Here is a 143,637-nt window from a genome sequence, read left to right on the forward strand (position 1 = left end):
AGGATATGAACCGGTGCCCATTTGGGATGCTGGTGCATGCAAGGTGAGGACTTTAGCCTCTAGGCTACTATGCTGGGACCTGTGCCAGATGCATGTATTTTAAATGAACTTTGTATCACATTGGCACCAGTAAATTCCTGATGACAGTATTTCTTCTCCATGAGAAATTCAGTTCAAATTTACTTGCCATGGAACCATGGAAGAGGAACAAAGTCGGCTGGGTAAAGACAGCATTGCTGGCGGTGCTAACGGCCTCTGGGGAGCAATTTCTGTCTTGCTTGGAAGGAACATTTGGTAAACCAACAAATGGTGGGAACTATCGTTCCGTCCTCTCGGAGGGCTGGGATCCTTGCAGCTGTGGGTGTCCTCACAGCACCCTGCAAGCCAGGCTGTGGGTTTGCAACCAGAGCTCCTGGATTCTATGTGGCACGAGGGTCTGGGCTGGAGTGGACCTCATGCCCACAGGGCTCAGTCTGTGGGGGAGGGGGAGGGAGAGCAAGCACCTGGACATCGCCCTGCATTGCTTCGAGCAGCTCTGCTGGAGAGACCACCGGGTGCTGCCTGACCCCCACCCCACCTGGGACCCTTCACTTCCTGTCTGACGTCACTCAGGAGTCTGGGCAACCACGGGGGTCCTGTGTTTAATTAAACCTGAGAAGACCCCACATGTCTTCACAGATTCAGTTTTCATTTTGCTTCTTGTGCATATACACGTGTATAAATTACTTGGTACGTATAAACATATATTTTTACGGCTTTAACACCATTTAACACCTGCTGTTATTATTTTTTTTGCTATGAGTTTGACTCACATTAAATAAACACAATTTTCTAAGGTTAGATGCATACTACTTTAACTTTTTTTTTTATATAAACAGCTTTTTTTTATTGTAATTAGCAACACGAGCAAAATATGATGTTAACAAAGGAAGTGATGCCTCATCCAGATACCGGCTGGATTCTGGAGCTGATGTTCGTTAGCCACATAACTCAGTATGGCGAGCAGTGGGGGCCGGGCCAGGGAGGCTGCGAGCCAGGGGAGGCCGCGAGCCAGGGGAGGCTGTGAGCCAGGGGAGGCCGCGAGCCAGGGGAGGCTGTGAGCCAGGGGAGGCCGCGAGCCAGGGGAGGCTGTGAGCCAGGGGAGGCAGTGAGCCAGGGGAGGCCGCGAGCCAGGGGAGGCTGTGAGCCAGGGGAGGCTGTGAGCTAGGGGAGGCCGTGAGCCAGGGAGGCCACGAGCCAGGGGAGGCAGTGAGCCAGGGGAGGCTGCTTGGCTTTCCTTCCCACCCAGCCAGCCTGAGGCCAGGGAGAACCCTGCCCAGGGTGGAACAGATCTGCCTTCCAGAGCAAAGCGAAGGAGCTCTTGGAGGATGTGGTGAAGGAGTTGATCAGTTACTGTAGTTAAAACACTGGCATCGATATTAACAAAGAAGCCAGTTACAAACTGACTGGCAGGAAAAACTCCCGTCACGGTGACTGACAGGTAAGATCTGCTTTATGCATGGGATAGAGCAATTCAGCCAAGTGTGCGCTGTGCCCCAGGGGTGGGAACCCTGCCCAGCTCACCCTGAGGGCTCACTGCTCCAGCCGCTTAGATCTCTCACAAGTTCTCCCCAAGGCAGCCCCTCAGCATTTTCTGGTGTTGTGAGGTTGCAGACCCATTGGCTGGTGCTCGAACCCTGGACTCGTCTGTCCCTCAGTGTCAGCCGTGCATCCTCTGGCCTCTGCTGGAGTTGGGTTTTAGACATGTGGTTGACTGAGGAGTTCCTGGATTCCCCGGAAGCTTGTTGGTGACGCTGGCTGTCCAGTCTCTGCCTTCTCGGATTGATAGGCACCCTGTACCTGAGGGCATTCATTGGCACGCTCAGTGGGTGTAGCTCAGATTTGCATTTTGTTGGGGGGGAGGAAAGCAGGGCAGCTGGGCACTCCTCCTTGCCTGTACTGAGCACCTCCCCTCCTGGGCCCCCAGGCTCTCCCAGTTCACAGGTGGCATCCTGCCAGCTGGTGCTTTTCTGAGGAAAGCCACACAAACAGGTGGGCGGCCTCTCCTCAGGGCTCCTCTCTCCTGGGCAGAGGCTGCAACTGATTTTGGCTAGTCCCTTAAGCAGCCAGAGTCCCGGCAGCATCTGGGGACACTGGGGACGGGGGAGGACCCAGCAGTCCCCTGCAGCAATGGCTTTGCCCTTGGGTCCCACATATTTTAAAAAATACTAAAAAAAGTTATGGTGAGAGACGTTGTCCCAGGATAAGCTGGAGTGTACACAGTTCTGCCTGTTCCTCCTTCGAGGAATTAAACATAAAGAGACCGAGAAAGAGGACAGATAGCACCTAGGCTTGGAGTAGAGGAAGCTCACAGTGGTGAGTCCCCAGGGTTTTCCTTTTGTCAGTGTATCCAGGGATGGGAGCTGAAGAAGCCGGAAAACAGGAATTACCACGAGGCACGCTGTTGAGCACGCCTTCAGGACGGTGGGCTGTCCCTGTCTGAGGGGGCAGGAGAGGCAAGGAAGCCCCGTAAGGTGGCAGGCTCTGTGCCCCCATCTTCAGCAAGGCCTGAGTGACCCGCTTAGAGGGACCTCCTCCTGCACGGTGCAGGGCGGTCAAGGGGAGCTCGCTGGGCACCAGGGCCCTCACTGCTGCCGGTCAGGAATAAGCCGCCTCCACACGGTGGAGTTTGTGAAGCTAAGAGCCAGGACTTCCATCCCATCCCAGTGTAGGCAGATACCCTCTCCCTGCTCCGGGTATCCTCAGGGGGCGGCAGACTTTTCCTCAGGCCAATGTGAGGAGGCGTTTCTGTCTGCCTGGTGTCAGGGGAAGCCTGGGATGGAGGCTGGGGAGCTGGCGGGGAGGGGAAGAGTTGGGGCGACTGTTAGGTAGGTGGAGCCCTCAACTCTGTGGTTGAGCCTTGTGGTGACCCTGAACTGAAGCCCCAAGTGGCCTATGGGGGGGTCCGAGCTCCAGGCTCACCCGGGTCAGATTTCTGGTCCTTTGCTGCCAGCCTTCCAGCCTCAGTCACCGAGAGGAGTAAACCTTGCTTAACCGGCCATGAGGGTGTCAACAGATTCCTGCAGAAAACCCAGGATTTCACGTCCTCCTGCAGGTTGGGGTGGGAGGTACATGTACTTAAGCCTGTGAGGAAAGCAGGGTGCCCTTCCAGCTGTGTGTGGGCCCCAGTGGGGCAGGCGCAGACCTGGGGCGCACACAGGTAAAATCTCCAGCGGCCCAGATGCAGACTTGGCCTACTGACGGAGTGAGTGCCTCCGTGGACAAGGGAGCTATTCATGAGCCAGGAACACCCGGGCTCGTGTCTGACCTTGAAACACCTGGTGGCAGACCAAAAGCCACCATGCCGTCTCTCCTTTGTGGCTCCTTCTGGTTAAAAATACCAGACAGAGCACCCCTAGCCTCAACACTCTCTTCTTAGGGTTTCCTTGAGTTGTAAATAACAGACCCAAGCATACCAAGATGCTGTGTCAATGTCTTCTCTTTTACTTTTTTTTTACTTTTCCTAACATAAGAATAATTATTCTAAGAATCGCTAGCTTCACATAAGATAAGAATTAATGAAGCCTTTGTGTGATATCTGCTTTCTTTTGGGGTATAAAAGTCTCTGTATTCTCAAATAAAGTGCACTGTTCTTCTTGTAGTCTGTTTGGTAAATCCTGACAGCCTACACCCTGGGTCAGCTCTTCCCGCCCGGCAGTGGGCTGCCCTGGCACTCCAGCTGTGGCACAGGTGGCAGTCTCCCAGCTGTCGGCCTCCTTCTCGGGATCTCAACCAGCTGCCAGCTGGGGAGTGGACCAGTGGACCAAACAACTCTCTTGGTTTATCCCTCTCTCTGTAACTGCCTTTCCAATCAATACATCCTTTAAAATTTATAATAGTGTGAGACTCTTTGCTTTTTCAGCATTTTTATTTGAACATACGAATTGTCAGAATTTCCAAGTCCCTTTCTGTTAATCCCAAGCAGGGTTACCTGTGGATGTGTTTCTGCCATTACCTTTTATTATCAGCCAAAATACAAGGGCATCTTTACAGGCATTGTGGTCTTCCTCGTGTGCTGGATGATGCGAACTGTAGCTTCATTTTAGAAAATATTTTGAAATTCATAATTGTATCAAAGCACATGGCCAGATTCAAGTTCGCCCTTCTGAAAGGGGAACTTGACGTCTCCTTCAGAATGGAGTGTTGGTAGCTCAGGCTCCGAGGGACTCAGCTCCGGCTGAGGTGTCTCCGCTGGGACCCTCCAGGGCAGCCTGGACAAGGCGGTGACCGTGGACTGCAGCTGAGTCACACTGGACGTCCCACAGGCTCCTCCCCCACCACCCTCTGAAGACTCTGTATTAGGGACTTGGTTAGTTTTTCTCCTTCATTGCAAGGATCTTACCTATTTTGGCTCAATTCATCTTCAAGTGGTTTTGTTTTTATTTGTATGATAATAATGGACATTTTTCTTTATACAGAGTAGGGTGGTGGTGGTATACAAAATTATCTTTTAAAAATATTTTACTGTTAAAAATTCACACATCTTGGGCATTTCTGATATCCTTCTCAGGATTTTACACTTTCTAAGTTCATTCTTTGCTGAAAACAGTCTGAAATTTTGTAAAATCTGCCTGGTTCCAATGACCCCTGAAGAGAATATTTTAAAAAGATGCAGCAAACTCTGTTTTAAATTTTAGAGTAATCTTCAATGTTTTTCACACGTGATGTTACAGTACGTCACAAGCAGACATCACTATTTCATGTGCCCGAGGAACTGTCAGTAACTGTCCATCTTCAGTTGATGTCCGTGTAGTGGGAGGGTGTGCCTGGGGGGTAGTTTTCTTTTCTCCTTCTGTGAGTCTGTTCATTTCTCTTTGCTCTCTGTGTGCCCACAAGTACAACCCACGGACCACGAACGGGCAGAGGCGAGAACGCTCAGGTTTCTTGTAGCACATGGCATTGGATTCACATGAAATCAGCACATATCCTCCCACCAACTTTAAATCATGCCTGGATTATTTCTGACATCTAATGCCATGGCAAGTTCATCCAAGTGGTAGTTCTGCTGTGTTGTTTGGGGTATGGCAAGCAAAAGTCAGCGCATGTCCAGTGCAGTGCCTTTCTATTTTTGGTTCAAGGTGGGTGTGTGTGGGTGTGTGGAAAGCATAAATGCAGGCATGTCTTTTCTCTGATGCTGAAAACATTGTATTTCCCAAAGAGGATGCTCAGGACACAGCCTGTAGGAAAGCTGGGACAGCAGAGGCCTGGGGGACCCGGTTGAGAAGAGGCTCCAGGAAAGAGAAGGCGGAAGGCCTCTCACCCACTGTGCTCCTGCCCCCAGTGGGTCCTTGGATGTGCCTTCATGCTCTGCTTGAAGACAGGCGGACATCTGTGCTCTGTCTGGTCTACCAAGGAGACAGTACTCTTTATCTAGTCCCTGTTTCAATAATGCTTTGACCAAGTTGCCTTGTACTTGTGCTCTCTGTTCCTAATTCTGAGTTATGTTCGAACTACTGTTTTACTACGTGTATAAGAACTGAAACCCTGGAAATAAACCTTGTCCGCTGCCTATGAGAGCACTGTCCCCCCATTTCTCCAGGTCGCATCCCCTTCCCAGGAGCCTGCAAGGAACACTAGCGCACCTCCTCCCAGTGCAGCCTCAAACCACACAGGAAGGGTCACTTACGATTCATCTCATGACGGTTTCTGTGCTTCCATTGGTCACTGAGTTACTGCAAATTTTAGTCTACTCCCAAAGCTGCAAATGATGTAGAGACTCAGATCTACAACTTTCAGGTTTTCTTCTTTAAAAGTACCTGGTGAGGAAGTAGGGTAAGCAAAAGTGAATTCCTGCGCCCTCCCTCCTCTCTGCCGCTGCCCCTAATCCCCACACTGGGAGAGACTGAAGCATATTCAGCAGAAACAGTTTCCTTTGGCCCTCAACTACCAAGAACGCTGCTTAAGTAAGGAAAAGATTGGAAGAAGTGGGACGTTTTACAACACAGTTGCAGTCTGAGGTCATGGACCCTCCTTGGTTACTTGAAGAAACGTGCCATCTACCGGTGACATTCGGAACTGCAGCAGGCTGCTTGGCTGATGCCCTGTGGAGTTGGCTTCTTAGCAGCCCCAGCAGCCCAAGGCAAAGAACCTCAAGGCAGGACCACCGTGGGGAGCAAATGTAGGGTGTGTGGTGGCTGAGTGCTTCTTTAAGCCTTCTGTGTCAAAATCAGGAAGGTTGGCTCAGTGGCAAAATCCTTGCCTTGCATGTGCTAGCATGCTATATGGGTGCTGGTTCAAGTCCTGGCTCCTCTGCTTCCAATCCAGCTTCCTGCTTGTGGCTTGGGATAGCAGAGGAAAATGAGTCAGATCCTGGGGCCACTGCAAGTGGGAGACCTGGAGGAAGTTTCTGGCTCCTGGCTTCAAATCAACTCCGTTGGTTGTTGCAGCCATTTGGGGTGTGATGAAAGCACTCTCTCGTTTAAGTAGAAGTTTTGGTGGCCTGACAGGATGGCTCAGTGGCTAAATCCTTGCCTTTCAAGCACTGGGATCTCATATGGGTGCTGGTTTGTGGCCTGGCTTTTCAACTTCCTTTTCAGCTGCTTCCTGGTGGCCTGGGAAAGCAGTCAAGGATGGCCCAAAGCCTTGGGACTCTGCACCCGCATGGGAGATCTGGAAGAAGCTCCTGGCTTCAGACCAGCTTGGCTCGGTCAGTGCAGCCATTTGAGGGGGAACTAGTGGATGGAAGATCTTTGTCTCTGTCTATCCTTCTCTCTGTAAACTGATCTGCCTTTCCAAATAAAATAAATAAATCTTCAAATCAAAAAAGAGTCTTGAGCACCTGTCTCATGACCAGAAGAGGGGTTACTTGTTACTGGAACCATCTTATTTTTGGAAATGTGCCCTTGAGTGGGAAACTAGAACTGTGAGGAGGGACAGGATGTAGCATAAAAATGTCTCTGTGAGTGGGGATTTTCTTTGCTCATAAAAGGAGTGCTGCTCAGGGATTCTCCCACACTGAGTGCCCAGTTGGCTGTGTTGAGTCTCACCAGTGTGTCTCTGTTTAACAAGCCACTCAGTGGCTTTTGCCGCTTGTTGAAGACAGCCCCACATTGCCAGAGTCTTTTCCAGGTTCTGAGGTGGGAGGAAGAGCAGATTGTTCTAACCACCAGCTCTCACTGAGCGTGCCACGTCGAGGTGCTCCCTGCCTGTCAGTGTCCAGGTCACAGTGATGTCCTCCCAGGACTGGCTCTCACTGAGCGTGCCACCTCGAGGTGCTCCCTGTTCCTCACTGTCCTGGTCACAGTGATAACATTGACTGCTGTAGACACAGTGCCCTTTTCTGGTTGTTGCATCCCCGGGCAGCACTCTGGACTGCAACTTTCATCCCAATAACATCTCAGTTTCTTCCATGCTCCACGTCTTCACGCCATGGAGGAGGTTCCCTTTGTGGCGATTCTTCCAGATCGTTGTAAGGGGCTCGGGGGCAGAAGGGGAGGGAGAACAGACCCTCTCCCTGCCCTGATTGTAGCTAAGAGAGAGAGTCCTGCAAGACTCCTCCTCATCAGAGTTCATTCAGTTTTCTCTCCTTTTCAAGTCCCCCACTCTCCCCAGAGGAGACAGCAAGGATTCCTTACATGAGGACAGCGACCTGAAATGCTCCACATGAGGGCTGATCATAGTGGGAGAGCGAAAGACATTGCAAACCTTGTAGTTACATAATGTGGCATATGCTTATAGTATTACATTAAAATGGAAATCTAAAGTTAAATCTTACTCAAGAGAACTCTCAGATTTATGAAAATCTATCATCTGCCACCCTGCATTTCAATCAAAATAGACTTGTAAGGCATGTGCCAGCAGGCTGATGCAGTGGTGTGTCAGACTAATCCTCTGCCTGTGGCGCCAGCATCCCATATGAGCCACGGCTTGTGCCCTGACCACTCTACTTCAATCCATCTTCCTGCTTATGGCTTGAGAAAGCAGCAGAGGTTGGCCCAAATCCTTGGTTCTCAGCACCTATGTGGGAGACCGAGAAGAAGCTCCTGGCTCTGGCTTTAGATCAGCTCTGCTCCAGCTGTTGAAGCGATTAGGGGAGTGAACCAGCACAGGGAAGCTCTCTCTCACTCTCTCTTTCTCTCTCTCTCTCATGTCTTATCTCACTGTTTTTCCTTCTTGGTCTGTAACTCTTCCTTCCCAATAAAAATGAATATTTTTTAAAGACATGTAACAAAATACTTGGTTTAAATAATATGCAAAAAAGAAGGCCCGGCACGGTGGCCTAGTAGCTAAAGTCCTCGCCTTGAATACGCTGGGATCCCATATGGGCGCCGGTTCTAATCCCGGCAGATCCACTTCCCATCCAGCTCCCTGCTTGTGGCCTGGGAAAGCAGTAGAGGATGCCCCAAAGCCTTGGAACCCTGCACCCGTGTGGGAGACCTGCAGGAGGTTCCTGGCTCCTGGCTTCGGATCGGCACAGCACCAGCCGTTGAGGTCACTTGGGGAGTGAATCATTGAATGGAAGATCTTCCTGTCTCTTCTCTCTGCATATCTGACTTTGTAATAAAAATAAATAAATCTTTAAAAAAGTGCTTGTCATTATACTTTTTGTACCTCAATTTATACTGAAAAGCTATTGGATATCTGACACTGGTTAAATCCTTTATTACTCAGCAAAGGAAAGTTAATAAAGCAAAGGAAAAGGGCACTAAAGCAGTTCATAAACTACTATGGGTGTGTGGGTGTGGGCAGTGAGGTCAGACCCTGGAGGAGGTAACACCTGGACTTGTACTTCTACTTAATATTCACTGTTGCTTCCAGCTGTACAGGACGATAGGTGTCACACTGCTGAGGGAACTCGGCACTAGGCGGGAATCTGATGTGTGGAAAGGAAGGGAAGGGTGCGTGAAGACACACATCTGTGTTAGGTGCCAGGTGTGTGAGAGAATCTTAGGGTAGATGAAGACACACATCTGTGTCAGGTGCCAGGTGAGTGAGAGGCTGTAGGGTGAATGAAGACACACACCTGTGTGAAGTGAGGTGCGTGAGAGGCTCAGAGTGCCATGGCACAGATGGGTGCCAGTCAGAGGTCAGTGGGAGCCCCTGCTGCTGTGGGGAGTGAGAGGAAGTCACAATTCCAGATATCCCTCTGCTGGTCTGAAGAACTCAGGGCTGAACTCGAAGTCACTATCAGTCCTCATACGAGTTTCACTTCTGACCCACTGTGCTACCAGGAGGCCCTGCAATGATCTGATTGGAATTTGCCCCAGGATTTGGCTCACAGTCAGCATGGGAGGGACGGCATGGGTCCTCCCTTCATCCAAAGCCCGGGAAGCTTGTCACCGCCCTCACCCTCAGCCCCAGTCCGCCTTGAACACCTGTGGTGAGGAGCGATTAGAAGAGTCCGCAAGCAGCTCCAGGTTCCATGCCAGAAGGAAGTGGCACGTGAGTGGTCTGCAAACCCCTGGGTTTTCAGTTGAGGTGGGGCCTGGGGCAGAGAACCAAGAAGCAGAGTTGGGGCTTCCAGGCAGGAACAAGGCAATGTCCTGGCAGAACACGTGCCATCTGCTAGAACCCCTCACTGCACCTTCCATAGTCATGCTCATTGTATCTGCCCAGCATTCCTGTGAAGCAGGCTGTGTGAGGAAGGGACACCAGATGAGAAGTCAGGTCAGCGTGATCCTGTTGTTCCTTGGTCATGAATGACTCTGGGCTCCTGTCTTGCAGCCTGGACGTGCTTGTCTGTCATGTGGTGCATGCCCAGTGAAGTTAGCAATGACTGACACTTCCACAGAGGAGAACTTCAGAAGCAAAGAGGGAGGAGCAAGATCATGAGAGCAGAAACCAAACCACCTCGTCTCTTGCACGTGTATTTTGCTTTCTCTTGATAGAAGTGCGTTGTTCTAAAGTCATTTTAAAAGTTTGTATAGGTGTGTAAGCTTCAAACTTCATAAAACTCAGTGGATTCATTCTGACTAATCAGGTATTGTGGGTATTTGGCATTTTGGGGACTGAATGCTCTAGGTTTTTTTTCTGAAGTTCTAACAGCTCAGTATAAGTGGTAATTTGTAATTTTCTTTGAAGTGGATTTTAACAACAGAGGCACAGGCCTTGGGACTCAGCATTGGCATTCACCTTGTACCTCAGCAACAACTCCTCACTTATTTGCCACCTGTACACTACACTTCACCCAGAAAATTAAGAGAAATGGGGAACTGTGGAGATCTGATGGTGAATGCTTGTCTCAGCTCACAGAGCATGGCAATATTAAAGTTTACCCTATTCAGCATTAATAGCATTGGTACAAGTTTCTGCATCTACATGGAAATGGGAAACAGGAGTTTGTAACTAGAAAGCTTGAATTTAATGTTTGACATCTAAGTCCAGTTACATACAGATAGAAACAGAACCAGTGATTTTCAGCTGGTGGCTGACAGTCTGTGGTCAGCTTGTCCTTGGTCTTCAGTGTGCAAGGTTCAACTGAATGTGGGGGCTGTCCTGGCTTTATAGGATCATTGATAGCATCCTGGCTTTTACCTAATAAAGGTCTCTACCTGCGCCCAAGGTATGATTATCCAATATTACCCCAGACAATGCCATGTCCCCCAGGGCTGTGGATGCCCCCCTTCCCACTGAGGACCCTGGACTCAGGCAGCTGTTCTCACCTTTCCACCTTTTACAAATCTTCTCTGATTACCAGAGAAAAGCAGACGAAAGAGAGATAGAGATCGAGAGAGATAGGGAGAGAGAGAGCACGTGCACTTCCATTTGCTGGTTCACTCTGCAGATATCCTCTATAGCTTGGACTGGGACAGGTTACAGCTAGGGTTGCTGGGTCTCATTATCTTGTGTTGGTTGCAGGCAAGATGGTTGATATCTTAGGATATAGCGTGCCTGGTACCATTGCCTCCTTCTTCTTCATCCTGCTGACGTTCAGACGGTCAGGTATGATTCCCCTCTTCCCTTTTTTGTATACTGCAATGCCCTGGTGATCCAGTCCCAGGCAGAGTTCTAAACTCTAAAACCAGAGTGTATTCCAGTGGCCAAAGCATCTGGGGTCTAAAAATGGACTCCTTCTCTTCCAGCTGTGTTACCCTGGGGAAGTCAGGTGAGCATCATATGCCTTATGATAGGAAGAATGGCTGTGCATCTTAAAGTCTAGCACAGGACAGTAATCATCCTCTAGGTGAAACTCTAATCAATGTAGTTCTTACCTAATTTTTAAAAAATAACTCAAATGTTAATCACTAGGTTTCAACTAAAAATAAACTTGCATGTTCATTTGCTTGAGAATAAAAATAACCCAGATAAAATGACATTAGACCCCAAATATCTCATGTTTACTGAGAGTAATAGGTGTGTCCCAAAGCACGTAGGTGGTTGACAGACTTGGCACTTGTGTTCTCATTTTTGAACTTAGTCTACTCTCACTACACAAAACTATCCTTGTAACAAACAAGTACACAAATACCCATGATAGAATTCTCTGAACCACTGAGCTTAAAACCCTGTTTTCATGGAGGAACACCCTGGAGCAAGTACACCGGTTCTCTGGTTGACATTCCTTGATTCTTCTTTTGTACTGTTTTGTAGATGACTTCCGAGTGATGGGCCCTTCCCATGCTCTCCTGGCCTTGGTGGGGGAAGATGCCCTATTAACCTGTCAGCGCCTTCCCAACGGGACTGCAGCACACATGGAGGTGCGGTGGTATCGCTCAGAACCCAGCACACCCATCATTGCATATGGGTACGGAGCTGAGATGACCGAGGTGCAGATGGAAGAGTACAGAGGCCGAGTGGAGTGGATAGATGATGGCATTGCAGAGGGGAGAGTGGCTCTGAAGATACACAACATCCAGCCTTCTGACAATGGGCAATACTGGTGCCATCTCCAAGAGGGCAACCATGCTGGTGAAGCAAGCATGCTGCTCAAAGTAGCAGGTGAGTATCTGCAACAGGCATATGATTTTGGAAAGTCATTAACCTGTAGGAAGATTATTGCCAATTGAAGAAGTCCCCTGGAGTCATCAAACCATTCCTAATGCTCCATATCTTGTATCACTTGAAAAAAGTGGACTTGACATCTTCAAAGCCAGTTCACTAACTATTCTTCCAAATGGGAAATGTAGTATAGTTTTGACAATTCTTGGGCGGGGGCATTATTTGAAATATGAGACATGTAGTTATTTGCAACTTTTCAGAGACTTATTTATTTGGAAAGAGACTGATGGGTGGGGAATCTTGTATCTGTTGTTTCACTCTCCCAGTGGATGAAACAGCTCTGGATGGCTCAGGCTGAAAGCAGAAGTTCTATCTTGATCTCCCACCTGGATGGGCAGGAACCCAAGTACTTGAACCATCATCTACTGCTTCCCAGTATATAACCTGATAATGGATGAGAGATAGAGTAGCTGTGACTCTAACCAGCACTGCCTCATGGGTTTGGGGCATCCCAGGCAGTATCATTACGTGCTGTGACACAAACACCTGCCCCATCCATTAGCATTTTTTTTCTGAGAGAAGGATCTGCACCATCTAAAGCTGGTGTGCAAGAGCTTGTTGACTGCTTTCTGCTTCCATGACCCCTGAGCTCCCACCCCTTCCCTTCCACCATTTGGTGCTTATAGCTGTGACTTTTCTCCATAGGCCTGGGGTCTGTCCCCCAAATCCACACGAAGGGGTCTGTAGAAGGTGGAATCCAGCTTGTGTGCACTGCAAAGGGCTGGTTCCCAGAGCCCCGTGTACGCTGGGAGGACAGCCAGGGAGAGTGGTTGCTATCTCTCTCTGAGCACTACTTCCAAGATGCCAATGGCCTGTTCTATGTGGAAGCCACCCTGTTGGTGCTGGATGCCTCTCCAGAGTCTGTGTCCTGCATCATCCACAACCCTGTGGTCAGTGAGGAGAGGATGGCCACCATCGCCCTTCCAGGTCAGTGCTCTTCCTTGAGGGTTCACAGGGGGTTCCTATTGTATAGAGGAAAAACACCTCACATCAGTAATATGTGTTCAGATCAGTAAAATATCTACACCTGAAATAGATAACTACGTTTTGGCTGCATTACATTAAACTTTTTCTCCACTGATTAAAATTGTCTTACTAATGTAGAAAAAAACAGATATTATACATTTCATGAGTGCAGTTCCAAGAAGGCAACGAAAATAATCAAATGGAGAAAACAAGGTTTTATATTTCTTAATAATAGGAAAAAACACAAAGGGAATACAATAAAATAATATTATGTTCAACTTAGCATATCACTATAATAATGAAAAGTGTTTCTAAATAGTTTTAGTGGCCATTTAATTATCAAGATTGCATCTATCCATAAATACTCATTTCAAATTACACAGATTGTTTACTTTGGATAACATAACTGGACTAAGATTTTTGAAGCAGTCTATATATATGTATTTTACTATTATGATTACTACTTTTATTATGATTCATAGAAAGAAGTAAATAAAGTGAAAATTCTATGTTAATGTTAAGAAGCCAAAATATATATATAGATATATATGCACACACATATACATACACATGCATACATACAACATATCTACATATTTGAGTTTGTAATCTCTGATTGGAGTTACAGGTGTTAAATATATGTCCATATATTTTTATATAACCTGAACATTTCCAAAAACTATACATATTTGACACATGACAGTTAAAACTCTGCAGAAATAATCAGCATTATTGGGTGACAGTGCTGCAAGAATTTTTGCTATTTAGAGAAAATCAGTTGGCATACCAGATGATTCACTGGAAAGAATTAGTATCTTCTATCATATTTGTTACATATTGAACCTCTCCCTTAAATGTAGAACTTGCTTTAGTTTATGTTTTTGGATAGCTTCTCTCCTTTCATTTGGACCAATTTCCTCAATGTGTACTTCTCATTCTTTTTCCAGAGAAACTGCAGACTGAGATGGGTAAGTGGGACTTCCTGATGTTCCTTCCAGGGAGGCTCTGGGGACACAGCATGTTAGACAGGGGGACACCCTGAGATCCAAATGGGAAGCCAAGGTGTGGGTCACCATCTGATGTTTAGTTTATCAGTGGGGCTGGCAGAGTGAAGGTCTCCTTCAGGGCTTACTTCATTGTGTAGTCTGCATGCAGACTCCAATGAGCCTCAGATGGACACCTGTGGGAGCAAGCCCCCTTTCCACTGTGCATGGAAGAAGAGCTGTTTTGGGTTGTTGGGGGATGGCACCTGACAGGTGGTCAGCCTTGGAGGTCATTTTAAAGCATTCCCAGTGTGTGTAGGGGCAGGGCTATCAGTACAACTGCAGGTCACTGCCCCCTTGAGCTCATCTGGCTGCCATGATCCTGTGCCTGTTCCTCGCCCAGCAGACCCTGGACCTCATCTTTAGTGAGAGCAGGCTGTTAACTTTTTAGGTGCAGCCTGGGATCCTATGACTGGAACAAAGACTTGTTGCATCTTTTGAAGCTTTGTAAACGGTGTATAGGTATTGTTTTATTGTACTCAAGATACGTGGTTTAAACATTAACTACCTGTTGCAACCTCTTTCAGTTTCCACTTTATAACCCTATACTTCCCCTCCTGTTCAAGGCCTCTTGTCCAAGCCTGGGACAGCAAGTTGCTTTTGAAACTGTCCTATATGTCCTCTTCCCGTAAATGCCTGAACTCCATCCAGTCACCTGCCACAGGAATGTGTGTGCATGCAGTTCCTGTTGGGTTGCTCACAAGCTGTACTCACTTCTGGGCCTATAATCCCAGCGAGGTGGAAAGATGGAGCTTCATTTTGTCTACTGTCAGTTTGGAGAAGCAGGGCTGAGGCCCAGGAACATGGAGAGTGGGAATGCTCTTGTGCTTGAGGGACTCCCATGCTCATGGCTACCTCTGTGTTACATCCATGGTTTGAGGCTCAGGGAAAGGATCTGTGCAGGAGGCTGCTGGTCACACCAGCTGTTCCAGAAGTTCCAGCACTACGTTCTAGGTCCTTTTGTGGTGGAATGTTATTAGTTTGTGAAACTAGTGACTTGTGGTTTGAAATGCCATGTTCCAAGAAAAGATTCTAAATGCTTTATAGGAAATCTTTTCTTTGCTCCCCCATTCATTTCTTTTCCTTCCCTTTCCTTCGCTTCCTCCCTCCCTTCCTCCATCCCTCCCTCCCTCTCTCCCTCTCTTCTTTCTTTCTTTCTTTCTTTCTTTCTTTCTTTCTTTCTTTCTTTCTTTCTTTCTTTCTTTCTTTCTTTCTTTCTTTCCTTCTTTCTTTCTTTCTTTCTTTCTTTCTTTCTTTCTTTCTTTCTTTCTTTCTTTCTTTCTTTCTTTCTCTCTCTCTCTTTCTTTCTTTCTTTCTTTCCTTCCTTCCTCCCTTCCTTCCTTCTTTCTCTTTCTTTATTTCTTCCCCTTTGTTTCAGCTCCATAGTTGTACCACTTAACAGATTTACTCTCATTTAGCAGTGACTACTCTGTTTTACAGGCATATGTGATTTGCTGAAAGCTCTAAGCAATTGTGACTACTCCATCATTTTTGTCAATCTAACTTACGAGGGCAACTCAGTAATAGCCACAATTTCAACATCTCATTAGTCTGTATTTTTCTCACCTTTACAATGAACAGGTTGGCCTGAACTCTGCTGTAGTGCCCAGCACTGGTACCATAGCTGTAAGTTGACTTAACATGGCAAACTGGAGAGAGGAGCACACATTTCTGAAGGTAGAGATGCTGTGATGACAAGATGCTCAAATTCTAGGGGATTTGCTCACAATTCAGTGCACTTCATGCTCCAGGCAGGATTTAATCTTTCCGGTGACTGTTCAGAAGGCCTTTGAAGAACGTGAATCCAATACTAAACACCAAGCAGTGTATGTGAGCACTAATGGTGCGAATGCTATGCAGTGAACTGTGTAGAAAATGGAACCTCTGCACAGCTCTAAAGGAAATCCTATCTCTGTCACATATCAGAAATCAAGACTTAAAGATTTGTTTACTACTTGTAACTTTGGATTCAGGAGAAATGGGAGTTTTGTGTATCTACAATGCTTCTAATTGACTGAACTGCATGTTTGCATTCATTTTCTCTACTTCCCATTAAAGTCAATGTTAGCTCTTAATTACCCATGTCTATTTCTGGATAAACTGGTTTGAGATTAGATTTGTGCCACAGGTCATGGGTAAGGTGAAAAATCCCCACAGGGATGGCAGAAGTGTTGAAATGTTCTTTTCTATTAAGTAATTTAAAACTTGGGGATAGGAAAACAGTAAGAAACTATTCCTCAATTTACATTTTCTAATTCCTACCCTCGTCTTCAGATTTAAACAAATATGAAATGGAGCTAATATTTTTTTCAAAGGGAAATTTGGAAGCTAAAATACACAAAGTATCAGAAATAACTAGAGTTACATTATAGATAAACTAGAAGGGAATAATGGGAATATCAAATTGTGTTTGTAGTGAAGTTTCTTTTCTAGAAAGATACCTTAGAGATTTTGGCTATGATGCAATGAGGACATTATGTTCTTGGCCATGGACTTCTGTGCAAAGAATCTACAACTTTCTGTTGCAAGTATCTCCACACATAGTAAATCATCCTTACATTCACTGGAAAATGATGATTGTTAAATTGGAGTACAGCTAACTTGGTATAGCCGCAGGAAGAACTGGGAGTGTTACAGAACTGGCGTCCAGGGAAGCCCTCAGCGACAATCCCCACATCAGGGGAGTTTGTTCGTTTATTACTGCTTTGTACTCCATGTCCTCTGAACTGCTCCAATTATTTCTTTTTAGCTCTTTCTCAAATTAAGTGTGGATTTTGAATTTGATGTGCCTGTGAACACACTCACACACACATTTATGTATGAGTTTTGGGAAATAGAATTTGATTGCTGGATTTGACTTATGAGTCATCAGAAATGCTAACTTGAGGTAGATTTTACAATTCTCAGGACTGAAAATGCATAGAAGAACCGTTTCCAACAGCCTTCAATAGCCCGCTTAAAACATTCAAGTTGTATAGACCTATGCGCCCTTCTCATCCTCTGCAAAGATATTTAATACCATTTTTCTATCCCTCAGTCTTAACTTATTTAATAAGAAGATTATTTCTGTACTTCTACCAGCCTTATGTGGATTTTTCCCCCTTGTCCGTAATCTGTAGCATGTGTCAAATCTCAGATTTCACCTGGATCTTTCTCTTTAATCCCACAGCAATCTTAGGATTTTCATAATAATAGGACAAATTTATAGTTTAAGGATAAATTGAGAGACAGACAGATTAAAAAATAGTGACGTTTGATTATAGCATTATTTTGTTATTGATCTGCAAACCAAACAGATACAGGCAGGCTGAGTAATTTTTTGTGTGATTTTTCCCTGGGCAAGAATGACCTCTAACCTGAGCCCATCAGATCCCATCTTTTCACAAGGCAGCTCTGAGCTCCACTCTAGATTACAGATGTTCTTGAGATAGCATCATTTGCTCCATTTTAATAGTTTTAAAAATGTTGTCTCCATATTCACCAGCTTCTTTAATGGTGATTGGACCTTCCCAGCCTATCCATGTGAGGATCGGAGAAGATGTGGAGGTATCCTGCTACCTGTCCCCAAAGGTGAATGCACAGAAGATGGAGGTGAGGTGGGTCCGATCCTGGCGCTACCCTGCCGTCCATGTTTATATGGATGGGAGCGATGTGGCTGGAGAGCAGATGGCAGAATACACAGGGAGGACTTCTTTGATGAGTGATGCCATCCAAGAGGGCAGACTGACCCTGAAGATACACAACACCAGCATTTCAGATGATGGGCAGTACCGATGTCTTTTTGAAAAAGATGATGTCTACCAGGAGGCCAGTATGGATCTGAAAGTGGTAGGTAAGGATTTCAGAGATGTGTTCTGGGTTCAGCATCTGTTCCTGATGTATTAACATGCTGATCTGGCAATGGGAGCTATGGTACATGACATTTTCTAATGTACATTGATCACTAAATGTATATTGATCCCTTTAGTGCTTCTGAATTCTCAGAGAGACCTGAAGATCTGGAAACTCAAGTGGACCAAAAGTTAATTCTATGGGCATATTACCTGGCCACTTCTTAATCTGTCTCTATAGTGACCATATGTTTTGGGTCATCTAATGATGTTATTCCTTGATTTTACACAAGACTCATGAATTCTCAGTATGGTGTTAATCCCAGTGATTTTTGAGAATATTCTTATTATAATTTATCATGTCTGTGTGGCCGATGCCCTGGCCCATGTCACCCATGCACTGGTTATTTTGTGCTCAGGGACAAAAGAAGATGATTTTGCATGAAATTATGTCTTAATTATTAATGTTTCCCAGTACCATTCAGGAATTAAAAAAAAAAAAAAAAAAAAAAAGAAACTCCCAACACTGGGAGAAATGTTCAGGCTGATTTATTCTTGAGTGGAGTAGAATGCCCCTTAAGCTTTGTAGTCTCTTTGCACCCTGCAACTCCCCTTTTTCCTCTAGTGAAGTCATAGGCCTGACCATTGAACTGGCCAGAGATGCTAGGCTTTGGTTCTCGGATCTCATTCCCCAGGTGTGGGCTCCTCCCCACTGGTCACCATGAAGGAGGGAGAAATGCAGCTGAAGTGCACTTCGGATGGGTGGTTCCCACAGCCCCAGGTGCAGTGGATGGACCGAGATGGAATTGTGATGCCCTCATTCTCTGAGGCTCTGACACAAGGCAGCCATGGGCTCTTCCACGTGGAGACAGTTTTACTGGTGGAAAACAACATGATTGTGAATGTGACTTGTTGTATTAGCAACCCCCTTCTGGGTGAGGAAAAGAGGACTACTTTTTCTTCCCCAGGTTGGTGATTCCATTTGTTTCCTATTATGTCTGAGAAATAAGTATTAAGAACAATTCATTCACGATTACATTTTTAAAAAACCTATCCTTTCTAACGAAACAGCTGCTCTACCTCTGTTAAAGTTGGTCTTCAGCACATCTAGGGATCCAATCCTCTGGTTTTTCTCCTCACAGACCTTCCTAAATCCCTGAAGTTTCATTTATTGCTGGGTATAACTAAGTTCCATTGTATTCTATCTGCAAAACTCTCTGAATTTGAAAATAATAAATATAAACTCTTTGCTTTTGCTTTTCCCTCCTTGTGATTTTTCTTCTGGATTTAAAAGTAATTAATGTTCAGAGTGGCACACTTGGCATAGTAGTTAAGATGTTGGTTTGGATGCCCACATCACCATTAGAGTGCCTGGGTTCAAATCCCACCTCTACTGTCACTTCTAGCTTCCTGATATAAGGCATCCTGGAGGCAGCAAGGACAGCTCAGTGAGTTGTGTCTCTGACACTCACATGGGAGGGAATTCAGTTCTTGCTCCCAGTTTTGACCTGGAGAATGAACCAGGGATGGGAGAGCTCTGTCTCTTTATCTCTGCCTTTCAATGTAATAGATGAATTCTAAAAATTAAAAAAAGTGAGTTTTCCTTACTATTCTTTTTGCTGTTTTTATCCTTTTGGCTCTTCAGTCATACCTGTGACAATGATATAGTTGTAAAAGAGAAGGAAAAATTGTGTGTGTGTGTGTGTGTACCAATGTGCACATGTGTGTCTGGAAGGAGTAAACACTAAAGCAGGGCACAGACGTTCAATCTTTTCTTGGCATCCCTGAGAGACCCAATTCTCAGCCCCTCTCTAGTCTGTGAGCTGCTCAGGTTAAAAGGAGAATTTTGATCTTTCACTAATGGGAGGCTGGGTTTCCATTTCAGACTCCAGGCTGCCTTTGCCGTGGCCCATTTTGATGATTATTGCGGTATTGCTTCTCGCTGTGGCTGTAGTCCTGAGGAGGAGGAAGGACCATGAGAATGGTAAGTAGGAAAACAAGCAGTGCATAGCACAATTGGCTTCTCTTTTCAGCAGGCACCTGTAAGAGGCCCTGGTTTAGGAGACATAGAAGTCTATGTAATCAAGGGTCTGTGCTGAATGAGATTGGAATTTGCAGTGATAATGGAAGCTCAAAGCCTAACTGGCTGTAACTTGTTTTCCTACTGTCCTTTCCCCAGTGATCTGGAAAGGGAGAGGAAAATATTGGGAGCAAACCATCCTTGTCTTCAAAACCACCACCTCATACCTCACTGGGATTCTGTTGGCATATTTTCATTTCATTAATACCTTTACATATGTGGCAACCCACGTATTAGAGATTCCTGCTCGAATACAGCTAGAGAAATTGACTCCTGTGCTCTAGAAAATTATTTTGCTTTAATTTTGTTTTGTTGCTAAGACTTGTTTGCCTATTAATAGTGTAAAATCAATGCTTGTTTTTACTGAGTCATGATTGCAGTAGATTTTCTTTTTTATAGTGAATTTGATACAAGAGCCAAATAGAACAAGCTTGCAATGGATTGATTCTGAGAAAACCAAGGATGCAGCCCATGGATGTTCAAATAGTCAATACTCAACAGAGGGCCACCTATATGCTTCCTGCACAGGACCACAAGGAGGCGGAGTGTTGAAAGAAGAGACAAAGTGTCCTGAGTGTGGGAGAAGTACTAGGAGGTCAATACTGGGGGACAGTGAGGTTAAACGATAGCTTGAAATGCTGATATCTCATAGGGGATTGCTGGTTCGAGTCCTGGCTGTTCCACTGCCACTTCAGTCCAGCTCCCTGCTGATGCACCTGGAAAGGCAGAAGATGATGACCTATGTGTTTGATCCCTGCCCACTATCCATTCCACACTGGTGCCAGCGGTTACCACTCTCTTTCTAGCCATGCCTGCCCCTGGTTCTTATGCTCGCCAGTGGGAATGGAAATATAAGGAGATGCCCACTGTTTTCCTAAATGGGCTTACTCCCATATTGGGATCTTTCACTCTCCAGGTGGTTCTGCAGTAGTTTGACAGAATTTTTCCCCAGTGCCAGCTTCTGTCAGCTGATGCTGTGGCAAAGCCCCACCCACCCACACCCATTCTGGCTTATGCATGTACCAGTAGGTATAGTTGACCCAGCCTGGCTTTCCTGCAATCCAGCTCACATGTAGGCCAACAGGTACTGTAGCTCTGTCTGGACTGGACTGCCCCTGATCCCAGCTCTCATACTCATCAGTAAGAGCAGTGGTCCACAGGGAAGCCCCACAATCCTTCTGTTGGATTTGCACCCTTCCCCCTCCCCCCAGGTCTTACCTGTGTTGGTTGGGTGCTGTGGTGCAGTCTGGCCTGGTTCACCTCACCTCGGCATTTGCTAGTGGGTGTTGTAGCCTGGTCGTGCCTGGCCCATTCCCAGTTCCAGCTCATGCTGATTGGACCTACAGCCTAGCCCAGTCTGGCCCAATCTAACTCAGCCTAGCCCAGTCTGGCCTGCCCCCAGTCCCAGCCCTAATGTGAACTGGCTGGTATTATGGCCTGACTTGGTATGACTCACCCACTAGTCCAGTTCTCAAATTTGCTAATGGGTGATATGTAATGGCCAACCTGGCTTGTCCTAGATCTGAGCCAAATGTATGCTGGTGGGTATTGTTACCTTGTCTAGTCTTGGCTGCTCCCTGTCTTTTTTTATGCTCACTTGGAGGGACTGTGTCCTGACAGAGGTTTGCCAAGCTCCTCCATCAGAACCTCTCCCAATGCAAATCTTGCGCATACTGGTGGGTCCATGGACCAGACCTACTTAGTTCACCTCTTGTCCTAGCAGGAACAGTGGCCTTTCTTGACCACAAGTAACCCTTCCAGTTCTTACTTTTGGGTGCCACAGCCAAGCCAAGCCTGGCCTACATCCAGATACAGTTCACACATGGCTCAGAAGGGGCAGACACTTAGCCTAGACCATCTTACACTCATCCTGGTTCTCATTAACACCAGTGGGTGGCTGGGGTCTAGCCCAGTATGGCACACCCCAGACCCAGTCCACATCCATGCCGAGGGTCACTGCAGCCAAGTCCAGACCAGATTACAGCTCCCACTCTGCCCCTTGTACTCACCAGTGGGACTTACAACCCAGAAGGGCATCCCCTTAGCTTTCCAACCAGGCCTATTCCCAGCCACAGATTTTGCATGTGCCAGTTTTCACTCTGATTCAGCTTGGCATAGCTCCTTATGTGTATTGGCCTTTGCCTTTGGATGTTGCAACTGGCCCCAGTCCCAACTCTCACTGGCATGAGCTGTAACCTGGCCCTAATCAGTCTACTCTCATCCCTGGCTCATGCAAACTAACAGGTGTGGTAGCCTAGCCTGGCATGACCTCCATTCCAGTCTGGTTTCTGCACTTGCCAGTGGGGTCATGTTTGTTCAACCCTGCTTGGTTCACCCCCTTCCAAAGCCAACCCACACACTAGCCAATGTATGGAGCTACCTTTCCCTGCCTGCCCAATACTTAGACCTGAACCATGTGCTCACCAGTGGGAGCTATGACTCAGTAGGGGAATTTCTCAAGTTCCCTTACTTGGCCTATCACTATGGAAGTCAGTACGAAGAGTGCTAAGAGAACTGAAAATAAGCCTACTGTATGACCCTGCTATCCTACTGCTTGGAATATATACAAAGGAAAAGAGATATGAAAATTAAAAAAATGGATCTGTAATCCTATATTCACAGCAGCACAGCCTACAATAGCAAAGATGTGGAGACAATCCAGATGCCCATCCAAAGAGAAATGGATTAAGAAACTGTGGTATATCTACTCCATAGAATACTACTCAGCCATTAAAAAGAATAAAATCTACCATTTGCAACCAAATAGTCCTGAATAGAGACCATCATACTCAGTGAAATATGCCAATCCTAAAAGGACAAAAGCCACATGTTCTGCTTGATACAAGGCAATTTTCATACACTATTCAGGATCAATACTTTCGATACTGTTTATGCTGCAACTCACTGTTTTTGATTTTTTTTTTATTTTCCTTTCTTCAAAATAGTTTCTTTTCTATTATTAAATTCTTCAATGGTTCATAAGTTATATAGGAGCATTGTTTTCTCCAGGAAGGTGTTTTGTTTTCTTTTCCATATCTTCATTGATGCATTGGTCATTCAGTAGCATGTTATTTAACTTTATTCCTGTTGTTGATTTTGTTGTATGGCTATTCATTTAAGGAAATGTGTAGTAACTGTGTAATAGGGCATATTATATCCAGATGTGAAGATACAATAAAGCATGCATCTCTACATCCAAACCAAAGATGGACACCCAGTAAAAATGTTAAATATATCTTGACAATCAGATGCTGAAATGACTGCCATTACCCACACCTACAATGCCAGGATACACTTGGCAGAACGATGGACTTACGACTTCTTATTATGGGAAGGAAATATGAGGGAAATCAGTGGGGAGGGGGGAGAAGTTTGTGGAGGGGGCAAGGAAAATCTTAGAGTCTAAGGAATTGTATCATAAAATAAAAAAAAATTAAAGAAAAGGAAATGAGTACTAAACCATTTATATTCCAAATCTCTGCTTCCTGAAGGTGGTTCATGGATGGTCAGAATTTCCTTGCACAGACCTCAAACATCTCCCCCTGTACAACATGATCAACAGGCACAACACTGGGACCTTCCCTACTGGGGCTCTGTCTCTGGCACCCTGATGAAGGTTCTCCAGACTACTTTCTGCCCCCATGAAAGCCTCCTGGGAATCTGGAAATCAGAACTGTGCTCTGATCCCATTTTTCCTCTCGTCACCGACTGTTTCAAAGGGACTGGCATGCTCATCCAGGTACTAAGAGAGCTTTAACCTCAATTCATTCTCTAAATGTGACTTAAGGCTGATCCTGTGTCCTAGTCTAAACTCCCTGACATCCTACCTATAGATCTCAGTCCAACACCTGATGAGCTTGAAGTTATATAGCCTCTCTGGGTCTCTATTTCCACATCTGATCACAAGTTTGATAATACTGCATACTTGAAGTTCTATTGAAAACTGGCTCACAAAGGACTCATAGTTTCTTTTGTCCTTCTTGCCTGTCTATGAATAATAGACCTGCTTTGCATATTCTTTTGTGTGTGGATATGTTTCATCTCATTGGGCACAGACAAGTAAAAAACCAGTGTTGGTGAACCTAAGCAGTAGTCCAGATTGCAGTAGGTTTAAGTATATTGAGCATATAGTTATTATTACACGGGGATTAATGTATTTATTTTATTAAAAAATTTAATTTAGTGAATAAATACACAGAATTCATTGTCTTGACCATTCAAAAACCTATAATCGAGGTGTATCCCATGCATTCACAATGTTGTACAACCATCATCACTATTTTCCTACAGAATATTTTCATATTCTCAAAGGAAACTTGAAGCCCACCAAGCAATGTATATAGTTTTTTTCCCACTAGCACCTGGCATCTACCAACTTGTCATCTGTTTCTTAGACCATTTCATATAAGCAGAATTGTAAACCTGCCATTGGTTTGCTAATTATCAGTCCCAAGGGAGGCCTTCCACTGCATGGATAATGGAAGCAATCATCATTATAGCTAGCTCCAGAAGTACAAGTCCATACCTTTACGCTCACTGCATCCTGATGTTACATGTGATCCTTACAAGACACAATTCCTGTCCTTAGGCACTTATCTAACCCAGTTGAGTCACAATATTATTAAATATCTCATTATACCTTGATAACTTTACTAAAAGTAAAATTCCCAGTATGGTCCATCGTGAATATTAAATGATGAAGCTGGATGATGAAATTCATGGTCATATGCTGCTGACTGTAGCTTCCTGCTGATGCTGACTCCGGACAGCAGGGGTAACAGTTTAAGTCATTAATTACCAACACCAACTCCAGATATCTGGATTGTGTTCCTGGTCCCACTTCAGGCCTGAACTAAGCTTGTTGGTATTTGGGGAAGAGATCTACCACAGTGCTCTTGCTCTCATGTATGCTCTCTCTTACTTGACTCCTTAATAATAATAGATTGATAGGAGATGAGTAGATAAGTTTATTTTTAAAAAGCAAAACATTCCACCTGGACTCATTAATTTCTTTTTACTGTATTATAGTTTTATTCTCATTTGCTCCTGTTCTGTTGCTACATCTGTATACAGGATTCTGATGTCCAAAAATCCCCCTCATTCACCATGTTCTATTGATACCCATTCATATTTCCCCAACATTCATTAACAGTTATTATACCTTTATCACTTCTTGCTTGTATTTTGTAGATTCTCCTTTAACTATCAATAGGATTAAGATTTGGGACTCTGTTAATTATTCATGGTTACAAATTCTGGGTTCAGTATCTCTTAGTGACTACCTGGGAAATTTTCACTAAGGAGGCACATCTTCAAAAGTTGTTAAAGGAATTTTGTTTAAAGAACTGTCAATTGTGTAGAAAAATGTAAGCTTATCTCTCCTGTCATCAGCGAGTCAGACAGGATTCATTTAGCAGCTGAAGCCTATAATGTTGAAGGTTTAAAATTGGTGTTAACTAGTTGGTGAAGGCTTAGATGTTGTAATGATAAACAAAATTTCTCTACAATGGGAAGAATATGGGTAGGAGGAAAAAAGTTGCTAATATTTTCAGTCAGTAACTCTCCGTTAAAAGAGTAGCATTTTAAAATTTATTTCAAATTACGAATTTTCTTTTAAAAAAATATTTTGAAGGGCATACATGTCCCGACCTGCAGGACATGATGCTCAAACCCTGAGGGTGGACTGGGAATGCCGGACTGCTGGCCCAAGAAACACACGGGCACACGTACTTGGTGGAAAAGAGTGCCTTCGCCTTTATCTTTACTCCTCATATATATACCTTCTTCTCTAGGGGAGGAGAAGGGGGGTTTCCTGAGAGTAATTATCTTCATTGAAGCAGGGAAAGAACCAATCATCTATATTGAAACAGGGGAGGAACTAATCATCTGAACAGGAACAAGGGTGGAGGTTCTATTCCACTTGCTTTACTCAGGATGTTCTGGCCTAATATCCTGCTTGCTGTGGCCCTGCTTGCCCAAGCAGGCTTTACAATGCAACAGGCTGTCAGATAGGCCAAGTCTAAGGCCCATAAGTCTGTGGCTCCTAACACATACGAGTAATTTTTAAAGATTTATTTATTTTTTATTGCAAAGTAAGAAATACAGAGAGGAGGAGGAGAGACAAAAAGGAAGCTATTCCATCCACTGATTCACTCCCAAGCAGCCACAATGGATCCAAAGCTAGGTGCCCAGAGCCTCTTCCAGGTTTCCCACATGGGTGCAGGGTCCCAAAACTTTGGGTCATCCTCAACTGCTTTCTCAGGCCACAAACGGGGAGCTTGGTGGGAAGTGGAGCTGCTGGGATTAGAACCTGTGCTCATATGGGATCCCAGCACATGCAAGGACAGGACTCTACCTGATAGGCTACTGTACCATGCCCCCCTACTTAGGTATTTTTCTCTCTGAAAGCATAGATGCAATATCAATTCTTTGTCATTTCCAGTCCCCAAAAGATGCAATTCTAGGCTTACTAGCCAGTGAGAACTTTCTAAGGAAAAGGACTTTCTCTGCTTAGAAGACTCGGTTTATGGTTATTTATTGGATTCTTCCACCTCTTGGCAACCTCTGGTGTTAGAAGTCCATAGGAAAGTGGAGACTAAAGAACACAGAAGCTGAGCTATTGCATTTCGGTGAGGTTTATCAAATTCCTGTTTATTTTCAGCAGTGATAACACGTATTGCAAATCCACTCCTGTTGTGGGTTAAGGAGTTGATTCGTGCTCGATGGTCTGGCAGGAACAGGAACTGGGCCTGTGGCTAAAAACACCTAGACTAATTGGACTCATCTGTATCCAATTTCCTGGCTAAATTAGGACTTGTGGGGGTTTGGGGGAAGAGTAGTGAAGGAGCAATAAAGAGAGACTTCAGAGAGACGTCTACCATCACGTCTCCTGTCAGTGTTTCATTCCCAGACTCTCTCCCTGTCCATGTCACGGGCTCTGTTGGGTGGAGCAAATGGCACCTAACATGGAACCCGGCATGAGGGACAATCTGAGGGACCCCTGGAACTCTGGAGGCAGTTTAGAATGAAATATTTTGCAGGGGCATAAGTAAAAGCTATCATGGGGCAAGAGCTTGCTAAAGTGCAGGTGATTAAGGGAATCAGAGATCTGCTCCAGTTACAAGGCACCGACACAAAACCTAAGACTGCACAGAAGTTCGTTGAAACATTTTCATGGTTTGCTCTCCTTGTAGCCACCGTTTTTCTCTGGTGCTTGCTAAAAAGTGCTTTGTTATCCCCTCAAACAGTGGTGCAACCCTTCCTTGGAAAATTATTTGGTACAAGGGTAACAAACCAGGGTAAAAAGGAAGGAACTCCAAAGCAGAAAAAGTCTGGAGAAACTGCACGAAGATTTGCGGTTCCTCTTCTGAGGAGGAGGAAGTGGAAAATGATGGAAGTAAGTTTGTCAAGGATACTCCACCTGTACGGCCTGTGCCTATAGAGCATGTGCTGAGCAAAAATCCTTTGGACAGGCATGGAGCCCTCTGCATTGCCTGTGCCATCAGTGTCATTAAATCTGGGCGAACTGTGAAAGATTTGCAGGAGCAACTTCAGTATCTCTCCCTTCAGTTGAGGCAGGGACAGGGCGGATGTACTACCAGAGCTTGTGCTGGACCCCAACTTTCAATTTCTCTTTCAGCTGTTGAATGTGCGATACAGCAAGAACAGGAGGAGGGAGACCCTGAGGCAGCTGCCCTTGCTGGGTGTTTTGCTTTCCCAGTGGTCGAGGTAGAAGGTCAGTAAGGGCAGAGAATCAGGCAGCATGTGGCTCTGTCCTTTAAGGACATAAAGAGTCCGAGGGGCACTGTTACCACATATGGCTCATTGGCCCCCTTCACCATTTCCATGATTGAAGCTTTGGCACCTACCAATTTGACCCTGGCCAATTGGAAACAGCTCTGTAGGTCCACCCTGGACAGGGGCAATTTTTTAATGTGGAAGCCCAAGTTCTATGAGTTGTGCCTTGACACGGCTAGGCTAAATGCCAAGGCAGGCCTTCCTGAGAGACATCATGATATGTTGACATGTGAGGGAAATTTTGCGGATGTACAGAATCAGCTTAATTATGACCCAGGGGTTTATGCTCAGACTGCCGCTGCTGCAGTAAGGGCCTGGAAATCTTTATCACCAAAGGGCTCCCTACATGTGCATCTCTCCAAAAATGTCCAAGGCCTGAATGAGCCCTACCAGACATTTGTAGATCGCCTGCTGGTAGCTGCAAGTAGGCTATTCATTGATGTGGATCAAGTCATGCCTTTTATAAAGCAACTAGTGTATGAAAATGCCAACAAATGGTGCCAGGAGGCAGTTAGACCTTGGAAGCATAAGCCCCTTAATGCATATCTTAAACTTTGTAAAGACATGGGGGAAGGACAGATAATGCGTGCGGTCATTGCAGAAGCATTGCATGGTGGCACCGCCGCAGGCCCAGGGGCTCACCTGCAATAGGAGTGTTTCAAATGTGGCCAGCTAGGGCATATCCACCAGAACTGCCAGCTTCAGGGTCATGTACAGGCTCCTGCTAAAATGGACAGGTAGCCCCAGGAGTGTGCCCCCTGATGCCAATGTGGGAAACATTGGCAAATAAATGCAGGTCCAAGACAGACATCTCTGGTTGGCCATTTGTGCCTGGAAATGGGAGCAGGGGCCAGCCCCAGGCCACTCAACCACCAATGTATGGGCAGCAATTCAGTTTGTCCCACAGGGACAAAGGCCATTCATGACCTTGTCTGAGGTTGCCCAGGCAGTGAGGTATTAGCCCTCCACACCACTGCCTGCATCATATTGACACCCCAAATGGGGGTACAGGTTATTCCCACAGGAATGTATGGGCCACTACCCCCTGACACTGTAGGGCTTCTGCTTGGACGAAGCAGCATGGCCTTGAAAAGAGTTCATATTACCCCAGGAGTCTTGATGCAGACTATACAGGGGAAATTAAAGTTTTAGCCAGTGTTCATGCCAGAGTTGCAGTTTTGCCCCAGGGGGCATGAATAGCACAGTTAGTGCTGCTCCCCATGGTGAAGACAGCTAATGCTTGCAGGGCTGGACAGAGGAAAGGTGGGTTTTGTTCCACTGGTGATGCCTCTGTTTACTGGGTCGCTGATATGGCAAGCCACACTGCCTTGGAGTTGAGTATAGAAGGAAAGAAATTCAGTGGGTTCCTAGGCACTGGAGCTGATACCACTATTATTTCACAGAAATATTGGCCCCCAAATTGGCATGTTACACCCACCATGACCACCCTGCAAGGATTGGGAATGACTCAAAGCCCCCTAGTTAACTCCAGCCCATGGCCTGGAGGGATAAGGAAGGAAATCATAGTCATGTTACTTTCTATGTAGCAGCAGGCCTGCCAGTTAATCTATTGAGGGGGCGTGGCGGATTTTGCAACAGATGGGGGCAATATTAGTATTTGGTCAGGAATTAGCTATGCAGCAGATGGAAAGGTACGGTTACATTCCTGGAAAAGGTATAGGGAGAAAGTTGCAAGGAATTACGCAACCAATCTCCGTGTAATATAAGAAGGATAGGAAGGGTGCTAGGGCATTTTTCCTAGGGGCCATTGTGATGGCGGCTGAGGTTACTCCACAGAAGATTACATGAAAAAGTTCTCAACCAGTTTGAATTGACCAATGGACCCTTTCTACAGAAAAATAGCCACCATTGAGGAAATAGTTCAAGAACAGCTAGCTGCTGGACATATGGTCCCTTCTACATCATCATGGAACACACTTATTTTTGTGACTAAAAAGAAATCAGGGAAGTGGAGACTTTTACAGGCTCTTACAGCAGTGAATGCTACAATGGAGATAATGGGATCACAGCAGCCAAGATTACTGCTGTCTTCTGCCATTCCAAAAGATTTTAACATTGTCGTGATGGATTTAAAGGATTGTTTTTTTCTTCCCCCATTCCCTTTTACCCAGAGGATTCTCTTCATTTTGTTTTCAGTGTGCCCTCTGTTAATTTGTGAGAACCATTTGATTGGTATCAATGGAAATTTTTGCCCCAAGGAATGGCCAATAGTCCTACTATGTCTTGGATTTGTGTGGCTACTGCTTTCCCTTTTTGATGGTTATTCATTTAATGAATGATATTTTACTGGCCGCTCTATCTGCTCAGGTGTTGCTTGTGTAAGTCACAGCAGGAGTTAGAAAAGGCAGGATTAGCTATAGTCCCAGACAAAATACAACTTGCTTCTCTGTTTAAATATTTGGGATTTCAACTTTTTCAGAATTGTATTATACCTCCCACAATTTTCATAGCCACACAGAAGCTGCACTTAATAATTTTCAAAAATTGTTGGGGGACATTCATTGGATGAGATCCAGTTTGAAATGTACTATGCAGATTTGAAACCTTTGTTTGATATCTTAAAAAAAAAAGATTCCTCTCCAGCATCCCCTAGGGTACTGACTGTAGAGGGACATCAGGCCCTATGCAAGGTTGAGACGGCCATTGGAAAAGTCCATTTGACCAGGATTGATTACAGTGCCCCTCTTTTATTTATTGTTGTAGCATCTTCATATATACCTACAGGGGTATTTTATCAGCAGGGGCCTGTATTTGGGGAATATTTGCACGTCTCTCCTGCTAAGACAATTGTGCCTTACTATTTGGCCATAGCAGAGTTGATACAGAAAGCCATTAATAGCAGCCTGAGACATTTTTGGAAGGTGCCAGATACCATCATCATTCTGCATACTTGGAAGCAGCTTTTGTGGTTACCAAATATGGAAGAGACCTGGGCAATACTTTTGAGCATTTTAAATATTAATTTTGACAACCATTATCCCAAGTACCCTGTTGTACAGTTTTTTATTTTGCATCCTGTTGTTTTTCTACTTGTAACCTCTCTTCAACCATTGCCAGAAGCATTGACTGTTTTCACTGATGGGTCGTCTAATGGTCAGGCGGCTTTTGTAGTAGATGGCCAGGTTACCACCATCCCCACATTCGTTGTCTCAACACAGGTTGTGGAATTGGTGGCAGTTCTTGTGGCCTTTCAAACATTTTCCATGCAGCCCTTTAATCTGTATTCTGACTGTGGGTATGTTGCCCATTCTCTTCCTGTGCTGGAGACGGTGGGCCAAATTTCTTCCTACTCTGCAGCAGCATCTCTATTTGCAAAAATTCAAACCTGTATTTGGGCCTGCAAAGATAAATTCTTTGTTGTTGGGGGCACTAACCATTTCCTGCCCTGTGATTGGCCCTTTGCCCTGATTGGTGTGCCTTGGTTATCTTTAAGCTGATTGGACAAGTTTGATAGATAAGCAGGGGGCTTGGCGGGGAGGGGCTGGAGCGTAATGGTCATAACGGTGATAGCGGTCACAACGGTCATAACAGTCACAACGGAAGATCGGAATAAAGCACCTTGGAGACTCTCTCAAGTGTCGGGTGATTTCTTCCGCGGGACGGGAGGACCCATGATATGTATTTGGGCCTGCAAAGATAAATTCTTTGTGACTCATATTCATGCCCATACAGGTTTGCATGGGCCCTTGACATCAGGAAATGTGCCTGCAGATGCTGCCACCAAATTGGTGGCCTCGGCCCTGGAAGAAGTGCTAAAGGCACATGCTAGGTTTTACTTAAATTCCAATACCCTTCATTTGTGCTTTAGTCTGACCAAGGAACAAGCCAGAACCATCATGATGCATTGCTTAGTGTGCTCTCAGTTTTTTCCTGTTCTCCATTATGGGGTAAATCCCCAAGGATTGTTGCCCAATCATGTGTGGCAAATGGACGTGACACACATCTGTCTTAGATTGTGGACTCTTAGGTCATCAGTTTTACCCATCACCGGGAATCTCCATAGCATGATGGAGCCCCTGTGTTAGGTTGGTCAGTGCTCAGTCTATCATACCCATCACTGGCTGCCATTCAACATGTTGCCTGCTGTAGCTGCATAAACCGTACTTGGGGAGGCTGGTAACCCTGTTCCATGGCTAGGAGTATCTTTAGCTCAGTGGCAATAAGCAGACAGCAGCTCTGGGTTTGGGAAACATTTTGCATTCACACAGGTGTTACAAACATAAAGACATATGATGGGGAACAAGAGGCCCTGACAATTACCCATAGCATGTGCTGCTCCTCTGCCAACAAATCAACCTGCTGTTACAACGTAAGCATGACCACCCACACATGTTCATTAATAAAGTTCTGTTGTTCCAAATCTCAAGCTGTCTTCCACAAGCTCGTTCATGGTCTCTGCAGTAGTTGTAGAGTGTCCCAGGGTCACTGCTGCATTGGTGGTAAAGGCTGTTGACACCACAGCAATGTTGGCTGTGATGGTTGATGTTATGCCAAAGTTTCTTTTATGTCTTATCAGGCCAACTGCATTAGCCCTGAAAGACACAGGCCGGATTCCAGGTATCCATATGACAACAGCAGTATCACTGCCATTCTAACATGCTGTTAGGGTGCAATTGACCTTGGTGTAATTAACTTCAGAGGTGTTTTTTGTATGTAAGAGAGTAAACCCTACCAAGAACATATTTTGTGAGCTGATACAATACTGTCTTGCCACCCACTCCCATGCCATCTTTCAAACAAAGCCTCCAGAAGATTCCATGTCTCTTAACAGTTGTCTAGTAATATCCCACAAGATGCTGGGGCAACTGAAGCCACAAACAACATTAGATTTACTCACCAGCATACAAATTTGCTTTCCTCCAGTCTGAAATAAAGCATAATAATTAGATTCCCTCACTTAAGAGAATGAAATTTACTGTGACCTCATGAAATCTGAATATTTATGAAACTACCATTTCTGTGGTCATTGTCTATTAATGTTAGTTCTAGTGGGCCTAACCTATTCTCATATTTTCTGCTTTCTACCAATCCAATGGTGGAAACAGCCTAAAGATTTGCATTCATCTGACATCTTTGTGATCATGTTTTACTAACAAGTCTATCTGCACCTTACAGATATGTCCCCTGCAGATATGAAAGCTCTCTGCCAGGACAAATTCCTGACCAGTCCAGTTGAGCTCCTTATGCTTTTCAGCTTTCTATCTATGTCAGCCTGCATGTTCATCAAACAAGCTAAGCCATATAACTTCCTTAAAAAAATGGGACATGGAAGATGGAGGCATAGAGTGCAGACACGTTTGGTGGAATGGAGTGCCTTTAGGCAAGGAGAAGTACAATAGTTAGATTACATGGAAAAAATAGGGCTCAGGCAGTAAGCAGGGGGCACCTGGAACTCCCCTGGACACAGGGAAGCTGCGGAAACAAGACAGCAGTGTTGTAGTGGACCGAAGAACTCACCAGCAGTCGGCGAGTAGCAACTCAGACCCTGGCGATCCAGGCTCCAGCGATCCATTTCCAGTGCTAGCCAGACATCCAGCAGTGGCCTCCACACAGCTCTTGTGACCACCAGGTGAGAGCCTGGGTCTGCGTGGGAAGATAGGAAAGATAATATAGTCCGGGCGCTGACAATCAAGCTGACTGACTGGAACCAGCCATAGGCAGAGAGAGCAGGGGACTCAGGGCGCCATCTTGTGCGGAGAGGCAGAACACAGAGTTGACAGAGCCGCACAGAGGCTCCTTTCTGGCTGTTTACCTGGAACTGATCTATGTGGGGAGAGGAACACCAGCTTCACTCCCTGAAGGGTTGGTGTGGTCCCTGGAGCTGATGGCTGACAGCCACCACTCCTCCCCGACCTTTGCTGGTGCCCCTGCGGGAGCCATCTTGGACACTGTGGCAAGTGCTCCAAACACTGATAAACTGCAAGAGGAGGAGTAGTAAACTGCGCATGTGCTAATTCAGCAGCTCTCAGATAACAGTGTCACGGGACCAGACACTGTTACACTGAAGGGAGGACAGCTGAGTCACCCAAGAACTGACATGGGGACAAAAATACCACCATCTTAGAGCACTGCACAGGCGCCACAGAGAAAACAGCCCATACAAGGCACGCCAAGCCAACTCCACCCAAAATAACCCTAGGAGGTACTCAGACTTATTGGCCAGCAGGGGGCGACAAGCCCAGTGCTGCCTACAAAATCAGTGCCACAGACAAAGCAATTATTCAGGACAGCTGTGTTTCCCAAATCCAGGGCACTGATTGAACATTAAAAAATCAACTTATAGACCTGTAGGTAATACACCATAGAGATGATTTCGTCAAACAGATCGGCAACTACAAAAGGTAAAAGACAAGACAAAAGTACTGTGAATGTTACTGAAGACTCTCCAACAAAAGAGCAAAAGCTTTGCCCACTCTCAGAGTTAACTGAGGAAGACATTGAGAAAATGGGGGACAAAGAACTCAGAAAACTCGTTGCAAAGCTGATGGTCTACAATGAGAAGCACAAACAAGAGTTCAAAGAAGAAATAGCAGTACTACATCAAATTAAGGCTGATATATCAGAAATTAAGAACACAGTAGAGCAAATTAAAAATACAGTGGAGAGTCTCAACAACAGAATGAATGAAGCAGAAGAAAGAATATCAGAATTAGAAGATATTTCCTGTCACCATGAAGAAACAAGCAAAAAGCTGGAAGCAGAGCTAGGTCAAGCTAAAACAAGTATCCAAGAATTAAAAGATATGATTAAAAAGTCCAACGTAAGAGTTATGGGAGTTCCAGAGGGTGCAGAAAGAGAAGTTGGAATTACAGGTGTATTCAGTGAAATAATAAAGGAAAACTTCCCTAATCTGATCAAAGAATTGGAAAATATAATACAGGACAGCTACAGAACTCCAAACAGAGTTGACCAAAACCGAACTTCACCACGACACATGATCATCAAGCTCTCTTCAGTTGAACAAAAAGAAAAAAAATGTTTAAAAGTGCACATGAAAAAAATCAAGTGTCCTATAGGGGAGCTCCAATCAAACTCACAGCTGACCTTTCAGAGGAAACACTACAGGCCAGAAGAGAATGGAGTGACGTATTCCAGATTCTAAAAGAGAAAAATTTTCAGCGCAGAATAACTTACCCTGCAAAGCTCTCCTTTGTCTTTGAAAACAAAATAAAATTCTTCCACAGTAAAGAAAAACTTCAAGATTTTGTCTCATCTAAACCTGCCTTCAAATGATACTCAAGGATGTTCCCATGAAAGAAAAAAGAAATAGCAACCACCAAAAACAAAGGCAAATGTGGAGAACATCCCACTAAAAGGCTAACAGAAGACTCAATTATAGAACAACACATCGCCAAAATGACAGGACCAAACTGCCCCTTATCCATAATAACTCTGAATGTAAATGGCTTAAACTCATCAGTCAAACACCATAGATTGGAGGACTGGATCAAAAAACAAAACCCAACTATCTGCTGCTTACAGGAGACACATCTCACCAACAAAGATCAGAAAAAATTGAAAGTGAAAGGATGGAAAAAGATATTCCAAGCAAATGATAAGGAGCAGGTGTGGCCATTCTTATATCAGATGACATAGATTTTGATGTAAAGAGCATCTAAAGAGATGAAGAAGGATACCGCATAATGATCAAAGGATGCCTTCAGCAGGAAGAGATCAGCATAATAAATGTTTATGCTCCAAATGCCAAAGCATCTAGCTACACGAAACAAACATTAATGGACTTAAAGGGAGAAATAGACTCCATGTGATCATAGTGGGAGACCTGAATACCCCATTAACACAAATGGACAGATCAAAAAGCCAGAAACTCAGCAAAGAAACAATAGAACTCGCCCAAACTCTAGACAAATGGATTTAGTTGACATCTATCGAATCTTTCATCCCACAGACAGAGAATACACTTTTTTTTTTTTCATCAGTGCATGGAACTTTCTCCAGAATTGATCATGTAATAGGCCATAAAACAAGCCTCAGCAAATTTAAAAAAGTGGAAATCACACCATGCATCTTCTCAGACCACCAAGGAGTGAAGCTTAAGACCAAGCAGTTGAGACACCAAGAAAGAATTACAAAATATGGTGACTGAATAATATGTTACTAAATGAGCAATGGGTTAGAGAGGAAATCAGAGGGGAAATTTAAAATTTGCTTGAAACAAATGAAGGTATTGTGAAATTATCAATGAATCAATAATCGATATGAGTCAGACTGCTTCTGATCTACATCAAAGAATTGTAAAACCTAATATACTTGTAAGGCCCTATGCTACTCGGAAAGGGGCAGGGAGAGCAGAGAAATCTTACATCACCCTAGAAGGAATGAGGAAGACGAGAAGTATAACCTATCAGGATCATAACTAGTAACTCATAGACAACAGACTAAAATCAGCATTAGACAATAGCAAAACTACGAAGGCATATGGGGGGAATCAGGAGCAATTCCAACAACCTCTTAACAGGAGGTCATATGCACAGAGCAGGGGGGGACCCCAGAGTGGAGCAGGCAGACAGGAAGAGGAATGTATCCCAACCCTGAAGACTCCTAGATCCTCACCAAGGACTATCAGTACGAGCTCCGAGGATTACATTCCAACCGCCAAGGAGACCACGGGGAATTGGAGTGCCTTCGGCGGCTGAGAACTCTGAGGTCACCCATTTCCATTTGGGTCTCCCACATGGGATGGAAGAAGCCCATACCCCGCCTTGCAGGATCCAAGGTCATCGGAATGACAACCAGGAGCACTGAGAGGTCCATAGAAACAAAACAGTAAACTTCCTTTTGGACTAGGGAGAGGAGCTTTCTCTGGTTCTTGCCTGGTTCTGACTTTGGGTCCCCTCTCTCTCTCATAATGACCATCAGGATTGCTCCAGAAACCCCTCAAGACAAACTAACAAATAAACAAACGAACAAACAAACAAAACAACCTAGAATAGATGGAGAACAGCAAGGAAAGCTTAGAAACAGGAAATGGGCAGTGGGGATGCACTTATAACTCACTGGGTGGGACACGAAGATTAGTTACTCCTCACTAGGGTATTGAAGATTTCTCTGCACACCCCTCCTAAAACTAAAACCGTTCACCTAAACTGTTGACATATATCTTGTTACAGTTATAGAGTTAGACTACCCGAAAAACAGCCAGGTTCTGCAAAATCATGCTTCAATGCTATGAACTGCTAAATACTAAAATTAAAATAGACATGAGACAACTGAATAGTAATCTATAGCCGTTTAAGGTGTATAGAACCCAGCTGTATATAAACTAATAATTGTAATGTCAATGTAGAAGTCATAGGATGTGGTTCAGAACTTGCACTCTTTTTTTTTTTTTTTTCTTTCTCTCTTTGAACATGCTGGTTACACAATACCATGTCAACTAATCCCATTACATTATAAATTGTTACTGATGTAATATCAGGGCTTGTAATTGATTGCGATGATACTCTTTTGCTGTACCTTCAGACCAGAGACTGTCTCCCCATGAAACTGTTGAACTTATCTGGACAATAAGATGCTGGACTCTATGCATTGTAGATGCTTGCAAGGAAAGAATCTCAACTGAATTTGACCTGTGGTAATGCAACAAGATGGAAGAATCCACCATGGGGGGGGGAGGGTTTTGGGGAGGGGATGGGGGAATCCCAGTGTCTGTAAAACTGTGTCGCATGATGCAATGTAATCAATTAAAAAAAAATGGGACTCGTAATCTTTTGCAACAAAGCTTGCCCCCTTATCATCTTTGCTGATTTTCTTTGTTCCCAGGTGCTACTCCTCTGTGGTTACATGACAGTCCAGTGGATTAAGCCACTACTCACTACTTGCAACATCAGAACACTAGAACAGAGCACTGGTTCGAGCCCCAGTTGCTCCACTTCAGCTTCAGTTCTAACCTCTTGTTAATGTGCCCTGGAAATAGTGGAAGATGTCTGAAGTTCTTGGGATCTTAATGCCCACGTGGGAGACCTGGATGAAATTTGGGTTCCTGGCTTTGGCCTGGCTCAACCTGACTTTTGTGGTCATTGAAGAGTGAACCAAGGGATGTAATATCTTCATCACTATGTTTTTTTTTTTTCTTTCTACTACTGTTTTTCAAGTAAATAAATGATTTTTTTTAAAGAACAGACAGGGATTCCACCATAGGTGGAGGAGTGGGGGGAATCCCAGTACCTACAACTGTGTCACATAATACAATGTAATAAATTAAAAAATTAAGAAAAAAAAAAAAGGACAGGCAGATGAGATGATTGGCCTAGTCACAACATGAGTGGAACTCACCTAATAGATACAAATTCTTCCTTCTCTCTGCAAAGAAATAATAACCTGTGACATACCAAGACTCAGAATGGAGGCAGGACTCTAATTTTTCCACAGAGCCAAGGAAAGAGAGAACTTACCAAGTTCTTTCATGATTGCTTCTTAAAAGGAAAAAAAAATAACACAATAAACTTTACATAAGCGAAATCCACAGTCTGTTTTCTAGTTTATTCTAATAGTTCTAAATTACCAGGTTCACAATCTTTTCTTAACTTTGAATTCCTATGATTAACTTCTCCCAGGCCCAAGGTCGCCCCTCCCCAATCCCATTCACTGCCAAATGAGGGCATTGGGTGGGCCCTGGATCTGTGCAGTCACGGAGACCACTCCCCTCGGTGTACTCACCCCAAAAGAAGCAGTGCCCAGAGCCCAGGCAGGCCCGGGGAAAGCTCACCACGTGCATGTGGTGGCTGGCATCTGGGATCCAGGAATGAGACACCCTGTCCTGAGACCCACCAGCAGCTGGGAGGCTGCTGGAAGTTTAAACTGCCAGGCCCAAGGCCACGTCCCTCCCCAATCCCATTCACCGCCCAATGGGGCCGGTGTGTGGGCCCGGACCACACCCTCGGTGTACTCACCCCAAAAGGAGCAGCCCCGGAGTCCAGGCAGGCCCAGGGACAGCTCACCACATGCATGTGGTGCCTGGCATCTGGGATCCAGGCATGAGATGCCCTGTCCTAAGACCCACTGAGGATTACCAAAATTTTGATGTTCGAGCATGTTAACGCAAAGATTTTATAAAAATTGTGCTATGGAAACACACCTTTGTATGTGATCTGGCACCGTTTGTAGTAATAGGAGCAAGTTAAATATTCACTTACTTAGCAAAATTGTGAACATAGTGGTGCTGACGGTGAAAGACAGGTTCAGCAGGCTACAAGTCCTAAGATGGCTGGATGTCTATTGTTGGAACTGTTGATGTATAGTGGTTGCGTGTATGTGATACACTGACTTTTCTACAATGCTATGGCTCATGTAACATCAAATGCCCATTTTTTAACATCAAATTCCTCATGTATTATGTATTATCAGGACCCCAGAATCAGATAAATAAACACATGTGTCTCCTGTTTCAGCAGTACCTGGTGTTTTATGCAGTAATGGAGTAGAACGAAACCACTGCCTCAGTCCAGCACAATGACTACTTTCATTCTTGCCCAGACTGTCTGATCCACACCCTCAGCGGGTCAGGGCCATTTTCTCCAAGCTCATATGCTCTTGCCTTTTGTGTTCAGTCCTTCCGGACACCCACAGAGCCATCCTGTTCTGAACTGATCCCACCCCAGAACCATCACACCTGTGCAGCCTGAGCACCACTGTGTCCCATGCTTCTGTCAGTGCAGGTTTTACCAGTCACCTTTAGGTCAGTGTGGAATTCTACAGTATAAGGTGTTCTTCCTTCTAATTCCCATCCTGGCAATAGGTAATGGTTGAACCCACATGGGAGACCGGGATTGAGTTTTAGGCTCAAGGCTTCTATCTGGCCCAGGACCACCTGTTGATGGTATTTGAGGAGTAAATCATCGGACTGATGATTTGCTTACTCTGTCTCTTTTTCAAATTCAAGGCAAGTAAATAGGCACTTAAATTTTTTTAAGAATGATTTATTTGTTTTTATTGGAAAGGCAGATTTACAGATTTATACCCAGAGAAAGGATGTTCCATCTGCTGGTTCACTCCCCAAGTTGCTGCAACAGCTGGAGCTGTGCTGATCCAAATCCAGGAGCCTAGAGCTTCCAAAATGGTCTCCCACATGTGTACAGGGTTAAGGCCCTGGGCCGTCCTCTACTTCTTTCCTAGGCCACAAGCTTGGAGTTACATGGGAAGTGGAGCAGGCAGTACACAAACCGACATCCATATGGGATTCTGATGTTTGACGGGTTGGATTATCCAAATGTGCTATGGCAAAGGCCCAAGATTTCTCTTCTGTAATTAAAAATTTTCATTGAATAGTTCAGTTGACTTGATGAAGGAGCATATATTACAGCACAGACAAAATTCTCATTTTCACTGTAGCTCTCTCCTTCAACTTTATTGGGAGCTGTCAGACTCTTAACCTGTTGAGCCACAGCCTCCATATCCTCCACCTCTTTCACTAAAATGATTTTCATGTAAAACTACCCTATGGGCCTTCACAGTTACTTGAAAACCAAATAAAAAGACTCATGTTCCCAAAATTCCACTTTTACCTGTGGGATAAAACCCTGTCAAATCTCCCTAAATCTCAAGGTCAGAAGCATTTCATGTCTACTCTCCAAGACAGCAGGGGTGAGTGAGGAGAGTCATAGCCTACACCCACTTCCCCTCAGAAAGAACAATTACTTAGTGAGATTCTTTGCCACCTCGAATTATTAACAAATCTCTTCCACACGCTTTACAAATACTACTTGGAAATGCATAGAAAAATGTCTTTTATAAGGCTAAGCTGTCAACAGTTTAGAGCCGTTAGAGAAAATATTATATGCCTGGATAAGTATATTAATATACATGCACATTTTTAGAGAGATAATTTTTTAAAATTTAGAATACGTACTATTTTTCTGGAAAATTTACATAAAGCAGAAATCTATGTGAGTTGACACATAAAGCAATACAGATGGATTTTTTGTCTCATCCTCTCTCATTCCCAACAGAGTCTCTGTTTTCTGTGGAGGGTCCCCTGGAACCTGTCGTGGTCTCCCTGGGGGAAGACGCCTCTCTCCCCTGCCAGCTGCTGCCTGAGCAGAGTGCCGCCCACATGCACATCCGGTGGTACCGAGGCCAGCTCTCCCCGGCGGTGCTGGTGTTCCAGGATGGACAGGAGCACAGTGATGAGCAGATGCTGGAGTACCGCGGCAGGACCCAGTTGGTGGCCAATGCCATCAACAAGGGGAGTGTGACGCTGCTGATACAGCATGTCAGGGCCTCTGATGCTGGCCAGTACTGGTGTCATTTTAGAGATGGGGACGTCTTCCAAGAGGCCATCGTGGAGCTGAACGTTGTAGGTATGTGTGTATTCGTCAGAATGGAGGTAATTGAAAGCCTGGAAGGAGTAGAGGATCTTGAGTTCCTTTCCCAGCCATGCAGGAAATCTTGGATACATTAGCACACCATTTTGACTTGATAAATATGAGTTTCCTAAATTGTACAGGAAGGATAACACATTATATTCTGCTCACTTAAAAACACTGAAGAGTAACAAAATTTGAAGATATTTCACATACTTTTACCAAAGCATTTTTCGATAGTCGTATTCATTTAGCCTTAACATATTTTTTGCACTCTTGGGAGAGAAAAATAATGAACAGAATTAAACTCTTTTTGGGTTTAATTGCTCCTGCTAGTTTCCTTCCTGGGATGACCTGACACTTTGTGCAAATACATGGGAAAGTCCCTAAGCTGATTTCAGAAGTGTGCCCCAGCGCAACCCATTCTTCACCTTTGAATGTGCGTTTCCCCAGTCCAACCCTTAGCCTCAGAGACCATGAATTGTGAAAACCCCCAACCTCTGGCATGTGTCTTCTGCCCTGAGGTTTGGGCTCTATCCCTCCTGTTCACATGACGGGGCCTGAGGAAGGGGGCATCCGAGTGCTCTGCTCCTCTGGTGGCTGGTTCCCCAAACCAACAGTGCAATGGAGAGACAAGGCTGGAGGGAAGCTCTCATCGCTTCCTGAGTCTCAAACGCAAGACAGCGATGGGCTCTTCTCTGTGGAGTCATCTATCATAGTCAAGGACAGCTCCCTGGGCAATGTGACCTGTGCCATCCAGAATTCCCTCTCTGGCCAAGAGAGAGCGTCAGCCATCTTCCTCCCAGGTGAGCCCCAGCCTCAGGTGGGTGGAGTAAGGGAAGGAAGTGGGAGAAGTGCTGGGGGAGCACTGGGACTACAACAGCCCCCTTCAGGTTGGTGCTGACGGTGCCTCCCACCACCCCCGTGTAGAGCCCTTCTTCCCCAGGATGTCTCCGTGGAAAGTAGCGCTAGCCTGGACCTTCCCGGTGCTGAGTCTCCTCCTCATTGGGATCAGCTACATTGGCTGGAGGGAACACAAGGCCAAGGAGCTGGAAATAAAGAAGACAAAAGTTGAATCTGAGGAGAGAGATCAAGCGAAGAAGGAAAAGGAAGAGGCGTGTAAGGCCAGAGGTAAATGTGGAGGGGAGCCGGGTGAATTAGAGGTTCAGGCAAAAGCTGGATTAGATAAGAATATCAGAGATTCTCAAAGACTTCACAGGAATGTGTGTGTCAGGCACACCTTCATTTCTGGCAGTCTTGTCTGAGGAGAAAATCATGTGGGAAGCTGGGTTAAATGCGTTGGTCAGGAGGTCTCTAATGTGTGACTCACCACACCGTCCTTCCTCCCACCTGTCTGTCCCAGTCTGTGCTGTGCTTCGTCCCAATGTGAATGTTTTCCTCAGAACGCTTTTCCTAGTCATACTTCAAGAAATATCTTCTGATAAATCTAATTAATTCTCTTGGAAGCATTGAATGCTCTGGTAAGCATATCCTGGTTTTTCTTAATAGGGCATGAATGGTTATCCCAGTTTATCACTGAAAGTTAGGCATCCTCTTGAGAAGGCCAAATCTAATCACATTAGCTACTCACCTACTCAGTGACAGTAAATCCCTGGTGACGGAATTCTATCTCTTTGTCTTACAGAAGACCTCCAGGAAGAGCTCAGTGAGTCTTGCTTCCTCTCATGCCCTCTAGTTTGTTTCCCTTTTTTCCTGTTCTGGGCTTCTCATGGGGTGTTGTTTCTTGCAGAGAAGCGAAAAGACCTGTACAAAGAAGGTAAGAAACTTGGCCTTTCCCTTACCTTGATGTTTCAATGCCCAGTACTTTCTTAGCTCCTCCTCTTGAAGGAAAAGATGGAAAATGAAAAAATGTTGGAAAATAAGATGAAAGTAAAGGACTGTGAGATCAGAGATGAATACCGCATCTTTTCTTACCTGAAATTGTTCTGTTTCAGATTGGAAGAAGGCCCTGCTGTATCCTGGTAAATGATGCTCCTAAATCTTGTCTGGTATCTTCAGTGTTATGAGCTTAATGAGCAGACAGAAAATGCAGACACACATTCACACACACACACACACACACACACACACACACACACGCACTCACACACACACAGCTACAAACTTGCAAGTTGTGAAAACATATTTGGTATCAATGTGTGGTAATTTGTATTTGGAAACTCAATCAATATTTTTTTCTAGCTAAAATAAGTGGAAAATACTTTTCAAAAACATTCTTTCTCTCTTTCTCTCTTTCTTTCTTTCTTTCTTTCTTTCTTTCTTTGTTTCTTTCTTTCTTTCTTTGTAAGGCAGAGTTACAGAGACAGGGGGATGCTGTTTCATTCCTGAAATAGTTTCAATGGTCATACTTGGGCCATGCAGAAGCCAGGAACCAAAAGCGTCTTCCAGATCTGCCATGTAGGTGCAGGGGTGTAAGAACTTGGACCCTTTTATGCTGCTTTCCCAGGTGCATTAACAGGGAGCCATATAAAAAATGGGACAGCTGGGACCTGAAACAGCACTCATATGAGATGCCAGTTCTGCAAATTGTGGTATAACTCAGTGCATCTCAGCATGGGCTCCAGGGACTTCATATGAATGTATGACCTAAGTCACTTTGCAGAAGGAAGATATGGGCATTTCAGAGTGATCTTAATGAGATTTTGGAAGAGTAGTGAATGTCTTGTTGTATCAGTATTTATATACAGCAAATGAATACTCATGTTTAAAAAAGAATAGATAATATGGGGATTGGTTTTTTGGTGCACTGTGTTATGCTGTAGCCAGCGACACCAGCATTATATCTGAGAGTGAGTTTTAGCTCTAGCCACTCCACTTCTGATACAACTCCCTGTCAATTTTCCTGGAGGAGGCAGCAGAAGATGATCTAGTTAGTGGGACCTTTGTCACCTTTGTGGGAGACTTGAATGATATTCCAGGCTCCTGGCTTTGGCTCCAGTGGTTGCAAAAAATTGGATTATAAACCACCTGATGGAAGATATCTCACTGTGTCTCTGTCTCTCTTTGTAACTCTGCCTTTGACATAAAAATATTCATTAAAAATAAACCAAAAATAGATAGGTTATATGTTTTATACTTGGAAATTTATGTTGGACATATTTTTAGCTATCCAAGGCATACCAAGTCAGTTTCCATATACAGGGACATGGGGCTAAAAGGTTTGGAACTCTTCCAGTCATGACCTGCTTAACTTCATAAGCAAAGACAGAGAGCAGAATGCACCCCACCTGTCCTGTAGCTTCTGGATCTACCAGAGGTCAATGGGCTTGGTGAGGAAGTGAGAAAAATTGAGAAAATTGAGACGTGGTCATTCAGTGTAGGAAACATTTCCTCACTTTTTCACCCCTGGGTGCATATCCTTTGATTTGTGTTGGTGTTTTTCAGACTGGAGGAAGGAACTGTTTACGCCTGGTGAGTGACTTCTATTAATCTCTTTGTCCCCTTTCCAATGTACCTCTCATTCCTCCTTTTCCCTTCCAAACACCATGTTCTAGTGGAAAGGACAAGGCATCATTAGTGCAGAAAGGGAAGAACTTGGACATCACCAATACTAATCTGTTTTATTAATTCGTTGTGTTTCTACCCTTACATATTGACCCACTCTTCTTGTTCATGGGGTCCACTTGGTTTTGAAAATGGAAACTAATGTAGCCCCTCACTTGAGAGAATCCCTAAGTATTCCTGAAAATGAAAGGAATTATCAGGTACTCTGTTTAGTGATTAGTTCAAATGACCCAAAATACACAATCATGAACAAATAGAGGTTTATTCTTTTTTAAAAAATATATTTTTAAAAATTTTATAATGTATTTCCAAAGTCCCTTGGATTCCCATACCCTTTCCCCTTCCTATACTGATTTCCCCATTATCATTGCAACAGTATAGTCCTCATAATCAGTCATAGGTCCACCAATCTGCTATTTAAGTGTATCCTGCTTTGTAGGTATTGAAAGTGGTAGAGTCCAGCATCCTGTTGTAAAGATATATTTAACATTTTCATTGGGAGTCCTTCTTTGGTTTGAAAGTAGAGATGCATACTGCTTTGTATCTTCACATCTGGTTGTGATAATTTCTGTTACACAGTTACTCCACATATCCCCTTAAATGTAAAGCCATAAAACAAAACCAGTAACAGGAAGAAAAATTAGAAATTAGCAACAACACGAAGTTAAATAACATCCTTTCTATGAATTCGATCATTGTTCTATTTTATAAAAAACGTGGAAAGAATAATATTCTCAAGTTAATATTGCAAGTTCTGGCAAACCGTGGCACTCTGCTATGAAGCTAATAGTAGCATGGATGAAATTGAGTAAGACTCTCAGTGTAAGTACATTGTGTAAGACACACACATGCAATCCCAGTGTGTGTTTGTGTGTGTGTGTGCACATGCTTAGGGGAAAGGTGTTGTCATACCTCAGCTCCCCGTTTTCCCTGCTTCTTTAAGGTTTTATCTGTGTAGAAAGTTTGTGAAATATACAATGGTGATTCTCTTTTCTTCTTCTTCTAGCCTCTCTGTCTAACATCATGAAATGCCTAACAGGAGTAATTCTGGTGCAGAAGGAAAGGAGAACCACAAAGACAAGTCACAGAATCCATCTGCCATTGACCAGCCAGGAGATGACAACCTCATTTCAGTGGTCAGAAATGTTTCACAAAGGGGAGATACTATTGGGAGGTGGAACTGGGGACACTGATGATTGGATGCTAGGTTTTGTTGATGACTGTTGGAAGTTTACCCATCAGAGAAACATTAAAGTAAAACTCAGAGTCTTAGACAAGAAGGGAGCTAGATACAGGATTCATCGAGTTTTCTCCCCTTTTCTAGCCCCTTACACTTCCTAGTGAGCATGTATTTATAAATGGAATGAGACTGCAAGAATTCCTTATACTGAGGATAGTGACCACATGAGTGCTGATAATAGCAGGGGAGAAAAAGTCATTGCAAACCTTGTAATTCCACAATGTGGTGTATGCTTATAGTATTACATTAAAATGGAAATCTAAAGTTAAATCTTACTGAAGAGAATTCTTATATTTATGAAAATCTATCATCTGCCACCCTGCATTTCAATCAAAATAGACTTGTAAGGCATGTGCCAGCAGGCTGATGCAGTGGTGAGTCAGACTAATCCTCTGCCTGTGGTGCCAGCATTCCATATGAGGCCTGGTTTTTGCCCTGGCCACTCCAATCAATCCATCTTCCTGATTCTGATTATGGCTTGAGAAAGCAGCAGAGGTTGGCCCAAATCCTTGGTTCTCAGCACCTACGTGGGAGACTAAGAAGAAGCTCCTGGCTCTGGCTTTAGATCAGCTCTGCTCTGGCTGTTGAACTGATTAGGGGAGTGAACCAGCAGAGGGAAACTCTCTCTCGTGTCTTATCTCACTGTTTCTTCTTCTTGGTCTGTAACTCTTCCTTTCCAATAAAAATTGTAAAGGCGTGTAACGGAACGCTTGGCTTAAATAACATGCAAAAAAGAAGTATTTGTCATTACACTTTTTGTACCTTAATTTATACTGAAAAACTATTGGATATTTGACACTGGTTAAATCCTTTATTACTCAGCATAGGAAGGTAATAAAGCAAAGGAAACGGGCACTAAAGCAGTTCATAAACTACTGCGGGTGTGTGGGTGTGGGCAGTGAGGTCAGACCCTGGAGGAGGTAACACCTAGACTTGTACTTCTACTTGATATTCACTGTTGCTTCCAGCTGTACAGGACGATAGGTGTCACACTGCTGAGGGAACTCGGCACTAGGCGGGAATCTGATGTGTGGAAAGGAAGGGAAGGGTGCGTGAAGACACACATCTGTGTTAGGTGCCAGGTGAGTGAGAGGCTCTGAGTGGCCATGACACAGATGGGTGCCAGTCAGAGGTCAGCTGTGGGGAGTGGGAGGAAGTCACAAATTCCAGATATCCCTCTGCAGGTCTGAAGAACTCAGGGCTGAACTCAAATTACTCTTGTCCCCAGAGATTCACTTCTGACCCACTGTGCTACTAGGAGGCCCTGCACTATGCTTATTGGAATCTGCCCTGGGGTTTGACCTGCAGTCAGCATGGGAGGGACGGCATGGGTCCTCCCTTCATCCAAAGCCTGGGAAGCCTGTCACTGCACCCACCCTCAGCCCCAACCCACCTTGAACACCTGTGGTGAGGAGTGAGATTAGAAGAGTCAGCAAGCAGCTCCAGGATCCATGCCAGAAGGTGGCACGTGAGTGGTCTGCAAATCCCTGGGTTTTCAGTTGAGGTGGGGCCTGGGGGCAGAGAACCAAGAAGCAGAGTTGGGGCTTTCAAGCAGAGATAGGGTCATGTCCTGGCAGAACACCAGACCATCTGCTAAAATATCTTACTTTGCATCTTCCACAATTGTGGGTGCTCACTGTATCTGCCCAGCATTCCTGTGAAGCAGGCTGCGTGAGGAAGGGACACCAGATGAGAAGTCAGGTCAGAGTGATCCTGTTGGCTTTGTCATGAATGACTCTGGGCTCCTGTCCTGCAGCCTGGACACGCTTGTCTGTCATGTGGTGCACTTGTGGTGAGGTTAGCAATGACTGACACTTCCATAGAGGAGAACTTCAGAAGCAAAGAGGGAGGAGCAAGATCATGAGAGCAGAAACCAAATCACCTTGTCTCCTACACGCATATTTTGTATTCTCTTGATAGAAGTGCATTGTTCTAAAGTCATTTTAAAAGTTTGTATAGGTGTGTAAGCTCCAAAATTGATACAACTTAGTAAATTCTCTTTAGTCAACTATTGCAGTGACTTGGTATTTTAGGGACTTAATAGTCTTGTTTTTTTTTTTTTTTTTTTTAACTTCAGTTCTAACAGCTCAGTGTAAGCAGTAATTTGTAACTTTTTTTGACATGGATTTAAAAAAAGTTTATTTTTATTGCAAAGTCAGATATACAGAGAGAAGTAGAGACAGAGAGGAAGATCTTCTGTTTGATGATTCATTCCCCAAGTGACTGCAACGACCGGTGGCACAGGCCAATCTGAAGCTGGGAGCCAGTAGCTCTTCTTGGTCTCCCACACAGGTGCAGTGTCCCAAGACTTTGGGCCATCCTCAACTGCTTTCCCAGGCCACAAGCAGGGAGCTGGATGGGAAATGGGGCCACCGGAATTAGAATCGGTAACCATATGGGATCCTATCGTGCTCAAGGCGAGGACTTTAGCTGCTAGGCCACTGCACCGAACCCTGACATGGATTTTTAACAACTAGGCACAGGCCTTGGGACTCAGCATTGGCATTCACCTTGTACCTCAGCAACAACTCCTCACTTGTTTGCCACCTGTACACTGCACTTCACCCAGAAAATTAAGAGAAGTGGGGAACTGTGGAGATCTGATGGTGAATGCTTGTCTCAGCTCACAGATCATGGCAATATTAAAGTTTACCCTATTCAGCATTAATAGCATTGGTACAAGTTCCTGCATCTACATGGAAATGGGAAACAGGAGTTTGTAACTAGAAAGCTTGAATTTGATGTTTGACATTGAAGCCTAGTTACATACAGATAGAAACAGAACCAGTGATTTTCAGCTGGTGGCTGACAGTCTGTGGTCAGCTTGTCCTTGGTCTTCAGTGTGCAAGGTTCAACTGAATGTGGGGGCTGTCCTGGCTTTATAGGATCATTGATAGCATCCTGGCTTTTACCTAATAAAGGTCTCTACCTGCGCCCAAGGTATGATTATCCAATATGTCCCCAGACAATGCAAATGTCCTCAGGGCTATGGATGGCCCCTTCCAACTGAGAAGGCCCCAGGTAGCAAATCTCCTCTTTCTACCTCTTGCAAATAATCTGAGCACCAGATAAGACCAGGAGAGTGAGAGAGAGAGAGAGAGGAGCTTACCCATATACTGGTTCACTCTGTAGATATCCTCTATTGGACTGGAATAGGAGCCTGGGACTCAGTCTGGGTCTTCCATGTGGGTGACAGACACTAGAGACATTAGCGGAGAGCTAGACCAGAAGCAGTCATTCCTGACAGCTAAGCTCTCTAGTATGGACTACAGAAGGCTCTAGTAATGTCTTAATTGATGCACATAGTGTCTGATCTCTAGCCTCATTTTGTAATAAAATTTTTTAGCACTCTTTCAGATATAGATGTTGTGACTGGGCACCTGTTTTCTTAGTGATATCTGAAATAAGAACATGTATTTTTACACACCATAATACCAATCTCCTAAAGTGCTTGATTAATAATTTCCCAGTTAGATTGTGGAATTTTAATTCTGTTCCATAACTGACATTATAGACTGGATAGTAATGGACCTAGCATTATACTATGGTGTAACAGAAGTTTTCATTTCATAAATACTTATTGCAACAAATACAACACGTTTTCAAGTTTCTTTTACTCTGAATTTTTAATGTTTCAACATTAAATTAGCATGAAAGCTGCCTTTATCTTGGAAGTTTGAATCTTTTAGCTGAGTAGAGCATCTTTTCAAGCTTTATTTATTTATTTGAAAGGCAGAGCTAGAGAGAGAAAGAGATAGAGAGATCTATCTGCTGGCTCATGCCCCAAAAGAGCAAGCACAATGGCCAGAGTTAGGGTCTGAAGCTGGAACAAGGAGCTCCTTCAGGGTCTTCCACATTGGTGCAGGGTCCTAAGGACTTGATTCAACTTCTGCTGCTTCCCAAGGCCATAGCTGGGAGCTGGGTCAGAAGTGGAGCAACCTGGATACGAACCAGTAATCATATGGGATGCTGGCTCCCCGCAGAAGGAGGATTAGCCAGAAACACTTTGTGCCAGCCCGAGATGTGTTTAATATTTCAATTACATTGGTACCATGGACTTGGGGTACTTGCTGATCTCTACCAATGGATTTTTTCTTTTGTTCATCCCCACATTTCTTTTAGAGTATTCTTAGATGCCTTTCCACTCCTCCTGTTGGCTGCATTCCATAGCACTTCCCCATGACTCCATCTTTTGCTTGTCAAAAATTCCCATGTCCCTAAGGCTCCCAGCTGCAACCCTCAGACACAACCTCCCTGCCCTTTCTACCCCATCAGGGAACTTAGTGAGAAAGACATTGCAGTAGGTGCGGGGAGGAGGGTGGAAAGCAGTGTTTGAATCTTGTTCTGCATCTTCCCTATGCCTACAAAGGACAGACCCTGGGGAGTAGCAGTGTTTGTTGTATGTTTGGTTTTTACTGGGATTGGCCCTTAGCTATTCATCTGAATCATAAGGCATTCTCAGGTCTGAAACACTCTTAGAGTGTAATAACACATTAGGTAAGGAGTTAGGTTATCTACCTGCATATTTTCACGTTTGACTGGGGAAGGGAGACGCTGGAGTCTTGTTCAGAGTGTATAGTCATTAGAAGTTTCCAGGGTTGCTGGGTCTCATTATCTTGTGTTGGTTTCAGGCAGGATGGTCAATATCTCAGGATACACCATGCCTGGTATTATTGCTTCCTTATGCTTGATCCTGCTGACATTGAAATGGTCAGGTATGATTCCCCTCTTCCCTTTTCTGTATACTGCAATGCCCTGGTGATCCAGTCCCAAGGCAGAGTTCTGAACTCCAAAAAGCAGAGTGTATGTCCAGTGTGGAACCCGGGTGCTTTCTTCACTGGACCCTGTATTTCTCTGTTTGATTGGGGAGAGGTGATGCTAGAGCCTTGTTCAGACTGCATAGCCGTTAGAAGCTCCTAGGCTGCTGGGTCTCATTGTCTTGTATTGGTTGCAGGTAGGATGGTCGATATCTCAGGATACAGCATGTCTGCAACCACTACCTGCTTATGCTTAATCCTGTTGACACTGAAATGGTCAGGTATGATTCTGCTTCCAGCTGTGTCACCCTGGGAAGTCAGGTGGACCTCACATGCCTTGGTTTATCTGCCCTTATAATAGCAAGAATGGCTGTGCATCTTAGCCTAGCACAGGACAATCATCCTCTCGGTGAAAATCTAATCAATGTAGTTATTACCTAAATTTTACGAAAATAATTAACATGCTAATCACTAGTTTTCAACTAAAAATAAACATGTGTGTTGATTTCCCTGAGAATAAAAATAACCCGGATATGTTGGATTTAGTAACATTTTAAATATGAAGAAATTAGGCCGCAAATATCCCATGTTTACTGAGAATAATAGGTGTGCCCCAAAGCATGTAGGTGGTTGACAGACTTGGCACTTGTGTTCTCATTTTTGAACTTAGTCTACTCTCACTACACAAAACTATCCTTGTAACAAACAAGTGCATCATACATACCAATGATAGAATTCTCTGAACCACTGAGCTTAAAACCCTGTTTTCATGGAGGAACACCCTGGAGCAAGCACACCGGTTCTCTGGTTGACATTCCTTGATTCTTCTTTTGTACTATTTTGTAGATGACTTCCGAGTGATGGGCCCTTCCCATGCTCTCCTGGCCTTGGTGGGGGAAGATGCCCTATTAACCTGTCAGCGCCTTCCCAACGGGACTGCAGCACACATGGAGGTGCGGTGGTATCGCTCAGAACCCAGCACACCCATCATTGCATATGGGTACGGAGCTGAGATGACCGAGGTGCAGATGGAAGAGTACAGAGGCCGAGTGGAGTGGATAGATGATGGCATTGCAGAGGGGAGAGTGGCTCTGAAGATACACAACATCCAGCCTTCTGACAATGGGCAATACTGGTGCCATCTCCAAGAGGGCAACCATGCTGGTGAAGCGAGCATGCTGCTCAAAGTAGCAGGTGAGTATCTGCAACAGGCATATGATTTTGGAAAGTCATTAACCTGTAGTCATCAAACCATTCCTAATGCTCATATCTTGTATCACTTGAAAAAAGTGGACTTGACATCTTCAAAGCCAGTTCACTAAGTAAATATTCTTCCAAATGGAAAATGTAGTATGATTTTGACAATTCTTGGGCGGGGGCATTATTTGAAATATGAGACATGTAGTTATTTGCAACTTTTCAGAGACTTATTTATTTGGAAACAGACTGATGGGTGGGGAATCTTGTATCTGTTGTTTCACTCTCCCAGTGGATGAAACAGCTCTGGATGGCTCAGGCTGAAAGCAGAAGTTCTATCTTGATCTCCCACCTGGATGGGCAGGAACCCAAGTACTTGAACCATCATCTATTGTTTCCCAGTATATAAGCTGGACAATGGATGAGAGATAGAGTAGCTGTGACTCTAACCAGCACTGCCTCATGGGTTTGGGGCATCCCAGGCAGCAGCATTACGTGCTGTGACACAAACTCCTGCCCCATCCATTAGCATTTTTTTTTTTTCTGAGAGAAGGATCTGCACCACCTAAAGCTGGTGTGCAAGAGCATGCTGACTGCTTTCTGCTTCCATGACCCCTGAGCTCCCATCCCTTCCCTTCCATCATTTGGGGCTCATAGCTGTGACTTTTCTCCATAGGCCTGGGGTCTGTCCCCCAAATCCACACGAAGGGGTCTGTAGAAGGTGGAATCCAGCTTGTGTGCACTGCAAAGGGCTGGTTCCCAGAGCCCCGTGTACGCTGGGAGGACAGCCAGGGAGAGTGGTTGCTATCTCACTCTGAGCACTACTTCCAAGATGCCAATGGCCTGTTCTATGTGGAAGCCACCCTGTTGGTGCTGGATGCCTCTCCAGAGTCTGTGTCCTGCATCATCCACAACCCTGTGGTCAGTGAGGAGAGGGTGGCCACCATCGCCCTTCCAGGTCAGTGCTCTTCCTTGAGGGTTCACAACCTGTCCTATTGTATAGAGGAAAAACACCTCACATCAGTAATATGTGTTCAGATCAGTAAAATATCCTTATCTGGACTAGTTGTGCACCTGTTGTATTTTAGTTACATTAGATTTTTACCTTCTGTTCATTCTCTACTGATTAAACTTGTTTTATTAATATAAAGAAAATAGAAATTATGCATTTCATAAGTATAGTTCCAATTAGGCTTACTCACTTTCCACCAACCCCTGTTCCCACTTTGACACGCCACACTCCCCTCTCTTCATCTGTTTTTGCAAGAACATAGTTTTAATTCATTTTATATTCACAGGGTTAGTCTGCTTTCATTTTTGTCATCACAAGTATTCTAAGGAAAACAAAACTATATTTCTTCATCTGAAATGTTTTTCCATGCTATGGTGTGCCAATTAATCCTATTATAGAAAAATAATCAGAGTGGGGCCAAGCGTGGTAGCCTAGAGGCTAAAGTCCTCACCTTGAATGGGCCGGGAGTCCCATAAAGGTGTCGGTTCTAATCCCAGCAGCTCCACTTCCCATCCAGCTCCCTGCTTGTGACCTGGGAAAGCAGTTGAGGATGGCCCAAAGCCTTGGGACCCTGAATCTGTGTAGGAGACCTGGAGGAAGTTGCTGGTCGTGGGTTAGGATTGGCGCAGCACCGGCTGTTGTGGTCACTTGGGGAGTGAATCATTGGATGGAAAATCTTCCTCTCTGTCTCTCCTCCTCTCTGTATATCTGGCTTTGCAATGAAAGTAAATAAATCTTAAAAATACCCCATAAATACACAGAGTTGGAGAAAGCAAATTTGCCCCGCTGCTTAATAATAGAAAAGGATACAAAGGAAGTATAATGTAATAATATCATGCCCATCTCCTTACATCATGATAAAAATAATGAAAAATATTTTCAAGTAATTTTAGTGGCTGAAAAAAATTCTTGTGACAAGCTATTTAACTATAAAGATTCCATCTATCTGTCTTTAAATTGACATTTCAAATTATACTGATTATTGACTTTGAATAATGTGATTGAATTAAGATTTTTGGGCAGTCTAGATATATGTACTTTATTATGATTCATGTAAACAAGTAAATAATTAGAAAATTCTGTGTTAATGCTAAAAGTAGCCAAATTATATATACACAGATACACACACACACACACAGACTCACTCATAAATATACACACATTCAAATACATATATATATATATATTTTTTTTTTCTCTGACTGAAATTGCAGGTGTTAAACTTATGTCCACACTTTTTATATTTTCTGAGCATTTCTAAAAAATATTACAAGTTTGCTACCTGATAGTTAAAGCTCTGCAGAAACAATTAGAATTGTTGGGCAACAGTGCTGAGCTGAGAGCATTCTTTTTTTTTTTTTTTTTTTGTTATTTAGAGAAAAGGAAAACCAGTTGGAATACCAGATAATTCACTGGAAAGAATCAATATTCTCTATTGCTTCATATTTATTACATATTAAACTCTTCTCTTAATGTAGAACTTGCTTTGTTTTATGTTTTTGGATAGTTTCTCTCCTTTCTTTCGGACCAATTTCCTCAATGTGTACTTCTCACTTTTTTTCCAGAGAAACTGCAGACTGAGATGGGTAAGTGGGACTTCCTGATGTTCCAGGGAGGCTCTGGGGACACAGCATGTTAGACAGGGGGACAGCCTGAGATCCAAATGAGAAGCCAAGGTGTGGGTCACCATCTGAGATTAAGTTTATCAGTGGGGCTGGCAGAGTGAAGGTCTCCTTCAGGGCTTACTTCATTGTGTAGTCTGCATGCAAACTCCAATGAGCCTCAGATGATTGCCCATGGAAGCTGGCACCCCCTCCATTGTGTATAGAATAAGAACTGCCTTTGGGTTGTGGGGGGATGGCACCTGACAGGTGGTCAGCCTTGGAGGTCATTTTAAAGCATTCCCAGTGTGTAGGACACAGTTATTATCAGCACATCACTGCCCCCTTGAGCTCATCTGGCTGCCATGATCCTGTGCCTGTTCCTCGCCCAGCAGACCCTGGACCTCATCTTTAGTGAGAGCAGGCTGTTAACTTTTTAGGTGCAGCCTGGGATCCTATGACTGGAACAAAGACTTGTTGCATCTTTTGAAGCTTTGTAAACAGTGTATAGGTATTGTTTTATTGTACTCAAGATACGTGGTTTAAACATTAACTACCTGTTGCAACCTCTTTCAGTTTCCACTTTATAACCCTACACTTCCCCTCCTGTTCAAGGTCTCTTGTCCAAGCCTGGGACAGCAAGTTGCTTTTGAAACTGTCCTATATGTCCTCTTCCCGTAAATGCCTGAACTCCATCCAGTCACCTGCCACAGGAATGTGTGTGCATTGCTGTTCATGTTAGCAGAGCTTTGGGAATACCTTTCCTTTCAATCTATGTAAGAGTTTTTGAGGAAAATCAGGATAACACACCCCAGTTTCTGGAGCTGGAAATGACACCTTTGGTCCCTCTGGGCCATAAAGATAAAGGGAAGGGCCTCAGGAAGGTCATTGGTAACTGCACATTGAGAGAAGAGACACACCCCAACTGAAACTCCTTTTTCTAAGGCAGCTCTGCACCTGCCTGGGGGGGCAAGTGTGCCTCTTTGCATGGAAACCTTTACCCCTGGAGATGGTTAGGTGCAGATTAGGGAGTCAGGTTAGTGCTTGTGCAGGGGGAGTCAAGTCCATTTGTGTCAAGGAAATTTTGGTGAAGAAGGAGCCCTGAGTTCTCTGAGCTAACCTCACATGTTTGTAGGGGACTCGACACACAAAGCAATTCCTGTCTGATTATTGCTAGCTGTGCTCACTTCTGGGCCTATAATCCAGCAATGTAGAAACATGGAGCTTCATTCTGTCCACTTCCAGGTTTGGGAATGAGAGTTGAGCCACAAGAACCTGGAATAAGGGAGTGATGTGATGACTGGGGGGTCCCATGCCCCACAGCTGCCTCTTTCTTACCTCCATGGTTGGAGGCTCAGATAGATGAGTGTGCACTGGTCATGCCAGCTGTTCCATGAGTCCTGGGACTATGGCTCCAGGCCCTACTGTGGTAGAACATTATGTTTTGTGAAAACAGTGACTTGTACTTTGAAATGTCATTCCAAAAAAGGATGCTATATGCTTCATAGAAATTCCTTTCTTTCTTCTTTCCTTCCTTCCTTCCTTCCTTCCTTCCTTCCTTCCTTCCTTCCTTCCTTCCTTCCTTCCTTCCTTCCTTCCTTCCTTCCTTCCTTCCTTCATCCCTCCCTCCCTCTTCTTCCTTTCTTCTCTTTCTTTCTTTCTTTCTTTCTTTCTCTCCCTCTCTCTCTTTCTTTCTTTCTTTCTCTCTTTCTTTCTCTCCCTCTCTCTCTTTCTTTCTTTCTTTCTTTCTTTCTTTCTCTCTTTCTTTCTTTCTTTCTTTCTTTCTTTCTTTCTTTCTTTCTTTCTTTCTTTCTTTCTTTCTTTCTTTCTTTCTTTCTTTCTTTCTTTCTTTTTTCCTTCCTTCTTTTCTTTTCTTTTCCTTTCTTTTTTTCTTTTCTTTTCTCTTCTCTTCTCTTCTCTTCTCTTCTCTTCTCTTCTCTTCTCTTCTCTTCTCTTCTCTTCTCTTCTCTTCTCTTCTCTTCTCTTCTCTCCCCTTGTTTCACTTCCATAGTTGTAACACTTCACAGATTTACTCTCGTTTGGCAGTGACTAGTCTGTTTTACAGGCATATGTGATTTGCTGAAAGCTCTAAGCAATTGTGACTACTCCATAATTCTTGCCTATCTAACTTACGAGGGCAACTCAGTAATAGCCACAATTTCAACATCTCATTAGTCTGTATTTTTCTCACCTTTACAATGAACAGGTTGGCCTGAACTCTGCTATAGTGCCCAGCACTGATACCATAGCTGTAAGTTGACTTAACATGGCAAACTGGAGAGAGGAGCACACATTTCTGAAGGTAGAGATGCTGTGATGACAAGATGCTCAAATTCTAGGGGATTTGCTCACAATTCAGTGCACTTCATGCTCCAGGCAGGATTTAATCTTTCCGGTGACTGTTCAGAAGGCCTTTGAAGAACATGCATCCAATACTAAACACCAAGCAGTACATGTGAGCACTAATGTGCGAATGCTATGCAGTGAACTGTGTAGAATATGGAACCTCTGCACAGCTCTAAAGGAGATCCTATCTCTGTCACATACCAGAAATCAAGACTTAAAGATTTGTTTACTACTTGTAACTTTGGATTCAGGAGAAATGGGAGTTTTGTGTATCTACAATGCTTCTAATTGGCTGAACTGCATGTTTGCATTCATTTTCTCTACTTCCCATTAAAGTCAATGTTAGCTCTTAATTACCATGTCTCTCTCTGGGCATACTGGTTTGAGATTAGATTTGTGCCACATGTCATGTTCAAGGCGAAAAATCCCCACAGGGATGGCAGAAGTGTTGAAATGTTCTTTTCTATTAAGTAATTTAAAACTTGGGGATAGGAAAACAGTAAGAAACTATTCCTCAATTTACATTTTCTAATTCCTGCCCTCGTCTTCTGAATTAAACAAATATGTAATGGAGCTAATATTTTTTCAAAGGGAAATTTGGAAGCTAAAATACAGAAGACATCAGAAATAACTAGATTTACATTATAGATAAACTAGAAGGGAATATTGGGAATATCAAATTGTGTTTGTAGTGAAGTTTCTTTTCCAGAAAGATACCTTAGAGGTTTTGGCTATGATGCAATGAGGACATTATGTTCTTGGCCATGGACTTCTGTGCAAAGAATCTACAACTTTCTGTCTGTATTTCTGTCGCAAGTATCTCCACACATAGTAAATCATCCTTACATTCACTGGAAAATGACGATTTTTAAATTAGAGTACAGCTAACTTGGTATAGCCGCAGGAAGAACTGGGAGTGTTACAGAACTGGCGTCCAGGGAAGCCCTCAGCGACAATCCCCACATCAGGGGAGTTTGTTCGTTTATTACTGCTTTGTACTCCATGTGCTCTGAACTGCCCCAATTCTTTCTTTATAGCTCTTTCTCAAATTAAGTGTGGATTTTGAATTTGGTGTGTCTCTAAACAACCCTCACATACACATTTATGTATGATTTTGGGAAATAGAATTTGATTGCTGGATTTGACTTATGAGTCATCAGAAATGCTAACTTGAGGTAGATTTTACAATTCTCAGGACTGAAAATGCGTAGAAGAGCCATTTCCAACAGCCTTCATTACCCCGCTTAAAGCATTCAAGTTGTATAGACCTATGCACCCTTTCTCATCCTCTGCAAAGGTATTTAATACTATTTTTCTATCCCTAAGTCTTAACTTATTTAATAAAAAGATTATTTCTACACTTCTACCAGTCCTGTGTGGATTTTTCCCCCTTGTCCGTAATCTGTAGCATGTGTCAAATCTCAGATTTCACCTGGATCTTTTTGTTTAATCCCACAGCAATCTTAGGATTTTCACAATGATAGAACAAATTTATAGTTTAAGGACACAGACAGATTAAGAAATAGTGAGGTTTAATTGTAATATTATTTTGTTATTGATCTGCAAGCCAAACAGATACAGGCAGGGTGGGTGAGTGATTTTTTGTGTGGTTTTTCCCTGGGCAAGAATGACCTCTAAGTTGAGCCCATCACGCCCCATCTTTTCACAAGGCAGCTCTGAGCTCCACTCTAGATTACAGATGTTCTTGAGATAGCATCATTTGCTTCATTTTAATAGTGTTTAAAATTTTGTTTCCATTTTCACCAGCTTCTTTAAAGGTGATTGGACCTTCCCAGCCTATCTATGTGAGGGTGGGAGAAGATGTGGAGGTGACCTGCTACCTGTTCCCAAAGGTGAATGCACAGAAGATGGAGGTGAGGTGGGTCCGATCCTGGCGCTACCCTGCCGTCCATGTTTATATGGATGGGAGCGATGTGGCTGGGGAGCAGATAGCAGAATACACAGAGAGGACTTCTTTGATGAGTGATGCCATCCAAGAGGGCAGACTGACCCTGAAGATACACAACACCAGCATTTCAGATGATGGGCAGTACCGATGTCTTTTTGAAAAAGATGATGTCTACCAGGAGGCCAGTATGGATCTGAAAGTGATAGGTAAGGATTTCAGAGATGTGTTCTGGGTTCAGCATCTGTCCCTGATGTATTAACATGCTGATCTGGCAATGGGCACTCTGGTACATGACATTTTGTAGTGTCCATTGATCACTAAGTGTATATTGATCCCTTTAGTGCTTCTGAATTCTCAGAGAGACCTGAAGATCTGGAAACTGAAGTGGACCAAAAGTTAATTCTATGGGCATATTACCTGCCCACTTCTTAATCTGTCTCTATAGTGACCATATATGTAGGGTCATCTAATGATGTTATTCCTTGATTTTACACAGGATTCATGATTTAATCAGTATGGTATTAATTTCCCTCTATAGTGAAGTCATAGGCCTGACTATTGAACTGACCAGAGATACTAGGCATTTTTTCTCGGACCTCATTCCCCAGGTGTGGGCTCCTCCCCACTGGTCACCATGAAGGAGGGAGAAAAGCTGCTGAAGTGCACTTCAGATGGGTGGTTCCCGCAGCCAAAGGTGCAGTGGATGGACCGAGATGGAAATGTGATGCCCTCATTCTCTGAGGCTCTGACACAAGGCAGCCATGGGCTCTTCCACGTGGAGACACTTTTACTGGTGGAAAACCACATCATTGTGAATGTGACTTGTTGCATTAGCAACCCCCTGCTGGGTGAGGAAAAGAGGACTACTTTTTCTTCCCCAGGTTGGTGATTCCATTTGTTTTCCCTTATGTCTGAGAAATAAGTATTAAGAACAATTCTGACCTATTTATTGAGTACTTTTTAAAGAAACCTAATGTTTCATGAAACAGCTGCTCTACCTCTTGTAAAGTTGGTCTTCAGCACATCTAGGGATCCAATCCTCTGAATTTTCTCCTCACACACCTTCCTAAATCCCTGAAGTTTCATTTATTGCTGGGTATAACTAAGTTCCATTGTATTCTATCTGCAAAACTCTCTCAATTTGAAAATAATAAATAGTAAGTGCTTTCCTTTTGCTTTTTCCCTCCTAGTGATTTTTCTTCTGGATTTAAAAGTAATTAATGTTCAGAGTGACACACTTGGCATAGTAGTTAAGATGTTGGTTTGGATGCCCACATCACCATTAGAGTGCCTGGCTTCAAATCCCACCTCTACTGTCACTTCTAGCTTCCTGATATAAGGCATCCTGGAGGCAGCAAGGACAGCTCAGTGAGTTGTGTCTCTGACACTCACATGGGAGGGAATTCAGTTCTTGCTCCCAGTTTTGACCTGGAGAATGAACCAATGGATGGGAGATCTCTGTCTCTTTATTTCTGCCTTTTAATGAAATAAAACAGATGAATTCAAATTTTTTTTTCCTTCATATTGTTTTTACTGCTGTTTTATGCTTTTGGCCCTTTAGTTATTCTGTGATAATATGTTGTAGTTGTAAAAGAATAGGGAAAATTTTGTGTGTGTGTGTGTGTGTGTGTGTGTATGTGTGTGTTTTTCTGTATGTCTGAAAGGAGTAAACACTAAAGCAGGGCACAAACTTACAGTATTTCATCAGCATCCACATAGCAGGCAAGTGTGGACCTAATTCGTCCCTAAAAGATCCAGTTCTTTAGCCTGTTTTTTTTTTTAAAGATTTATTTTTATTATTATTTTTTTATTGGAAAGGCGGATGTACAGAGAGGAGAGACAGAGAGGAAGATCTTCCGTCCGATGATTCACTCCCCAAGTGAGCGCAACTGGCTGATACTATGCCGATCCGAAGCCAGGAGCTTCTTCCGGGTCTCCCACGCGGGTGCAGGTTCCCAAGGCCTTGGGCAGTCCTCCACTGCTTTCCCGGGCCACAGGCAGGGAGCTGGAACGGAAGCGGGGCTGCCGGGATTAGAACTGGCGCCCATATGGGATCCCGGGCGTGCAAGGCGAGGACCTTTAACCACTTGCGCCACCGTGCCGGGCCCTAGCCTGTTTTTTAGCCTGGGAGCTGCTCAGGTGTAAAAGAATTTTGATCTTTCACTAATGGGAGGCTGGGTTTCCATTTCAGACTCCAGGCTGTGTTTGTCGTGGCCCATTTTGATGATTGCTGTGGTATTGCTTCTTGCTGTGGCTGTAGGCTTGAGGAGGAGGAAGAGCTATGAGAACGTAAGTAGGATGACAAGTAGTGCATAGTACACTTGGCCTCTATTCAGTAGTCACCTGTAAGAGGACTTCAGTGAATATTTGCTGCTTTAGGAGTCTATGTATTTAAGGGTCTGTGCTGAATGAGATTGGAATTTGCAGTGATAATGGAAGCTTAAAGACTAATTGGCTGTAATTTGTTTCCCTTTTGTCCTTTCCCCAGTGATCTGGAAAACAGAGAGGAAAAAGTTACGGACAAACCATCCTTGTCTTTGGAGCTGTGGCCTGAGCTCTAACTGTGATTCTGTTGGCATGAACATTTTCATTTCATTAATACCTTTACACATGTGGTGATGCATATTTTAAAGATTCCTGTTCATGTACAGCTAGAGAAACTGATTCATGTGATCCAGAAAATTCTGCTTTAAATTTCTTTTGTTGTTAGGACATTTGTTTGCTTATTAATGGTGTGAAATTGATTCTCATTTTTACTAAGTCATAATCACAGTAGATTTTCTTTCTTTACAGTGAATTGGATACCAGATTCAAATAGAGCACACTTGGAATGGAATGATTCTGAGAAAACCAAGGATGCAACCCGTGCACATTTAGATAGACATATACCCAACAGAGAGCAACCTATCTGCTCCATGTGCAGGACCACAAGGAGGTGAAGGGCTGAAACAAAAGAGGACGTGTCCTGGGTGTGGAAGGAATGCTAGGAGGCCATCACTGGGGAACTATAGGTTAAAACATAGCTTGCAACGCTGGTATCTCATAGGGATTACTGGTTGGAGTGCTGGATGTTTCACTTCCAATCCAGCTCCCTGCTGATGCTCCTGGAAGGGTAGAAGATGATGACCCATGTGTTTGATCCCTGCTACTTATGTGGGAGACCTGGATGGAGTTCCAAATTCCTGGTTTCAGTCTGGTCCAGCCCTGACCACTGGAGCGTGGACTAGGGGATAGAAAAATCTCTGTCTCGCTGTCTTTCCCTTATAAATAAATAAATAAATAAATAAATAAATAAATATTTTTAAAGGAAATCAGTATTAAGCCCTCATCCATATTCACAATCTCTGCTGCCTGAAAGTGGTTCATGGACATTTAGAATCTCCTTGTGTAGACTTCCCTCTGTACAATATGACCGACTGGTGCCACATTGGGACCCTCCCCAGGCTTTTCTGCTCTGGGGCTCTGTTTCTGTCGCACCCTGATGGACGTTCTCCAGACTATTTCCTGCTCCCCAGAAAAGCTCCTGGGAATCTGGAAGCCAGGACTGTGCTCTGATTCCCACTTTTTCCCTCTTGTCACCAACTGTTTGAAAAGGACTGGCATGATCATCCAGGTATTAAGAGTGCTTTAGGGCCCGGTATGGTAGCTTCCTGGTGAAAGTCCTCACCTTGCCCATTCCAGGATCCCACATGGAAGCTGGTTCTAATCCCAGCAGCCCCACTTCCCATCCCGTTTCCTGCTTGTGGCCTGGGAAAGCATTCAAGGACAGCCTAAAGCCTTGGGACCCTACATCTGTGTGGGAGACCTGGAAAAAGCTCTTATCTCTTGGTTTGGATCGGCGCAGCTCCAGCCATTGCAGTTTTTGGGGAGTGAATCATTGGAAGGAAGATCTTCCTCTCTGTCTCTCCTCCTCTCTGTATATCTGACTTTCCAATACAAATCAATGAATCTTTAAAAAAGTGTTTTAACCTTGATTCATCCTCTAAATATGACTTAAGGCTGATCCTGTCAGGGATGTGTTCTAGTCTAAACTCTGTGTCGTACCTATAATCATAGTCTGATACCTGATGTGCTTAAAAATATATAGCCTCTTGGGTCCTATTTCCACATCTGACCACAAATTTGATAATACTGCATACCTGAAGTCATATTGGAAACTGGCTCACAAAGGACTCATAGTTTCTTTTGTCCTTCTTGCCTGTCTGTAAATAATAGACCTACTTTGCATAGTCTATTGTGTGAATATGTTCCATCACACTGGGCACAGACAAGTAAAAATCAGTGTTGGTGAAACTAAGTAGTGCTCCAGATTGCAGTAGATTTAAGTATATTGAGCATATGTATTACTCTTATATAGGTATTTGCATATTTATTTTATCTAAAATGTTTTGATTCAGTGAATTAATAGAATTCATCATCTGGACCACTCTAAATCATACAATTGAGGTGTATTCCAAACACAATGTTGTACAGCCATCATCACTATTTTACTACAGAATATTTTCATCATTCCTAAAGGAAACTTAAAGCCCAGCAGGCAGTTTATACAATAATCCTTCCCAGCAGCACCTGGCATCTACTAACCTGCCATCTGTTCCTGTAAACTTGGGCCATTTCATATAAGCAGAATTGTAAACCTGCCATTGGTTTGCTAATTGCCAGTCCTAAGAGAGGACTCCCACTGCATGGAGAATGGCAGCAATCATCATTATAGCTACCTCCCAAAGCACAAAAGTCCATACCATTATGCTTATTGCATCCTGATGTTACAGTAGATCATTACTAAGACACAACTCCTGTCTTTAGGCCCTTACCTATCCCAATGGAATCACTCCATTATTCAATGTCTTATTGAACCTTGATAACCTTACTAAAAATAGGATTTTCAGAGTGGTCCATCCATGAATATTGAATGATGAAGCCAGATGATGAAATTCATGATCAGTATTTTTTCAGAAACCATATGCTCCTTGGAAACCCTTCCCTGCTTGCTAATTTACTCAACAGTTACAATCGAGGATAAGACAAACATCAGTAGTCCTGACACTTCTATGATTGGTTCAAATATGACAGCAGCCTTCACAGTTTCATTGCCTACCTCCAGTCAACCAACCCCTTATCTGAGAAAGGCAGAGCCCATTAAAACGAGTGGAGAAGTGTTGGGCAGAAGAATCATATAGAACAAAGAATGAATGTAGGTTCCTTAAGGACAGATACTAAAAACTCATGGTAAATTTCCAGGAGGCCCAAGGATAGTAGGATATCCAGGTACCAAGCAAAAGATGCTTATCTGTCACAGAAGAGGAACTGTGTTCAATTCCTAGCTCTTGCTGTTGACTATAGCTTCCCTCTGATGCAGACTCTGGACAGCAGAGGTAACAGTTTAAGACATTGATTCCTGTCAGCAACTCCAGAGAACTGTATTGTGTTTCTGGTCCCTACTTCAGGTCTGAAGTAGGCTTATTGATTGCAGGTATTTAGAAAGTGATCCACTACAGCATTCTTGTTCTCTTTTTCTCTTTTCTCTGCCTCTTAAATAATGATAGATAGATAGATAGACAACAGATATGCTCATTAAAAAAAATCCCAACTGAATCCACTAACCTCCTTTTTTTTATATTATAGTTTCATTTTCATTTGTTCCTGTTCTGTTGCTACACCTGTATACAGGATTTGATGTCCAAAAATCTTTCCTGACTTACCATGTTCTATTGATGCGCATTCATATTTCCCCACCATTCATTTGTACTTCTTACCTTAATCACCTCTTGCTTGTTTTGTAGATACTCCTTTAACTATCAGTGGAATTAAGATTTGGGACTCTGTATTTCTTCCTTCTGTATACAAACTCTGGGTTCAGTATCTCTTACCGATCATACAGGGAAATTTTCACTAGGGAGATACATCTTCAAAGGTTGTTAGAGCATCTTTGGCTTAAAGAGCTGTCAGTTGTGTACAAAAATGTAAGCTTATCTCTCCTATCATCAGTAAGATAGCATTCATTTAGCAGACAAACCTATATTTTATTTTGTTGAAGGTTTAAATTTGGTGTTAAATAGTTGGTGAAGGCATAGATGTTACAATGATCAACAAAAATTCTCTACAATGGGCAGAATATGGTCAGGAGGAAAAATGTTGCTAGTATTTGCAGTCAATAACTTTTGCCTTGTAAAAGGGTATAGATTTTTATTCTTTTCTGCTTAGGTATTTTCCTCTCTGAAATGCAGTATCAACTCATTGTTACTCCAAGTTCCAAGAAAATACATTTCTAGGCTTACTAACCAGCGAGAACTTGCTAAATAAAGGGCTCTCTCCACTCTGAAGGCTCAGTTTACGGTTATTTATTGGGTTCCTCCACCTCTTGGCAGACTCTGATGTTAGAAGTCCATGGGACACTAGAGACTGAAGAACACACAAGCTGAGCTATTGTATTTTGATGGGGTTTAGCAGATTTTTACTTGTTTTCAACAGTGTTAACCTGTATTGCATATTCACTCCACGTGCCCTTCCCTTTTAAAACATCAACCCCTCCACGTTTGACAGCAAAAAGGGAAGAATATATCTTTTCCCTATAAAGCTTTTCCAATTTATGAGAATGGAACAGAATTCATGTATGTCACATACACCATTTAAGAGCATAGATACTTCTTACCCTTCCTCCCTCCTTCACTTCCACCCTCTTTCATCTTTTTTACATGTTTCTTTTAATTTTTACAATGACATAGTTTCAAGCTTCTTTGTAATTTCAACCAGTCCTCCTCTAAATAGAGAATTTAACAAGTAGTAAGTAGAAAAAACACTGTACTGCAAGTGTATAGACAAGGGCTAGAAGCAATAATGAAATCTAAACACATCAATTTCACACACCAACATTTTTTCTTCAAGCATAATAAAAGGCATTTACATAAGCACACATTAAGCACAAATACAGAGAAAAGACTTCGTACATGTGCTTGGTGTTATTTGTAACAAATCACGCTGCTCACAAAGAGAATGTTTCCCCACTGAGAACTGTAGAGGAAATTCCCCCTGGGTTTTTACATTCTTTCCATTTCTCTTTCTGGCTCTCCCTCTTGGGAAGAGGTTGAAGCTGACCACTCTATACAGAACAACTTTCTTACAAGAAGCTTGAGTAGAGTCATTGGAGGTACCTGGGGCTGCCACTTCACTCCTTATGGAGACAATAGAGTATTAGTTTCCTCTGGTGCATCTGTATCACAATTCCTTGGTTGAGTTACTGACATCCCTGAAGAAGAACTGGGAACATTTTCATTCTGACCTGAAGTTGAGCAGATGGACATAGATGTGCCAACACCTTGCAGGCTAAAATAAGGATGGATGTTCCCATGGAAGTTGCCAGAAAAGGAATAGATATGGGATCCATCCATCATGTTGTAAAAGGATACATCCCCATTCTTCAAGTCCAAGAATATTCCTATCCTCTCAGGGTAATGTCTCAGTGGCAGAGATTCTGGCTTGGTGGTGAGAGCCATGACTATCCCTTCCTTGTATGCCAACACCCAGAAGTCCTTGTCTGTACTTTCTGCAAACCACCCCTTTCTCTCCACTGTTGCTGAGCAAATTCCCAAAGCCCATCTAGTTCCAGACTTCATTTCTGTCTCCTTATTTACTTCTACTTCCCAATAATATTTTCCTGTGGTAAAATAATCATGACCTAGAACACTGAATTTGGTTTCATAATCTTCTTCTTCCAAAGAAGCATGTCTTCCATTTTCAGATATCTTGAGTTTTGGATGAGCTGTTATTGGATCCAAGGAAACATCCGCTGCAGAGATGGAGAAAACAAAACAAAGGCAAAGATAAGGCAGTAGCTTGTTGGTCTTAAGAAAGATGGAAATACTACATAAGGACAAAGGATAAAAATAAGAAAAATAAACCCATAAGAACAGGCAAGTAACCTACACTTTATTCTAGGAGACCCACGATGTGTAAACCAAAGAAATTGAGTTGGATATGACCTTGTGTAACCATCTATTCCAGACAGCCCAAGACTATCTAGCCAGGGTGACTGTCTCTTGGCCTATTCAGAGTGTCAGGTGTTTTAGGATGGAGTCTTTGTACCCTTTTGTAAGGACTTGTTATTGTTTTGTTTTCCTTTTGTAGTTAAGTTTGTTACATTTCCAGTCACTGTGTGCTTGTTTACATTCAAAACTCCTCAGGATTATTTTTATGTGCATTTTATATAGCGAACAAATCATCTTTTTCCCACATGCTCTTATATCTCTTTATATTGGTGAAATACCAGGCTCTGTAGTTAAAGATCTGAACTTGTGTCATTTTTGAACCTATAGTAGTTGCAAACTTGGTGAGGTTACTTTGTTTATCTTAGCCTCATTTTAATCTCACGATGATGAACATAGTTATGATCAATCTTAGCATAAGGATATTGCGAGAAATACATGAGATAGTGTGTAAAGAATTGAATGCTACACATCAATTGAATTGAATGATGAGCAATCAGTAATTTTTAGCTTCTAGTATTACACTAACACCATCACCAGTAGCAATAGTAACAGTAGCACTAACACAAAAGTAATCAATCTACATCTTGTCCAAGGAAATAATCTCAAAAAGTGACGTTTCTGTCATGAAAATTTGTATATGGAAATTATGCTTGAATTTTTGGAGCATTAGCATAATTAGGACATATTTTGAGTGTGCAGGAATATTCAGAATGAGGCAGCATGCTGTAGAAGTGGATAACCCAAGATTCTGGAAAGACTAACCTGGTTAGTGGCTATTTCACACTATTCTGATTTAAAATGCTCCTTCCTGACTCATGCTAGTTATACAATATTCCTGCTTTCAACTGAAGCATTCTTCAAGTGTTATTCACATGAATAAATCCAATACTTTATCCAACTCTCAATTTAAGTATTCATTCCTTGGAGAAAATCACTTAACCCATGTTTCAATTTTTGAGAGATCATATCTGCTTATTTCTTTGGCAGCAAATAGTTGTATAAAGATGGTCCCTGATTTATGATGTATCTAGCAAACCCATTACTGATTGAAAATGTCAAGTTGAAAATAAACTTCATATACCTATTCTGCCTAAAGTGCTAGAATAGACAAAACTGTCATAAATGTACTCAGAATTCTTATGTTGGCTTACAGTTGGGCAGAATCACTTAACAAAGCCTATTTACAACAAAGTGACTTATTGATGAGATAATGGGAAGTAAAATAAAAATGCAATATCAACAAATGCTACAAACATGTCACAGTGTTGAATATCCAGTGCTTTATGCATGAGTGCTGTGCCAGGATGCATGTTTGGCAAAGCAGCTTAAGTAATCATGTGTGATGTGATGTCCCATTTTAGAGTGCCTGGTTCTAAATCAACTATGCTGCTTCCAGTCCAGGTTCCTGCTACAGTGATCTTAGGAGGCAGTACACGATGAATCAAATACTTTAGTTCCTGTAACCTATGTGAGAGATCTGGGTGGTGTTCTGTGTTCTTGGATCTTGCCTGGCCCAACCTCAGCTGTTACAGAATGGGAGAATGAATGAATTAACAAGTTAAAGTTTATTTTTCTCCCTCTGATCTCTCTGTCTCTCAATGTTTAGCTTTCAATGAAAAGGAAAATAAATAGAAAATATTTTTAATTGTATTGTAATAGATATTGATACTAACACAATCAAAATTATAATTTGAAGTTTACTTTCTACTAAATGTGTTTTGCATTTGTGTCATTGTAAAGTTGAAAGACAGTAAGTCATGAACTGTACATTTACACTGACAGGTTGAATAAACAGCCGCAGGACATTAAAGAACCCATTGAGATCAGATTGAAAGCCTTGAGGTGACTACAACGTTCAGATGCAAGCGCTTCCCACTTGTATACAAGAGGCTGATTGGGACCCAGTGGTAAGATCTCTTACCTGCTTCGAACTTCTCCTTTCTCCAGTCTGAAAAAGAAATAAATTCCACATTAAAACAGACCAAGCAAATATTTTGTGAGCTCAGGCACTCTCTTGCCACCCCCCCCCCATGCCATCTTTAAAACAAAGCCTCCAGAATAGTCTGTGTCTTTTAACAGTTGTCTGGTAATATCCCACAAGATCCTGGGGTAACTGAAGCCACAGACAACATCAGATTTACTTACCAGCATATAACTTTGCTTTCCTCCAGTCTGAAATAAAACATAATAATTAGATTCCCTCACTTAAGAGAATGAAACTTACTGTGACTTCATGAAATTTGAATGTTTATGAAACTACCATTTCTGTGGTGATTGTCTCTTAATGTTAGTTCTGATGGGTCTTTCCTAATAACCTACTTTCTGCTTTCCATCAATCTAATGGCCTTGTCCTTCATGGTGTATTGTTAATGCCTAAAACCATGCACTGCTCTGACATTCTTGCCATCATATTTACTAACAAGTCTCTCTGTATTCAACAGATTTGTTTCCTGTAGATATGAAAGCTGTCTGCCAGAATAAATTCCCAATCTGTCCAGTTGAAGTTCTTGTCATCTTAATATCCACATAGGAGACCTGGATGAAATCTGGGTTCCTGGCTTTGGCTTGGCTCAAACTGACTTGTGTGGTCATTGAAGAGTGAACCAAGGGATGAAATATCTTCATCACTATGTGTTTTTGTTTTTCTTTCTACGACTGCCTTTCAAATAAATAAATGATTTTTTTTTTTAAGAACAGACAGGCAGATGAGATGATTGGCCTAGCCACAACATGAGTGGAACTCACCGAGTAGATACAAATTCTTCCTTCTCTCTGCAAAGAAATAATAACCTGTGAGATGCCAAGATTCAGAATGGAGGCAGGACTCTAATTTCTCCATGGGGCTAAGAAAAGAGAGAACTTACCAAGTTCTTTCTTGATCACTTCTGAAAAGGAAAAAACAAAATAACACAATAGATTTTACATAAGAAATATCTAAAGTCTTTTTTTCTAGTTTATACTAATATTTCTAAATTACCAGGTTCACAAATTTTTCTTAACTTTGAATTCTTATGATTAGGTTCTGCACCCCAACTTCATGTTTATATCAGTGAATAGCAAAGTCAATATATTGTATTTTTCTCAAAGTGTCCTGGGATCCATACTTTGCTGGGGTCTTCGGTTCTTATGCTGTCTTGTTTACATCTGTATATGTCAGTAGATGCCAAACTATACTGAGTGAATCTAACAAACCAACAGATCCACAACACCACACCATATCATTCATGATGTACCTTTTTCAGTAACTTCTTTCTGTTTTGCATCCCTGACCTTCTTTGATTTCTTCTTTTCTTGCTTTTCTCTCCAAGCAAAAAAGACAGCAGCACTCAGGCAAACCACAAGCATGAGGAAAGTCACAACAAATGCTGCCTTCCAAGGCGAGGTCCTAGGGAAGAAGGGCTCTGACACAGAGCCCTCACGCATGAGCAGAAAGCAGGCAGCAGACAAGCTCTTCCAACCCACATCCCAACACTCCCTCCTTGCTCACACCCTGTCCCCAGGGAAGCGACCCTTTACCTGGGATAGAAATTGTGTCCGTCTGCTCCTGTAGAAGGAAGGAATTCTTCATGGAGCAGGACACTTTTCCCTTTGTTCTGTCTCTCAAAATGAGGAATGCATCCATCTGGAACAAGCCATCGTCGTCTTGGGTCTCCTGCTCAGACAGAGATGGGATCTTCTCTCCGTTCTCATCCTTCCATTGTACTTCAGGCTGGGGAAACCAACCCTTGCCAGTGCACGACAGCTTTATGCCTTCATCTTCTGGACCCACCATGATGATGCGAGGACCAGAACCAAGACCTGGGTGGTAGTGGGAGGAGGGTCATTCATGTGAAACCTTGATGCTTTTTGTTTAGAAATCGCTAAATCACACAATAACCCTAATGTGAGCAGATGGATGAAGTGCCACAGCCTTAGGTGGAGGGAGAGGACTTCCTGACAGAAATCAGTATCTGGTTCAAAAATCACAGCTTACTTGAGGCTCCAGCGCATTAACCTAGCGGTTAACGTTCTGATCTTGAACACTCTGGGATCCCATATGGGCACTGGTTCTAATCCCAGCAGTCCTGCTTCCCACTCTGTTCTCTGCCTGTGGCCTGGGGAAACCTTCAAGAACGGCCAAAGCCTGAGACCCTGCACCAATGTGGGAGACCTGGAAGAAGCTCCTGGCTCCTGACTTTGGATCAACTCAGTTTCAGCCGTTGTGGCCACTTGGGGAGTGAATCATTGGACAGAAGATATTCCTCTGTGTCTCTCCTCCTCTCTGCATACATGCCTTTTCAATAAAAATAACAAAATCTTTAGAAAAAAATCACGGCAGATTTGAAGTTGTCACTAATACTGATAGGCCTGCCACAAACTTGTACCCATGTGTATCTGCAATAAGGCCACAAAAGGATAATAGCGAAGAAGTCAACCAATATTCGTCAGTGTTGAGCTCTACACCTTCCCTGTATTTCCATATCTTTATTTGTACTTTTTTATTCCATTCATTAACATCTCAAGGAAAACCAAAAAGATTTCCTTAAACAATCCCCTTTGGGACTTTTTTCTCAAAATTTTATTTCTTTCCCTGGGTAGATATTATCATTGAATGGGGCCAGAGAAGCAGGTCTCTGAAGGATTAAAATTGCTTCTCATTTTTTCCCCTTACTTCTTCCTGTGTCCAGCACATCACTTTCTCTTCAGCTCCTGTCATGTGGAGTTTACAAATGGACTCAACATAGCATGATTAGATACTAGAATAACCCATTATGTCTTCCAGAAAGTGACTATTTTGATTTCCAAGATTATATATTAGCTCAGTTCTCCTACAGATTTCTCCTGTGGGAAATGCATTAAGAACTTTAGCTACATTATTTTATTGGCACTAAAAATTACAAAACAGCTAATGTTTATCGTCTGATCTTGATTCCCTAGGGGGTACAGGCTTCAAGGAATCTAAATAATCCGAGAAATAGTCCATCTTATAACCGCCCAAGGGAGCTGCCGACTCCATCAACCAAAGAAGTGAAGATTTGAATGAAACTGATTCTGAGAGCACACTGGGAAGTAAGAGCGTATAGAAGAAACAGACTTTGAGCCTCCTGGAAGAATATAACTGTTGAAGTTCCAAGACCAAGAAGACAAAAGCTACACATGTGTTGGTAAAGGTTGTGATTCCTGAGCACAAAAGTGGCCACGCCAAATAGACAAAGGTTAGCAGAATGGAAGATAAGCATGGGTATCTCATTAACCAACTGTTTCTAAAGGTCAGAGTTACACCCCATTAAACGGCAAACTTATATGAGAGAGGTATTGAAAAACCATGCCTGCCAATAGACTAGTTCTGAGTATGTGAAATCTTTGTCTTCTCATTGAGGAAATTCTGAGGCAGAGTAATGAGATTTTGTTTCTGATTTTTCTTTTTTTTTTTTCCAGCAAAGAAATGATTTAGTTTCTTCTTATCCAAATTGCACAAAAAGAAGATGTATAGGGCCTGACACGATGGCTAAATTGGCCAATCTTCCCTTTCCAGGACCAGGATCTCATATGGATACTGGTTTGTGTCCTAGCTGCTCCACATCTGATCCAGCAGCTTGCCTATGGTCTGGGAAAGCAGTAGAGGATTGCTCAAGGCCTTGAGAACCTGCACTCATGGAGAAGATCTGGAACAGGCTCCAGACTCCTGGCTTTGGATTGGCTCAGCTCTAGAGGTTGCAGCCATTTAGGGAGAATGAACCATTCGGCTGAGAATCTCTCTCTTTCATTCTCTTTGTATATCTGTCTTCCCAATAAAAAGAAATAACTCTTTATAAAGAATAAAAGATTGATAGCATGAGCCTACTACAGATACCATTTCAGATAGCATCAATTGAGAATTACTATTTTAACATAGGTGTAATACAGTCAAAGAAAAATAAATACATCATATAAAAAAATTAGGACCTGGCATGATAGCATAGCAGTTCAAGTCCTTGCCTTGATTGTGCCTTGATCCCACCCAGGTGCCGGTTCTAATCCTGGCAACTCCACTTCCCATCCAGCTCTGTGCCTGTAGCCTGGGAAAGCAGTTGAGGACTGCCCAAAGCCTTGAGACCCTGCACCCACATGGGAGAATAGGAAGAGGCTCCTGACTTAGGATTGGCTCAGCTCCAGCACTTGCAGCAGCTTGGGGAGTGAACCAATCGATGGAAGATCTTCCTCTCTGTCTCTCCTCCTCTCTGTGTATCTGCCTTTCCAATAAAAATAAACAAATCTTTAAAAAAATAGTATGTTGTGTTAGCAGAGAGTCATTGTGGTATGTATACACAATGGAATATTACTCAGCTGTATAAGAATAAAATCCCGTCTTTTGCAACAAAATGAATGTAATTTGAAAACATGATTAGTAAAATAAGCCAGTCCCCAAAAGTCAAATATCATATATTCCCTGCTTTGTGGTAATTAATATACAGAGTTAAAAAAATTAGAGTACATGAACAAAACTGACATTTTGAGATTTGATTATTGTTCCTGGTGCTTGTCTATACTGTTGAGGGAGAGTGGTTTTCTACTTAGTTATTCTTGATTTCTTTATTTAGTGGAGGGTTAACCTTGTGGTTATAAAGTAAATTGAAAGTATGTTATTATAAAAATTAAAATAAGAAAGGAAAGAGGAGAAAGGATAGAATTGAGGGAGTTTCTGTTGGGAAGTGTCAACCTGCTCCTAAGACTGAAATTTTTGTTCCTATTACATAAATAAAAATTTTTTTAAAATACAAAATTTAAAAAGTTGAGACAGCATAGTATTATAAAAAGGTAGTAGATAAATCATTATAGTTACATAGAACTTGGATTTTTCTGATATCTTCACTAGTAGTTAATGGAAAAATAATGGTTGATATTTCTCAAGATAATCAGAACTGACAGTGAAAATACATTGGAAACTATTTTGGCCATTGCATGAAACTTTACACCCAATAATATTTCTGTAGGCTGAAGTTCTCAAAGTTTGCAAGAAAAGTCAACTTTAAAAAGGCAGAGGGGGAGTCATGTCAGTGAGCCCTGGAGGCAGCCCTGCAGGACTCAGGACCTGGACTGGGACTGGGTGGCTGTAGGCACTGGTGCGAAGTCCATGGGCCTCCCAGCGGCACACTCATGGGGGCTTGGAGGTGGGGAAGTGGGTAAATAGATGTGTGGGAGGGAAGATCACTGAGGGAGTAAGGTGCAGGTAAGGAATGACTACTGAGGGACTTCATCAACAAGATCATTGTGCCTGCAGGTAAGTGAGGGATCTGAGATGAGCAATTTGGAGGGAAAACTAGAGGACCTCTAAGGTTCAGTCCATGTGGGAGACCTGAGTTGGGCAACTTAGCATTGAACATCACTGAATACCACTCACTGGTGCACAATAAAGCTAGGGCTGGGGCCTACATGGCAAGGCTAACTCACAGTACCTGCCAGTGAGAGTCACAACAGGGGATGGGTAATGTTAGGCTGGACTATTATACTAATCAGTATACAACAAAATCGGGTCTGGGGGCAGTTTCTTTGACTGGAACTATGGTACTGTATATTTTGCTGGTTTGCTTAAGAGCTGGGGTGTGGTGATGGGCTGAGCTAGTTATGACCAAGCAACCTCTTGACACTCATGAGTACTGGGGTTGGGTACAAGCAGGGCTGGTCTAGGCTGTAGCACCTGCAGACACATCCCAAAATAGGGTGTGGGATAGCCTGGGATGTAACATCTGCCAGTTTGTACATAGTCTTGGATGGAGAGGGGCAGACAATGTGGGGTAAGGGCCTAGTATCTGCTGATCTATGTGAGATCTAAGGTTTGGGAGTGGGCCTTGTTTGGGAACTTGGGAAACTCCTCTGGTGGGCCATAGTTCCTGCTGGTGAACACGTGATTCAGGTGTGGGTGTTGTTCAGACTGGGCAAGGTAGTTCCACCTGTTGACAAGTGTGTTGGTTTTGGAACGGGGCAGATTGGGCAGGGTTGTGCTTAGCAAACCTTAGCACACTGACATATGCAGGAATGAGGCTAGAGTGTGGGTCATGCCAGGCTAGGCTATCACACCTACTGGTTTGCATGACCCAGAGATGGAAGCAGACAGGACAGGGTTAAGCTATAGCACCTATCAGTATTAGCTGAAATTTGGCACAGACTGGCCTGGGCCAAGTTACAGCATCTGTCAGAAAATGCCAACATTCCCAGCCTGCCAGGTTGGGACACAGCATGCACCAGTACACGTGAGACCTGACAGGAAGAGTGTGAGCCTGTTAGGAGGCAACATGGGCTCCCATGCTGGGCCACTGCTCCCACTGCTGAGTGTGAGAACTGGTGCTAGGAACAGACAAGCCCTGGTAGGGATATAACATCTGCTGGTATGCATGTGAACAAGGTTAGGTGAACAGCCAGGTTGGGCTAACAACTATATTCACTGCTACAGCATAAGTCAGAGTAAGAGCAGGCTGGTTGGGTTTTGCCACAGCATTAGCTGACAAGTGCGAGGACTGGAGGTACATTCTATCTTGCTAGACTGCAGAACCACCTGGAGAGTGCAAGGTCTATGAGAGGGAGTGAGCCCAGTGGGGAAACTGTGGGTACCTCTGATGGGTTTCAACTCCCACTGGTGAGCATGAGAACCAGGGCTGGGGACTTGGCTAGATAGACGATTGCACCCACCAGCATGAGTGTGGACTGAATAGGGGGGTTGGCTGGGTTGAACTAGGTTCCATGCTCATTGGTATGTATGAGAGCTGAATGGGATGTAGGACAGACTGAACCAGTCTGTTGCACAGATTGGCAAGCACAGGAACCAGGGCTGGAGGTGGGTCTGGTAGGGGTTACTCTGACTTGGCTATATTCCTGCTGGTATATGGGAGGGCAGAATATGCAGTATGTTGGTTTGGTCTGGGCAGCAACATCCTTTGGTTTGAATAAGAGATGGGGCTAAAGACAGAACTGAGTCAGCAATTGCAATTGCCACTATATAAACAGGCAGATGCGGGAGACTTCTGTCTCTCACTATCTGCAATTTATTATCATTTTTAACATATTTTCAAATGAATCACAAAACTAATCTTTGACATTAAAACTCAGACTGTTTGTTACACTGAGGAAGCAGTGACTGAGTATTGGATTTTTTTGGATTGTAATTACATGCTCCATTTTTGATATGGGAGTTGTTTAACAAACTTACAAAAATTATGCAGTAAGACATTTAAAGTAAAATTAAAATTTCAGAATATTTTACAGGAACAGCACTAGAATACAGGAAGATGAAATATTTTATGGCACTGGTATAAAAGGATTTCATAAATATTGAGGATTAAAACAAATGCTAATAGTTTTCTCTATATGTTTTAAAATTCACACAAGTAAAATATAATATAAAATTGTAAGATAAATAAAGAGGATATTTCCAAGATTGATATGATTAAAAATAACTATAATGTATCAAAAATCTTTTTGGAAAGCAGTCCCCTTGCGCCTCCTCAAACAGTTGATTAAAGGACACAAGCAGCAAAATGAAAAAAGAAAAATGCAAATAATTAATATGTGAAAACATATTAATATCTGTTGTGAATATGAACTGAAAATAATAGAATATGGTTTTTAACCCATTTGGCCAGAAAAATATAAAAAATATAATATTCAGTGTTGTTAAGAGAATGAAAAGAGCCAGTGTTATGTTAAATGCCTGTCTGCTCAATTTTGGATCCAGTTCCCTGCTAACGTCCTTGGAAAAGCAGTAGAGGATGGCTCAAGTGCTTGGGCCCCCGTACCCATGTGGGAGACCAGGAAGGAGTAATAGGCTCCTGGCTTTGGCCATCCTGACTGCTTTGTGAACATCAGAGGAGTGAATGAGCAGGTGGAATCTCTCTCTCTCTATCCCTTCCCCCCAACTCTGCCTTTCAGATAAATAAATGAATCTTTTCCAAAAAAGAGTGTGAAAAATGTTTGTCAAATGCTGCTATTAGGAATAAAAAGTGGAGCAACTGTTGAACTATGTATATACTTAAAATTTTATGATTATTTTAAATTGCCACCTCCCAGTATTGGCAGGAAGCTATGCTAGAAGCAGAGGCAGGATTTGATCCCACCACTTTCAAGTGGGATATGGATGTCCCAAATGGCAGTTTACACTATTACACATAAGGCCATTCCTTGAAGTGGCTCAGTTTTAAGACAGAGACGTTAAATATATTAACAGATGAAGAGTTATTTGTATTTGCAGATAATTACTTACTTATGACCTTGAGCTCCAAAGTGGCTTCACCAAAGTTGTCATTCTGTTTAAAGAAACACCTGTACATCCCATTGTCTGAGACCCGCAGATTGTGGATCCTCACAGCCACTCTCCCCTCTGAGATGTAATCCTTCAGCAGCTCTACTCGTCCTTTGTAATCCACTAGCTGCTCTGCTGCCTGCTCCATCCCATCCTGATACACGTACACAGCCTCCAAGTACTGGGAGCGGAACCACCTCAGCTCCACGTTCTTCATATCCACGGTTGCGGTCACATAACAGGGCAGTACGGCTTCTGTGCCCAGCATAGCCACAATGGGCTCTGAGGGGCCACTCACTTCAAACGAATCTGTGCAATGAACAGAGTTAAACGTGGAAAGAACATTAGAACATCAGAACATCAGGAGTGCCAGGGAGGACGCTTTAGAACACAGTTCCAGGTAGAGCCCAACAGCCCTCATTCAACAGGTGTTCACAGCACACATTGAGGCTGCAGGTGTGGTGCGGAGCAATGTAAAAAGGGCTCTGCTTGCGAGGAGCTTACAAACACCAGGACAGTCTCAAGTGAAGCGAGTGGTTTTCAACTTGTAGTGGTTGTAGAAAATGATCAAACTAGAACTTCAGGAAAATTCATAAAACATGGAGTTGAAAGCAGAATAAACTACATTGTATAAATGAACTAATTCTTCCTGGTTCTTCTGCCTCAAATAATTGTATCATGGTTTATTTGCCCTAATGCACAAGTGAATAACTCACTCTACTCAAGTAGAGGATTTTAGAATTAACCCAAGTTTATATGAGAAGTGATGAAGTGATTCAATTCTTCTATTCAGAAAACAAGATGATTTAGTTATGAAACAGTTGAGATATTCTCACCTGAGCCCCACATGGGCACCTGGAGCAGCAGAATCGGGAAGAGTGCTCTGGGCAGGGAGTGCACCATGGTTCCCAGTCCAGGGAGCAGGGTGATATGGAAGCGGGTCCTGTAAATAACTGGAGTAAAGATAAGAGTGGGATTCACCGGGTCTAAGTATTGTGGCTAAGGTGGTCTCAATGCCTCTAAGAAATGGTCTCCTAGATCTCAGACAGCTTTCAGAAAATAAGACTAAGTCTTTGACATACACAAAGTGTTTTCTATTTCTCTTATTAGGGAAACAGTCCTCACACCAGTAGCCACCCAGCAAACTCTTTTTTTAGACAAGAACATTTTGTTCTTTGGATAAAGAGAGAGAGACAAGAGCACCTTGGAGGGAAATGGCTTTAGCACAGACGTTACTCTGGGCTCTATGGACTGTCTTCCCACTCATCCATACATGGTGATGAAACAGCTAGAACTCGACTTTCCCTCCATCACCCACCATGATCCTATCCAGGTTTTCTCTCTCCTCTCATTCTTGCCCATCACCCAGAAAGGAATTTGAGAGGAATCCTGCAGCACTCACATTGTTGAGGTTCCTCTTGGAGAGATGGAGGCGTACTGGAACTTGTCCTCTTCACTACCTCCGGCACTGGGCAGAGCTGCTCGCTGGCATTCCTCCCTCATTCCTTCTTGGGGTGCTCATGGGGTTCTCCTGTGCTTCCTGCTCTAAGCTGTTATGGGGAACTGGGGGCTACAGGGGGATCTTTCAGAATTCAAAAACAGGAAGCAAGAAATCTCCCATACAGAGCACTTACAGCAGTGAGCTTCTCTTGGCCGCCCTGCCATACTCAAAAATGAAAGTCAAGTAAAGCAAGAGAAGAGGACTTTGACCTGGCATGGGTCACAGACCTTTTATGATCATGTACTTAGGAAATATCGGAAGGTTCAAGAACAAGTTATTTCTTTCTCCCAGAGAAATATTGTGTGATTCAAGTGAACAACACTGATAGTAGACCTTGAATATGCCAGTCACAGTCCTGCTGAGGGAATTTACAAGGTTGTGATGTGGGGCAAGGTATACAACCTTTTTGTGCCTATGGTTTCTCATCCAACTACCCTGAAACTTTCATGTGATGGTTAAGTGAATTAACATGTAAAGCATTAGAAGAGGTCAGTAACATGTGTTTGTTTGTTTATTAGATGAATGTGATTTTGTACATTTTGTAGAGTATAGTGTTATTACACAAATGTATGGTATGAACTGACCAGATCAGATAGTTCACATTTGTATTTTGTTATCTTTTATAAGTTATTTTATTAATGTAAAGTGAGTAAATTTTATATATCTTTCAGTACAGATTTAGGAGGACAGTATACTTCCCACCTCACTCTCCCTCCTCCTCCTTCTTAATTATTATAATTATTTTTATTAGCATTTTAATTTTTTCAATGGAATACTTTGATTTCACTTCACAAACACAGGTTTAACACTCCAAATATTTCAATACATAGCAAATAGAAAAAAAAGCTGTACTATACTATTGTATAGAAAACATTGAGATTTCAGTATGTCAGTCTCATATAGATCATATATATATATACATATATATAAAACTTTTATTGGAAAGTCAGATATACAAAGAGGAGGAGAGATTGAGAGGAAGACCCAATGGTTCACTCCTCAAGCAGCCACAACAGCCAGAACTGAACCAATCTGAAGCCAGGAGCCAGGAGCCTCTTTTTGGTCTCCCATGTGTGTGCAGAGTCCCAAGCACTTGGGCTATCCTTGACTGCTTTCCCAAGACAAAAGCAGAGAGCTAGATGGGAAGCAGGGCTGCCAGTGTTAGATCTGGCGCCTGTATGGGATCCCAGTATGTACAAAACGAGGACTTTAAGCACTAGTCCACCGCACTGGGTCCAGATTACATCTTTTTGATACTCTGTGTAATAGTTACCACATATCAGGGAAAGCATGTGAATGTAACTGAAAGCACAATGGTTTCCAGTTATGTCAATTTTGTTGCAGAAGACAAGATTTTATTTTCTTTATGACTGAGTATATTTTCTTTATGTTTGGTGGTTGTGAGCTCCTCTCTGTTTTTCATGTGGTACATAATCCACTACTGAGAACACAGTTGTCCTAATGTGCTATAGCATAGACAGCTGATTCTTTATAATAGCTCTTTAATAATGTTTTAGTAAAAATAACAGATTTTCTGTATTTCAGATACAATTGTAAGAAAATAACCATACTTCGGTCTCTCTCTTCCTCCCTCCTTCAATACTTTCTGTTTCCTTTATTTTTTTTAATATTTATTTTATTTTTATTGGAAAGTCAGATATACAGAGAGCAGGAGGAAAAAAGAGGATGATCTTCCATCTGATGATTGACTCCTCAATTGGCTGAAATGGCTGGAGCTGAGCTGATCTGAAGCCAGGAGCCTGAAGTCTCTTTTGGGTCTCCCAAGCACGTGTAGTGTCACCAGGCTTTGGGCCATCCTCGACTGTTTTCCCAGCTACGAGCAGGGAGCTGGATGGGAAGCAGGGCCACCTAGATTAGGCTGGCACCCATATGGGATCCTGGTGTATTCAAGGTGAGGACTTTAGCTACTAGGTTACCACACCGGGCCCTGTATTCTTTATTTCTAATTCTATGTATTGATACCAGTTACCAAACATCAACATTTCTTTTTTTTAATGATTTTTTTTAATTGAAAAGGCAGATTTATAGAGAAAAGGAGAAGCAAAGAGAAAAATTTTTCATCTGCTGGTCCACTCTCCCCAAATGGCTGCCAATGGCTGGAGCTGAGCCAATCTGAAGCCAGGAGCCAGGAGCCTCTTCCAGGTCTTCCACACAGGTGCAGGATTCCAAGGCTTTTATAAAGGAGTCTGGCATGTGCAACATGAGGATTTAGCCACTAAAGCATTATGTTGGGGCCATTTACCCCTCTTTCTCCTCCTGTCACCCTTTCTGGCTTATATTAACCAGTGTTCTAAATTCAGATAAAGTTAAAATTTCCATATGTGAGGTAGAACATATGATAATTGTTTTCCTGTGTCTGATTTATTATGCTTAATGTAATAACCAAAAATTTTACCCATTTTGCCCCAATGTCAGGTTTTTTTAAATTATTCATGACCAAATCTTGTTTTAATATGTATTTATACCACATTTTCTTTACTATGCATCCACTGAGAGACATTTAGGTACATTCTGTTTCTTAGCTGTTATGACCGGTGATGTGACCAATGGGCAAGTGTAAGAATATCTTTAATATGCTGACTTAACTTCTTTGGCATGTATTCCCAAAAGTGATAAAGCAGGTCATATGGTAGGTCTACTTTTGTTTTTCTCATGAACCTTCTTATGATTTTCCACAACAGCTGCATTAATTCATGTTCTTCTCAACACTGTAACAGAGGGAGTCCATCAGATGATGAATGGATACAGAAAATGCGTTTTATGTAGAGTGAAGTGTTATTCAGTCATGTATGAAGGCTGTCTGACCATTTGTGATACAAGGAATCAGAGGACATTACATGAAGTGAAATAAGCCTGGCACAGGCTGACAGTATTGAATGGTCTCATTCATATGCCTTCTGAGATACACAACATGATGGTGGAGTTTCAACAACATTTTGTTTAGTCAGAGGATCCAAACCTCAAAGCATAAATTTTACATAGGTATGATTCCTTTTCTTGTTATTTATCAAGTTTGAGAACAGGCATGATTTTACTATCACAATTTTTATGATGATACTGTTGAACATTTTTTGATTGGCTTAACATACAATGGAAGTGATAAAAATTTTTTAGCATTACACATGTTTTATATTTTGATCAAGGTGGTGTTTTATTAGTATAAGAATTTGTGGTGTCCTTTGAAATATTTGCAAAAACCATGCATTCTACTCTGTGGGGAGCCATGCAGTTGGGTCGGATGGCATGGGTGTGTGATGAGCACCGCTCCTCAGTTAGCAAGGCTGCGAGGAGTTTCTGGCTGCGTGGCAAGGCCCGGCAGAATGTCTCTGGTCACCTCATTGTTGCCTCACCCATTGTATTAAACTCGATCACCTCTCTGATGTTTCATAGAATTCTTTTGAGGGTATCGTTGTTGCTTTTTTTTTTTTTGTTGTTAATGTGAAGTGATTCCTGTAACTGGTATGACACCTCAAATTGATCAATCATGTTATGATAAAAATACCTTTATTAATGCAAGGCTATGACACACAGTTAAAAGTATACAATAGTACAATTGAGCCCACTATGTTTCCAAACATCCTGTTATGTGCCCACTTTTGTTCTGAAGTTTGCCCTAGTGTAAGTAATGTTTTCCTTAAGAAATGGCTTGATAATATCTTGCAACAGATGGTGATTATGGAGGTACAAAGAGTTTGTTTACCATACACCTCGATCTGTTACAACACATGATATGACGCATTTTAGTTTCTTACCACAGAAAGCAAAAGTAAATGGGGCATCTTTTATAAGGAAATAGATGTGTGAACCCCCTCAAAATGGCTTAAAATCTCAATCTTATATTGGCACTTATATTTAGGGAAAGAAAACAGTTTATAAAGATAGAAGAAAGTTTCTTGTAAAATCCCTCTGTTCGTAGATTAGCTGAATTGCCTTGATCCTTTTCACTGCCCTTTAAGAAAAGAATGAAAAACAATTGAATCAGCACTAGGTGAAGGTGACGGTAATTAATGCATGATTTGATTATAAGATTTAGCAAAGAATCTATGTTACATGCTTTTATAATATCCTTTCATTTGTGATCTTTTAATTCTGTATTCTTAATATTTCAAGTAATATTAGTTTGTGTTTAGTAAAAATTGATTTTGAGTTTAAGTAAACCACTTGTCACTATGTAACCACATGCGTTGCCAACCATGGAGTTCCTGGCTTCAGCCAGGTGATTGCAGGTTTCAATGGGTAATGGTTTGTTGAAAATATTTTCCTTAGGATTGTTTTTTGTATTCTCTTAACCATGAAGTAAAAATGAAAGCTTGTGATGATCTGTGTATAAATAAAGAAGGCAACTTTTCTGAGTTGTCCATTATGAGCATCAAGCCATAGTGGTCCGTGTCTTATCTCTTCCTATCATCCTTTGCAAACTCTCAGTCAGCTGGAGCTGGGCTCCAGCACTATTCTGTGCAAATTACCCATCAATTGATTTTATTTCTAAAACACTGCATACCTCTAACTGGCTATGGAGAACACTCATTTAGGATCTTAGCATCTCTTTGGTCAGACTGTCAGCAGATCATTCCTACTATTTATACAATTGATTTTTGGGTCCCTGAACACCTGTAAATATTACGTGACAAGAGGAAACTTTAACTGAGCTTAGAAAGAAAGAAAGTGTAATGGAAAGCCAGTTCTTTCTGAACATGTTCTGCATCTGACACAATCACTTTTTCTATTTTACCATTGGAAGCCGTAAAATCTATTGAGCAAAGGACCCTCCATTTCTAGCTCTGGTTTTTCTCTGCATATCTCTACATTTCACCTCTTCTGTGCATTACAGTATGGAAGGAAGAAGTTATGTCTCTTGCGGTTTTATTCTCTGAGTAAATTAGTGATTTGAACATTCCAATGTTTCAAAGATCTGAACATCATGCAGATAGATGCTTTCTTCACCCTGAGTAATGTGGTTTCAGTCCTCTGTGAGTGAGAAAAGAGCCCTACATTTTCAACAAGGGCACACATCCTGCTTCTTACTCTGTGGCCCAGCCCAGTTCAAAGTATCCTGGGGGTGGCCTTTGTTACTTTCTCTTTTAAAGTAACTGAAGAGTTGAGCAAGAAGCTGGCTGTGATTATCTTCTTAGTCTCATTTCTGGGAGAGACATTAAAAAAACCCACCTGTCTGGGCAGCAAGGTGCATCTATTTTATCAAGAATATCTTCCCAATTTAATGATGAGTTAAAAACCTGTCAGCCCCTGACTGTGCAGCCATATCCTTGGAATGTTGAACACCAGGACCACCAGATGCAACCGTTTAAAGAGTCAGGCTTGTTGCTGTACTGAGGAGACCAGAAGCTTCAAGAAATCTACCAGGTCCATCCAATCGGTGACGTCCAGGTGGGTCTGTGGTAGGGAAGGACACTGGCAAACAGGGGATCAAGTTATGGGCCATATGGAGAAAAGAAGGTGACCTACGGGATTATTTATGGTAAATACATAAAGGCAAATATTCTGAAGAAGCGTTGGCTGAGGGGAGTAGTCTCGTTCTGTGTCTGACTTCACTTATTCAGCATTGACTTGGGGTTTTCAGTTCCAAGAGAGCAGTGATGAGAAGGCAACACCATGGGAAAGCAAGACAGACACCAGAGTAAAAGACAAGACTTCATTGTTGGGCACCTAATGGGGATACGGTTGGTCTTCAGAAGGAAAGAGGGAAGGAAGAAGGAAAACTCAGTGAATAGGGTCCAGAAGTTTGTCTGTAAGCGAAAAAGCCTAAAGAAAAGTAATTATGAACTTATGTCTTTGAGCAGATTCTTTTTCTAAGAACTCCCACTTTGCTGGCCATCTTACCATCTGCTACACAGTAGTTCAGTGTTAAGGTGAATATTTCCCTCTGCTTTGATGAAGATGCGTCTTCCGGGCCTGCCTCCGACTAGCTTTGTGCCCCCTTCTCTCCTTCTCCAGCTGTTCATGTGGTGTTCCGCAGGTCAGTGTTGTGCCTCACACTTTCCAATTACTGACTTACTCTCATAGATTCCTCTTGCATAAATGGAAGTGGTAGGTCATGTGTCAGCCATGCGTCCTTACTCCTTGGGGTAGATGTTATAACATTTATAGTTGTGATATTGATTGACATTGTCAATGAGTATCGGTGGTTTTAGCCTATTTGAGCTTTGATCTGTTTGTGAAAAATTGCTTTATGCTTTTTACTCTGCCCAGGAAAGTCTGGCATAAACAAGTTTAGATTCAAAATTTCTGGGTTCTGACTGATTATGCTCTTCTACAGATCTTTAGTCTGTCTGTAACATGACTCTCCCATTCATAAAATAAAAAGTCTCCTTGGGATGAAACTTCACGTAAGTGGTTTGGAGATATAAGATCACAGGGATGTTACTTTTTTTTTTCCCTTATATCTCCTTATTTTGATGTGCTAGGTGAGGAGTACCAAAAATTTTGATGTTCGAGCATGTTAACTCAAAGATTTTGTAAAAATTGTGCTATAGAAAAATAACCTTTCTATGTGATCTGGTACCATTTGTAGTAATAGAAGCAAGTTAAATATTCACCCACTTAGGAAAATGAACATGGTGGTGCTGACAGTGAAAAACAGGTTCAGCAGGCTACAAGTCCTAAGATGGTTGTATGTCTATTGTTGGAGATGTTGATGTATAATGATTACAAGAATGTGACACACTGACCTTTTCTACAATGTTATGGCTCATTTAACATCAAATGTCCTTTTTTTACATTAAACTCCTCATGTATTATGCATTATCAGGACCCCAGCATCAGATAACTAAAGACATGTGTCTCCTGTTTCAGCAGTACCTGGTGTTTTATGCAGGAATGTAGTAGAACGAAACCACTGCCTCAGTCCAGCACAATGACTACTTTCATTCTTGCTCAGACTGTCTGATCCACACCCTCAGCTGGTCAGGGCCATTTTCTCCAAGCTCATATGCCCTTGCTTTTGTGTTCAGTCCTTCTGGACACCCACAGAGCCATCCTGTTCTGAACTGATCCCAACCCAGAACCATCACACCTGCGCAGCCTGAGCACCACTGTGTCCCATGCTTCTACAGTATAAGGTGTTCTTCCTTCTAATTCACATCCTGGCAATAGGTAATGGTTGAACCGACATGGGAGACCGGGATTGAGTTTTAGGCTCAAGGCTTCTATCTGGCCCAGGACCACCTGTTGATGGTGTTTGAGGAGTAAATCATCAGACTGATGATTTTCTTACTCTGTCTCTTTTTCAAATTCAAGGCAAGTAAATAGGCACTTAAATTTTTTTAAGAATGATTTATTTGTTTTTATTGAAAAGGCAGATTTACAGATTTACATTCAGAGAAAGGTTCACCCCCCAAGTTGCTGCAACAGCTGGAGCTGTGCTGATCCAAATCCAGGAGCCTAGAGCTTCCTTCCTGGTCTCCCACATGTGTACAGGGTCCCAAGGCCCTGGGCCATCCTCTACTGCTTTCCTAGGTCACAAGCTGGGAGCTACATGGGAAGTGGAGCAGGCAGTACACAAACCGATGTCCATATGGGATTCTGATGTTTGACGGGTTGGATTATCCAAATGTGCTATGGCACAAGGCCCAAGGTTTCTCTTTTGTAATTAAAAATTTTCATTGAATAGTTCAGTTGACTTGATGAAGGAGCATATATTACAGCACAGACAAAATTCTCATTTTCACTGTAGCTCTTTCCTTCAACTTTATTGGGAGCTGTCAGACTCTTAACCTGTTGAGCCACAGCCTCCATATCCTCCACCTCTTTCACTAAAATGATTTTCATGTGAAAAACCCCTGGGCCTTCACAGTTACTTGAAAGCCAAATAAAAAGACTCATGTTCCCTTAAAATTCCACTTTTACCTGTGGGATAAAACCCTGTCAAATCTCCCTAAATGTCAAGGTCAGAAGCATTTCATGTCTACTCTCCAAGACAGCAGGGGTGAGTGAGGAGAGTCATAGCCTACACCCACTTCCCCTCTGAAAGAACAATTACTTAGTGAGTTTCTTTGCCACCTCGAATTATCAACAAATCTCTTCTACACGCTTTACGAATACTACTTGGAAATGCATAGAAAAATGTCTTTTCTAATGTTAAACTGTCAACAGTTGTTTTTTCAAGAAATGAATCGAATCTGTTGGAAGAGCATTAAGAGGAGTGCAGTTGGAGTAAACAAATAATTTTTTAAAATTTAGAATACGTACTATTTTTCTGGAAAATTTACATAAAGCAGAAATCTATGTGAATTGGCACATAAAGCAATGCAGATGGATTTTTTGTCTCATCCTCTCTCATTCCCAACAGAGTCCCTGTTTTCTGTGGAGGGTCCCCTGGAACCTGTCGTGGTCTCCCTGGGGGAAGACGCCTCTCTCCCCTGCCAGCTGCTGCCTGAGCAGAGTGCCGCCCACATGCACATCCGGTGGTACCGAGGCCAGCTCTCCCCGGCGGTGCTGGTGTTCCAGGATGGACAGGAGCACAGTGATGAGCAGATGCTGGAGTACCGCGGCAGGACCCAGTTGGTGGCCAATGCCATCAACAAGGGGAGTGTGACGCTGCTGATACAGCATGTCAGGGCCTCTGATGCTGGCCAGTACTGGTGTCATTTTAGAGATGGGGACGTCTTCCAAGAGGCCATCGTGGAGCTGAATGTCATAGGTATGTGTACTCTGCAGAGTGGAAGTCATGGGAAGCCAAGAAATAGGAGAGGATCCTGATTCCTTCCTCCACCCATGCAGGCCATCTTGGATATGTTAGCACACCATTTTGACCTGCTAAATATCAGTCTTCTAACTTGAACAGAAGGATAAGACAGCACATTTAGTTCATTTGAAAATACCTAAAGTTGAAAATTTCTAAAGATGTTTGACCTACAAAAGTTCTAAAGACCTTCTGAGGAATAGTTATTCAGCCTAATACATTGTTTTGGTATGATCGGGAGAGAAAAATAATGAACAGAATTAAACCTTTTCTAGGTTTAATTGCTTCTGCTATTTCCCTTCCTGGAATGACACCATAGAATGGCTCTCTTTGTCTAATCACATGGCAAAGGCATCACGTTGATTTCAAAACTGCCCCATAGCAGCCTAATTCCTCACCTCTGAATGTGCATTTCCTCAGACCAGCTTTGAGCCTCAGAGACCATGAGTTAGGCGAACCTCTGGCCTTTGTTTTCTGCCCTCAGGTTTGGGCTCTATCCCTCGTGTTCACATGACGGGGCCTGAGGAAGGGGGCATCCGAGTGCTCTGCTCGTCTGGTGGCTGGTTCCCCAAACCAACAGTGCAATGGAGAGACAAGGCTGGAGGGAAGCTCTCATCACTTCCTGAGTCTCAAACGCAAGACAGTGATGGGCTCTTCTCTGTGGAGTCATCTATCATAGTCAAGGACAGCTCCCTGGGCAATGTGACCTGTGCCATTCAGAATTCCCTCTCTGGCCAGGAGAGAGCGTCAGCCATCTTCCTCCCAGGTGAGCCCAAGCCTCAGGTGGGTGGAGTAAGGGCAGGGATCCAGAGAAGTGCTGGGGGAACACTGGGGCTACAACAGCCCCCTTCAGGTTGGTGCTGACGGTGCCTCCTACCACCCCCGTGTAGAGCCCTTCTTCCCCAGGATGTCTCCGTGGAAAGTAGCGCTAGCCTGGACCTTCCCAGTGCTGAGTCTCCTCCTTATTGGGATCAGCTACATTGGCTGGAGAGAACACCAAGCCAAGGAGCTGGAAATAAAGAAGACAAAAGTTGAATCTGAGGAGAGAGATCAAGCGAAGAAGGAAAAGGAAGAGGCGTGTAAGGCCAGAGGTAAATGTGGAGGGGAGCCGGGTGAATTAGAGGTTCAGGCAAAAGCTGGATTAGATAAGAATATCAGAGATTCTCAAAGACTTCACAGGATTGTGTGTGTCAGGCACACCTTCATTTCTGGCAGTCTTGTCTGAGGAGAAAATCATGTGGGAAGCTGGGTTAAATGCCTTGGTCAGGAGGTCTCTAATGTGTGACTCACCACACCGTCCTCCCTCCCACCTGTCTGTCCCAGTCTGTGCTGTGCTTCGTCCCAAAGTGAATGTTTTCCTCAGAACGCTTTTCCTAGTCATACTTCAAGAAATATCTTTTGATAAATCTAATTAATTCTCTTGGAAGCATTGAATGCTCTGGCAAGCACATCCTGGTTTTCTTAGTTGGACATGAATGATTATCCCAGTTTATCACTGAAAGTTAGGTATCCTCTTGAGAAGGCCAAATCTAATCACATTAGCTACTCACCTACTCAGTGACAGTAAATCCCTGGTGACGGAATTCTATCTCTTTGTCTTACAGAAGACCTCCAGGAAGAGCTCAGTGAGTCTTGCTTCCTCTCATGCCCTCAAGTTTGTTTCCCTTTTTCCTGTTCTGGGCTTCTCATGGGATGTTGTTTCTTGCAGAGAAGCGAAAAGACCTGTACAAAGAAGGTAAGAAACTTGGCCTTTCCCTTACCTTGATGTCTCAATGCCCAGTACTTTCTTAGCTCCTCCTCTTGGAGGAAAAGATGGAAAATGAAAAAAATGTTGAAAAATAAGATGAAAGTAAAGGACTGTAAATCAGAGATGAATACCGAATCTTTTCTTACCTGAAATTGTTCTGTTTCAGATTGGAAGAAGGCCCTGCTGTATCCTGGTAAATGATGCTCCTAAATCTTGTCTGGTATCTTCAGTGTTATGAGCTTAATGAGCAGACAGTAAATGCAGACACACATTCACATACACACACACAGCTATAAACTTGCAAGTTGTTGAAAATTATTTGGTATCAATGTGTGATAATTTGTATTTGGTAATTCAAATAATCAATGCTTGTTCAGAACTAAAAGAAGTAGAAAATACTGTTTAAAATATTTATTTATTTATTTGTAAGGCAGAGTTACAGAGAAAGGAGGATGCTGTTTCAATCCCAAAATAGTATCAATGACCATACTTGGGCCACGCAGAATCCCTGAGCCAAAAGCGTCTTCCAGATCTGCCATGTAGTTGCAGGGGTGTAAGAACTTGTTCGCTCTTTTCCCAGGTGCATTAACAGGGAGCCATATAAAAAATGGGACAGCTGGGACCTGAAACATCACTCATATGGGATGCCAGCTCTGCAAACTGTGGTTTAACTCAGTGCATCTCAGCATGGGCTCCAGGGACTTCATATGAATAAATGACCTAAGTCACTTTGCAGAAGGAAGATATGGGCATTTCAGAGTGATCTTAATGAGATTTTGGAAGAGTAATGAATGTCCTGTTGTATCAGTATTTATACACAGCAAATAAATACTCAGGTTTAAAAAAGAATAGATAATATGGGGATTGGTTTTTTGGTGCACTGTGTTATGCTGTAGTCAGCGACACCAGCATTATATCTGAGAGTGAGTTTTAGCTCTAGCCACTCCACTTCTGATACAACTCCCTGTCAATTTGCCTGGAGGAGGCAGCAGAAGATGCTCTAGTTAGTGGAACCTCTGTCACCTTTGTGGGAGACTTGAATGATGTTCCAGGCTTCTGGCTTTGGCTCCAGTGGTTGCAACCAAGTGGATTATAAACCAGCAGATGGAATAATTCTCAGTGTGTCTCTGTCTCTCTTTGTAACTTTGCCTTTCACATAAACATATTCATTAAAAATAAATCAAAAATAGATAGGTTAAATGTTTTATACTTGGAAACATATATGTTGAATATATTTTTAGCTATCCAAGGCATACCAAGTCAGTTTCCATATACAGGGACATGGGGCTAAAAGGTTTGGAACTCTTCCAGTCATGACCTGCTTAACTTCATAAGCAAAGACAGAGAGCAGAATGCACCCCACCTGTCCTGTAGCTTCTGGATCTACCAGAGGTCGAGAGGCTTGGTGAGGAAGTGAGAAAAATTGAGAAAATTGAGACGTGGTCATTCAGTGTAGGAAACATTTCTTCACTTTTTCACCCCTGGGTGCATATCCTTTAATTTGTGTTGGTCTTTTTCAGACTGGAGGAAGGAACTGTTTACGCCTGGTGAGTGACTTCTATTAATCTCTTTGGCCCCCTTCTAATGTACCTCTCATTCCTCCTTTTCCTTTCCAAACACCATGTTCTAGTGGAAAGGACAAGGCATCAGTAGTGCAGAAAGGGAAGAACTTGGACATCACCAATAGGAATCTGTTTTATTAAGTGATTTTTTTCTACTCTTACATATTGACCCATTCTTCCTGTCCATGGTGTCCACTTGGTTTTGAAAATGGAAACTAATTTTGAAAAAATCCCTAAGTATTCCTGAAAAAGTAAGGAATTATCAGGTACTCTCTTTAGCAATTAGTTCAAATGAGAGAAATTACATATTTATGAACATGTAAAGCCTTTATTTTTTAAATGTATTTTATTATTTTATGATGTAGTTTCAAAGCCCCTGGTATTTTCTTTCACCTTTCCCTGCCCATACTGAATTCCCCTATTTCATTGCAACAGTATAGTCCTTCATAATCAGTCATAGGTCCACCAATCTGCTATTTAAGTATATCCTGCTTTGTAGGTATTGAAAGTGAGAGAGTCCGGCATCCTATTTTAAAGATATATTTAACATTATCATTGGGAGTCCTTCTTTGGTTTGAAAGTAGAGATGCATACTGCATTGTATCTTCACATCTGGTTGTGATAGTCTCTGTTACACAGTTACTATACATCCCCTTAAATGAAAAGCCATAAAACAAAACCAGTAACAGGAAGAAAAATTAGAAATTAGCAATAACATGAAGTTAAATAACATCCATTCTATGTATTCTATCATTGTTCTAGTTTATAAAGGATGTGGAAAGAACAGTATTCTTAAGTTAATATTGATAATTCTGGCTCACTGTGGCACTCTACTATGAAGCTAATAGTAGCATGGATGAAATTGAGTAAGACTCTCATTGTAAGTAAGTCAAGTAAGAAGAAATTATGCAAGACACACATGCAATCCCAGTGTGTGTTTGTGTGTGTGCGTGCGCACATGCTTAGGGGAAAGGTGTTGTCATACCCCAACTCCCCGTTTTCCCTGCTTCTTTAAAGTTTTATCTGTGTAGAAAGTTTGTGAAATATACAATGGTGGTTCTCTCTTTCTTCTTCCAGCTTCTGTGACTATACATCATGAAACGCCTAACAAGAGTAATTCTGGTGCAGAAGGAAAGGAGAAGCACAAAGACAAGTCACAGAATCCATCTGCCAGTGACCAGCCAGGAGATGACAACCTCATTACGGTGGATAAGAAATGTTTCACAAAGGGGAGATACTATTGGGAGGTGGACCTTGGGGGTATTGATCAGTGGACACTAGGCATATTTGATGATTGTACAATTGGAAATCCACCCATCAGAGAAACATCAAAGAAAAAATTCAGAGTCTTAGAGAAGCAGGGAGCTAGATACCGGGTTCTTTGCTATACTCCCCAAGACACTTTTCTGGACGAGACTCTTAAAATAGAAAATAGTCCACAAAAGATTGTGATTTTCTTAGATTATGAAGACAATGATGTTTCTTTTTATGATATAAATAGCGGTGACCATATCTATTCCTTCACCAAATCTAGCTTCTCTGGACAAGTCTATCCTTACTTCTCCCTTTCTGCACAATCCTCCAAGTGACTTACAGGAAGTACTCTGACCCCAGGTGCTCAGGACTCCATTCATGATGCGTGGCCTCAGCCACCATGAGTGTGCGTGTCACAGAGCAACTCCATTTCACGAGGACTCATGACCTGGGATTACCATGTAAAAAGTGGTGCTTCTCAAGCAGAGAAGCATCAGGGCCCTTGGTTTTTCATTATTGTAAATGTTAATTCTCATTATTTTATTTTCAATATGTCCCATACTTTAATTTTCTAGAATGAATGACTGCAAAACTGGCATGAGTGAAAACAAAGGTTTGTGATTATAAAGAAGTGGCAATTATGTTAGTATCAGATTCAACATAAGCAAATTGTCAGCTGGCTCTGTCATTTTTTTTCTAACGTTCTCTCTTTGCTTGTTTAATAAAGAATTGGTGAAAAAAGAACAAATTGTGTACAGGCGTATTCTTTGGACTACTCACTGACTAACATTGTTAAGGCGATATTTAAGGAAATAGAAATTAAAAGAATCATATTGTTAAAGAACAAACCAGCAACAATGAGTAAAACCACACAACTGTTACTTGCAAATGTGCAAGAGAAAAAATAAACTTTAGTTTGATAATCAGGCCAAATTAGGTCTTCAGTGTAGAGATAACTTTAGGAAAGAAAAAAACGTCAGTTATCATCTAGTTCCAAGAAATTTGATGATGCTAGCGTGATGTAGATCCAGGAGACTGTGAAGAAATTAGCACATGCTAAAGGAGGAAGAAGCAATCTATTGCTTTGCTTAAGATATTGATAAAGGAAATAAAGACCTTATATTATTGGGAATTCTAAGTAGGAAAGATTTATTTTCCTCCCCTTTACCATGCAATTACAGGAAGCAGCATCCAGTGCTCAGTTAGGGATTGCAATAGTTATATTCCTGTCCAAAGGACTGGAAAGTTTCGTAAATTCATTGCCCTTTGTGTATTCAGACATTGGAATACGAGATATTCAATATTCTTCTGCTAGAAATAAGAAATAATTAGGGTCAGACTCAAAACAGACTCACTCATGATGATTAAATATTAAAAGCAAGACCGAAAGTAGTAAGTTACTAATTTCAGAACAAAGCTCGTGAGTTGAAACTAAAATGTCTGAAATTTAGTCAGTAAAGACCAAGCATGAAAAGAAATAGTAAAATACAACTAACAATGAATAAAAATCAATAGATTAAAATTGACAGAGAACTGTTACGGCTGTTAGAATTAATTTGAATTATTAGAGATTTAAATGTATAAGGAAGACTCACATTGAGTTTCTAGAAACGAAAACTTTAAACATGTGAAATGAAAGTTACACTGGGCCAATCTGAGGACACAGGGATAAACTTAGGTGCTTTTCCTATTCTCTCAGTCAGATGATGTACAAAGAAATCTCCTGACATCACGTGCGGGAGAGAAGTGGATTCCTCACATAGCAGCAAGTAATCAGTTCTGCAAGAAATACCAGCTGGATGTCTTAATTCAATTGGTTTCTGGCACTCCATCTGGAAGGAGGCAAAGGTTGAGAGGTCAGTCCCACAAGCCTGCTCCCTATTTCAGATGACACTGGAAAGCATAGCTTGTCATATCTGCATTTCTGACTGAGCAACTATAAATCAACATTTCCATAAACTTCTTATTGGACCCAACTGTTTTGCTAGAAAAATCACAGACATCAGATAAACTTTCACGTTTGCTGCATTAGTGGCCAGGACATTATGATGCACAATTTAACATATTGTGAGTGTGATATGGAACATCTGTGTCCTCTACACTCTTTGTGCCCCTTCCAACAGGTCCAGCTATATGGAATCCCTTTAACACAGTCCGTTTATGAAATCTACATTTCACACACACAGTTGATCAACTCCTTGGCCATGGTAATCACCTCATCTTCAGTCCTTCCTCACGGAAGGTTGGAGTCTGGGACTGATAGCCTTAATCTTGTAGTCCTGCCTTGCTCTCTGTGGTAACCAGCCTCCACCCTACTCCAAATCTATAGGGAGCAGTCATCATTTAACTCATTAGCTTACAAAAATACAACTTAAGTTAGGAATTTCTAAGAATTTTATTTCTGTTATTTAAAAATTTTACTCTTTTTATTATTTTATGATGCAATTGCATAGACTCTCTGATTTCCCTTCCCCTTTCCCAAATCCCTTCAACTCTACTAATAGTATAGTCCTTCCTAATCTGTCATAAGTCCACCATTCTTCTATTTGAGTGTATCCTGATTGTAGGTACAGACAATGGAGGCAGTCAAGCATCCAATTGTCAAGATACATTTAATAGCTTCATTGGGAGTCCGTCTTTGATTTGGAAGTAGAGATGTGCACTGCATTGTATCTTCAAATCTGGATATGATAGTCTCTATTACACAGTTACTATTCATCCCCTTAAATGAAAAGCCATAAAATAAAATCAATAACAGAGAAAAAAATATAAAATTTACAACAACCTAAGTTACAATAACATAAATGTGTCACTGAAGAAATGAAAAAGAAAATAAAAAAACCTTCTTGAGGCAAACAATGTTATCGTGTGACCTTGAGTCAGTGAGGAAATTAATAAGAAAAATCTTTTGGAGAAATGAAAATGAAAATAAAAATATCAATATCCATAAATGTTACAAAAACATATTGAAAAGGCTATTCATCTTGTATTTTGCATAAAAGTTGCCTTATATTAGAGAGAACGTATGATATTTGTCTTTTGGGAGTGACTTATTTCGCTGAGTATAATGGTGTCTAGATGGGAACCGGGGTGAAAGGGACAGTGTGCTTGCTCCATCCTCTGCACAGCCTTTTGTGAGTCTGTGCTTCTTAAGGTCCTATCGCTTCTTCACTGCAGTTTTCGCCTCCTCTCCTGGAGAGGCATCCTTCCTTTGTTGTCCTGATTCTTCTCTATGGCAGAAGTGAGTGTAGGGACTATTGACTCTCCATTCTGTCATTTTGAATCTCACAAATTCATCTAATAATTCCATGAAGTTTTTGACATTCACTTAAATAAGTGTATCAATAAATTCCAACTTCTTGTAAGATGTTATTATGTGAAATCATTATGTGACTGGTGACTTTCATACTAATCTGTGCTCTAAACATGTGACTTGTTTGAACAAAAATAAAGGCTCTATTTCGCTAACTTGGGTCTTGGTGTGACACTGTAGAAGTCTTTTTTTTTATAAAGATTTATTTTTATTATTTTTTCATTGGAAAGGCGGATATACAGAGAGGAGAGACAGAGAGGAAGATCTTCCGTCCGACGATTCACTCCCCAAGTGAGCGCAACGGGCCGATACTATGCCGATCCGAAGCCAGGAGCCTCCCTCGGGTCTCCCACGCGGGTGCAGGGTCCCAAAGCTCTGGGCCGTCCTCGACTGCTTTCCCAGGCCACAGGCAGGGAGCTAGAAGGGAAGCGGAGCTGCCGGGATTAGAACCGGCGCCCATATGGGATCCCGGGCGTGCAAGGCGAGGACCTTTAACCACTTGCGCCACCGCGCCGGGCCCTGTAGAAGTCTTAAAGCTGAAAAGAGTAAGCCAGTAAAACAAAATAAAAGCAAAATTACTGACAGAGCAATTGACATGCTGTTCCAAAGTCTACTAAATGTTGTGACCAGAGTAGCAAATTAAGAAAATGGTAACATTATACATCAATCAAATTATTGAGTAGGGTTATCTTTAGGATTTTTTTAGGCTGAACAGGTGAGGAAATCAGATATCAGAGGCATATTTCTACCTCTTATATCATCATGGAGTCAAAGGGACAATAAATCTTTAATTTAGTTGGACAATCTTAAATGATCATAAGTATAAAAGGAGAGTTAGAGAACTAAAAGTGCGTGAGGGTTGAAGGAAAATCTCACTGGAAGATGATGGAAGACATGGAGGAAGTCACGTGAGTATCTAGAGGAGGAGTGTTGAAGTCAGAAGAAAAACTAAGTACAGAGCACATGGAGCATTCATAGAACAACAAGGAAACTGACTGGTTATAGCAGGTAATCAAGTTGGGAATGTTAGCCATGGAATCTCAGAATTTCCATTGAAGAGCCTCATTCTGGTGTAGGAATTAGAAAGATGTAGAGAAATCCATGAAAAAAAATCCATATTCAGCCTGCTGGAAGAGTTCATGGAGTCAGTCAGTCTGAGCAGGAGGAAGGTCACAACTGAAGCTGAACTTCTAAAGAGTTTATTGCAGCAAGGTGACTAGATCTGAGAATAAAGATTTAAAGCAACAGAAGAGGAATCCAGAGGCATTGCTTACTCTGTCACACACATGGCTCAGTTTTATTGAATTCTATGAATTATCGTGAAAACACCTAACTAGACAGTCTTGCCAAAGCTAATTTGTATGAAGAGTGAGAAAGAAAAATGAAGCCTGGTTGGTCAGACATGAATCAGTCTTTGTGTGTACCTGTGATTATTTGTGCAGGTCTCCAAGTGCAAACGTGCAGCAAAGGCACCATTTTATGATCCAGGTTCAAGGTCCAAACTCTCCTTAACTTCCTTTAGATTAATTCCAAGCTCCATTCAGTTGCAGATCCTGGGATCAAGAAAGCTGCTTGAAATGGCTGACACCTCTCTCTGAATTTGCGATATTGCCTGGGGAAGTGCAATTTTTCCTCTCTGTGCTTTCACAGTGAGTGCAGAGACATTTCAGACTACTGCCAAAGCAGATCAGAAGAGATCTAAGAATTTCATGTGGGTGAGGAGTGACAGACATTAAAGAAAATTCTTTGTTGAAATGGCAACTCACTCAATGGAGGACACTATGAAGTCACTTATGAAGCATGAGGCACATGAAGGTGAGTTTTACTTTGTTAATTCTGTCATTGTTGGCACACATGGACACAGGTGTACACATACACACATGTATGTGTTGTTATTACTTCTAAGAAAAATATATTAGTCACAAGGTACAGGTTTAAGTCAGTGTGTTACTTTCGTATCTGACGAGACGTCTTGTTTATAAATTAGCTTTCCTTTAAGGATTTCTCAACTTACTAACCTTGTATCTGCTACATATTATTTTCTCTTACATCTCCTTCTCCTTCCTCATATCTGTTGTTTGATGAAATTACGAATGACTATTGAACAATCACAGCTGTCCGAAAATAGAGTATGTCCTTCTGTAATGCAGCATAAGTTGCCTAACATGGAAATGCACAAGCAGGAAACCACATGGTTATTTATTAGATGTTATAAAACAAACATCTGACAGAAGTTAAAATCAAGCTGCTCTCTAGTTAAAAGGGCATTAAAAGCTAATCAATGTTCTTTTTTGGTTGTTTCACAGCTACTGAAATGTAAAGTGATAGGTTTCCCTTGTTTTCTATTATATAAAACTGTAAGGTTTTTGTAATTTTTCTTGAATCAGTTTGAAATTTAAAACTCTCCAAATATAATAGGAAAGTAAATGTATGCTTGTATTTATTTAAAGTTTATCTATTTTTATTGGACAAGCAGATCAGATTTATAGAAAGGAAAGACAGACACGAAGATCTTTTGTCTGCTGGTTCACTACCCACATGGCTGCAACAGCCAAAGCCGAGCCTATCTAAAGCAAGGAGCCAAGGAACTTCCTTTGGATCTCCTATGTAGTTGTGGGATCCCAAGACCATAGGCCATCCTCTACTGCTTTCCCAGGCCACAAATGGAGCTGGAAGGAAAGTGATGCAGCCGGGACAAAGATTAGCACCCACATGGGATCCTGGCACATGCAAGATGAGGATTTAGCCACTGGGTCATCATGCTGGACCGTGAATTTTATTTTTCTTAGTGATAAACTGTATTTTTAGTATAAAAAATGTCTCTATGTCACATTTAATGTCAAAATTATATAGTTATATTCAATATTACAAGAGCATGAGGACAGAAATAAGAGAATAAGAATCAGATGGATAGGAAGGAAATTAGGAAACAATTTTGCTATCTGAAGACCAAGTTCTATTCCAAGAAGAAGATAATTGTAGATATAATATCTGCTTTAGAAAATTCAAGGACATTAAAATGAGTTTTTGGTTTAGCAAATGTTATTTCTGAGTTTTACTAGATAATTTGCAGTGTAATAAAAGGCTTTACTGCACTTCATCAATAAGATTGAGTTAAGTGATATGCAGACTTTTGAGGAAAGTAGTTGGATATGAGATCAAAGGACACAGTCTCTGAGATGTCCATTCATATAGCAGGACCAGAAGCTAAACTTTTATCAATAGTGATAAAGGTAAATTTGTTCAGCTTTCCCCATCTGATGGGAAAATGAATAAAAACCTGTTGACCTGTAGCATGAAAAAAGATGAAACTATGAACAGAAGAAGTAGAGAATGAGTCAAACTGCAAAGATTGATGTATACGTGTGTGTTTGTGCGTATGTTTATCTTAGAATTGATATCAATTACTTAAACCACTGTTCTTTTACAAACAATAGCTAAATGACCTGAATGCATACAAGCCCACATTGTTGTCTTCAGAGGTGAAAATCCTTTAAAATCCTTTGTCTCAATATATTCTCTATTCAGCTTTATCCTATTTGCAGTTTGTTCAGCTTCTCCAATTCGTCTATTAACCTATTTTGCCAAATTTGGGGAAGTTTCAGTCATTCCTTCTTCAGATACTTCATTTCCTCACCTTTGCTTGTCTCCGTCTGAGGTTTCCATGACATTGGCACTAGATCTTTTGCTATAGTCTTGTAAATCCCGAGTCTCTACTTATTTCAGTCTGTTTTGTCTCTGTTTTCCAAATTGGATAATTGGTATTGTTCTATCATAAGGGATACTGATTCTTTCGTCACTTCCAGTCTCTGTTAAAGCCCATGCATTTTATTTAAAATTTAGTTTCTTTATTTTTAATTCATTTTAAAGATATACGCAAGTGTAAACACACACACACACACACACACACACACACACACACACACACACACACACACACTCAGGGAGCGAGGAAGGTAGGCAGAGAGTGTTATGCCCAGATTTTGAGATCCCCAGGAAACTATCAGGAGTCTGACGTTGATGCAAACGCATAAGGACAGTTTATTCAGGATGGCCTAGGCTCCCAGCCACCACCCCAGTCCATAGGACTGGGGTTCAGTAGCAGCAGCAACAGCTGCCACGGTGGCAACAGCAGTAGTAGAAGGAGGGGCAGAAAAAAGGGTTGAGATGGAACAGTACAGGGTTTTTATACATTTCAGGCCAATTCCACATAATTCCTCAGTCATGACTGGTCAGTTCGTCAACTTTTAAAAAGAGCAAGTTGGCAGGCTTCTAATGGTAGTTTTGAGGCAAGCTACTTTCAAATAGTATAAGCTGTTGGGCTATAGGGCAGTGAGTGAGTCTTATCTGACACCAGGGGCCTCCTTCCTGAGGAGTGCTCTGCCTGTGTGCTCTGCCAGGTGCCATGTAGGTTGTCAGGCCTGGAAGTCACACAGCTCCTAGCCAAGCAAGTAAGGCAGAAATCACAATAGCAGAAAACACTGAGGTAGAGAGAGAGAGAGAGAGAGAGAGAGAGAGAGAATGAATCTCTCCTCCACTCCTCTACTGGATCACTCCCCAAATGCCTGCATGTATTTGGCTGTTCCACACAGGTAAGCAGAGACCCAAATAGCTGAACCATAATTTGTGCTCTCTCAGGTTGTGCACTCTCAGGAATCTGGTTGGAAACAAAGAAGTAGAGCAACAATGCCCCCTTTCAGCACGAAGTAGCTAGAGCAGTTATTGCCCCATCTCGGCTAACAGCAGTTAGGGTTCCTTCTTCTGGGGGAGTGGAATGTGTGAGGAGTCAGACTAGGTAGTAGGCAGTTGGGGCATTCTGAATTCTTGGGTTATTTTTCTCAAATATAAAATGGTATTTTCTCTACCATGTCTTAAATTCATTAGAGCGCATGTCTCCCAACAGACAAGTGCATAACTAACATATCAAGAACGTGCTTTCCCCAAGAGACAAAGGTGACATTAATGTTCCCTGCCTAACGTGCCTGCCCAATTCCCTCTCCCGGCCATTGTCAAGGGACAATGCACAGGAGGCATTTTGTTACTGCTGGGTAGGGTAGGTTCAGACTCCCTCTTCCCCCTCCCTGTCCCTGCCACTTCTTCTCCCACAGCTGATCCTCCACTGGTACCACCACACTAGTACAGCGAGGGCCACCCTGTTTCTGTTTTCGATGTGATCTCTACTTAACTGTGTTAGAGTTGAAGCAATGGCCTCACCACTGCTAGGTTAAACTGAAATCCCAGCTTTCCTTTTGACCTTTATTCTCACAAATCCAGGAGGTAGGAAAAAGTGCATTATTAGTGAAATAGAAGTGAGTTTCTAGGTTCCTTGCTTGGTCTATGCTTTAGAGTGAAGCTTCTGCTTGTTTTTTGTTTGTTTTTTGTTTTCTTTGTGTTCCCTGTGATGATGTTTGAATAGATTGATTTTTGTCTGAATGTCTCTGTCTTACTAGGCAGCTAGAAAAATGAAGGTTTTGCTCTATGGTTATATTATCTTTTTTTCCCCCCATTGGTATTTGTTAATTGCTGGCTTCTCCAGACCTGCAGTGGGAGCTATTAGAAGAAAAGAAAACGTCAGAAGTCACCATTCCCATTGCTTGGATACCAAAGTCCTCAGCCTTTGTCATTTCTTCCAACTTCTCAGTCTCTTTGTTTTCCTTTTTCTTTCTTTTTCAAAAAAGATTTATTTGATTTTATTGCAAAGTCAGATATATACAGAGAGGCAGAGATACAGAGAGAAAGATCTTCCATCCAAGTGGCCACAATGGCCAGAGCTGAACCAAACTGAAGCCAGGAGCCAGGAGCTTCTTCTGGATCTCCCATGTGGGTGCAGGGTCCCAAGATCTCGGGCTATCCTTGACTGCTTTCCCAGGCTGCAAGCAGGAAGCTGTATGGGAAGCAGGGCTGCCAGGATTAGATCTGGCACCCATATGGGATCCCAGCGCGTTCAAGGCAAAGACTTTAGTCCCTAGGCCACTGCATGGGGGTCTTTCTTTCTTTTCTTTCGTTCTTTCTTTCTTTTTTGTTTTTTGATTTTTTGCAATATTTAGGGTTTAGGTTACCATTATTATGAGGAAAATGGAGAAGTGTGTCTACTCAGTCTTGTCCTAGCTTAGGTAATATCTTGATTTCTTAATTAAATAATAATATTTCTCTCAACGTTTTACATTTATTTGAACAAATGTCCTCTTCAAAAGACTCAAAATCTCAAACTGATTTTCTCAGTACACATTTCTTTGGCTTTCCAAACACAATCTGATTAAAATCTCAATAGGTAAATGGCTTCTTTTGCTTGACTGCTTGACTAAGAAATGAGCCACTTATTTTGGAACCTCATGCCTATTTTTGATGTACATGAAAAAATTGTGCTGAGATATTTCATCTACATTTTTATAATTTTTCTTAAATTTTCTCTATTAAAATCGAGAATACCATTAAGAATGCTAGTTTGGAAATGTCAGTATAAATACTTGGCTCTTTTAACTTCAGGATCATTATATAATATATTTTATTCAATAATAAATCAATCCACATTCCAGTATACATTGAGATATTTTAGAGAGAGACAAACAAAAAGTTATCTTCCATTCACTGATACATTCACCAACTCCCCAAGTGGCTGCAATGACTGGGACTAAGCACAGTCTAAGATAAGAGTCAGAAACTCCATCCAGGTTTTCCTGATGGCTGGCAGGGACCCAGGTACTTGGCAGCTCTTGATTCCTACCCAGGAACATTAGTAGGGAACTGAGTGAAAAGTGGAGCAGTTAGTTTTGAGCTGGTACCTATATGGAATGCTTGCATTGCAGGTGGCAACTTAACATATTGCATCACAATGCTGTCCCCTTGAGATGCAGCTTTAACTTCTCATTTAACAGTCACTGGAATTCCTTAGTAATAAGACAAATACACAAAATAAAGAGTTGTGGTGACCCAATGGGCAAGCCACTGACTAAAAATGCTGTTGAGTTATAATTGCAACACTATTCTATGGACTCTTGGCGGCAACTACTGATCTCTACAGTTGCACAAAAGCAGCTACAGATCATATTGTTATGAATGAGCATCTATGAATTCTAAGGCAATGAAATAAGATTTAAATTTTTTGTTAAATTAACTGTTATTTTAATTTTTCAATGACTGAAATATGTAAAATTCATTTTGAAATCACAGGCTTCTCAAAAATATAAATTAGACATGATTTGCTCCAATTTCCATATAGTTTGCTAATTACTGTCCTGTATTTTATGGCTTCAAAATGAACAGGAGTGTGATGTGGGAAGATCTGGAACATTGAAAAGAGTCCTAGATTTACCAGCAAGTGTCTACACCCAGGGATTTCTCATAATCCACATGAGAAGCACCTGTCTTACCATTGATAGTTTAACACATATTCCATTCATTCTGTCTTCTGATGTAATATACCCATGTGTGGTGATTAGAAGCAATGATGTCCCTCAATTCTGCCTAAAAATGAATTAAAACTTGTTTATACAACTAAAGCTTGCTTGAATTATTAAATATAACTTTGATTGTAAATGTTGTGTTAAGGATGATCTGAGTGTTAATAAAGAAATTCTTTGGTATTTATTTTCAGAATTCATACCTCAAGTGTGCAATGCAGACACTGGAAGTGCATATAAATATCTTCTATTGCTGGCCATAATGGTATTTATTACTTTGTTGAAAACTTGGTACAATGAAAATGGTAAGTAAGTATGTAAAGTCATGATATGTTAAGGAATTGTGTACTACACTGACAGTTTTGACATGGCTATTGAATAGTGTTGAAAACAGTGATGGACAACACTTGACCTTCCCATAATAACAGCAAAACTGAAAGCAAAGATGTGACAGTCTCATATGAGTATTCAGTGTTCACTTCTTGAGAGGAACTCATTAATTTAGTTCTGGGGATACAGTTTAAGAGAAGGATTGACAAACTAATCCATCAATTTTGAGATGTAGAAATTCTGAAAGACACTATGCTAAAAATCATAGTAAAAATAAATGATGTGTTTAACAGGTAAAAGCACAGTATTAAAGGTTTTGTAAACGCTCTTAACACTAGATATTTATTTATTGAAAAATTATATATCTCTAATCCATCTTCTGCTCTTCTGTCTCATCTTCTGTATTATTTTAGCTACTAAGGTTATAAATAATGTGCTCTCAATATAGAAAAATATTTTACTGATGATATCTAGTTCAGAAATGAAAATGTCTAAAAATAGACTTAAGAGTTTATACCATCATTGAAACATTTAATAAAAAAAATAGTAGCCATATAGTGGAAATGTTTTTCTTAGACTACATATTTGTTTTGCTAAGTTGTTTCAAAATAAATTTTGTTGTGTATATTTGAAGGTAACAATATGACATTAATAGTACATGTAGATAATAGGATTGCAATGTGGCAAAGGAAAACTAGCATATGTGTATCATCTCGTAGAATTACTTTTTTGTGTATGAACAAAACAAAATGTATTAACCTAATAAAATCTGTTTATGAGCTACCACATTATTTTTCATGATGGCTGTGCATTAGCCAACTGCCAACTGCATTTTTAAAAGTAATTTTTTAGAGATTTGTTTTAAAAGTGGATTGGCAGAGATGAAGAGATTTTCCATACATCAGTTCATTCTCTAAGTGACTGTAATAGCCAGTGCTGGGCTAGGCTGAATCCAGGAGCTTGGAATTCCAGTTGGGTATTTCACATGAGTGTCTAAGCGTTGAGGTCATTTTCCAATATCAGAATTCCAAATTTTTATGTTTTTACCAATAGTTATCCTTTGCTTTTTTTTTTTTCTTTTTAAGGAGATAATGTATTATAAGTTTGGTCTGAATTTCTTCTAGGTTAATGACACTGAACCCATTTTTATTTATTCATTGGCTATTTATTTCAACTTATTTTTCCATTTTAAATTCTGATATTCAGTTTTTATGTTATTTGGTTAAGTCCTTTTATATATTCTGAGTATTAATCATTAATATCAAATGTATTTTGGGCCCGGCGCGGTGGCGCAAGTGGTTAAAGGTCCTCGCCTTGCACGCCCGGGATCCCATATGGGCGCCGGTTCTAATCCCGGCAGCCCCGCTTCCCTTCCAGCTCCCTGCCTGTGGCCTGGGAAAGCAGTCGAGGATGGCCCAAAGCTTTGGGACCCTGCACCCGCGTGGGAGACCCGGAAGAGGCTCCTGGCTTCGGATCGGCATAGTATCGGCCCGTTGCGCTCACTTGGGGAGTGAATCATCGGACGGAAGATCTTCCTCTCTGTCTCTCCTCTCTGTATATCCGCCTTTCCAATGAAAAAATAATAAAAAAATAAATCTTAAAAAAAAAAATATCAAATGTATTTTTGTGAAAACCTTTTTATTCTATTGGCTATCTATTTCATTAACTGATTTAAATTAGAGGATAAAAATAATCAGAAAAATGAGAGCAGAGTACATTAAAAGGAAATTAAACACATTACAGTCATGATTATTTGAAAATTTTAATTACTATGAAGAGAATTGATTTTGCGCATTTTATAGATACTTCCAAAACAGAGCCACACTTTCTTCATTCTCCTAAAATCATGATATTTAAAAATAAGGGAGGGGATGCAAATGGGGAAATCCTTACAACAACAAAAATATATCATAGCACATAATAATAAGAAAACTAAAAAAACAAATTAAAAAGAAAAAAAAAGAAAAAATAGTCTTTAGAAGACGAGATCAGACCTCTCACAGGAAGAATAGGAAACAGCTTGTAAAAAACAATGGGAATATCCCATTTGGTGACAAAATCAGTAGAATAAGTTCCAGTCCCTTTGCTTCCAGTTAAGCTCCCTGTTAATGGCTTGCAGTACAAAAGGAGGAAATTGATGGAGAGGGAAAGAGAGAGGGAGAAAAGCCACTAAAGATAGCTAATAAAATTTTACAAAACTCACAAGAAATAAATGATTCAAAACCCAGTGATTTTTCTTCACAAGTCATAGGAGTAATAACAAAAGGAAGCAACTTCATTAGAGAATATATGGTCAATGCAATATATATTTAAGTTTCATAGTTGCATATTTTGTTTTAAAAATTGCATTTGTTATTTTTCATATATGGAGTTTTAAAAATACAATAATATTCCCATTACAGCGACCCTCTCAATAACACCATTTTTTTACCAGTATTTTTGTAATGACATAGTTTCAATTTGCTGCACAATCATAATAAATTATTATAAATTTTCCACTAACTTATTATTATTTTCAACTAATAAAGAAATCAATAAGTAGTAAATAGCAAAAACAATGTTCATTAGGTGTGGAAAAAAAGATTTTGAAATAATTGATATTGAAATGTCAATTTTACTCATAAATTGAAACTTTGTACAATGTATGTTAATTCAAACATACATGAAAGAAGGATATTTTTCTAAAAGGAGGGAATTATTTTGCTGAGGGTAAGGGTCTCCAAAAAAAATCAAATCTGTTGTTTCCAATTTAAGGTTACTAAAAATGAATATACAAAAAAATTAAAGAAAGTTTAGTAGGCTAAAGGAAATTGAAGCAAGGCAACAAAATGCTAAAATAAAGAACACCGGGGAGAAAACTATGAGGAGCAATTTAACAGATCTGAAAAGCAACATATTAAAATAAATGAATGCAAAGAAGAGATAGAAAGGTGTCTGATCATGCCCTGACTAAAAAGAGAATTTATAACTCAATCATATTGAACCATTAATTATTAAACTATAAGAGTTTTTTTAAAAAATAAATGTATCTAAATGTCTCTCAAAAACAAAAAGAAAAGAAAATTGAAATTTTTGATGTAAATTCAAAGTTTATATTGATAGATGTTCCAACCTGAACCCTATGAAAGCTATACTCCTGGGATTTTAGCATTTTGTTGAAAAAGAACACATACGTCCTACGTGATTTTATTAGTGTTAGGCTTTATAGAGATAGCTACACTTTCTTAGGGATAAGTTTGTTGCAAAGAGCAAAACATCAGGTCCAGACAGACATACAGGAACTCATATATTCCCACAGGATAGAGGTGATGGAATGTAAGCAGAGTCACAGAGACAGAGAGAAATAGAGAGACATGTGCTAACATGATGGCAGGAAGGGACGTCAACACAGGCAGGATGAAGTACAAGCAGTACAGGTAAAGGGACAGGTGAGTAAAAGGGCAGCACAAAAACAGTTAGGTAAGCACAAAAGGGAGTATGTATTTCTAATGATTTGAGGAAAATTCACTGCATATTGAGATATTGGTGAGGAGCTCTACAAGGAGAGGGGAGACTGGCGTATACAAATTTTAGAGGGCAGGAATTTAACAGGTTCAGAGGTGGCAGGAATGAAGCAGAGAGGTTAAGAGGGATTGACAGAGAGCTGTAATGGTTGCCGAAAAGAGTTTACAGAATAAAGGAAAAAAATTATTAAAAAACATTAAATATGTGTGGAAAATAGCATCTCTCTTTCAATGTCAAAAATCATCCAATATTTTTCATTTTGTACTCAAGTTTTACAAACACATCATTTTAACTTATAGTAAAAAATTATATAAAAAATAAGATATAGAGAAACAAAGAATCAAACACTGTTTCTCAGTAGTGGACATCAGGATGATGAAATAACTAGGCATAAAGTGTCAATGCATTTTGTGGTCAATGCATTTTGTGGTCAGCAGTAGAGGGACTTCTGTGTTGCTTGCATGCCTTATCTCTTGTGAACTGAGCTTGTAAGAACATGGAAGCACAGAAGCCCTTTCCTATGCTGATGTCATTTGCTTTGGGCATCTTTCCAGAAGTGGGATGTGTAGTTTGTAAAGACCTTGAGGATTCTCAATTCTGCCTTCCATCATGGTCATGTCAGTGTAGGAGGCTACCTTTTACTCCATGGCCTGGCAAGCATTTGTCCCTTGTGGTTTATTGGCTGATATCTACTTTCTGCGGTTTGAGGTAAAGCCGCATTTTGGTTTTCAGTTGCATGTTCCAGATGTGTAGTGACCCTGACCACTTGGTCATGTTATTGTAACCCTTTGCGCTTCAGCCCCTGAGAAAGGCCTGTTAATGTCATGAAAGACATGCAATCGAAAAGGTGTGTGTGCAAGACAGAGGCTAGAGAAGAGCCATCTGAAAATGGGCTACGAAATACTAAAGGCAGTCTTGTTAGCCAGAGTAAATTGGATCAAGGCAAGGAAATGAGAAAAACAAGAGCAGGAGGGCCCGAGGTATGAAGAGAGTTTGTCAGTTCTAAAAAGTCACATGTTTTTGCAGGAGCTTCTTTAGAAGAAATGAATGAAAAGAGGAGACAGGAAGGTAAGTGTCTGATATTGCCCGGCAATCAAGAGAGATCCTGTGTACGCCAATGCTATTGAACTTGCTGGCATTATTTAGCCCACTATCAGAGTGGATTGGAAAGAAAGGTATCTAGGTGTGTCTCTCAGACACCAAGAAGGAGGAAGGACAATGGAAGTTTCTATAGTTTCAACCTAAAGTGTAGATTGATGGAATTCCCACCCCAACACAATGACAATGACAATGACAATGACAGCAATGCTCTTGGCAACTTGCTGTGTTGCCAAAACTGAGCGGATTGGTTCTCTGGGATTTCATTATTGCTAGGCCTTTCAGGAGAGAGTTACTGTCTCTTCAGGATAAGTTTGTTGCAAGTAGAAACAAGACCATGTGCAGAGAGACACACAGGATGTCCAATATTCCCATGGGGTTGAGATGTTGGGGTGTGAGCAGAGTGACAGAAAGAGAGAGAGAAAGGGAGAGACCCACGAGTGCTGCCATACTGGTGGGACAGCACTGCCAGTGAGGGGGATCAAGTTGATTGAGACCGGGGAGTTCCCTGTTGGTTCAGGGGAAGCACATGCAGGATAGAAATGCACAGATTCTGAACATGAGTGATTGGTGGATAGGATGGTAGAGTGCGGGGTTTTAATTTGTCAGGCATAAGGCAGAGGGGCTAAGAGGGGTTGGGAGAGGGCTGTCAGGAATGAGGTTATGGTAGGTTGGTAGGGTCACCCAGATTGGAACCCGATGAGCCTGTGCATCTTAATTAAACTGAGAGCAAGGGGAATCACATATGAAAAGGCTACCAAGAAGACCTAAGTGGCACAGGCCTTCAGATAGGATGTTTGAGTCGTTCCCTTGGTCCCTCTCTGTCAATCACCATTCTTCCACTCCCTTTCTTAGTTTCCGTTTAAACGTGGCAAAAACAGTTTTGATGTACTGAGTAATCAGAACAATGATCTTCCACTCCATAAAGAATGCAACGCGTAGCAAATGAAGACTCAAACACTGTTTCTCAGTAGTGGACATCAGGATGATGAAATAACTAGGCATAAAGTGTCAATGCATTTTGTGGTCAGCAGTAGAGGGACTTCTGTGTTGCTTGCATGCCTTATCTCTTGTGAACTGAGCTTGTAAGAACATGGAAGCACAGAAGCCCTTTCCTATGCTGATGTCATTTGCTTTGGGCATCTTTCCAGAAGTGGGATGTGTAGTTTGTAAAGACCTTGAGGATTCTCAATTCTGCCTTCCATCATGGTCATGTCAGTGTAGGAGGCTACCTTTTACTCCATGGTCTGGCAAGCATTTGTCCCTTGTGGTTTATTTGGCTGATATCTACTTTATGCGGTTTGAGGTAAAGCCGCATTTTGGTTTAGAGTTGCATGTTCCTGATGTGTAGTGACCCTGAGCACTTGGTCATGTAAGCGTTAGCCATTTGTGCTTCAGCCCCTGAGAAAGGCCTGTTAATGTCATGAAAGACATGCAATCGAAAAGGTGTGTGTGCAAGACAGAGGCTAGAGAAGAGCCATCTGAAAATGGGCTACGAAATACTAAAGGCAGTCTTGTTAGCCAGAGTAAATTGGATCAAGGCAAGGAAATGAGAAAAACAAGAGCAGGAGGGCCCGAGGTATGACGTAGAGTTTGTCACTTCTAAAAGTCACATGTTTTTGCAGGAGCTTCTTTAGAAGAAATGAATGAAAGGAGGAGACAGGAAGGTAAGTGTCTGATATTGCCCGGCAATCAAGAGAGATCCTGTGTACGCCAATGCTATTGAACTTGCTGGCATTATTTAGCCCACTATCAGAGTGGATTGGAAAGAAAGGTATCTAGGTGTGTCTCTCAGACACCAAGAAGGAGGAAGGACAATGGAAGTTTCTATAGTTTCAACCTAAAGTGTAGATTGATGGAATTCCCACCCCAACACAATGACAATGACAGCAATGCTCTTGGCAACTTGCTGTGTTGCCAAAACTGAGCGGATTGGTTCTCTGGGATTTCATTATTGCTAGGCCTTTTTGGAGAGAGCTACTGTCTCTTCAGGATAAGTTTGTTGCAGTAGAAACAAGACCATGTGCAGAGAGACACACAGGATGTCCAATATTCCCATGGGGTTGAGATGTCTGGGTATGAGCAGAGTGACAGAAAGAGAGAGAGAAAGGGAGAGACCCATGAGTGCTGCCATACTGGTGGGACAGCACTGCCAGTGAGGGGGATCAAGTTGATTGAGACCGGGGAGTTCCCTGTTGGTTCAGGGGAAGCACATGCAGGATAGAAATGCACAGATTCTGATCATGAGTGCTTGGTGGATAGGATGGTAGAGTGCGGGGTTTAAATTTGTCAGGCATAAGGCAGAGAGGCTAAGAGTGGTTGGGAGAGGGCTGTCAGGAATGAGGTTACGGTAGGTTGGTAGGTTCAACCAGATTGGAACCCGATGAGCCTGTGCATCTTAATTAAACTGAGAGCAAGGGGAATCACATATGAAAAGGCTACCAAGAAGACCTAAGTGGCACAGGCCTTCAGACAGGATGTTTGAGTCGTTCCCTTTGTCCCTCTCTAACTATCACCATTCTTCCACTCCCTTTCTTAGTTTCCGTTTAAACGTGGCAAAAACAGTTTTGATGTACTGAGTAATCAGAACAATGATCTTCCACTCCATAAAGAATGCAACGCGTAGCAAATGAAGAATCAAACACTGTTTCTCAGTAGTGGACATCAGGATGATGAAATAACTAGGCATAAAGTGTCAATGCATTTTTGTGGTCAGCAGTAGAGGGACTTCTGTGTTGCTTGCATGCCTTATCTCTTGTGAACTGAGCTTGTAAGAACATGGAAGCACAGAAGCCCTTTCCTATGCTGATGTCATTTGCTTTGGGCATCTTTCCAGAAGTGGGATGTGTAGTTTGTAAAGACCTTGAGGATTCTCAATTCTGCCTTCCATCATGGTCATGTCAGTGTAGGAGGCTACCTTTTACTCCATGGTCTGGCAAGCATTTGTCCCTTGTGGTTTATTTGGCTGATATCTACTTTATGCGGTTTGAGGTAAAGCCGCATTTTGGTTTAGAGTTGCATGTTCCTGATGTGTAGTGACCCTGAGCACTTGGTCATGTAAGCGTTAGCCATTTGTGCTTCAGCCCCTGAGAAAGGCCTGTTAATGTCATGAAAGACATGCAATCGAAAAGGTGTGTGTGCAAGACAGAGGCTAGAGAAGAGCCATCTGAAAATGGGCTACGAAATACTAAAGGCAGTCTTGTTAGCCAGAGTAAATTGGATCAAGGCAAGGAAATGAGAAAAACAAGAGCAGGAGGGCCCGAGGTATGACGTAGAGTTTGTCACTTCTAAAAGTCACATGTTTTTGCAGGAGCTTCTTTAGAAGAAATGAATGAAAGGAGGAGACAGGAAGGTAAGTGTCTGATATTGCCCGGCAATCAAGAGAGATCCTGTGTACGCCAATGCTATTGAACTTGCTGGCATTATTTAGCCCACTATCAGAGTGGATTGGAAAGAAAGGTATCTAGGTGTGTCTCTCAGACACCAAGAAGGAGGAAGGACAATGGAAGTTTCTATAGTTTCAACCTAAAGTGTAGATTGATGGAATTCCCACCCCAACACAATGACAATGACAGCAATGCTCTTGGCAACTTGCTGTGTTGCCAAAACTGAGCGGATTGGTTCTCTGGGATTTCATTATTGCTAGGCCTTTTTGGAGAGAGCTACTGTCTCTTCAGGATAAGTTTGTTGCAGTAGAAACAAGACCATGTGCAGAGAGACACACAGGATGTCCAATATTCCCATGGGGTTGAGATGTCTGGGTATGAGCAGAGTGACAGAAAGAGAGAGAGAAAGGGAGAGACCCATGAGTGCTGCCATACTGGTGGGACAGCACTGCCAGTGAGGGGGATCAAGTTGATTGAGACCGGGGAGTTCCCTGTTGGGTCAGGGGAAGCACATGCAGGATAGAAATGCACAGATTCTGATCATGAGTGCTTGGTGGATAGGATGGTAGAGTGCGGGGTTTAAATTTGTCAGGCATAAGGCAGAGAGGCTAAGAGTGGTTGGGAGAGGGCTGTCAGGAATGAGGTTACGGTAGGTTGGTAGGTTCAACCAGATTGGAACCCGATGAGCCTGTGCATCTTAATTAAACTGAGAGCAAGGGGAATCACAGATGAAAAGGCTCCCAAGAAGACCTAAGTGGCACAGGCCTTCAGATAGGATGTTTGAGTCGTTCCCTTGGTCCCTCTCTGACTATCACCATTCTTCCACTCCCTTTCTTAGTTTCCGTTTAAACGTGGCAAAAACAGTTTTGATGTACTGAGTAATCAGAACAATGATCTTCCACTCCATAAAGAATGCAACGCGTAGCAAATGAAGAATCAAACACTGTTTCTCAGTAGTGGACATCAGGATGATGAAATAACTAGGCATAAAGTGTCAATGCATTTTGTGGTCAGCAGTAGAGGGACTTCTGTGTTGCTTGCATGCCTTATCTCTTGTGAACTGAGCTTGTAAGAACATGGAAGCACAGAAGCCCTTTCCTATGCTGATGTCATTTGCTTTGGGCATCTTTCCAGAAGTGGGATGTGTAGTTTGTAAAGACCTTGAGGATTCTCAATTCTGCCTTCCATCATGGTCATGTCAGTGTAGGAGGCTACCTTTTACTCCATGGTCTGGCAAGCATTTGTCCCTTGTGGTTTATTTGGCTGATATCTACTTTATGCGGTTTGAGGTAAAGCCGCATTTTGGTTTAGAGTTGCATGTTCCTGATGTGTAGTGACCCTGAGCACTTGGTCATGTAAGCGTTAGCCATTTGCGCTTCAGCCCCTGAGAAAGGCCTGTTAATGTCATGAAAGACATGCAATCGAAAAGGTGTGTGTGCAAGACAGAGGCTAGAGAAGAGCCATCTGAAAATGGGCTAAGAAATACTAAGGCAGTCTTGTTAGCCAGAGTAAATTGGATCAAGGCAAGGAAATGAGAAAAACAAGAGCAGGAGGGCCCGAGGTATGACGTAGAGTTTGTCACTTCTAAAAGTCACATGTTTTTGCAGGAGCTTCTTTAGAAGAAATGAATGAAAGGAGGAGACAGGAAGGTAAGTGTCTGATATTGCCCGGCAATCAAGAGAGATCCTGTGTACGCCAATGCTATTGAACTTGCTGGCATTATTTAGCCCACTATCAGAGTGGATTGGAAAGAAAGGTATCTAGGTGTGTCTCTCAGACACCAAGAAGGAGGAAGGACAATGGAAGTTTCTATAGTTTCAACCTAAAGTGTAGATTGATGGAATTCCCACCCCAACACAATGACAATGACAGCAATGCTCTTGGCAACTTGCTGTGTTGCCAAAACTGAGCGGATTGGTTCTCTGGGATTTCATTATTGCTAGGCCTTTTTGGAGAGAGCTACTGTCTCTTCAGGATAAGTTTGTTGCAGTAGAAACAAGACCATGTGCAGAGAGACACACAGGATGTCCAATATTCCCATGGGGTTGAGATGTCTGGGTATGAGCAGAGTGACAGAAAGAGAGAGAGAAAGGGAGAGACCCATGAGTGCTGCCATACTGGTGGGACAGCACTGCCAGTGAGGGGGATCAAGTTGATTGAGACCGGGGAGTTCCCTGTTGGTTCAGGGGAAGCACATGCAGGATAGAAATGCACAGATTCTGATCATGAGTGCTTGGTGGATAGGATGGTAGAGTGCGGGGTTTAAATTTGTCAGGCATAAGGCAGAGAGGCTAAGAGTGGTTGGGAGAGGGCTGTCAGGAATGAGGTTACGGTAGGTTGGTAGGTTCAACCAGATTGGAACCCGATGAGCCTGTGCATCTTAATTAAACTGAGAGCAAGGGGAATCACAGATGAAAAGGCTCCCAAGAAGACCTAAGTGGCACAGGCCTTCAGATAGGATGTTTGAGTCGTTCCCTTGGTCCCTCTCTGACTATCACCATTCTTCCACTCCCTTTCTTAGTTTCCGTTTAAACGTGGCAAAAACAGTTTTGATGTACTGAGTAATCAGAACAATGATCTTCCACTCCATAAAGAATGCAACGCGTAGCAAATGAAGAATCAAACACTGTTTCTCAGTAGTGGACATCAGGATGATGAAATAACTAGGCATAAAGTGTCAATGCATTTTGTGGTCAGCAGTAGAGGGACTTCTGTGTTGCTTGCATGCCTTATCTCTTGTGAACTGAGCTTGTAAGAACATGGAAGCACAGAAGCCCTTTCCTATGCTGATGTCATTTGCTTTGGGCATCTTTCCAGAAGTGGGATGTGTAGTTTGTAAAGACCTTGAGGATTCTCAATTCTGCCTTCCATCATGGTCATGTCAGTGTAGGAGGCTACCTTTTACTCCATGGTCTGTCAAGCATTTGTCCCTTGTGGTTTATTTGGCTGATATCTACTTTATGCGGTTTGAGGTAAAGCCGCATTTTGGTTTAGAGTTGCATGTTCCTGATGTGTAGTGACCCTGAGCACTTGGTCATGTAAGCGTTAGCCATTTGCGCTTCAGCCCCTGAGAAAGGCCTGTTAATGTCATGAAAGACATGCAATCGAAAAGGTGTGTGTGCAAGACAGAGGCTAGAGAAGAGCCATCTGAAAATGGGCTACAAAATAGTAAGGCAGTCTTGTTAGCCAGAGTAAATTGGATCAAGGCAAGGAAATGAGAAAAACAAGAGCAGGAGGGCCCGAGGTATGACGTAGAGTTTGTCACTTCTAAAAGTCACATGTTTTTGCAGGAGCTTCTTTAGAAGAAATGAATGAAAGGAGGAGACAGGAAGGTAAGTGTCTGATATTGCCCGGCAATCAAGAGAGATCCTGTGTACGCCAATGCTATTGAACTTGCTGGCATTATTTAGCCCACTATCAGAGTGGATTGGAAAGAAAGGTATCTAGGTGTGTCTCTCAGACACCAAGAAGGAGGAAGGACAATGGAAGTTTCTATAGTTTCAACCTAAAGTGTAGATTGATGGAATTCCCACCCCAACACAATGACAATGACAGCAATGCTCTTGGCAACTTGCTGTGTTGCCAAAACTGAGCGGATTGGTTCTCTGGGATTTCATTATTGCTAGGCCTTTTTGGAGAGAGCTACTGTCTCTTCAGGATAAGTTTGTTGCAGTAGAAACAAGACCATGTGCAGAGAGACACACAGGATGTCCAATATTCCCATGGGGTTGAGATGTCTGGGTATGAGCAGAGTGACAGAAAGAGAGAGAGAAAGGGAGAGACCCATGAGTGCTGCCATACTGGTGGGACAGCACTGCCAGTGAGGGGGATCAAGTTGATTGAGACCGGGGAGTTCCCTGTTGGTTCAGGGGAAGCACATGCAGGATAGAAATGCACAGATTCTGATCATGAGTGCTTGGTGGATAGGATGGTAGAGTGCGGGGTTTAAATTTGTCAGGCATAAGGCAGAGAGGCTAAGAGTGGTTGGGAGAGGGCTGTCAGGAATGAGGTTACGGTAGGTTGGTAGGTTCAACCAGATTGGAACCCGATGAGCCTGTGCATCTTAATTAAACTGAGAGCAAGGGGAATCACAGATGAAAAGGCTCCCAAGAAGACCTAAGTGGCACAGGCCTTCAGATAGGATGTTTGAGTCGTTCCCTTGGTCCCTCTCTGACTATCACCATTCTTCCACTCCCTTTCTTAGTTTCCGTTTAAACGTGGCAAAAACAGTTTTGATGTACTGAGTAATCAGAACAATGATCTTCCACTCCATAAAGAATGCAACGCGTAGCAAATGAAGAATCAAACACTGTTTCTCAGTAGTGGACATCAGGATGATGAAATAACTAGGCATAAAGTGTCAATGCATTTTTGTGGTCAGCAGTAGAGGGACTTCTGTGTTGCTTGCATGCCTTATCTCTTGTGAACTGAGCTTGTAAGAACATGGAAGCACAGAAGCCCTTTCCTATGCTGATGTCATTTGCTTTGGGCATCTTTCCAGAAGTGGGATGTGTAGTTTGTAAAGACCTTGAGGATTCTCAATTCTGCCTTCCATCATGGTCATGTCAGTGTAGGAGGCTACCTTTTACTCCATGGTCTGTCAAGCATTTGTCCCTTGTGGTTTATTTGGCTGATATCTACTTTATGCGGTTTGAGGTAAAGCCGCATTTTGGTTTAGAGTTGCATGTTCCTGATGTGTAGTGACCCTGAGCACTTGGTCATGTAAGCGTTAGCCATTTGTGCTTCAGCCCCTGAGAAAGGCCTGTTAATGTCATGAAGGACATGCAATCAAAAAGGTGTGTGTACAAGACAGAGGCTAGAGAAGAGCCATCTGAAAATGGGCTAAGAAATACTAAAGGCAGTCTTGTTAGCCAGAGTAAATTGGATCAAGGCAAGGAAATGAGAAAAACAAGAGCAGGAGGGCCCGAGGTATGACGTAGAGTTTGTCACTTCTAAAAGTCACATGTTTTTGCAGGAGCTTCTTTAGAAGAAATGAATGAAAGGAGGAGACAGGAAGGTAAGTGTCTGATATTGCCCGGCAATCAAGAGAGATCCTGTGTACGCCAATGCTATTGAACTTGCTGGCATTATTTAGCCCACTATCAGAGTGGATTGGAAAGAAAGGTATCTAGGTGTGTCTCTCAGACACCAAGAAGGAGGAAGGACAATGGAAGTTTCTATAGTTTCAACCTAAAGTGTAGATTGATGGAATTCCCACCCCAACACAATGACAATGACAGCAATGCTCTTGGCAACTTGCTGTGTTGCCAAAACTGAGCGGATTGGTTCTCTGGGATTTCATTATTGCTAGGCCTTTTTGGAGAGAGCTACTGTCTCTTCAGGATAAGTTTGTTGCAGTAGAAACAAGACCATGTGCAGAGAGACACACAGGATGTCCAATATTCCCATGGGGTTGAGATGTCTGGGTATGAGCAGAGTGACAGAAAGAGAGAGAGAAAGGGAGAGACCCATGAGTGCTGCCATACTGGTGGGACAGCACTGCCAGTGAGGGGGATCAAGTTGATTGAGACCGGGGAGTTCCCTGTTGGTTCAGGGGAAGCACATGCAGGATAGAAATGCACAGATTCTGATCATGAGTGCTTGGTGGATAGGATGGTAGAGTGCGGGGTTTAAATTTGTCAGGCATAAGGCAGAGAGGCTAAGAGTGGTTGGGAGAGGGCTGTCAGGAATGAGGTTACGGTAGGTTGGTAGGTTCAACCAGATTGGAACCCGATGAGCCTGTGCATCTTAATTAAACTGAGAGCAAGGGGAATCACAGATGAAAAGGCTCCCAAGAAGACCTAAGTGGCACAGGCCTTCAGATAGGATGTTTGAGTCGTTCCCTTGGTCCCTCTCTGACTATCACCATTCTTCCACTCCCTTTCTTAGTTTCCGTTTAAACGTGGCAAAAACAGTTTTGATGTACTGAGTAATCAGAACAATGATCTTCCACTCCATAAAGAATGCAACGCGTAGCAAATGAAGAATCAAACACTGTTTCTCAGTAGTGGACATCAGGATGATGAAATAACTAGGCATAAAGTGTCAATGCATTTTGTGGTCAGCAGTAGAGGGACTTCTGTGTTGCTTGCATGCCTTATCTCTTGTGAACTGAGCTTGTAAGAACATGGAAGCACAGAAGCCCTTTCCTATGCTGATGTCATTTGCTTTGGGCATCTTTCCAGAAGTGGGATGTGTAGTTTGTAAAGACCTTGAGGATTCTCAATTCTGCCTTCCATCATGGTCATGTCAGTGTAGGAGGCTACCTTTTACTCCATGGTCTGTCAAGCATTTGTCCCTTGTGGTTTATTTGGCTGATATCTACTTTATGCGGTTTGAGGTAAAGCCGCATTTTGGTTTAGAGTTGCATGTTCCTGATGTGTAGTGACCCTGAGCACTTGGTCATGTAAGCGTTAGCCATTTGTGCTTCAGCCCCTGAGAAAGGCCTGTTAATGTCATGAAAGACATGCAATCAAAAAGGTGTGTGTGCAAGACAGAGGCTAGAGAAGAGCCATCTGAAAATGGGCTACAAAATAGTAAGGCAGTCTTGTTAGCCAGAGTAAATTGGATCAAGGCAAGGAAATGAGAAAAACAAGAGCAGGAGGGCCCGAGGTATGACGTAGAGTTTGTCACTTCTAAAAGTCACATGTTTTTGCAGGAGCTTCTTTAGAAGAAATGAATGAAAGGAGGAGACAGGAAGGTAAGTGTCTGATATTGCCCGGCAATCAAGAGAGATCCTGTGTACGCCAATGCTATTGAACTTGCTGGCATTATTTAGCCCACTATCAGAGTGGATTGGAAAGAAAGGTATCTAGGTGTGTCTCTCAGACACCAAGAAGGAGGAAGGACAATGGAAGTTTCTATAGTTTCAACCTAAAGTGTAGATTGATGGAATTCCCACCCCAACACAATGACAATGACAGCAATGCTCTTGGCAACTTGCTGTGTTGCCAAAACTGAGCGGATTGGTTCTCTGGGATTTCATTATTGCTAGGCCTTTTTGGAGAGAGCTACTGTCTCTTCAGGATAAGTTTGTTGCAGTAGAAACAAGACCATGTGCAGAGAGACACACAGGATGTCCAATATTCCCATGGGGTTGAGATGTCTGGGTATGAGCAGAGTGACAGAAAGAGAGAGAGAAAGGGAGAGACCCATGAGTGCTGCCATACTGGTGGGACAGCACTGCCAGTGAGGGGGATCAAGTTGATTGAGACCGGGGAGTTCCCTGTTGGTTCAGGGGAAGCACATGCAGGATAGAAATGCACAGATTCTGATCATGAGTGCTTGGTGGATAGGATGGTAGAGTGCGGGGTTTAAATTTGTCAGGCATAAGGCAGAGAGGCTAAGAGTGGTTGGGAGAGGGCTGTCAGGAATGAGGTTACGGTAGGTTGGTAGGTTCAACCAGATTGGAACCCGATGAGCCTGTGCATCTTAATTAAACTGAGAGCAAGGGGAATCACAGATGAAAAGGCTCCCAAGAAGACCTAAGTGGCACAGGCCTTCAGATAGGATGTTTGAGTCGTTCCCTTGGTCCCTCTCTGACTATCACCATTCTTCCACTCCCTTTCTTAGTTTCCGTTTAAACGTGGCAAAAACAGTTTTGATGTACTGAGTAATCAGAACAATGATCTTCCACTCCATAAAGAATGCAACGCGTAGCAAATGAAGAATCAAACACTGTTTCTCAGTAGTGGACATCAGGATGATGAAATAACTAGGCATAAAGTGTCAATGCATTTTGTGGTCAGCAGTAGAGGGACTTCTGTGTTGCTTGCATGCCTTATCTCTTGTGAACTGAGCTTGTAAGAACATGGAAGCACAGAAGCCCTTTCCTATGCTGATGTCATTTGCTTTGGGCATCTTTCCAGAAGTGGGATGTGTAGTTTGTAAAGACCTTGAGGATTCTCAATTCTGCCTTCCATCATGGTCATGTCAGTGTAGGAGGCTACCTTTTACTCCATGGTCTGGCAAGCATTTGTCCCTTGTGGTTTATTTGGCTGATATCTACTTTATGCGGTTTGAGGTAAAGCCGCATTTTGGTTTAGAGTTGCATGTTCCTGATGTGTAGTGACCCTGAGCACTTGGTCATGTAAGCGTTAGCCATTTGTGCTTCAGCCCCTGAGAAAGGCCTGTTAATGTCATGAAAGACATGCAATCGAAAAGGTGTGTGTGCAAGACAGAGGCTAGAGAAGAGCCATCTGAAAGTGGGCTACGAAATACTAAAGGCAGTCTTGTTAGCCAGAGTAAATTGGATCAAGGCAAGGAAATGAGAAAAACAAGAGCAGGAGGGCCCGAGGTATGACGTAGAGTTTGTCACTTCTAAAAGTCACATGTTTTTGCAGGAGCTTCTTTAGAAGAAATGAATGAAAGGAGGAGACAGGAAGGTAAGTGTCTGATATTGCCCGGCAATCAAGAGAGATCCTGTGTACGCCAATGCTATTGAACTTGCTGGCATTATTTAGCCCACTATCAGAGTGGATTGGAAAGAAAGGTATCTAGGTGTGTCTCTCAGACACCAAGAAGGAGGAAGGACAATGGAAGTTTCTATAGTTTCAACCTAAAGTGTAGATTGATGGAATTCCCACCCCAACACAATGACAATGACAGCAATGCTCTTGGCAACTTGCTGTGTTGCCAAAACTGAGCGGATTGGTTCTCTGGGATTTCATTATTGCTAGGCCTTTTTGGAGAGAGCTACTGTCTCTTCAGGATAAGTTTGTTGCAGTAGAAACAAGACCATGTGCAGAGAGACACACAGGATGTCCAATATTCCCATGGGGTTGAGATGTCTGGGTATGAGCAGAGTGACAGAAAGAGAGAGAGAAAGGGAGAGACCCATGAGTGCTGCCATACTGGTGGGACAGCACTGCCAGTGAGGGGGATCAAGTTGATTGAGACCGGGGAGTTCCCTGTTGGTTCAGGGGAAGCACATGCAGGATAGAAATGCACAGATTCTGATCATGAGTGCTTGGTGGATAGGATGGTAGAGTGCGGGGTTTAAATTTGTCAGGCATAAGGCAGAGAGGCTAAGAGTGGTTGGGAGAGGGCTGTCAGGAATGAGGTTACGGTAGGTTGGTAGGTTCAACCAGATTGGAACCCGATGAGCCTGTGCATCTTAATTAAACTGAGAGCAAGGGGAATCACAGATGAAAAGGCTCCCAAGAAGACCTAAGTGGCACAGGCCTTCAGATAGGATGTTTGAGTCGTTCCCTTGGTCCCTCTCTGACTATCACCATTCTTCCACTCCCTTTCTTAGTTTCCGTTTAAACGTGGCAAAAACAGTTTTGATGTACTGAGTAATCAGAACAATGATCTTCCACTCCATAAAGAATGCAATGCGTAGCAAATGAAGAATCAAACACTGTTTCTCAGTAGTGGACATCAGGATGATGAAATAACTAGGCATAAAGTGTCAATGCATTTTGTGGTCAATGCATTTTGTGGTCAGCAGTAGAGGGACTTCTGTGTTGCTTGCATGCCTTATCTCTTGTGAACTGAGCTTGTAAGAACATGGAAGCACAGAAGCCCTTTCCTATGCTGATGTCATTTGCTTTGGGCATCTTTCCAGAAGTGGGATGTGTAGTTTGTAAAGACCTTGAGGATTCTCAATTCTGCCTTCCATCATGGTCATGTCAGTGTAGGAGGCTACCTTTTACTCCATGGTCTGGCAAGCATTTGTCCCTTGTGGTTTATTTGGCTGATATCTACTTTATGCGGTTTGAGGTAAAGCCGCATTTTGGTTTAGAGTTGCATGTTCCTGATGTGTAGTGACCCTGAGCACTTGGTCATGTAAGCGTTAGCCATTTGTGCTTCAGCCCCTGAGAAAGGCCTGTTAATGTCATGAAAGACATGCAATCAAAAAGGTGTGTGTGCAAGACAGAGGCTAGAGAAGAGCCATCTGAAAGTGGGCTACGAAATACTAAAGGCAGTCTTGTTAGCCAGAGTAAATTGGATCAAGGCAAGGAAATGAGAAAAACAAGAGCAGGAGGGCCCGAGGTATGACGTAGAGTTTGTCACTTCTAAAAGTCACATGTTTTTGCAGGAGCTTCTTTAGAAGAAATGAATGAAAGGAGGAGACAGGAAGGTAAGTGTCTGATATTGCCCGGCAATCAAGAGAGATCCTGTGTACGCCAATGCTATTGAACTTGCTGGCATTATTTAGCCCACTATCAGAGTGGATTGGAAAGAAAGGTATCTAGGTGTGTCTCTCAGACACCAAGAAGGAGGAAGGACAATGGAAGTTTCTATAGTTTCAACCTAAAGTGTAGATTGATGGAATTCCCACCCCAACACAATGACAATGACAGCAATGCTCTTGGCAACTTGCTGTGTTGCCAAAACTGAGCGGATTGGTTCTCTGGGATTTCATTATTGCTAGGCCTTTTTGGAGAGAGCTACTGTCTCTTCAGGATAAGTTTGTTGCAGTAGAAACAAGACCATGTGCAGAGAGACACACAGGATGTCCAATATTCCCATGGGGTTGAGATGTCTGGGTATGAGCAGAGTGACAGAAAGAGAGAGAGAAAGGGAGAGACCCATGAGTGCTGCCATACTGGTGGGACAGCACTGCCAGTGAGGGGGATCAAGTTGATTGAGACCGGGGAGTTCCCTGTTGGTTCAGGGGAAGCACATGCAGGATAGAAATGCACAGATTCTGATCATGAGTGCTTGGTGGATAGGATGGTAGAGTGCGGGGTTTAAATTTGTCAGGCATAAGGCAGAGAGGCTAAGAGTGGTTGGGAGAGGGCTGTCAGGAATGAGGTTACGGTAGGTTGGTAGGTTCAACCAGATTGGAACCCGATGAGCCTGTGCATCTTAATTAAACTGAGAGCAAGGGGAATCACAGATGAAAAGGCTCCCAAGAAGACCTAAGTGGCACAGGCCTTCAGATAGGATGTTTGAGTCGTTCCCTTGGTCCCTCTCTGACTATCACCATTCTTCCACTCCCTTTCTTAGTTTCCGTTTAAACGTGGCAAAAACAGTTTTGATGTACTGAGTAATCAGAACAATGATCTTCCACTCCATAAAGAATGCAATGCGTAGCAAATGAAGAATCAAACACTGTTTCTCAGTAGTGGACATCAGGATGATGAAATAACTAGGCATAAAGTGTCAATGCATTTTGTGGTCAATGCATTTTGTGGTCAGCAGTAGAGGGACTTCTGTGTTGCTTGCATGCCTTATCTCTTGTGAACTGAGCTTGTAAGAACATGGAAGCACAGAAGCCCTTTCCTATGCTGATGTCATTTGCTTTGGGCATCTTTCCAGAAGTGGGATGTGTAGTTTGTAAAGACCTTGAGGATTCTCAATTCTGCCTTCCATCATGGTCATGTCAGTGTAGGAGGCTACCTTTTACTCCATGGTCTGGCAAGCATTTGTCCCTTGTGGTTTATTTGGCTGATATCTACTTTATGCGGTTTGAGGTAAAGCCGCATTTTGGTTTAGAGTTGCATGTTCCTGATGTGTAGTGACCCTGAGCACTTGGTCATGTAAGCGTTAGCCATTTGTGCTTCAGCCCCTGAGAAAGGCCTGTTAATGTCATGAAAGACATGCAATCAAAAAGGTGTGTGTGCAAGACAGAGGCTAGAGAAGAGCCATCTGAAAGTGGGCTACGAAATACTAAAGGCAGTCTTGTTAGCCAGAGTAAATTGGATCAAGGCAAGGAAATGAGAAAAACAAGAGCAGGAGGGCCCGAGGTATGACGTAGAGTTTGTCACTTCTAAAAGTCACATGTTTTTGCAGGAGCTTCTTTAGAAGAAATGAATGAAAGGAGGAGACAGGAAGGTAAGTGTCTGATATTGCCCGGCAATCAAGAGAGATCCTGTGTACGCCAATGCTATTGAACTTGCTGGCATTATTTAGCCCACTATCAGAGTGGATTGGAAAGAAAGGTATCTAGGTGTGTCTCTCAGACACCAAGAAGGAGGAAGGACAATGGAAGTTTCTATAGTTTCAACCTAAAGTGTAGATTGATGGAATTCCCACCCCAACACAATGACAATGACAGCAATGCTCTTGGCAACTTGCTGTGTTGCCAAAACTGAGCGGATTGGTTCTCTGGGATTTCATTATTGCTAGGCCTTTTTGGAGAGAGCTACTGTCTCTTCAGGATAAGTTTGTTGCAGTAGAAACAAGACCATGTGCAGAGAGACACACAGGATGTCCAATATTCCCATGGGGTTGAGATGTCTGGGTATGAGCAGAGTGACAGAAAGAGAGAGAGAAAGGGAGAGACCCATGAGTGCTGCCATACTGGTGGGACAGCACTGCCAGTGAGGGGGATCAAGTTGATTGAGACCGGGGAGTTCCCTGTTGGTTCAGGGGAAGCACATGCAGGATAGAAATGCACAGATTCTGATCATGAGTGCTTGGTGGATAGGATGGTAGAGTGCGGGGTTTAAATTTGTCAGGCATAAGGCAGAGAGGCTAAGAGTGGTTGGGAGAGGGCTGTCAGGAATGAGGTTACGGTAGGTTGGTAGGTTCAACCAGATTGGAACCCGATGAGCCTGTGCATCTTAATTAAACTGAGAGCAAGGGGAATCACAGATGAAAAGGCTCCCAAGAAGACCTAAGTGGCACAGGCCTTCAGATAGGATGTTTGAGTCGTTCCCTTGGTCCCTCTCTGACTATCACCATTCTTCCACTCCCTTTCTTAGTTTCCGTTTAAACGTGGCAAAAACAGTTTTGATGTACTGAGTAATCAGAACAATGATCTTCCACTCCATAAAGAATGCAATGCGTAGCAAATGAAGAATCAAACACTGTTTCTCAGTAGTGGACATCAGGATGATGAAATAACTAGGCATAAAGTGTCAATGCATTTTGTGGTCAATGCATTTTGTGGTCAGCAGTAGAGGGACTTCTGTGTTGCTTGCATGCCTTATCTCTTGTGAACTGAGCTTGTAAGAACATGGAAGCACAGAAGCCCTTTCCTATGCTGATGTCATTTGCTTTGGGCATCTTTCCAGAAGTGGGATGTGTAGTTTGTAAAGACCTTGAGGATTCTCAATTCTGCCTTCCATCATGGTCATGTCAGTGTAGGAGGCTACCTTTTACTCCATGGTCTGGCAAGCATTTGTCCCTTGTGGTTTATTTGGCTGATATCTACTTTATGCGGTTTGAGGTAAAGCCGCATTTTGGTTTAGAGTTGCATGTTCCTGATGTGTAGTGACCCTGAGCACTTGGTCATGTAAGCGTTAGCCATTTGCGCTTCAGCCCCTGAGAAAGGCCTGTTAATGTCATGAAAGACATGCAATCAAAAAGGTGTGTGTGCAAGACAGAGGCTAGAGAAGAGCCATCTGAAAGTGGGCTACGAAATACTAAAGGCAGTCTTGTTAGCCAGAGTAAATTGGATCAAGGCAAGGAAATGAGAAAAACAAGAGCAGGAGGGCCCGAGGTATGACGTAGAGTTTGTCACTTCTAAAAGTCACATGTTTTTGCAGGAGCTTCTTTAGAAGAAATGAATGAAAGGAGGAGACAGGAAGGTAAGTGTCTGATATTGCCCGGCAATCAAGAGAGATCCTGTGTACGCCAATGCTATTGAACTTGCTGGCATTATTTAGCCCACTATCAGAGTGGATTGGAAAGAAAGGTATCTAGGTGTGTCTCTCAGACACCAAGAAGGAGGAAGGACAATGGAAGTTTCTATAGTTTCAACCTAAAGTGTAGATTGATGGAATTCCCACCCCAACACAATGACAATGACAGCAATGCTCTTGGCAACTTGCTGTGTTGCCAAAACTGAGCGGATTGGTTCTCTGGGATTTCATTATTGCTAGGCCTTTTTGGAGAGAGCTACTGTCTCTTCAGGATAAGTTTGTTGCAGTAGAAACAAGACCATGTGCAGAGAGACACACAGGATGTCCAATATTCCCATGGGGTTGAGATGTCTGGGTATGAGCAGAGTGACAGAAAGAGAGAGAGAAAGGGAGAGACCCATGAGTGCTGCCATACTGGTGGGACAGCACTGCCAGTGAGGGGGATCAAGTTGATTGAGACCGGGGAGTTCCCTGTTGGTTCAGGGGAAGCACATGCAGGATAGAAATGCACAGATTCTGATCATGAGTGCTTGGTGGATAGGATGGTAGAGTGCGGGGTTTAAATTTGTCAGGCATAAGGCAGAGAGGCTAAGAGTGGTTGGGAGAGGGCTGTCAGGAATGAGGTTACGGTAGGTTGGTAGGTTCAACCAGATTGGAACCCGATGAGCCTGTGCATCTTAATTAAACTGAGAGCAAGGGGAATCACAGATGAAAAGGCTCCCAAGAAGACCTAAGTGGCACAGGCCTTCAGATAGGATGTTTGAGTCGTTCCCTTGGTCCCTCTCTGACTATCACCATTCTTCCACTCCCTTTCTTAGTTTCCGTTTAAACGTGGCAAAAACAGTTTTGATGTACTGAGTAATCAGAACAATGATCTTCCACTCCATAAAGAATGCAACGCGTAGCAAATGAAGAATCAAACACTGTTTCTCAGTAGTGGACATCAGGATGATGAAATAACTAGGCATAAAGTGTCAATGCATTTTGTGGTCAATGCATTTTGTGGTCAGCAGTAGAGGGACTTCTGTGTTGCTTGCATGCCTTATCTCTTGTGAACTGAGCTTGTAAGAACATGGAAGCACAGAAGCCCTTTCCTATGCTGATGTCATTTGCTTTGGGCATCTTTCCAGAAGTGGGATGTGTAGTTTGTAAAGACCTTGAGGATTCTCAATTCTGCCTTCCATCATGGTCATGTCAGTGTAGGAGGCTACCTTTTACTCCATGGTCTGGCAAGCATTTGTCCCTTGTGGTTTATTTGGCTGATATCTACTTTATGCGGTTTGAGGTAAAGCCGCATTTTGGTTTAGAGTTGCATGTTCCTGATGTGTAGTGACCCTGAGCACTTGGTCATGTAAGCGTTAGCCATTTGTGCTTCAGCCCCTGAGAAAGGCCTGTTAATGTCATGAAAGACATGCAATCAAAAAGGTGTGTGTGCAAGACAGAGGCTAGAGAAGAGCCATCTGAAAGTGGGCTACAGAAATACTAAAGGCAGTCTTGTTAGCCAGAGTAAATTGGATCAAGGCAAGGAAATGAGAAAAACAAGAGCAGGAGGGCCCGAGGTATGACGTAGAGTTTGTCACTTCTAAAAGTCACATGTTTTTGCAGGAGCTTCTTTAGAAGAAATGAATGAAAGGAGGAGACAGGAAGGTAAGTGTCTGATATTGCCCGGCAATCAAGAGAGATCCTGTGTACGCCAATGCTATTGAACTTGCTGGCATTATTTAGCCCACTATCAGAGTGGATTGGAAAGAAAGGTATCTAGGTGTGTCTCTCAGACACCAAGAAGGAGGAAGGACAATGGAAGTTTCTATAGTTTCAACCTAAAGTGTAGATTGATGGAATTCCCACCCCAACACAATGACAATGACAGCAATGCTCTTGGCAACTTGCTGTGTTGCCAAAACTGAGCGGATTGGTTCTCTGGGATTTCATTATTGCTAGGCCTTTTTGGAGAGAGCTACTGTCTCTTCAGGATAAGTTTGTTGCAGTAGAAACAAGACCATGTGCAGAGAGACACACAGGATGTCCAATATTCCCATGGGGTTGAGATGTCTGGGTATGAGCAGAGTGACAGAAAGAGAGAGAGAAAGGGAGAGACCCATGAGTGCTGCCATACTGGTGGGACAGCACTGCCAGTGAGGGGGATCAAGTTGATTGAGACCGGGGAGTTCCCTGTTGGTTCAGGGGAAGCACATGCAGGATAGAAATGCACAGATTCTGATCATGAGTGCTTGGTGGATAGGATGGTAGAGTGCGGGGTTTAAATTTGTCAGGCATAAGGCAGAGAGGCTAAGAGTGGTTGGGAGAGGGCTGTCAGGAATGAGGTTACGGTAGGTTGGTAGGTTCAACCAGATTGGAACCCGATGAGCCTGTGCATCTTAATTAAACTGAGAGCAAGGGGAATCACAGATGAAAAGGCTCCCAAGAAGACCTAAGTGGCACAGGCCTTCAGATAGGATGTTTGAGTCGTTCCCTTGGTCCCTCTCTGACTATCACCATTCTTCCACTCCCTTTCTTAGTTTCCGTTTAAACGTGGCAAAAACAGTTTTGATGTACTGAGTAATCAGAACAATGATCTTCCACTCCATAAAGAATGCAACGCGTAGCAAATGAAGAATCAAACACTGTTTCTCAGTAGTGGACATCAGGATGATGAAATAACTAGGCATAAAGTGTCAATGCATTTGTGGTCAATGCATTTTGTGGTCAGCAGTAGAGGGACTTCTGTGTTGCTTGCATGCCTTATCTCTTGTGAACTGAGCTTGTAAGAACATGGAAGCACAGAAGCCCTTTCCTATGCTGATGTCATTTGCTTTGGGCATCTTTCCAGAAGTGGGATGTGTAGTTTGTAAAGACCTTGAGGATTCTCAATTCTGCCTTCCATCATGGTCATGTCAGTGTAGGAGGCTACCTTTTACTCCATGGTCTGGCAAGCATTTGTCCCTTGTGGTTTATTTGGCTGATATCTACTTTATGCGGTTTGAGGTAAAGCCGCATTTTGGTTTAGAGTTGCATGTTCCTGATGTGTAGTGACCCTGAGCACTTGGTCATGTAAGCGTTAGCCATTTGCGCTTCAGCCCCTGAGAAAGGCCTGTTAATGTCATGAAAGACATGCAATCAAAAAGGTGTGTGTGCAAGACAGAGGCTAGAGAAGAGCCATCTGAAAGTGGGCTACGAAATACTAAAGGCAGTCTTGTTAGCCAGAGTAAATTGGATCAAGGCAAGGAAATGAGAAAAACAAGAGCAGGAGGGCCCGAGGTATGACGTAGAGTTTGTCACTTCTAAAAGTCACATGTTTTTGCAGGAGCTTCTTTAGAAGAAATGAATGAAAGGAGGAGACAGGAAGGTAAGTGTCTGATATTGCCCGGCAATCAAGAGAGATCCTGTGTACGCCAATGCTATTGAACTTGCTGGCATTATTTAGCCCACTATCAGAGTGGATTGGAAAGAAAGGTATCTAGGTGTGTCTCTCAGACACCAAGAAGGAGGAAGGACAATGGAAGTTTCTATAGTTTCAACCTAAAGTGTAGATTGATGGAATTCCCACCCCAACACAATGACAATGACAGCAATGCTCTTGGCAACTTGCTGTGTTGCCAAAACTGAGCGGATTGGTTCTCTGGGATTTCATTATTGCTAGGCCTTTTTGGAGAGAGCTACTGTCTCTTCAGGATAAGTTTGTTGCAGTAGAAACAAGACCATGTGCAGAGAGACACACAGGATGTCCAATATTCCCATGGGGTTGAGATGTCTGGGTATGAGCAGAGTGACAGAAAGAGAGAGAGAAAGGGAGAGACCCATGAGTGCTGCCATACTGGTGGGACAGCACTGCCAGTGAGGGGGATCAAGTTGATTGAGACCGGGGAGTTCCCTGTTGGTTCAGGGGAAGCACATGCAGGATAGAAATGCACAGATTCTGATCATGAGTGCTTGGTGGATAGGATGGTAGAGTGCGGGGTTTAAATTTGTCAGGCATAAGGCAGAGAGGCTAAGAGTGGTTGGGAGAGGGCTGTCAGGAATGAGGTTACGGTAGGTTGGTAGGTTCAACCAGATTGGAACCCGATGAGCCTGTGCATCTTAATTAAACTGAGAGCAAGGGGAATCACAGATGAAAAGGCTCCCAAGAAGACCTAAGTGGCACAGGCCTTCAGATAGGATGTTTGAGTCGTTCCCTTGGTCCCTCTCTGACTATCACCATTCTTCCACTCCCTTTCTTAGTTTCCGTTTAAACGTGGCAAAAACAGTTTTGATGTACTGAGTAATCAGAACAATGATCTTCCACTCCATAAAGAATGCAACGCGTAGCAAATGAAGAATCAAACACTGTTTCTCAGTAGTGGACATCAGGATGATGAAATAACTAGGCATAAAGTGTCAATGCATTTTGTGGTCAGCAGTAGAGGGACTTCTGTGTTGCTTGCATGCCTTATCTCTTGTGAACTGAGCTTGTAAGAACATGGAAGCACAGAAGCCCTTTCCTATGCTGATGTCATTTGCTTTGGGCATCTTTCCAGAAGTGGGATGTGTAGTTTGTAAAGACCTTGAGGATTCTCAATTCTGCCTTCCATCATGGTCATGTCAGTGTAGGAGGCTACCTTTTACTCCATGGTCTGGCAAGCATTTGTCCCTTGTGGTTTATTTGGCTGATATCTACTTTATGCGGTTTGAGGTAAAGCCGCATTTTGGTTTAGAGTTGCATGTTCCTGATGTGTAGTGACCCTGAGCACTTGGTCATGTAAGCGTTAGCCATTTGTGCTTCAGCCCCTGAGAAAGGCCTGTTAATGTCATGAAGGACATGCAATCGAAAAGGTGTGTGTACAAGACAGAGGCTAGAGAAGAGCCATCTGAAAATGGGCTACAAAATACTAAAGGCAGTCTTGTTAGCCAGAGTAAATTGGATCAAGGCAAGGAAATGAGAAAAACAAGAGCAGGAGGGCCCGAGGTATGACGTAGAGTTTGTCACTTCTAAAAGTCACATGTTTTTGCAGGAGCTTCTTTAGAAGAAATGAATGAAAGGAGGAGACAGGAAGGTAAGTGTCTGATATTGCCCGGCAATCAAGAGAGATCCTGTGTACGCCAATGCTATTGAACTTGCTGGCATTATTTAGCCCACTATCAGAGTGGATTGGAAAGAAAGGTATCTAGGTGTGTCTCTCAGACACCAAGAAGGAGGAAGGACAATGGAAGTTTCTATAGTTTCAACCTAAAGTGTAGATTGATGGAATTCCCACCCCAACACAATGACAATGACAGCAATGCTCTTGGCAACTTGCTGTGTTGCCAAAACTGAGCGGATTGGTTCTCTGGGATTTCATTATTGCTAGGCCTTTTTGGAGAGAGCTACTGTCTCTTCAGGATAAGTTTGTTGCAGTAGAAACAAGACCATGTGCAGAGAGACACACAGGATGTCCAATATTCCCATGGGGTTGAGATGTCTGGGTATGAGCAGAGTGACAGAAAGAGAGAGAGAAAGGGAGAGACCCATGAGTGCTGCCATACTGGTGGGACAGCACTGCCAGTGAGGGGGATCAAGTTGATTGAGACCGGGGAGTTCCCTGTTGGTTCAGGGGAAGCACATGCAGGATAGAAATGCACAGATTCTGATCATGAGTGCTTGGTGGATAGGATGGTAGAGTGCGGGGTTTAAATTTGTCAGGCATAAGGCAGAGAGGCTAAGAGTGGTTGGGAGAGGGCTGTCAGGAATGAGGTTACGGTAGGTTGGTAGGTTCAACCAGATTGGAACCCGATGAGCCTGTGCATCTTAATTAAACTGAGAGCAAGGGGAATCACAGATGAAAAGGCTCCCAAGAAGACCTAAGTGGCACAGGCCTTCAGATAGGATGTTTGAGTCGTTCCCTTGGTCCCTCTCTGACTATCACCATTCTTCCACTCCCTTTCTTAGTTTCCGTTTAAACGTGGCAAAAACAGTTTTGATGTACTGAGTAATCAGAACAATGATCTTCCACTCCATAAAGAATGCAACGCGTAGCAAATGAAGAATCAAACACTGTTTCTCAGTAGTGGACATCAGGATGATGAAATAACTAGGCATAAAGTGTCAATGCATTTTGTGGTCAATGCATTTTGTGGTCAGCAGTAGAGGGACTTCTGTGTTGCTTGCATGCCTTATCTCTTGTGAACTGAGCTTGTAAGAACATGGAAGCACAGAAGCCCTTTCCTATGCTGATGTCATTTGCTTTGGGCATCTTTCCAGAAGTGGGATGTGTAGTTTGTAAAGACCTTGAGGATTCTCAATTCTGCCTTCCATCATGGTCATGTCAGTGTAGGAGGCTACCTTTTACTCCATGGTCTGGCAAGCATTTGTCCCTTGTGGTTTATTTGGCTGATATCTACTTTATGCGGTTTGAGGTAAAGCCGCATTTTGGTTTAGAGTTGCATGTTCCTGATGTGTAGTGACCCTGAGCACTTGGTCATGTAAGCGTTAGCCATTTGTGCTTCAGCCCCTGAGAAAGGCCTGTTAATGTCATGAAAGACATGCAATCGAAAAGGTGTGTGTGCAAGACAGAGGCTAGAGAAGAGCCATCTGAAAGTGGGCTACAGAAATACTAAAGGCAGTCTTGTTAGCCAGAGTAAATTGGATCAAGGCAAGGAAATGAGAAAAACAAGAGCAGGAGGGCCCGAGGTATGACGTAGAGTTTGTCACTTCTAAAAGTCACATGTTTTTGCAGGAGCTTCTTTAGAAGAAATGAATGAAAGGAGGAGACAGGAAGGTAAGTGTCTGATATTGCCCGGCAATCAAGAGAGATCCTGTGTACGCCAATGCTATTGAACTTGCTGGCATTATTTAGCCCACTATCAGAGTGGATTGGAAAGAAAGGTATCTAGGTGTGTCTCTCAGACACCAAGAAGGAGGAAGGACAATGGAAGTTTCTATAGTTTCAACCTAAAGTGTAGATTGATGGAATTCCCACCCCAACACAATGACAATGACAGCAATGCTCTTGGCAACTTGCTGTGTTGCCAAAACTGAGCGGATTGGTTCTCTGGGATTTCATTATTGCTAGGCCTTTTTGGAGAGAGCTACTGTCTCTTCAGGATAAGTTTGTTGCAGTAGAAACAAGACCATGTGCAGAGAGACACACAGGATGTCCAATATTCCCATGGGGTTGAGATGTCTGGGTATGAGCAGAGTGACAGAAAGAGAGAGAGAAAGGGAGAGACCCACGAGTGCTGCCATACTGGTGGGACAGCACTGCCAGTGAGGGGGATCAAGTTGATTGAGACCGGGGAGTTCCCTGTTGGTTCAGGGGAAGCACATGCAGGATAGAAATGCACAGATTCTGATCATGAGTGCTTGGTGGATAGGATGGTAGAGTGCGGGGTTTAAATTTGTCAGGCATAAGGCAGAGAGGCTAAGAGTGGTTGGGAGAGGGCTGTCAGGAATGAGGTTACGGTAGGTTGGTAGGTTCAACCAGATTGGAACCCGATGAGCCTGTGCATCTTAATTAAACTGAGAGCAAGGGGAATCACAGATGAAAAGGCTCCCAAGAAGACCTAAGTGGCACAGGCCTTCAGATAGGATGTTTGAGTCGTTCCCTTGGTCCCTCTCTGACTATCACCATTCTTCCACTCCCTTTCTTAGTTTCCGTTTAAACGTGGCAAAAACAGTTTTGATGTACTGAGTAATCAGAACAATGATCTTCCACTCCATAAAGAATGCAACGCGTAGCAAATGAAGAATCAAACACTGTTTCTCAGTAGTGGACATCAGGATGATGAAATAACTAGGCATAAAGTGTCAATGCATTTTGTGGTCAATGCATTTTGTGGTCAGCAGTAGAGGGACTTCTGTGTTGCTTGCATGCCTTATCTCTTGTGAACTGAGCTTGTAAGAACATGGAAGCACAGAAGCTCTTTCCTATGCTGATGTCATTTGCTTTGGGCATCTTTCCAGAAGTGGGATGTGTAGTTTGTAAAGACCTTGAGCAGTCTCAATTCTGCCTTCCATCATGGTCATGTCAGTGTAGGAGGCTACCTTTTACTCCACAACCTGGCAAGCATTTGTCCCTTGTGGTTTATTGGCTGATATCTACTTTCTGCGGTTTGAGGTAAAGCCGCATTTTGGTTTTCAGTTGCATGTTCCAGGTTTGTAGTGACCCTGACCACTTGGTCATGTTATTGTTGCCATTTGTGCTTCAGCCCCTGAGAAAGGCCTGTTAATGTCATGAAAGACATGCAATCGAAAAGGTGTGTGTGCAAGACAGAGGCTAGAGAAGAGCCATCTGAAAATGGGCTACGAAATACTAAAGGCAGTCTTGTTAGCCAGAGTAAATTGGATCAAGGCAAGGAAATGAGAAAAACAAGAGCAGGAGGGCCCGAGGTATGACGTAGAGTTTGTCACTTCTAAAAGTCACATGTTTTTGCAGGAGCTTCTTTAGAAGAAATGAATGAAAGGAGGAGACAGGAAGGTAAGTGTCTGATATTGCCCGGCAATCAAGAGAGATCCTGTGTACGCCAATGCTATTGAACTTGCTGGCATTATTTAGCCCACTATCAGAGTGGATTGGAAAGAAAGGTATCTAGGTGTGTCTCTCAGACACCAAGAAGGAGGAAGGACAATGGAAGTTTCTATAGTTTCAACCTAAAGTGTAGATTGATGGAATTCCCACCCCAACACAATGACAATGACAGCAATGCTCTTGGCAACTTGCTGTGTTGCCAAAACTGAGCGGATTGGTTCTCTGGGATTTCATTATTGCTAGGCCTTTTTGGAGAGAGCTACTGTCTCTTCAGGATAAGTTTGTTGCAGTAGAAACAAGACCATGTGCAGAGAGACACACAGGATGTCCAATATTCCCATGGGGTTGAGATGTCTGGGTATGAGCAGAGTGACAGAAAGAGAGAGAGAAAGGGAGAGACCCACGAGTGCTGCCATACTGGTGGGACAGCACTGCCAGTGAGGGGGATCAAGTTGATTGAGACCGGGGAGTTCCCTGTTGGTTCAGGGGAAGCACATGCAGGATAGAAATGCACAGATTCTGATCATGAGTGCTTGGTGGATAGGATGGTAGAGTGCGGGGTTTAAATTTGTCAGGCATAAGGCAGAGAGGCTAAGAGTGGTTGGGAGAGGGCTGTCAGGAATGAGGTTACGGTAGGTTGGTAGGTTCAACCAGATTGGAACCCGATGAGCCTGTGCATCTTAATTAAACTGAGAGCAAGGGGAATCACAGATGAAAAGGCTCCCAAGAAGACCTAAGTGGCACAGGCCTTCAGATAGGATGTTTGAGTCGTTCCCTTGGTCCCTCTCTGACTATCACCATTCTTCCACTCCCTTTCTTAGTTTCCGTTTAAACGTGGCAAAAACAGTTTTGATGTACTGAGTAATCAGAACAATGATCTTCCACTCCATAAAGAATGCAATGCGTAGCAAATGAAGAATCAAACACTGTTTCTCAGTAGTGGACATCAGGATGATGAAATAACTAGGCATAAAGTGTCAATGCATTTTGTGGTCAATGCATTTTGTGGTCAGCAGTAGAGGGACTTCTGTGTTGCTTGCATGCCTTATCTCTTGTGAACTGAGCTTGTAAGAACATGGAAGCACAGAAGCCCTTTCCTATGCTGATGTCATTTGCTTTGGGCATCTTTCCAGAAGTGGGATGCGTAGTTTGTAAAGACCTTGAGGATTCTCAATTCTGCCTTCCATCATGGTCATGTCAATGTAGGAGGCTACCTTTTACTCCACGATCTGGCAAGCATTTGTCCCTTGTGGTTTATTTGCCTGATATCTACTTTATGCGGTTTGAGGTAAAGCCGCATTTTGGTTTAGAGTTGCATGTTCCTGATGTGTAGTGACCCTGAGCACTTGGTCATGTAAGCGTTAGCCATTTGTGCTTCAGCCCCTGAGAAAGGCCTGTTAATGTCATGAAAGACATGCAATCGAAAAGGTGTGTGTGCAAGACAGAGGCTAGAGAAGAGCCATCTGAAAGTGGGCTAAGAAATACTAAAGGCAGTCTTGTTAGCCAGAGTAAATTGGATCAAGGCAAGGAAATGAGAAAAACAAGAGCAGGAGGGCCCGAGGTATGACGTAGAGTTTGTCACTTCTAAAAGTCACATGTTTTTGCAGGAGCTTCTTTAGAAGAAATGAATGAAAGGAGGAGACAGGAAGGTAAGTGTCTGATATTGCCCGGCAATCAAGAGAGATCCTGTGTACGCCAATGCTATTGAACTTGCTGGCATTATTTAGCCCACTATCAGAGTGGATTGGAAAGAAAGGTATCTAGGTGTGTCTCTCAGACACCAAGAAGGAGGAAGGACAATGGAAGTTTCTATAGTTTCAACCTAAAGTGTAGATTGATGGAATTCCCACCCCAACACAATGACAATGACAGCAATGCTCTTGGCAACTTGCTGTGTTGCCAAAACTGAGCGGATTGGTTCTCTGGGATTTCATTATTGCTAGGCCTTTTTGGAGAGAGCTACTGTCTCTTCAGGATAAGTTTGTTGCAGTAGAAACAAGACCATGTGCAGAGAGACACACAGGATGTCCAATATTCCCATGGGGTTGAGATGTCTGGGTATGAGCAGAGTGACAGAAAGAGAGAGAGAAAGGGAGAGACCCACGAGTGCTGCCATACTGGTGGGACAGCACTGCCAGTGAGGGGGATCAAGTTGATTGAGACCGGGGAGTTCCCTGTTGGTTCAGGGGAAGCACATGCAGGATAGAAATGCACAGATTCTGATCATGAGTGCTTGGTGGATAGGATGGTAGAGTGCGGGGTTTAAATTTGTCAGGCATAAGGCAGAGAGGCTAAGAGTGGTTGGGAGAGGGCTGTCAGGAATGAGGTTACGGTAGGTTGGTAGGTTCAACCAGATTGGAACCCGATGAGCCTGTGCATCTTAATTAAACTGAGAGCAAGGGGAATCACAGATGAAAAGGCTCCCAAGAAGACCTAAGTGGCACAGGCCTTCAGATAGGATGTTTGAGTCGTTCCCTTGGTCCCTCTCTGACTATCACCATTCTTCCACTCCCTTTCTTAGTTTCCGTTTAAACGTGGCAAAAACAGTTTTGATGTACTGAGTAATCAGAACAATGATCTTCCACTCCATAAAGAATGCAACGCGTAGCAAATGAAGAATCAAACACTGTTTCTCAGTAGTGGACATCAGGATGATGAAATAACTAGGCATAAAGTGTCAATGCATTTTGTGGTCAATGCATTTTGTGGTCAGCAGTAGAGGGACTTCTGTGTTGCTTGCATGCCTTATCTCTTGTGAACTGAGCTTGTAAGAACATGGAAGCACAGAAGCCCTTTCCTATGCTGATGTCATTTGCTTTGGGCATCTTTCCAGAAGTGGGATGTGTAGTTTGTAAAGACCTTGAGGATTCTCAATTCTGCCTTCCATCATGGTCATGTCAGTGTAGGAGGCTACCTTTTACTCCACGATCTGGCAAGCATTTGTCCCTTGTGGTTTATTTGGCTGATATCTACTTTATGCGGTTTGAGGTAAAGCCGCATTTTGGTTTAGAGTTGCATGTTCCTGATGTGTAGTGACCCTGAGCACTTGGTCATGTAAGCGTTAGCCATTTGCGCTTCAGCCCCTGAGAAAGGCCTGTTAATGTCATGAAGGACATGCAATCGAAAAGGTGTGTGTGCAAGACAGAGGCTAGAGAAGAGCCATCTGAAAGTGGTCTACAAAATACTAAAGGCAGTCTTGTTAGCCAGAGTAAATTGGATCAAGGCAAGGAAATGAGAAAAACAAGAGCAGGAGGGCCCGAGGTATGACGTAGAGTTTGTCACTTCTAAAAGTCACATGTTTTTGCAGGAGCTTCTTTAGAAGAAATGAATGAAAGGAGGAGACAGGAAGGTAAGTGTCTGATATTGCCCGGCAATCAAGAGAGATCCTGTGTACGCCAATGCTATTGAACTTGCTGGCATTATTTAGCCCACTATCAGAGTGGATTGGAAAGAAAGGTATCTAGGTGTGTCTCTCAGACACCAAGAAGGAGGAAGGACAATGGAAGTTTCTATAGTTTCAACCTAAAGTGTAGATTGATGGAATTCCCACCCCAACACAATGACAATGACAGCAATGCTCTTGGCAACTTGCTGTGTTGCCAAAACTGAGCGGATTGGTTCTCTGGGATTTCATTATTGCTAGGCCTTTTTGGAGAGAGCTACTGTCTCTTCAGGATAAGTTTGTTGCAGTAGAAACAAGACCATGTGCAGAGAGACACACAGGATGTCCAATATTCCCATGGGGTTGAGATGTCTGGGTATGAGCAGAGTGACAGAAAGAGAGAGAGAAAGGGAGAGACCCATGAGTGCTGCCATACTGGTGGGACAGCACTGCCAGTGAGGGGGATCAAGTTGATTGAGACCGGGGAGTTCCCTGTTGGGTCAGGGGAAGCACATGCAGGATAGAAATGCACAGATTCTGATCATGAGTGCTTGGTGGATAGGATGGTAGAGTGCGGGGTTTAAATTTGTCAGGCATAAGGCAGAGAGGCTAAGAGTGGTTGGGAGAGGGCTGTCAGGAATGAGGTTACGGTAGGTTGGTAGGTTCAACCAGATTGGAACCCGATGAGCCTGTGCATCTTAATTAAACTGAGAGCAAGGGGAATCACAGATGAAAAGGCTCCCAAGAAGACCTAAGTGGCACAGGCCTTCAGATAGGATGTTTGAGTCGTTCCCTTGGTCCCTCTCTGACTATCACCATTCTTCCACTCCCTTTCTTAGTTTCCGTTTAAACGTGGCAAAAACAGTTTTGATGTACTGAGTAATCAGAACAATGATCTTCCACTCCATAAAGAATGCAACGCGTAGCAAATGAAGAATCAAACACTGTTTCTCAGTAGTGGACATCAGGATGATGAAATAACTAGGCATAAAGTGTCAATGCATTTTGTGGTCAATGCATTTTGTGGTCAGCAGTAGAGGGACTTCTGTGTTGCTTGCATGCCTTATCTCTTGTGAACTGAGCTTGTAAGAACATGGAAGCACAGAAGCCCTTTCCTATGCTGATGTCATTTGCTTTGGGCATCTTTCCAGAAGTGGGATGTGTAGTTTGTAAAGACCTTGAGGATTCTCAATTCTGCCTTCCATCATGGTCATGTCAGTGTAGGAGGCTACCTTTTACTCCATGGTCTGGCAAGCATTTGTCCCTTGTGGTTTATTTGGCTGATATCTACTTTATGCGGTTTGAGGTAAAGCCGCATTTTGGTTTAGAGTTGCATGTTCCTGATGTGTAGTGACCCTGAGCACTTGGTCATGTAAGCGTTAGCCATTTGCGCTTCAGCCCCTGAGAAAGGCCTGTTAATGTCATGAAAGACATGCAATCGAAAAGGTGTGTGTGCAAGACAGAGGCTAGAGAAGAGCCATCTGAAATGGGCTACAAAATACTAAAGGCAGTCTTGTTAGCCAGAGTAAATTGGATCAAGGCAAGGAAATGAGAAAAACAAGAGCAGGAGGGCCCGAGGTATGACGTAGAGTTTGTCACTTCTAAAAGTCACATGTTTTTGCAGGAGCTTCTTTAGAAGAAATGAATGAAAGGAGGAGACAGGAAGGTAAGTGTCTGATATTGCCCGGCAATCAAGAGAGATCCTGTGTACGCCAATGCTATTGAACTTGCTGGCATTATTTAGCCCACTATCAGAGTGGATTGGAAAGAAAGGTATCTAGGTGTGTCTCTCAGACACCAAGAAGGAGGAAGGACAATGGAAGTTTCTATAGTTTCAACCTAAAGTGTAGATTGATGGAATTCCCACCCCAACACAATGACAATGACAGCAATGCTCTTGGCAACTTGCTGTGTTGCCAAAACTGAGCGGATTGGTTCTCTGGGATTTCATTATTGCTAGGCCTTTTTGGAGAGAGCTACTGTCTCTTCAGGATAAGTTTGTTGCAGTAGAAACAAGACCATGTGCAGAGAGACACACAGGATGTCCAATATTCCCATGGGGTTGAGATGTCTGGGTATGAGCAGAGTGACAGAAAGAGAGAGAGAAAGGGAGAGACCCATGAGTGCTGCCATACTGGTGGGACAGCACTGCCAGTGAGGGGGATCAAGTTGATTGAGACCGGGGAGTTCCCTGTTGGGTCAGGGGAAGCACATGCAGGATAGAAATGCACAGATTCTGATCATGAGTGCTTGGTGGATAGGATGGTAGAGTGCGGGGTTTAAATTTGTCAGGCATAAGGCAGAGAGGCTAAGAGTGGTTGGGAGAGGGCTGTCAGGAATGAGGTTACGGTAGGTTGGTAGGTTCAACCAGATTGGAACCCGATGAGCCTGTGCATCTTAATTAAACTGAGAGCAAGGGGAATCACAGATGAAAAGGCTCCCAAGAAGACCTAAGTGGCACAGGCCTTCAGATAGGATGTTTGAGTCGTTCCCTTGGTCCCTCTCTGACTATCACCATTCTTCCACTCCCTTTCTTAGTTTCCGTTTAAACGTGGCAAAAACAGTTTTGATGTACTGAGTAATCAGAACAATGATCTTCCACTCCATAAAGAATGCAACGCGTAGCAAATGAAGAATCAAACACTGTTTCTCAGTAGTGGACATCAGGATGATGAAATAACTAGGCATAAAGTGTCAATGCATTTTGTGGTCAATGCATTTTGTGGTCAGCAGTAGAGGGACTTCTGTGTTGCTTGCATGCCTTATCTCTTGTGAACTGAGCTTGTAAGAACATGGAAGCACAGAAGCCCTTTCCTATGCTGATGTCATTTGCTTTGGGCATCTTTCCAGAAGTGGGATGTGTAGTTTGTAAAGACCTTGAGGATTCTCAATTCTGCCTTCCATCATGGTCATGTCAGTGTAGGAGGCTACCTTTTACTCCACGATCTGGCAAGCATTTGTCCCTTGTGGTTTATTTGGCTGATATCTACTTTATGCGGTTTGAGGTAAAGCCGCATTTTGGTTTAGAGTTGCATGTTCCTGATGTGTAGTGACCCTGAGCACTTGGTCATGTAAGCGTTAGCCATTTGCGCTTCAGCCCCTGAGAAAGGCCTGTTAATGTCATGAAAGACATGCAATCGAAAAGGTGTGTGTGCAAGACAGAGGCTAGAGAAGAGCCATCTGAAATGGGCTACAAAATACTAAAGGCAGTCTTGTTAGCCAGAGTAAATTGGATCAAGGCAAGGAAATGAGAAAAACAAGAGCAGGAGGGCCCGAGGTATGACGTAGAGTTTGTCACTTCTAAAAGTCACATGTTTTTGCAGGAGCTTCTTTAGAAGAAATGAATGAAAGGAGGAGACAGGAAGGTAAGTGTCTGATATTGCCCGGCAATCAAGAGAGATCCTGTGTACGCCAATGCTATTGAACTTGCTGGCATTATTTAGCCCACTATCAGAGTGGATTGGAAAGAAAGGTATCTAGGTGTGTCTCTCAGACACCAAGAAGGAGGAAGGACAATGGAAGTTTCTATAGTTTCAACCTAAAGTGTAGATTGATGGAATTCCCACCCCAACACAATGACAATGACAGCAATGCTCTTGGCAACTTGCTGTGTTGCCAAAACTGAGCGGATTGGTTCTCTGGGATTTCATTATTGCTAGGCCTTTTTGGAGAGAGCTACTGTCTCTTCAGGATAAGTTTGTTGCAGTAGAAACAAGACCATGTGCAGAGAGACACACAGGATGTCCAATATTCCCATGGGGTTGAGATGTCGGGGTATGAGCAGAGTGACAGAAAGAGAGAGAGAAAGGGAGAGACCCATGAGTGCTGCCATACTGGTGGGACAGCACTGCCAGTGAGGGGGATCAAGTTGATTGAGACCGGGGAGTTCCCTGTTGGGTCAGGGGAAGCACATGCAGGATAGAAATGCACAGATTCTGATCATGAGTGCTTGGTGGATAGGATGGTAGAGTGCGGGGTTTAAATTTGTCAGGCATAAGGCAGAGAGGCTAAGAGTGGTTGGGAGAGGGCTGTCAGGAATGAGGTTACGGTAGGTTGGTAGGTTCAACCAGATTGGAACCCGATGAGCCTGTGCATCTTAATTAAACTGAGAGCAAGGGGAATCACAGATGAAAAGGCTCCCAAGAAGACCTAAGTGGCACAGGCCTTCAGATAGGATGTTTGAGTCGTTCCCTTGGTCCCTCTCTGACTATCACCATTCTTCCACTCCCTTTCTTAGTTTCCGTTTAAACGTGGCAAAAACAGTTTTGATGTACTGAGTAATCAGAACAATGATCTTCCACTCCATAAAGAATGCAACGCGTAGCAAATGAAGAATCAAACACTGTTTCTCAGTAGTGGACATCAGGATGATGAAATAACTAGGCATAAAGTGTCAATGCATTTTGTGGTCAATGCATTTTGTGGTCAGCAGTAGAGGGACTTCTGTGTTGCTTGCATGCCTTATCTCTTGTGAACTGAGCTTGTAAGAACATGGAAGCACAGAAGCCCTTTCCTATGCTGATGTCATTTGCTTTGGGCATCTTTCCAGAAGTGGGATGTGTAGTTTGTAAAGACCTTGAGGATTCTCAATTCTGCCTTCCATCATGGTCATGTCAGTGTAGGAGGCTACCTTTTACTCCACGATCTGGCAAGCATTTGTCCCTTGTGGTTTATTTGGCTGATATCTACTTTATGCGGTTTGAGGTAAAGCCGCATTTTGGTTTAGAGTTGCATGTTCCTGATGTGTAGTGACCCTGAGCACTTGGTCATGTAAGCGTTAGCCATTTGCGCTTCAGCCCCTGAGAAAGGCCTGTTAATGTCATGAAAGACATGCAATCGAAAAGGTGTGTGTGCAAGACAGAGGCTAGAGAAGAGCCATCTGAAATGGGCTACAAAATACTAAAGGCAGTCTTGTTAGCCAGAGTAAATTGGATCAAGGCAAGGAAATGAGAAAAACAAGAGCAGGAGGGCCCGAGGTATGACGTAGAGTTTGTCACTTCTAAAAGTCACATGTTTTTGCAGGAGCTTCTTTAGAAGAAATGAATGAAAGGAGGAGACAGGAAGGTAAGTGTCTGATATTGCCCGGCAATCAAGAGAGATCCTGTGTACGCCAATGCTATTGAACTTGCTGGCATTATTTAGCCCACTATCAGAGTGGATTGGAAAGAAAGGTATCTAGGTGTGTCTCTCAGACACCAAGAAGGAGGAAGGACAATGGAAGTTTCTATAGTTTCAACCTAAAGTGTAGATTGATGGAATTCCCACCCCAACACAATGACAATGACAGCAATGCTCTTGGCAACTTGCTGTGTTGCCAAAACTGAGCGGATTGGTTCTCTGGGATTTCATTATTGCTAGGCCTTTTTGGAGAGAGCTACTGTCTCTTCAGGATAAGTTTGTTGCAGTAGAAACAAGACCATGTGCAGAGAGACACACAGGATGTCCAATATTCCCATGGGGTTGAGATGTCGGGGTATGAGCAGAGTGACAGAAAGAGAGAGAGAAAGGGAGAGACCCATGAGTGCTGCCATACTGGTGGGACAGCACTGCCAGTGAGGGGGATCAAGTTGATTGAGACCGGGGAGTTCCCTGTTGGGTCAGGGGAAGCACATGCAGGATAGAAATGCACAGATTCTGATCATGAGTGCTTGGTGGATAGGATGGTAGAGTGCGGGGTTTAAATTTGTCAGGCATAAGGCAGAGAGGCTAAGAGTGGTTGGGAGAGGGCTGTCAGGAATGAGGTTACGGTAGGTTGGTAGGTTCAACCAGATTGGAACCCGATGAGCCTGTGCATCTTAATTAAACTGAGAGCAAGGGGAATCACAGATGAAAAGGCTCCCAAGAAGACCTAAGTGGCACAGGCCTTCAGACAGGATGTTTGAGTCGTTCCCTTTGTCCCTCTCTAACTATCACCATTCTTCCACTCCCTTTCTTAGTTTCCTTTTAAACGTGGCAAAAACAGTTTTGATTTACTGAGTAATCAGAACAATGATCTTCCACTCAATAAAGAATGCAACGCGTAGCAAATGAAGACTCAAACACTGTTTCTCAGTAGTGGACATCAGGATGATGAAATAACTAGGCATAAAGTGTCAATGCATTTTGTGGTCAATGCATTTTGTGGTCAGCAGTAGAGGGACTTCTGTGTTGCTTGCATGCCTTATCTCTTGTGAACTGAGCTTGTAAGAACATGGAAGCACAGAAGCTCTTTCCTATGCTGATGTCATTTGCTTTGGGCATCTTTCCAGAAGTGGGATGTGTAGTTTGTAAAGACCTTGAGCAGTCTCAATTCTGCCTTCCATCATGGTCATGTCAGTGTAGGAGGCTACCTTTTACTGCACAACCTGGCAAGCATTTGTCCCTTGTGGTTTATTTGGCTGATATCTACTTTATGCGGTTTGAGGTAAAGCCGCATTTTGGTTTAGAGTTGCATGTTCCTGATGTGTAGTGACCCTGAGCACTTGGTCATGTAAGCGTTAGCCATTTGCGCTTCAGCCCCTGAGAAAGGCCTGTTAATGTCATGAAAGACATGCAATCGAAAAGGTGTGTGTGCAAGACAGAGGCTAGAGAAGAGCCATCTGTAAATGGGCTACAAAATACTAAAGGCAGTCTTGTTAGCCAGAGTAAATTGGATCAAGGCAAGGAAATGAGAAAAACAAGAGCAGGAGGGCCCGAGGTATGACGTAGAGTTTGTCACTTCTAAAAGTCACATGTTTTTGCAGGAGCTTCTTTAGAAGAAATGAATGAAAGGAGGAGACAGGAAGGTAAGTGTCTGATATTGCCCGGCAATCAAGAGAGATCCTGTGTACGCCAATGCTATTGAACTTGCTGGCATTATTTAGCCCACTATCAGAGTGGATTGGAAAGAAAGGTATCTAGGTGTGTCTCTCAGACACCAAGAAGGAGGAAGGACAATGGAAGTTTCTATAGTTTCAACCTAAAGTGTAGATTGATGGAATTCCCACCCCAACACAATGACAATGACAGCAATGCTCTTGGCAACTTGCTGTGTTGCCAAAACTGAGCGGATTGGTTCTCTGGGATTTCATTATTGCTAGGCCTTTTTGGAGAGAGCTACTGTCTCTTCAGGATAAGTTTGTTGCAGTAGAAACAAGACCATGTGCAGAGAGACACACAGGATGTCCAATATTCCCATGGGGTTGAGATGTCGGGGTATGAGCAGAGTGACAGAAAGAGAGAGAGAAAGGGAGAGACCCATGAGTGCTGCCATACTGGTGGGACAGCACTGCCAGTGAGGGGGATCAAGTTGATTGAGACCGGGGAGTTCCCTGTTGGGTCAGGGGAAGCACATGCAGGATAGAAATGCACAGATTCTGATCATGAGTGCTTGGTGGATAGGATGGTAGAGTGCGGGGTTTAAATTTGTCAGGCATAAGGCAGAGAGGCTAAGAGTGGTTGGGAGAGGGCTGTCAGGAATGAGGTTACGGTAGGTTGGTAGGTTCAACCAGATTGGAACCCGATGAGCCTGTGCATCTTAATTAAACTGAGAGCAAGGGGAATCACAGATGAAAAGGCTCCCAAGAAGACCTAAGTGGCACAGGCC

At 42.9% G+C, this 143,637-nt stretch overlaps 6 protein-coding genes across 6 annotated transcripts; 5 read left to right on the plus strand and 1 right to left on the minus strand.

The window, feature by feature from the left end:
- Positions 1-10,841: 10,841 nt before the first annotated feature.
- Positions 10,842-18,791, plus strand: BTNL2 (butyrophilin like 2). Its single transcript, XM_040982887.1, has 6 exons — positions 10,842-10,920; positions 11,569-11,916; positions 12,622-12,903; positions 13,890-13,910; positions 17,470-17,817; positions 18,511-18,791. The coding sequence occupies exons 1-6, from the start codon at positions 10,842-10,844 to the stop codon at positions 18,789-18,791; spliced, it is 1,359 nt and encodes a 452-aa protein (XP_040838821.1).
- A 20,145-nt stretch (positions 18,792-38,936) lies between these two features.
- On the plus strand, positions 38,937-45,901 carry LOC121158233 (butyrophilin-like protein 1). Its single transcript, XM_040982892.1, is given in 12 exon segments — positions 38,937-38,973; positions 40,312-40,329; positions 40,682-41,032; positions 41,560-41,841; positions 41,966-42,166; positions 42,681-42,701; positions 42,786-42,812; positions 42,991-43,017; positions 44,441-44,467; positions 45,617-45,694; positions 45,697-45,741; positions 45,744-45,901. Coding segments are annotated over 12 exon segments (1,272 nt in total).
- Positions 45,902-50,436: 4,535 nt separating this feature from the next.
- Positions 50,437-54,405, plus strand: LOC121158234 (butyrophilin-like protein 2). Its single transcript, XM_040982893.1, has 4 exons — positions 50,437-50,515; positions 51,404-51,751; positions 52,431-52,712; positions 54,332-54,405. The coding sequence occupies exons 1-4, from the start codon at positions 50,437-50,439 to the stop codon at positions 54,403-54,405; spliced, it is 783 nt and encodes a 260-aa protein (XP_040838827.1).
- Positions 54,406-58,485: 4,080 nt separating this feature from the next.
- LOC121158230 (butyrophilin-like protein 2) lies at positions 58,486-59,511 on the plus strand. Its single transcript, XM_040982888.1, has 2 exons — positions 58,486-58,828; positions 59,231-59,511. The coding sequence occupies exons 1-2, from the start codon at positions 58,582-58,584 to the stop codon at positions 59,509-59,511; spliced, it is 528 nt and encodes a 175-aa protein (XP_040838822.1). The 5' UTR covers positions 58,486-58,581.
- A 6,283-nt stretch (positions 59,512-65,794) lies between these two features.
- Positions 65,795-77,762, minus strand: LOC121158235 (butyrophilin subfamily 1 member A1-like). The gene is made up of 9 exons (XM_040982894.1): positions 77,696-77,762; positions 76,821-77,168; positions 70,124-70,405; positions 69,841-70,008; positions 69,472-69,492; positions 69,353-69,379; positions 68,753-68,779; positions 68,529-68,555; positions 65,795-66,408 (listed from the first exon to the last, which is right to left on the minus strand). Exons 1-9 carry the CDS (start codon positions 77,760-77,762, stop codon positions 65,795-65,797), a joined length of 1,581 nt encoding a protein of 526 aa, XP_040838828.1.
- A 6,514-nt stretch (positions 77,763-84,276) lies between these two features.
- On the plus strand, positions 84,277-92,365 carry LOC121158236 (butyrophilin-like protein 1). The gene is made up of 9 exons (XM_040982895.1): positions 84,277-84,355; positions 86,687-87,037; positions 87,564-87,845; positions 87,970-88,170; positions 88,684-88,704; positions 88,788-88,814; positions 88,993-89,019; positions 90,347-90,373; positions 91,466-92,365. Exons 1-9 carry the CDS (start codon positions 84,277-84,279, stop codon positions 91,975-91,977), a joined length of 1,527 nt encoding a protein of 508 aa, XP_040838829.1. The 3' UTR covers positions 91,978-92,365.
- Positions 92,366-143,637: the final 51,272 nt, after the last annotated feature.

The sequence above is a fragment of the Ochotona curzoniae genome, unplaced genomic scaffold, assembly GCF_017591425.1.
Source record: "Ochotona curzoniae isolate NIBS_2020 unplaced genomic scaffold, NIBS_Ocur_1.0 contig_3703, whole genome shotgun sequence".
NCBI lineage: Eukaryota > Metazoa > Chordata > Mammalia > Lagomorpha > Ochotonidae > Ochotona > Ochotona curzoniae.

Coding starts and splice junctions, on each gene's coding strand:
- BTNL2 (XM_040982887.1), top strand. CDS start 10,842: ATGGTTGATATCTTAGGATATAGCGTGCCTGGTACCATTGCCTCCTTC. Junction 11,917..12,621: donor CATGCTGCTCAAAGTAGCAG/GTGAGTATCTGC, acceptor TTTTCTCCATAG/GCCTGGGGTCTGTCCCCCAA. Junction 13,911..17,469: donor GAAACTGCAGACTGAGATGG/GTAAGTGGGACT, acceptor CATATTCACCAG/CTTCTTTAATGGTGATTGGA.
- LOC121158236 (XM_040982895.1), top strand. CDS start 84,277: ATGCGTCTTCCGGGCCTGCCTCCGACTAGCTTTGTGCCCCCTTCTCTC. Junction 87,846..87,969: donor GTCAGCCATCTTCCTCCCAG/GTGAGCCCAAGC, acceptor ACCCCCGTGTAG/AGCCCTTCTTCCCCAGGATG. Junction 88,815..88,992: donor AAAAGACCTGTACAAAGAAG/GTAAGAAACTTG, acceptor GTTCTGTTTCAG/ATTGGAAGAAGGCCCTGCTG.
- LOC121158230 (XM_040982888.1), top strand. CDS start 58,582: ATGGAGGTGAGGTGGGTCCGATCCTGGCGCTACCCTGCCGTCCATGTT. Junction 58,829..59,230: donor TATGGATCTGAAAGTGATAG/GTAAGGATTTCA, acceptor CTCATTCCCCAG/GTGTGGGCTCCTCCCCACTG.
- LOC121158234 (XM_040982893.1), top strand. CDS start 50,437: ATGGTCAATATCTCAGGATACACCATGCCTGGTATTATTGCTTCCTTA. Junction 50,516..51,403: donor GCTGACATTGAAATGGTCAG/GTATGATTCCCC, acceptor ACTATTTTGTAG/ATGACTTCCGAGTGATGGGC. Junction 52,713..54,331: donor GGCCACCATCGCCCTTCCAG/GTCAGTGCTCTT, acceptor CTTTTTTTCCAG/AGAAACTGCAGACTGAGATG.
- LOC121158235 (XM_040982894.1), bottom strand. CDS start 77,762: ATGGTGCACTCCCTGCCCAGAGCACTCTTCCCGATTCTGCTGCTCCAG. Junction 68,780..69,352: donor GAAGAATTTGTATCTACTCG/GTGAGTTCCACT, acceptor GTTTTATTTCAG/ACTGGAGGAAAGCAAAGTTA. Junction 68,556..68,752: donor GAAAGCAAAGTTATATGCTG/GTAAGTAAATCT, acceptor TTTCTTTTTCAG/ACTGGAGAAAGGAGAAGTTC.